We start from the raw sequence: 144,179 nt of genomic DNA, 5'->3' as shown, positions 1-144,179 counted from the left end.
ACAAAAGCCATCCAAGGGGTGTTGGGCAAAGGAAAATTTTTGTGTATGAATCTTTTTGTATAATTATGTGAGGGTTTAAGGACCGAAACCAACACTCATGGTTTGTAAAATCCTGTTTGTAGGTTTAAAATAAATTGGTTTTGTTTTTTAAATTAAAAAAAAAACAATGCCACGAAAACTCCATTTAAATCTCTCATTCAAAGCTGCAACACTGACAGACCCTTGTGCTGGACACGGGCAGCTTTGGGTACTTCCATGTTTTTTATAAAGTTTAATATCTTTTTAAATAAGGACCAGACAATGTGTTCCTGGCTGGGGCAACCAGAACTGGAAGAATGGAGAGAGATTCTGAATTCACTTTTTTTTTTTTTTTTTGGTAATAAATAGCAGCTAAAAACTGCAGGAGAGGAACAAAAAAGTTAAAAAAAGCACCCCTCTGGAGCAACAGCAGGGGTGAAATGCACAACACTGATCCTTAAGGTGGCTGTAAGTAATCTAACTGTCACAATGTTAAACCTTGGAATGAATGCTAGTAAGTAATCCCGTGACAATATATAATGTGTGTGATTTTTTGGGGGAAATTTTTAAGCATGCTAAAAACGGTAATTGAAAGCAAATTTCATGTCAAAGGTCTCATGGTAATACTGCCTCTCAGCTATTACCTGTGAATGAACTTAAAGCTTGGCACAGCAGAGAAACCATTACAAACCTGGTCTGTTGTACAAGAGGGGAAACTGAGGTACACAACCTCATGAATTTCATAAATGAACAGTGGAATAATTCACCCTTTTCCTTTAAGGGTAAAAACCTAGCCTGCCTATAAAACAAAACAAGAAAAGTATGAAGGTAATTTTTCTATTTCCTGCAGTTAGCAAAAAGATTTGTAAAAGAAAGGACTATTTTTATGCAATAATCTGTCCCCACCAAAGAGGTGGGAAATGTTTATTTTGTTTTTCAGACACTCTGTGGGCAAGCTGGCACCAGTGGACGAACAATCCAGAACACCATGGGTCTACTGTCGCAGCAAAAATTGTCTTGTATGTTTTGTGGTGTTTGTCTTGTTATCGTTATTTTGGCGGATATTGTACAAGGAGGGTTAACGCATATAGCAGCAAAGGTCAGTGCATGATATAACCTGCCTGGAGAGCACAGTCTACCCATCGTGGGGGGGGATCAAGTGTTGTACCGCATTCCAGGAGAACACCATCCATTCCCAGTTCCTAAATGGAGGGTTCCTTACCTAGCCTGTGACCAGTTGGAGCCCAGCTTGCTGCTATTAAAAACAAAAAATAAAGAACAAAAATGGGTTTATTGCACGCAAATAAAAAGGCACAAAATGGGAATTAAAAATGAAAATAAATAAATTCTGTGGCATGCATCTTACAGGTAAACCCACAGAGGGGAAACAAGAATGCCCTGGCCTGGAATAAAACAACGATTGCTGCTATTCTTGCTATTGTAAGCCCTACCCAAATCCAGCAATATAAAGTAGCAAAGGAAGGAGACACGTGAACTGTTACACCCCCAAATGGTGGTAATGAGGCAAATAAGGATTTCAAGGATTTACCCGTGAAAAACTGTACTATTAGCCCCCCATGGGAATTTGGCAATGTCGGTATGTGGTGTATGGATTGGAGGGGGAAATCCTAACCCGGTAAAAAAAATATCAAATTTATCAGGAAATATTGCATGGTATTCCTTAAAATATGCCATAATAAATTACAGTGGGAAACAGTCATCCTGGTAGGTGGTTTATGACAAAGGGCCCAAAAATATAACTCTCCGGCTTCCTGGGGTGTTTGGGGGGGTTCCATAGTTGGAGTGTGGTATTACCATGTGTAATCATAATGGTACCTCTATAAAAGACAATCGGTAAGCTTGCAGTTATGTACATACCAGATGGGCCATGAAGTCTCCCCTAAAATGCTGGGAATATAACAATTTAACTGTTTTGCAGATAATATGGATGCCACGCGGGAAGGATCTTGATTTAAGCTGGCCACAGCCTGGAGCTGGAAATAGTTCCTTATAGGCAACCGTGTGGGAGTGCGTGCAACCAGAGCTGGTCAGTGTGTCCTTTCAGTCCATTACATGGATGGGTGGTACACCCCAGAGAATGGTGGGTGGGCCGGGTACACCCCAGCTGCAGAACATACATCAAAGGGATCTATGGGCAGCTGGAACCACAGGGTTGGGTGTATTGAATCTGGGGGACCGTTGGGTAACTAAGTAATTAATAAGCCAAAATGTAAAACTTCAACCATAAATCAATGAACAACTAGCACAACTATCTGCAATTGCAATGGAACGCAAAAGGGCAGCAAAGGTGAACCTGCAGTGAACTCAATGAACAGGGAACCTTGTGATACGGGTGGGAGGGGGTAGCTTCAACAGGTTGCCTTGGGGGAAGAAGTGTATGGAAACGCAAAATGCTCAGCTAGGGGGCTAGCACCTCGGTAATAGTTGCAGAAGTCGTTTGGAATGAGATGCCAACTAAGGTGGTCCCCATGAGCCCTATGGGAATAATAAGAAAGGGAGGAGCTCACTGGGAACCACTGGGGGATAGATAAAGAGGATGAAATGGCGTAAAATAAACAATAATTAAATTAAGTAATTGTTTGTCCAAAAAAAATATTGAAATGTGCCCCTTCCCGACGGGTCTGCTCCTTCCCGGCCAATGGCCTGTGTCAGGGTGAATACATAGTCTAAGGGACCATTCCAAGTGGCCCATTAACACCTCTGCAGTCATAGGACAAAAAGGGGGGGGGGAGGTTAGTAGGTTACAGATCGTTGTAATAACCCATAAATCCAGTGTCTTTATTCAGACCTTGTGTGTGTCTGTGTCTGTCTAGTAAAGTTATGAAGTTATGCTCCCAGGCTTGTCTTTTGAAAGTGTTGAGCAGGTTTTCTTTGAGGACAAGGACTGAGAGGTCAGATATGGAGTGATCGTTTTGTGAAAAATGTTCACCCGTGGGAGATAGGGTGTTTTTGACTTCTATCATTTTTCTGTGTGAGTTCATTCAAGAGCGTAGTGACTGTCTCGTTTTACTCACTTGGTTGTTACTGAGTCCTCAAAGGAAGCCAGCCCAACACTTTGAAAAGACAAACCTGGGAGCGTTCCTGTCTGTGTGTCTGGATGACTCTTACTGGGTTGTCTCCCTTGATCTTGAATTAGGGGTAGAGACAATCCTGGAAGAGCTGATAAAAGTACTTCATATACCCTAGCCAGCCATCCCTGGAGCTACGGAACACTGCATCATCCCACTGGCTTTGAAGAAAACCAGATCTGCTAGCTGTGGTCTGGGCATCTACCACAGAGGGATCTGGTCCTCAAGGGGCCCCGCTCTGGGGTCCAGATTACATTGTACTGTGCTTTTTTTCTTTTCCCAGGGCCCCTTGGACTCCCAAGAGTCTCCTTCCTGGTATGACAATGTTCCCTTCAAGGCCTGGGCTGGGTACTGAAGAGTTTGGGAAGATAAAGACCTGTTCTGGTTCACTCACCTGCTGGGTGTTGATGCCTGAGTCTGGGCCTGCCGCAGCTGCTTCCGGTAAAAGACTGGCTACAGAGCCCAAATCCCAGCCCCCACTGGGGAAGGCAGCTGTTTAGCTACAGCTACTATCCTGTCTGTATTAAGGCCGCCCAGGGACAGCCATAGTCATAGGTAGGGCTGGCTGTCTCCATGGACGCAGCCTATATTTAATCACTTTCTCTTGTGCAGAATCTCTGAGGTAGTTAGCTGTCCAGGCACATATATCTGCCTTGAGCCTGAATCCACAAGGCCTAACACCTCTGTCCCATTTACTATGACTGGAACTACATAGACTTTTGAATCAGGGGGCTCCACTTGGGTTTCAAACGTTCAGGTTTAGGTATAATCACACTCCACACTGGGACAATCCCAATACCTGTGGACTTCTAGCCCACAACAGAAGCGAAAGGGGACACTCCAGTCCCACTATGGAGCCCCTGGTCCATTTAGCCAGCGATCCCATCACTGCATGTTCCTTGTTCTCAGTCATAGGCTTGATACTGGGTCTAGCACAGGTCTCTACCTTCCCATAGCTTAGTGGAACCCTTCCCAGTGTAGGCCTTGTAACCCTGGCCACCCTCTCATAGTCCCAGCCACTACTGGCCTCACTTTCATAGAGGGACTGGTTTCAAAAGCCTCAGTAGTCCCCCAATCCAGTAGTACCTCCAGAAAGTTCTCCTGGTGGTTACTCGGTGGTGACAGACCCACTTCTGAGCCCCTTAGTAGGATCTGACAAAATTTCTTCAGACTACCACCTCCACAATTTCAGGGGATAGGATCTCTGTCCATAACTAGTGAGAGCAGAAATCCCATAACCATTGAACCTCTGCTTGAGGCTCAGCATTAGGGACAAGTTTCGTCTGAAACAGTCATGATATTCCTCCTCGCTGAGAGCCAAGCAGTCCAAGATGGCTGCTTTCAGCAGCCCATTGCTCTTTGCCAAGGCCCCAGCCATAGCACAATAAACAGCCTGGGACTCACTTGTCAGTTAAGGAGCAATCTTGAGGGCCCATAACTCCTGGGCATCTGTCACCTGTTCAAAGGTCTCTAGGAAGGCTTTGGGGTCACCCTCTGGCCCCATCTTAATGAGAAATGCTCCCCTATATATGGATAGCCACAACATTACATCCACCGGTGAATCCTAGCCATCCTGAGCCAGTAGTTGGAGCAGTAACTGCTGCGGGCTTTCCTGTTGCTGTTTAATCTGCGGTTGCTGAACTTGCAGCTGTTCTTGCTGGAGCTGTTGGTACTGCTGTTGCTGTCCCTGTGCCAAAAGCTGCCTCAGCTGCTGTTATTCTTGTAGGGCTTCAGGATCCGGTTTTGGGCTGTGGCAGTTTGCCTGTGTTCTCCACCATGTGTAAACTCATGGGCTCCCTCACTAGCCCAGGAAGAATTCAGTGCCACAGCCAAGTCTCTTTTTCAGAGTCCTTCCTCAGGGCATGGTTTATGATTAAACATAAAACCTCACAAGATAACACAAAACAAAAGTGACAACAGGGCCTTCCTGCTGCATCTCTCTGACCTGGAAATGGACATACCCCTACCTTTAAAGTCCTGATGAATCATGTGACAGGCCACCCCTTAACCATTTCCTGGCTGTTCCACTCTGCCAGAGTCCTCGGGACAAACCCACCTGCAGAAATATCAGAATTTCCCATGGGACAGAAGTCTAAAAGAAGCAGTGTTAACACTGTTGGGGGTCAAGGCTATGATTTTGGTGTGAAGGTCACAGTGTTCACAGCAATTATGAATATTAATAGAGTCTGTGACACCCCCTCCCCACTGGGCCGGGTCCTGTGGGCCCAGCTCCGGGCATTGGCAGGTTTGGCATAGACAGGGGCAGACATGCAGCCCTAAGTGGTGCTGTGACCTAATTCATGGGGTTGCAATGCTTAGAGCAGGTAGCCAGGCTCAGCCCCATGGGACAGAATCTGCCACTGAAGATTGAGTGAGGGATGGGCTCGTGCTCCAGCCCCACCCTTGGGGCTTCGCTTCTTTGCTGGGGTTGGCTTGCTATACCAGACCCCACACCCTTAGTTGTGAACTTTTCCTGACTACCGGGTTTTTCTCAGCACCTCTGCCATGAAATTGACTAAAAATTTGCATGACAAAATCATTGCCTTATTGATGATGAACAATCCGCTATTACAGGGGTTCTCAAACTTTTTTGCTGCCCCCCCCCCTTTGAAAATATTAAAATATTTCAGGCTGTGACAACCCCCTCCAAAAGTGATAGCAAATTACTGTACGTACTCATAAGAGCATACTCATGGTTTTGCCACCCTTCCTTCTGTGCTGCTGCTGGTGGCAGAGCTGCCTTCAGAGCGAGGTGGCCAGAGAGCGGCAGCCGCTGTTCCCTCCTCCCTCTGAGCTCCCCTGCTCCCGGCAATACTTTTTGTGATCTCATGACCCCCTTTTGGGTTGGGACCCCCAGTTTGAGAAATGCTGAGCTATTACATAGAAGAGGAATTGACTGCATTCCTTATCTGGGCATTTTGAGAGTGACATTTTTGGTGTTAGCAGTATATGATAGGGAGTTTTAAAAATGGTTGAGTGTTAACTGAGGTAAATGCTAAATGCTGCTTTAAACGTACAACTCACAATGCACACTTTGGGTCTGACATGCAGCTGGACTGGCTTGTGAACACTTTGTGACTCAATGCAATGGCTAGGTGCAGGGAAGGGCTTATTGTCTGTACTTTCCAGATCGGACAAGTCCTTCTGCTGAACATACTTACCTAAGGGCTGGTTATTCTCTCTATCTGAGGTAGTTATACGGGCCTTCATTACTGTAGAATTCTGGTGCCTCAAGTCTTAAATGTATTTATCCTCACAACACCCCCAGAGGTAAGGAAGTGTTAATTACAAGTGGGATATTGAGGCAAAGAGTTAGTAAGTGACTTGCCCAAGGTTGCACAAGAAGTCTGTGGCAGAGCAGGGAACTGAGCCTGGTCTCCCGAGTCCTATCTCTAATCACTAGACCACCCTGCCTCAACCTCCAGGAGGGATTTTGAGTATCTTTAGAAGCAAAAATAGCTGCTAAGTACTTCATTTATATTCCCAGGATCACATGTAAGTACTTGATCCCTACCCTCTGACCTCCACCCACTGAAATGCCAACTTTGAGTTCTGCACAGTAATACACAATACCAACCCTCACTCATTGCGCTCAGCCATTGATGGGTATTGAGCAGCTAGTTCAGCACCTCTGCAGTCTTAGGCACCTCCCTGCTTAGTTCCTTGCTGGTCTGGTCTGAGTGCAAATCAGGATGTCATCCATATAAAAAAATCACACTGTCTCTTTCAGGCATCCCATGCCACATCCTGATTACAGGGGGACCCTGGCAAAACACAACTGCTTCCCTTGAAAGCTAATGGCAAATTTGTAATAGCTGACCCGATGTCAAAGGATAGCAAAGAAAGCATTGGCCAAATCCAAGACTAAAACCACTGTGTTCCTCCCACCCCACAATGGAGGCCATCACCCCCTAATACTTAGCTACTATGGGGGCTATCGGGGATGTTACCCAATCAAGGGGGGGAAATTAACTATCAGCCTCCAGTTCTTGCCATCACTTTCAAGGACTGGCCTTGGGGCTTGAGTATTTCACTAAAATCCCTTGGCTTTAAAAGTCCATCAGTTGTTTCAGGCTGGCTTCTGCCTCCCTTGGATACCTGTACTGCTTCTGGGCTTGGGGATGGGGGTCTGTAACTAGGATTCAATTTTGCCACATTCTGTTTTATTCTTGGCCCACACCTCCCAGTGTTTCTCTGCAATTGCCAACATTTCTGGAGTCCACGACGGCCACTCTAATTCTTCAGATGCCTTAAGGACCGCTATCAGGTAGCTTGCTAAAATTTCCACTGGTTCCTAGATATACCAGGAGGCATTTTCCATAGAACCCTGTTAGCAAAATCAGCTAACACTCTTCATTCTCTTAAAACATCAATTCCCCAAATTCCTTCTCCCCCCAAATTAAGTAAGCCAAATTTCTCTTTATTTCTCCTCTTCCACACCTAATACAAAATATTTCTGCAAAAGGGAACAACATTCTTTATCTCATTAAACCCCTATAAGGTCTTAACTCCAGCTGGAGGGTCAAACAAGTTCTCATTCTGGGTACTCATCAAGGAGTAAGTGGCACCTGTACCTAACAACAAATTCCGTCTGAACTCCCCTCCTTCAAACTCCACATAAACCATGAACCACCCCACCATCGGTGTCCAAATGTGTCACTGCTGGGGGGAGTTGGGGGCATTGGCTTCCCTATAGGGAGGCAACTGGCTGCAGTAGCAGGGCACTCAGGATTTTTCCTGCGTGCTCAGCCAGCCTCAACAAAAATTCTAGGGTGGACAAGGCTTAAAAGCTGTCTCCAAATTTCCACCCACCAGGGATCAAGAGCTTTGACTGGACCCTTGAAGGGGCCTGTCTTCATTCACTTTCCCTTTTTCCTTTTTACCCTCTTTTAAAATCTTATTTAGGAGGGACCATGGCTTTAAACAAGATTGCTTCATGTGGACACTAGCTTTTCAATCTTTGGGCCCGATCCTTCTTTTGCTAATTTACTGCTTTTTCTCAAAACTGCTTCCCACGTCCTAATCAGCATTGCCTGGCAACCATATCATCAAAGACAGTAAATACTTTCAGCGGAGAGAGGGGGGAAAGAGTGGGGAGGTTGGGGGGGAAGAGTTGGAGACAAGAAAAGTGGAGAGGGGGGGAGAAGAAGCAGAGACGGGGGAGTGAAAAAAGAACTGCTTAGGGAGAAAGGACAACCTAAGCCAAGGAAAGTACAGGCAGCAGCAACAAGTCTGGCAGTAGGGCTCCGCAGACCAAAGCGTCTGGGAACCTGGACTTCCAACCCCTATCCTGGCTCCGAGAGGAAAGAGGGAGTTGCTGTAATGAAAGAGGTCCTGGGGCTCAGTCCTCGCAAGCCCTGGCACAAATTAAACACTGGCTGGGTGGCTGGAGAGCGGCGGCTGCTGGCCAGCTGCCCAGTTCTGCAGGCAGCGCTACTGCCGGAAGCAGCACAGAAGAAGGGTGGCATGGTGTGGTGTACTGCTACCCTTACTTCTGTGCTGCTGCTGGCGGCGGCTCTGCTTTCAGAGCTGGGTGGCCAGCGAGAAACTGCTGCTGGCCAGGAGCCCAGAGGTGCTGGGGCTCTGAACTGCCAAACCTAGAGGTGCTGGGGCTGACCCCGGCGCAAATTAAGCTCTGGGGTTAAGGTGCCTGAAGCTGGGCACTAAAGAACTGAGGCACCTGAAATCAGGATGACTATTTGAGCCCCCAGCCCTTACTATAACAATATCATACAATATATCTCAAGGTTCTCCAGCTTTGCAGGGTTATGGCAAGGCTCTGGACTGTTACCTAGAACACCTGGAGCAGTTCTTTTACAAAGGAGGTCCACCTATTTGTTAAGGAGCCAAATCACCTTGCATTGGGTTAGTTCTTCACATGAAAGTGTAAGTGCAATATCCCACATAAGCACTGGATGGCAGTAAATGCACAATAAAAACTAGTATCAGGGGGTAGCCGTGTTAGTCTGTATCCACAAAAACAACAAGGAATTCAGTGGCACCTTAAAGACCAACAGATTTATGTGAGCATAAGCTTTCTTCGGTAAAAACCCCACTTCACTTTTTTTTTTCACTCCATGCATCTGAAGAAGTGGGGGTTTTACCCACGAAAGCTTATTCTCAAATAAATCCATTAGTCTTTAAGGTGCCACCGGACTCCTTGTTGTTTTAATAAAAACTAGCTGCACAAAGAAAGAAAGTGATGACTTCAACGGGTTCAATGACCAGTTCTTTACAAATGGTTATTATATAATATAATATGCAATTGTAGTTGGCCCGATTCATTAGAAAGCTGTGTGTGCGAATACAATCCATCTGCTTTAAATGGCTAAAGAAAGAAGTTAGCTGTCTCAGATGTTATGGGAGTAACCAAATAGCAGGCCGAAGTGAAGGCCTTTTGTTTGCAGGACAATTGCAAGGGGATGACGTAAATCTATTTGCAAGGGGATGACTATTTGAACAGTTTAATACAGTTTGTTACTTGCTGAAGTTTTGCAGGATTGCTTGCTTTTGATGTATATGCAGGCAAATGAGTGCGAGGTAGTTCTCTGCCAAACCCGAGATCATTTGTTGAGAACATTACAAATCAGGCTGATAAAGATAACTGTTAACATAATATGCTTGGAGCGCTGTAAGGCATCTGACTTTAACACTGCATGACATTCCGATTTAAAAATTAGCACTATACAAAATCAATTCAGCCCATATTAAATGGATTAAAATTGGCTAACTGACAGATCTAATAAAATAATAGTAAATGAGCAATCATCATCCAATGGAAGTGTTTCTACTGGGGCCCCAGGGATCTGTTCTTTGCCCATTCCATTCTATATCTAGCAGGGATCTGGAAGAAAACAAATTCAATGCTGGTGAAGTTTGCAGATGACACAAAACTAGTGGAGTAGTAAATAATGATAAAGAAAGGTCAGGACTACAAAGTGATCTGAATTACATGGGAAGATGGGCTCCCTTGAACAACATGTGTTTTAATGCAGCAAAGCACAAGGTCATGTATCTTGTACCAAAGAAATAGGTTGTACTTACAGGAGAGGGTAAGGTATTTTGGAAAGCAGTGACTCACAAAAGGATTTAGGGGGCATGGTGGATAACCAACTGACCATGAGCTCCCAGTTTAATACGGTGGCAAAAAGAACTACCACAAGGCTTCCATGTACAAGCAGGGAAATATCAAGCCAGAGTAGGGAGGTGGTATTATCATTATATGTATGGCATTGGTATAGGGTTGCCAACTTTCTAATCGCACAAAACCGAACACCGGGCACCACCTCTTCCCTGATGTCCCACCCCTTCTCCGAGGACCCACCCCTGCTCGTTTCATCTCTCCTCCCTCTGTAGCTCGCTCTCCCCCCCTCACTCACTTTCACCAGGCTGGGGCCGGGGGCTGGGGTGTGGGAGGGGGTGAGGGCTCTGGGGGTGGGGATGCAGGCTCCAGGTGGGGCCAGAAATAAGTTGTTCAAGGTGCAGGAGAGGGCTCCGGGCTGGGGCAGGGGTTGGAGTATGGGAGGGAGGTGAGGGTGCCAGCTGGGGGTGAAGGCTCTGGGGTGGGAATGGGGATGAGGGGTTTGGGGTGCAGGAGGGGATTCTGGGCTGGGGCAATGGTTGAGGTGTGTGTGAATGTAAGGGCTCCAGGTGGGGGAGTGGGCTCTGGGCTGGGGCAGGGGATGATGGGTTTGGGGTACAAGAGGGGGCTCAGGTCTGGGGCAGGAGGTTGTGGGAGTGAGGGGTGCAGGCTCCAGGAGGGAGTTTGGGTGTGGGATGGGGTTCAGGGTGTGAGGTCCCAGAGGCCCTTACCACTAGGCACATGGGTGGCCAAGGAGGCTCCGCATGCTGCCCTCTTGCCCGCAGGCACCGCTCCCGCAGCTCCCATTGGTCGCGGTTCCCAGCCAATGGGAGCTGCGGAGCCAGCACTGCATGGAGCCTCCCTGGCTGCCCATGTGCCTAGGGGCTGCAAGGACCTGATCACCACTTCCAGGAGCTGCACAGAGCTAGGGAAGGCAGGGATCCTGCCTTAGCCCAGGCCCCCGCTGTGCCGCCAACCAGACTTTTAACAGTCCAGTTGGCAGTGCCCACTGGAGCTGCCAGGGTCCCTTTTCGACTGGGCGTTCTAGTTGAAAACCGGATGCCTGGCAACCCTACATTGGTGAGACCATTACTGAAATACCATGACCAGTTCTGGTGTCCACACTTTTAAAAGGATGTTGATAAACTGGAAAGGGTTCAGGAAAGAGCAATGAGAATTATTTGAATCTGGAAAACCTGCCTTACAGGGAGACTAGAGAAGTTCAGTCAATTTAGTTTGTCCAAAAGAAGATTAAGTGACTTGTTCATGGTCTATAAGGGCCTATACAGGGAGAAGATTTCAGAAAGCAGATACCTCTTTAATCTAGCAGACAAAGGCAAAACAGGATCCAGGTGAAGCTAGACTAGAAATAGACTGAAGATTCAGATAGAAGGACAGGAACTTTTTGATTAGTATTTGTATAGTATCTTCCACTATGTAGTACTGAGTTCTGATTGCAGCCCTTAAAAACTAGCAAAATACAAATATATAAGACTGTTTGAAGCTAATTCAGTTACACCTGTGGATATCTAGTAACTATGGAAGTCACCAGTTATTTTAGATATATAAATGTGTAAATCAGAGCAGAATTTTGTCCTGTATTAGCTATGCATACCTAAATGTTAATAGTTTTGCATACCATGTATATGTATAAAGCATAAAAAACTATGTTGCCATGAAATATGAATCTATTTGAAGTATAAGATTCACACACTATACTCAAAAAGAAAAGGAGGACTTGTGGCACCTTAGGCACTAACAAATTTATTTGAGCATAAGCTTTCGTGAGCAACAGCTCACTTCATCGGTTGCATGAAGTGGAAAATACAGTGGGGAGATTTATATACACAGAGAACATGAAACAATGGGTGTTACCATACATACTGTAACAAGAGTGATCAGGTAAGGTGAGTTGTTACTAGCAGGAGAGAAAAATAAAAGCCTTTTGTAGTGATAATCAAGGTGGGCCACTTCCAGCAGTTGACAAGAACGTGTGAGGAACAGTGTGTGTGTGTGTGTGTGGGGAAATAAATGTGGGGAAATAGTTTTACTTTGTCTCCCCACTGTATTTTCCACTGCATGCATCCGATGAAGTGAGCTGTAGCTCACGAAAGCTTATGCTCAAATAAATTTGTTAGTCCCTAAGGTGCCACAAGTCCTCCTTTTCTTTTTGCGAATACAGACTAACACGGCTGCTACTCTGGAACACAATATACTGTAGTCAATATGGTCTATATTATAGATGATGAATATATACACTCTATTTGCAATAAAAGTATAACAGTGTATTTTTGTGTGTAAAGAAAAGCTAAAGGACATCAGATAAATATTTCAGTGCATAGCTAAATAAGAGGAGGAAACCGTTCATATTCAATATGGTTTCTAAACACATTGTTCTGTCTGTCAGATCTGATGATGGCTGGTGACTAGACACTTCAAAGAAATGCTGCTTTGCTATTTATTTCTTATTTGTACTCCTGAGAAATCTCAAAACATTTTAAATTTGATTTAGAGAAGTTTCATGACATAAATTGAACATGCTACAGAGAGCAGTTTACTTTCATGGTCAATATGCAGACAATAAACTACAATAAAGGTAAAGTAATTTCATTTTGTGACACTTGCCTTGTATGTTTATGCTTTAGCTGGATTTTAATACCCCTGTCACTTGCTCTGAAGCTCCTAGATACTTTCTTTATGTTGAATCCTTTTGTCAAATCTAAATCTTCATTGAGTCAAGAATGTAAATGCATAAACTTTGCCCATCTGAAGGTCACGTTAGTTAATTGCCTGAGAGCCACACCTAATCTACATAAAACAGAACAGACATAGTGGGATCACTGCATGCTAGGATTTGTAGTTGCAGATAGCGGCAATTCCATATTATTGAAGATGACAGCCATGCTAAATAATTCCATAGGCTGCTTTTCCCCATTCCAATGTAAGACATAGCATCAAAACGAGTGACATGGAAACCATCAGCATGGAATGTAGGTATTACTGGAAAACAGAATGGGTGTGGGGGAATGCACTCATTACCCTTAACATTAAAATCCTGTAAACCTCCACTTGGAGTTTGCCAGCTTCTGGAGTGCCAGGCTGAGCCTCTAGGGCAGGAGTGGCCAACCTGAGTCTGGATTTACCAATGTACATTGCCAAAGAGCCACAGTAATACATCATCAGCCCCTCATCAGTTCCCCCCACCCTGCTCCCGGAGCCTCCCACCCACCAGCAGACCGGCCGATCAGCACCTTCCTCTCTGCACCTCCTGATCAGCTGTTTCATGGCATGCAGGAGGCCTTTGGGGGAGGGAGAGGAGCAAGGGCACGGTAGGCTCAGGGGAGGGGGCAGGAAGAGGTAGAGTGGGGGCAGGGCCTGTGGCAGAGCCAGGGGTTGAGCCGTGAGCATCCCCTGGCCATTGGAAAGTTGGCGCCTGTAGCTCCAGGTGGGAAGAGTGGTGAGTACTGGGAGAAGGGAAATTCGTTGGTGTGTTGGTACTTACTAGTTAACTCCAAACTTTTCCCTCCCAGATCTTATTTTCCTGCTCCTCCTTGGTTATATTGTTATTTTGGGGTGTGTCATTCCTTTGCTGGGGTTTGTGTTGATGCACTTTATTGTTTCTTGTGTCCTGGGTTTATTACTCCTTGCCAGCTGTAGTAGAAGTAGTAGTCACTTTCCCAAGGGATAGCCTTCTTTGTGTCTCTGGCTCAGGGAGGAGGCATCAGGCATCACAAAATATAACTGGGGACCCAACCCCTATGAAGAGAGGGGAGAAGCCACTCCAAAGAGCAACCAACCCGGGCAGAGACTTGAGCCACATCTCAGGGGACAGGCTACAATTCTGAAAGCCCATAAAAGTGACAAATTGTAACAATCATAGGAGTGAAGGGCGGGAAGGGACCTCACTATGGAAAAATGAAATAATTGTCTCATCTAACCCAAAGCTACTTTGTTTTCGTACTTGTTATTGTTCTTATAGCTGAAATATAGGCCACACTGTGCTACCAATGTTATCATTCCCAGGCAAAAATTTGGCTAACCTGGAGGTAAGGGTGGCAGTTCATATCAGTGATATAAAAGAAAACGCCTTACAAGAACATTGTAGTTATCAACAAAACATTAGAAATCTGGGAAATTCAGAGGTAAAATTGAACTTAAAAAGAAACAGAAACACTTGAAAGTATCGACATGCACAGCTAAGTTACCTGAACAATGTTACCTATGGCCCTTTAGTGGTACCCCCAGCCTCCCACCTTGCTATCGTACTATCTTTCATACAGGTGGTATGGTGGGTTGGTTTGAATCAAGGGCCTTTTCCTAAGGGCTTTAAGAGGTCCGCAGCTATGGGTGCAATGCAGGGACCATGCACTGAGCATGCCTTCTTCTTGCCTTCAACATGTTTGTTCACAAAGGCTTTAAGAAGTGTGCAGCCTGTGGCGTTTGGTGTATTTGTACAGATTAGGGGTGGAGTCTCAAAAATGTGCATCACAAAGCATTAGTTTTGCAATTGGTTTCATGCATACAGTATGTCCCTGATGTTTTGTTGCCCCACTGTGTTTTTGTCCGGAGCATAATTAAGTGTTACAATTTTATGATCTGATACTGGGACTTTGGACATGAGGGCTATGTGTTTAATGATACATGTGTACATAGAATTTTAATGAAGACTGGCTTCAGTAAGCTATTGTCTAATCAGGAATTTGTGAAGTGTTTCATTTTCTGTGGATTCTGTGTGGCCATAAAAAAGACTATAGCTAGCATTAATGGTGTACAATTAAGAATAAGGCATTTTAGTTTTTTTTGTCTACCAATAAGATTAAACTCTTAGGGATGAATAAATTGGACTCAGAGTTTCTGATTTTTCTCAGGGCTTCTCCACAGGGACAGAGTTTATTGGTGACTTTAGTTATGAATGTCCATCCTTTGGAATGTTTTGGTCAGAGGGAACCCTGCGTGTAGTGGAGCTGGTCCATAGCAGCTCCTGGGGATGGTAAGAAGTCTATATGATGTCAAATTTGGAAGTGAGAGCAGTAAGTAAGGTATGGGCCCCGTGGGAGCAGGGCAGGCAGGAGGCAGATGACTTGGGGACGGTGCCGAACTCTAGGCTCAGAGGAAGCCATGGGACATTTAGGGTCTGAGTTGGGGCCAAATGAAGTGGGAGTCCACGTATCTTCTGCTGCTGGTGACTGTTGTCTCCCTACTTTTCACTTGTACAGATGCACATTGGGCACCTTGTAACTCCCCAAAGGACTCTAGTAGTACATGAAGAGTAAGAAAGTAATTTTTTCATGGTGGTCATAGAAGTCTAGGATTCCTCATGCTAGGATGAAAGAAGCCTCCTTACCCTGTCCCTTCTATGCCTGTTGAGACAAGGCAGCTGCTGCTGAGAGGAGAGCAGAGACTGGTGCCTTAAGCCCAGGGGGAATGGAGGTGGTGGGAGGTGAGTTACCTAAGAGGAATGAAAGGGAGGGACGAGTGTTTCCTCCTCTCCCAAATGTAGCCTACAGACTTCTCAGCACCCCAGAAGTGACATCCCCCTCCACTGTCTGGATTTCCTTTCTCCAGAAAGGAATGGCTCAGGGATGAGCGGAAACGTACTGACATTTTCCTGGTGATCCTTCTGGCTCAGCCACAGAGGAGAAAAGTAGAAATCAGAAGGAAATGGGGAATGAAAATTCCTTGGTGCCTCACTCCATGAGTGGTGTGGGATGAAAAGCAAGTTATGCCAGGAGCAAGCATTGAGTTAGGAGCTCTCATCGCCAGGGGCTGAGTAGGCCATCCTTGGCAAATAACTTACGGGGTGAATGTTGCCTCTTTTTACTCATGAGGTCTCTGCCTGTAGCAAGCTGTGATCCCCTCAGATTCCTTATCTGGAACTGAAAGAACTAGTTTTGCCTGTTGTTGACATCCCTGGATGGATCATGGACAGTTCTCTCTGCTGAGGATTTGTTATTCAGACTGTATTGGTCTGCTCTATACACACCCTATGTATGGCTATTCCCTCACACCCTGCTGCAGGAAGGACAGCAGGACTTTCCCTCCCATCTCTAGGGCATGACAGAGACTAATTTCCTTTCATCTGCTTTTGGGGGTGGGATGGAAGGGTTGAAAGTTTTCCTCCTTCTCTTTGTGGGTGGTGAGGACAGAGAGAGCCATTGTCTCTCCTCTGTTCCAGAAGGAAGTCTGGGGATGGGGAGGAAGGGCAGAAAGGAGAGGGCCACTCTTCCTGATCATTTTCTTCCCACCAGGGAGAACAGAGAGCCCTTGAGCCAACCTGGCCACTCCATCGTGGGGACAGTTTCCCTGACTCTGCATCACTGAATGTAATGCTGTGTGTTTGTGTAACGCCAACAGGCCCCAGTTCTTGGCGGGTGGAATTGAACCTGGAGCTTAGGGCATGAGCCTCTACTGCATGAGCTGAAAGTCATATGGCTGTTAGCTAAGGCTGTAGAGCAGACTCATTAATCTCTCTCTCTCTCTTTCTCTCTCTCTCTTTCTCAAGTGGTCTCGGTGCACTAGATGAGACAGAACACCAGACCCAGGAGGTGTGTGGTTACATTTGTATACAGTGGAAAACCAAACAATTCTTAAATAAATCCATATTGGTTTGCTGCTAGGGTTAATTTTTCAATGGGTCTCCTGACAAGAGAGTTTCCTTTTCAAATACCTCTTCTAAAACTTTATCTGCACCTTCTACCCACAAGATGCAAACATTGTCTCTCTACCTTGGCATAGGGATCTTCCCATGCCATGCTGTGTTGCTCACCTTTGCAAGTTTTCTGTCACTTAGTATTAGTAAATTAGAGAATTGATCCTAAATGTGACTATTTGCTTCTGTGAACCAGATACCATACTCATTACGCCTTTCTCCTTCCACTTTTTTGTACTTGTCCCTATCAAACTGCAGTCACATAGGACCACCCTTTGGAAGTCCATAGGATCCTGATTTCAGTGAGAGTTGAGTACATTCAGCGCACTGCAAGATGAGGTCCTAAAAATCATTCCAATTAATACTAAGTTTCAGCGGGTAACACAATGCAGTTGATGCACTCCATTTTCCAAATCTGCTTTTACAGAGCCAGCTGCATGCAAGTTTTGCAATAAATTGCACAGAAAGGTAACTCAAAGCCTTTTTTGATTTATCTGAAATCTAGTGGCTCAATTTTCCTGTGGAGCTTATATAGTACTAGGGTGTTCTATAGTGCCCATTGACATCTAAGTGCTTCCTGTACTAGCTGTCAAACCTGCTGGTTTTGCCACAGTGATCTGGCATCCTGACCAAGCTCCAACCTCTGTGTATCCATGGATACCTAGGGGCCCAGTTTCGGAGTTTATCTCCTGTAAAATTCACAGATACAATTTCTATGGCTGTGACACAGTTTACATTCCTCCTCCACCTCCCCCCACGGATAGTAAATTTAATTGCAATTTAGAATCATAGAAACATAAGGTTGGAAGGGACCCTGAAAGATCCTCTAGTCCAGGGGTTCCCAAACTTTTTTCGCTGAGGACCAGCTGTGTAGCTGCAATAGGCACAACTATTCACACTTCTTGAGGAAAATTGTTCATTTTTATTATTACATACACAAACCATAACACTGTAAATAAACTATGTGTCCTTTTCATTTTAATGTAAAAGTGCTAAAACCCACTTCATCAGATGCATGGAGTGGAAAATACAGGAGGAGGTACAAATACATGAAAAGATGGGAGTTGCCTTACCAAGTGTGAGGTCAGTCTAACGAGACAATGTACTATATGCCATTATGTGTCATCATGTGCCAGCAATGCCCCTCTGCTATGTACATAGGCCAAACCGGACAGTCTCTATGCAAAAGAATAAATGGACACAAATCTGACACCAGGAATTATAACATTCAAAAACCCGAAGAAGAACACTTCAATCTCCCTGGTCACTCAATAACAGATCTAAAAGTGGCAATTCTTCAACAAAAAACCTTCAAAAACAGACTCCAATGTGAAACTGCTGAATTGGAATTAATTTGCAAACTGGACACCATCAAATTAGGCCTGAATAAAGACTGGAAGTGGTTGGGTCATTACCAAACCTAAACCTAATTTCCCCCTACTGTTACTCGCACCTTTTTGTCAACTGTTTGAAATGGGCCACTCTCATTACCACTACAAAAGTTTTTTTCCTCTCCCTTGGTATCCTACTGTTAATTGAATTGTCTTGTTAGACTGACCTCACACTTGGTAAGGCAACTCCCATCTTTTCATGTATTTATACCTGCTCCTGTATTTTCCACTCCGTGCATCTGATGAAGTGGGTTCTAGCCCACGAAAGCTTATGCCCAAATAAATTTGTTAGTCTCTAAGGTGCCATAAGGGCTCCTCATTGCTTTTACAGTTTTGTATAAAACTGAGCAATAAGCAACACAACAGTAACAAAATTGTTAAAAAAACACATTATGTTATTTGTTGATTTTAAAACAAAATAGTAGTCCAACTTTGAAGACTATATTGTGTTTTCAATTTTTGTGTGTATAAAATCTGAATTTCTGTGCTGTATAAATAAATTTCTGTGCTGTAGATGGCCCAGAACTTTCATTATCTTCTCCACCAGTGCACCCTTCTCATTTTTGACAAATATATTGATCCATGTCAGATTGAAATACTGCTTGCCATTTTTTACAGTTGTAAATGACAGACTGTGTGTACATTGCTAGGTTACCTTGCAATGCACTGTTGTACTCATGAAAATTAAACTTGACATATTGCATCTTGTTTGTTTTTTAAATAAATAATTTTTTTTCTAGACACTGTCCAACATATATAGCTCAAAACATTACATTTATCTAGCCTTTACTTAGATTACACAAGTCACGTAGAGTTAAAGATTTACTAAGAGCTTGACTGGAGAATGCAGTTGCATTGGCAGACCACCCGGGACTGTGTTGTGTCCCACCTTCAGGCTGCGGCACAGTTTGGGAACCCCTGTCCAATCCCCACGCTGAAACCCCCAGGATTTAGTATACCTAGATCATCCCTAAGAGGTGTTTGTTTAACCTGTTCTTAAAAGCTTCTGATGACAGGGATTTCACACCTCCTGAGGTAACCTACTCCAATACTTAACTATCCTTAGAGTTAGAAAGTGTTTGCTAATATATAACCTAAATCTCCCTTGCTGCAGATTAAGTCAATTACTTCTTGTACCTACCTTCAGTGGGCATGGAAAACAATTGATCATCCTCTTTGTTATAACAGCCGTTAATATATTTCATGACTGTTATCAGGTCCACCTTCAGTCTTCTTTTCTCAAGATTAAACATGCCCAGTTTTTTTAACCTTTTCTCAAAGGTCAGGTTTCTAAACTTTTGATCATTTTTGTTGCTCTCCTCTGGACTCTTTCCACTTTGTCCACATCTTTCCTAAAGTGTAGCACCCAGAAGTGGACACAACACTCCAGTTCACTCCAGACCAGGAGGTCTCGCCAGTGTGAAGTAGAGTGGAATAGTTAACTCCAGTGTTTTACATGTGATGGTCCTGTTAATACATCCCACAGTAATATTTGGTTTTTCACAACTGCATCATGTTGTTGACTCACATTCAATTTGTGACCACCATACCCCCAGATCATTTTCAGCAGTGCTACTGCCTACCCAGTTATTCCCCATTTTGTACTTGTGCATTTGATTTTTCCTTCCTAAGTGTAGTATTTTTCACTTGTCTTTATGGAATTACATCTTGTTGATTTCAGACCAATTCTCCTATTTATCAAGGTCGGTTTGAATTCTAATCTTGTCCCCTAAAGTGCTTTCAACCAATCCCATCTTGGTATTGTTCACAAATTTTATAAGTACTCCATTATTCTAGTTACTAATGAAAATATTGACTAGTGAAGACACCTATGGGACTCCATTCCTGAAGATGCATCCTTCCAGTTTGACGGTGAACCACTGAATATGTTTTGTCAACCAGTTGTGCACCCACCTTACAGTAATTTCATCGAGAACACATTTCCCTAGTTTGCTTTTGAGAACGTCACATGGAACTGTGTCAAAGGGATTACTAACAAAAAATCTAAGATATCCTATCTACTGCTTCCCTTCTGTCCATTAAGCCAGTAACCCTGTTAAAGAAGGAAGTTAGGTTATTCTGGCATGATTTGTTCTTGACAAATTCATGTTGGCTATTACTTATCACCTTATTATCCTCTACGTGCTTACAAATTGATTGTTGAATAATTTGTTCCAGTATCTTTCTTGGTATTGAAATCTGTAATTCAATGTGTTCTCTTTGTTCTTCTTTTCAACGATACAATGTTTGCCCTTCTCTAGTCCTCTGGGATCTCACCCCTCCTCCAGGAGTTCTTAAAAATAATCACCAGTTGTTGTGAGATTGATTCCTAGTCAATATACAGCAGTGAGTTTTCAAGTTGGCAAGGCCTGATGACATTTACCCTAGGGTACTTCAGGAACTAGCTGAAGCAAATGGGGTCAACTGCTTGGAAGACAGCTCGGCTCACCACTATACTACCCAGGCAACAACGAACAGAAGGAGTTGAAACGACTTATTACTTCCATGCACAGTAACTTCAAGTATCTGAGAATCTGGACAGTGCCTCCTCCTGCTCTTTCAAGTTCAGTTTAAATATAATTGGTAGTAGGACTCTCCGGGTGGGGGAAAATGCGCAGAAAGAGAATATTGACACAAACAGCCATTTGGCATTAACACTCTCTGCTTTCCTTGCTTTTGCTGACAGTTATTGAAAAGCTGAGTTTTAAATGTTTCCTACTTTTTCTTTATCATCCTGTCATCTTCTGCTTAATTCTGCAGTGAATTCAAAATCCCATAGGCCTGATCCTACAAGTAGCTGAGAATCTCTTTGGAGTTGATGACAGCCTGCAACTACCACACCAATAGGAGTTGAGGCTTCCTATTGTCTTCTCCTTGCAGGCATTTAATGACAGGGTGGCCTGTTAGCGTGGAAATAAGCATTACCTCTTTCAGTTTCCTATGAGTGTTCAAGAAAAGCTGAGCAGCACTGGTATTGATCAGCAGTCATTTTTGAAGGTTATTCTAGGCTACTCAGTCTCAGAACTCACATCAAGCTCAGTCAACAAGAGATTATTGATGGCAAAAGTGCATCAGTATTGACAGAGATAGGAAACTTCTACTTTGCAGCGTAACTGTGCCGCACTCCAGTGAGCAGCATTTTAAGATCAAACATATTTCTATTTTGAATTCAGATCTTTACCCCAACAGTATGCTTGGATCTCCAGGGAAATCCTTGTGTACTACAGAATTTGCAACATATAAGCAAGAAATACGGAGAAAGGATATTTTTCTGTAGAGAACAGGGCCAAATTCTCAAGTAGCTGTAAATAGTGCAGTGTGGGGAACAATTCCTTTGTTCTCTTGAACATTAGGGATTTTTGTAGCAATCCGACTCGTCACTCACCTATCATTTTTGCTTTAACAACCATTTGCAGGGGGTTGCACATGATCCATGAAGGTCCAATCATGTTGCGGTATATGTGTTTCTCTTATCTTTCTGCAGTTCTCCATTTCTGACACACAGTCCATAATCAAAGCCCCTGAATCTGTTGCGCTTAGCTGCTTGTATTTCAAGTCAGCAGAAGGCTGTAAAGCGCAATAGTTCCTGGGTGTTTAAAATATCTTCAACCGAATGGCCTTCACTGAATGAGTAACTGGGAACAGTGAGCTCTTGTGCCATGTCTATAAGCAACACATTTATAAAAATATCACTGTGGAACTGGCCTGTTAGGTCAATGCTAATTCACCATTTCCTCTTTTTAAAGCATGGGCTGCATAGCAAGTTATGTAGGGGGACACATTTCCAGGGGTTGCTCTCGCTCTAGGAAGATTCCCTCTCCCAGAGGGATCCACTGTCTTGGAAAACTATGCTCTGGGTCCCAGTCCCTGGGAGCATATCTGTACAGGGAGACTTCTTCTAGCCACTTAAGACAACTTCCCTTTCCAGCAGAAAAGAGATGGGGAGCAACCCAGAAAGAAGGGAAGAGAAGGCAATGGGGATCATGATTCAGTGAGTAAGCGGAAGCACCAGAAACATTATTTACTTAACACAGAATATAATGAGGGCCAGCCCTGCTAATGTGGTAGGATGATAGTACCAAAAAGAACCTGAGCAGCATGGTCTGATGGACAAGCACTGAACTGAGGTTCAGAAGAGTGGGGTTCTATTCCTGTCTCTGCTACTGCAGGCTGGGTAACCTTTGGCAAGTCACTTCATCTCTCTGGGCCTCTGTTTGCTCACCTGTATAGTGTACATAACAGGGTAGCAGGCCCTTTAAATGAAACTGGGCTCCGCTCTCCTGTTGTAGCCCAGGTGCTTCCAGTTGGGCCAGTTCAGAGGGTGGTGGGTAGCATGTGGGGGGCTATAAAATGTCAGTCAGGAGCAGACCAGGCCAAGTCTGTCAGGCGATGAGAGCACTCAGAGACAGAAGGTGATTCCTGGGAGGATGAAGGCAGGAGAGCAGAAAGAGCGGTTTGCTGGCTGGTGTCTCAGAGCCAGGGACAGAGGGCTGAAGGCAGGGGGAGGAGGAGCAGCAGCAGCAGCAGTGGGATATGCCTGTTGGCTCGAAACCAAGGGCCAAAAAGGGCTGAAGGAAGGGGGAGCTGCCAAGGGGCTGAGCTTGAGAATTGGACCTGAGGAATGGGGAGAGGGCCCGTGGGAGTGGGGAATGCTCCCAATGGAGAGGCTGTGGGAAGATCAGGGTTACACCCCGGAAGGAAGGGCTGGAGTGACTGTCCTGGCACAGGGATGGAGCTGTGGCAGAGGACACTGGCATGTGCTGAGAATGAAGCAGGGTTTTAAGGACTATGTGCACTGGGGGTGATATAAACTATTTGCATATGTTTTATTAATCAGCTATATTGATGGACTAGAGCAGTGGTTCTTAACCAGGGGTCCACGGCCCCTGAGGGTCCGTGAGCCCTTTCAAGGGGGCTTGCTGAGGCCTGCAGCTGAAACCCGGTTCTCCCGAGGCCCAGCACTGAAACCGGGAGCGGTGTGGGGCTGAAGCCGGTGCCCCACCCTAGCTGTGAGTGGTGCGAGGCTGAAGCCAGCGTGCCCCCCACCAAGCCAGGAGCAGCGGATGGCTGAAGGTGAGAACCACAGCAGCCCCCCCAATGAAGCTGGGAGCCCCACTGGGAGCCCCTGCCTGGCCCAAACACAGCCCCTAGCTACCCCCTGAGCTACCCTCCTGCCTACACACAGCCCCTAGCTACCCCCTGCATGCACGTAGCCCCTAGATATCCCCCTCTCTGCACCCTGAGCTACTCCCTGCCCACACGCAGCCCCAGCTACCCACCTCCCTTTACCCTGAGGTACTTCTCTCACTTCACACAGCTCCTAGCTACCTCCTCCCTGCACCCTGAGCAGTTTTCAAACTTTTTGAAGTGAGTCCCCCACTTTGAGTTGTATTTTTGGTTGCGTCCCCCCACAGCCCAGACAGCCTGGATGGCCTGCTGAGTGAGTCAGGGGATGGAGGTGGTGCTCCCTCCCTGGACCCTGCTGTGTAGAATTGGCTCAAGCCCTGCCAGCCCTTGCCCTCTCCAAATAGAAGTAAAACTATGTGTATGCCCAAGGGTCCCCCCCAGCCCAGAGCCCCCAGCTCCACTCCCCACACTGTGCCTTTTTATAGCATGTTGAGGGGGGCCTCATCAAGAAAAATGGTTGAGAATGCCTGGACTAGAGGACAAGCTTGTATGAAGTTAGTGGGGACCCACGTGGGAAACTGAGGTTAGGAGTGTTTTATTTCTGCTGCCGCCAGGCTCTAAGGGGGAACCTGGGAGGGGGCCCACTCACTTACAGTGGTGTAGCTGGCAAGATCCAAGATCCAAGAGCCCCCTCCTGTCATGGAGGAATAATGGAGATGAAAAGCTCAGACCCTTTTTCAGATGGGAAATGTTCACCCTCCCAAGCTGAGCATGGAAGGATGGCCGCAACTGCATGAGTTCGTGATTCAGTTTCTGCCAACAGCCCATATCATACTTCCTGCAGTAATTTGCAGGTCTGGGAACTGTCTCTAAAGTGGTTAAGTTTTTTCTGCCTCTCAGACCCCATCTTCCTCTTCCCTAAGGTCCTCAATACATACAACTAAAACACTTCTTAGAGGGGGTTTTCTTCCTTCCTTCCTTGTCCCAGTGTACACATCTCCCAAGCCTTTCAAGGGACATGTCCAATGTGACCCATTGCTCATCTTTATGTTTTCATGGTGGGCAGACCCGACTGATATGCCCCACCTCTTGATATTTCATAGAATCATAGAATCATAGAATATCAGGGTTGGAAGGGACCTCAGGAGGTCATCTAGTACAACCCCCTGCTCAAAGCAGGACCAATTCCCAGTTAAATCATCCCAGCCAGGGCTTAAAACACTTGGGCAGGCCCTTCCACCTCCAGGCCACCCTTGGAAGTCTCTTCCTCAGTCCCACTTCGACCACTCCACCTGACAGCTGGGGCACTCCACTCTTGTGACCAGGCTTTCCACATTTAAAGCAAAGCAGGATCTCCCTCACCAGCTGGTAATGGTGATCTCCCTGACCTTGCTGCTACACTGCCTGCTGACTCCACTGGAACTGCAGAAGAAATGCTTGAGTGCACTGCTGCTGCTCAACCAGTAGCCAGACTACATCCTCCATCTTGTCCATGGGCTACACTGTAGTCATTTCCCTACTTGATGGGAGGGAGTCTCAAAAATCCTGCTGACTACACCAGTTTGTAGCACTGTGCTTGCTATCCCAGTGCGCTGATCCTGTTTTCTCCTTCTTCAGGGTTTCTGTGGAGGTTAATTTTCTCAATCTCAGTTCCTGGGATCTGTTTTTTTTTATTAAATTAACTGAGTCCCCAAAAAATAAACAGGAGAAATCTTCAACCCAGCCTTAAACTGGGCATAGCCACTTCTCCCTGAGGTACTTTCCCTTCCTTGGGGACCACTGCAGGACGCGCTCTGTCCCTGTAGCTTCACTCTGCAGTCCCCTTGTAGCTCTGCTCTTTCTTTACTCTCACTCATAGACTTTATTGGCAATAGCTCTGCAGGAGCCAAACTTTCTCCTTGTAGCCGCTCATCCCAGCTCCACACAGTCTCCTGTGGCATGAGCTTCCCCAGGTCACTGTTACGCTTCCTGTCTCTTACAGCTTTCAACTCGTGTCCAATGCCGGATTGACCCTTTATTGCCCCCGTCATGGAGGGATAATAGAGTTGAAAAGCTCAGACCCTTTTTTGGATGATAAATGTTCACCCTCCCAAGCTGAGCATAGAAGGATGGCAGCATCTGCATGAGTTCCTGATCCATAGCCCCCAGGAGCTTTCCCTCCACACCTTAAGTGGGCCAACTGGGAGCCTCTGGACTAGAACAGGAGAGCTGAGCCCAGTTTCATTTAATGGGCCTGCTACCTTGTTACATTTGGATAATGGTACTTCCGTTCCTTTGTAAAAGGCTTTGAGTCTATGGATGAAAAAGCTTGTATATAGTGTAAGTACTGTATTATTATTATTCCCTTTTCTATTCATGTACCCCATGACAGGACTGCTCTTTTTCTTTGCAGAAAGAGGAAAAGCTAGCTCCAACCTGAGGAATGGTCTACTGGAAATACCTTGCATAGTCTTAGGGATGTATGAGTGTAGAAGCAATGCTCTTCTAAAGACAAGTCAGGCTCCCATTGAAGTCAACCAAAGTTTTGTCATTGCAGTGGGGGTGCACATTTAATCCCTGATAAATTTGCAGGACTACCAAAAAAAAAGAAAAAGAGCAGGTATGGGTAGTGAAATGTGATCTTGTTACCTGTTCCTGCAACCAACCAGGCTATAACCACAGACAAAGGGTGAACTCGAGCAGCACCGAGGCTTGATTTATTGCTTTCCTTATTGCTTCCCTTATTTGTGCAGTCATACTCACACATGCAACACATTCATGCTGAGAGGCTGCAGGCGTGGATGTTGGTTTAGATTTCAATGGCTGGGGCTGGCCAGGCCACAGCTGCTAGGTGACGAGAGTCCCCAGAGTCACTTCAGATCTGCGGGGGGGCTCTACTGCTTCTGGTCCGGTCCTGAGTTTAGCGTGCTGTTACATTCCCTTGTTGAAAAGAAAAGGAGTACTTGTGGCACCTTAGAGACTAACCAATTTATTAGAGCATTCGTGAGCTACAGCTCACTTCATCAGATGCATATCGTGGAAACTGCAGCAGGCTTTATATATACACAGAGAATATGAAACAATACCTCCTCCCACCCCACTGTCCTGCTGGTAATAGCTTATCTAAAGTGATCATCAGGTGGGCCATTTCCAGCACAAATCCAGGTTTTCTCACCCTCCACCCCACCACACAAATTCACTCTCCTGCTGGTGATAGCCCATCCAAAGTGACAACTCTTTACACAATGTGCATGACAATCAAGCTGGGCTATTTCCTGCACAAATCCAGGTTTTCTCACATCCCCACCACCCCCATACACACACAAACTCACTCTCCTGCTGGTAATAGCTCATCCAAACTGACCACTCTTCAAGTTAAAATCCAAGTTAAACCAGAACATCTGGGGGGGGGGGGTAGGAAAAAACAAGAGGAAACAGGCTACCTTGCATAATGACTTAGCCACTCCAAGTCTCTATTTAAGCCTAAATTAATAGTATCCAATTTGCAAATGAATTCCAATTCAGCAGTTTCTCGCTGGAGTTGGTAACTCACCTGGCAGCTCATCTCGAGATTTATACCTTCACCCAGATAACACCATGGTTCCATAAAAGGCGATATTTGCTTCTTTGCTTTGCCATTGGCTGTCACTCACACTATCTCACTCATTCCATACATCAATTGTTTACATATTTAGAAGCATGAATACAATTGGTAATATAGAGCACTGTAGCTTTAAGCAAGCATCTAATATACTTTCCGTTGCTGCTTGTGGTTTTGTAACAGCATAACAGAAAGCTATTCAGACTGCATTTGAAAGAGCAAATGGGCAGGGATATGTGTGTGTGTGTGTATGAAGAGCAGGGCTGCGTCTGGTTACAGTCTAGGTAGAATATTCATCTTTTGCCTTGATTCTTTCGTTGAGATGGGGAGACGTAATTACTCTTTACCCTTATGAATGCACTTTAAGCTATCATTTTGAAATGGAAATAATTTTTAACTAGCTTTGGGACTGAATAAGACATTGGAACAGAGTCAGATCTTAGTTACACTAATGTAAATCCAGAGCAACAACTCTAAGATTAATGGAGTTACTTTGCATTTATGCTAGTGTTATTGAAATGAGATGCCAGCAAAGTAAGACTCCATTGTTGCAATAGTGCATCAGTTGTTGGGTTGCTGACAGACAGGTGCATCAACCATAGACTTGTTTTGCTGTAATTTTGTATTTCTTGATAAAAAGCTTGGATTGCAAATATGCAGACCCAGGGGCTGTAGCTTTAAGCCATTGGTTCAGTGCAATGTACCATTAGCAGGATTCTTATATCAGTCCTTTTTCTTTCTGAAAGGATGTGATTTAATTAGCTTTTTGTGGCAGCCTTTAAGCTTCAGCTGAGTTTTCAGCTCTGAGAGCTCAAGATTGTTTTTTAAAAAGAACAGATTTACTGAACGTTTGATTAATATGAACTATTTGAGGAGTGGGGGGAATGAGTGTTTTACCAGTGGCCCCCATTTGCCTCTTCCTTTTGACAGGTATAACTCTGCTGAAGTCCATAGAATCATACTGGTGTAAATCAGAGGACAATCAGGCCACTGCTTCTAGAAACTTTCTGAATGTTGTAAAAACACTGGCACAACACAAGTAGATGCAAAACTATGGAGGTTTGCAGAACTGCACCTACTTAGACAGCTCAGAATTTGTCTGGAGGGGGAACAAAAAGCCTCAAAATATAGTAGAAATAGACCGACTCCATACCCTTGCAGGTTAGCACGCTCTGCACACAAACATCTTTATTCTGTAATCTGTGTGTTTTCTTTTCACACAACGAAACCTCTTATTGTCCGGTAGAGATGCAATAAAACTTAACCAAGTCTGGTTGTAACATCTTAGAAGGCCCAGAACAGAAAATCAAACACAGTTTTAATGATACATTTATCTTTCCTCGGTGTGTGACATGACTTTTTATTTTCTGATGGATGCCAAGTGACTAATGTAAACTCCCTTGAATCTATGTGCTGGGGGGAAGGGGTGTATAATAGATAGTTTCAGGGAAAGATGACCTGGCAGGAGGGTGAGTGTGTCTCTGTGAAAGGAAGAAATGTGCATGGAAGTCTCGTAACTGATGAAGATACATTTCACCAAAACCTTCAGTTTGCCATCTAGCACTTGTATTTCAACATTGAATAAAGTGCAGCCTGTCCTGCTGTGCCTCTCTAATACCAGAGCAGTGGGGGGATTTCAAAAAATGAGTCATCGGCTAGATAAATGGTTTGTACCTTTTCTCTCTTCTAAACCTCTTGGCCTCAGGTGGTGGGGAGCATGCACAAATCTGTAATGTAAATCATGTGGATTCATCTCATTTACTCTCTGACTAACCCAGGCAACTCCATGAGGTTCAGAGCTATCTCCTCTCGGAGGCAGCAGCCTATTTGATATAACTGCTCCTCATTGTATGAAGTGGCCAGGTGCTGTTACATCTTATTGAAGCTCTCTGAGTCACTGCTACAGGGTTTTTCTATGATTATCCTCCTCCAGCCCCTGGGGATATGATTAATTCATAGAGCATCACTGAAGGCATCTTTCTATAGCATATGGAGTGAAAGTGTCCTCTTCACAGAGCTGCCTGGGGACAACTGTGAAATTTGTACAGACAATCCCACTAGGTAGTCAATCTTGTAAAAGCATTGATATTACAAAGTAAATACAAGTGATCTATTTGTTTAAGGTTATTACTGTGACCAACAGGGTATTAAAACAATCTTTCTACTGACAAAAGATATCAGTCCTGCATTCCCATTTGATGTTCCTAAATGTGCTTTTTTCCCTAAGTCTTTCACAGCCACTGAGCTTTGGGGTGTTCATAAAATTTGACTGATCTGGAGATCGGAATACATTGCACAACCAACCCATTGAAATTCAATTCATATACAAGTTGAAATTATAAAAAAGAAACCTCAGCTAGTAATAACACTTTGATGTACGGATGCATAAAAGGGAGGGGGAGGGATAGCTCAGTGGTTTGAGCATTGGCCTGCTAAACCCAGGCTTGTGAGCTCAATCTTGAGGGGGTCATTTAGGGATCTGGGGCAAAAATTGGGGATTGGTCCTGCTTTGACCAGGGGGTTGGACTAGATGACCTCCTGAGGTCCCTTCCAACTCTATGATTCATAAAACTTTTAGGCTTCCTCTTTCTTCTTAAGGAAGACAGCTTCCAATCATGCCATTGGTTCATTTTTTATCTTTTAATACATCCAAAGCACAAGTATTAAACATTGCACTCTGAGGTCAGGAATAATTATATATGGAGCCATTTGAAGGCTTTCTTTCCATGCCCTGATCACTGTTGTATTCAAACAGTTGCACAAGACAGAAATATTCTTCCAGTGTACAGAGATTTTGCCCCCTTCATGGAAACGACCAATTTCACTTGAACTGGGAAATACAAATAAGAAGGTGAGGAGGTAACAGTATCATTTACTGATTGTATTTCAGTAGCACCAATGATGCGCTATTCACTCTGCAAAGACAAAACTAATCATGGTGCCTTCCCTGGAAAGCTTAGAACCTGAAAACCACAGGAGCAATTCACTGAACTTTCAACAGCTGGGTCTTGATCAGTCCGTGTAACCATGTTCTCTGCAACCTAGGAAAAGTATGTAGAGGGAGACCTTTGAGTCTGCATCCCCAAAGGGTTATCCTGCTTCCACTGTAGTTAGTGGGAATTTTGCTACAGACTATAATTGGGACCTGAATGTATCGCAAAATGGGTTCAATTAGTGCCCTCCCCTCACAGTTATGTGGGGTATGGCTAGGGTGAATAGCTGCTGCACTCCCTGGGGGCATGCATTGCAAAGGGGATTGGTTTTCAGGACCGTAGGTGTGGCCAATGGTGACAGGGCCAGTGCACGCTGCTGAAGCTGCCGAATGAGCATAGTGTAAAACAGGCCAGTTGGATGTGTTCCCACCAACAGGCAGGGACAGCAGCATTTGGAGAGACATGGGTGGCCATGCCAAGCACTACAGCATTCAGCAAACCCTGACTGGTGCCTATGAGAGTAAAGGTGCACTACAAATGCCATAGATAATTACATTAGATTCACGGGGGTCAATGATATCACTAACTGGCAGGCGAATGGTGCCCAGGGGCCCCCATAAAGGAAAGGGGAGAGATTCTGTCTTTGCTTTTGAGCTGTCAGTTGTTCTGTCTCATCTACTGAAAGCCTCATCCATGTGTACCTGTGACCTCCGACATCATTTTTCTCCTAGACTGGTTCCCTTCATGCTCCCCTACTGGGCCCATTCCATCCCCATCTGGTCTTCTCTGAGCCTGTGAACTATTATTTACAGATGAATGAGCTGTTGCAATTTTTCCTCCAGGGGCATGCAGGCAGCACAGGGCGTGATCAAGAGGGAGACAGGACTTTCAGAAATGGAGATCATGCAACAGTGCTGCCATTTGGCCTGCACTATTTACAGCTGTTGCATGATCTCCATTTCTGAAAGTCCTGTCTTCCTCTTGACCACTCCCTGTGCTGCCTGCATGCCCCTGGAGGAAAAATTGCATGCACACTGTGCATGTTCTGTTAGAATCATAAGATTAGAAGGGTCATCTAGTCTAACCGCTGTCAAGATGCAGGATTTGTTGTGCCTAAACCACCCAAGACAGATGGCTGGCCAGCCTCCTTCTGAAAAACTCCAGCAAAGGAGCTTCCACAACCTCCCTAGGCAGTCTGTTCCATTGTCCTACTGTTCTTACAGTTAGGAAATGTTTCCTGAGATTTAATCTAAATCTGCTATGCAGTAGTTTGAACCCATTGCCTCTTGTCCTGCCCTCTGTGGCAAAAGAAAACAACTTTTCTCCAACTTTTATATGGCAGCCTTTCAAGTATTTGAAGACCATTATCCTGTCCCCCCTTAATCTCCACTTTTCCAAACTAGACGTACCCTGTTCCTTCAGCCTTTGTTCATATGGCTTGCAGTCCATTCCTTTGATCAACTTTGTCACTCGCCTCTGGACCCTTTCCAGTTTCTCTACATTTTTTCTGTACGTTGGTGTCCAAAATTGGACACAGTACTCAAGCTGAGGCCTAACCAGCACCAAGTGGAGTGGTACTATCATTTCCCGTCACTTACATGCTATGCCTCTGTTAATACAACCCAAAATTGCATTTTCTTTTTTCACAACAGCATCGCATTGCTGACCCATGTTGAGGTTGTGATTCACTACAACTCCCAGATCCTTCTCAGCATTGCTGCTGCCAAGCCAGTTATCCCCCGTTTTGTATTTGTGCATTTGATTTTTCTTCCCAAAATGTAACACTTTATATTTGTCTGCGTTGAATTTCATTTTGCTGTCTATAGTCCAGTTCTTCAATTTATCAAGCTCCGTCTGAAGTTTATCACTATCCTTTAAAGTGCTGGCAACCCCCTGCCCCAGCTTTGTGTCAGCTGCAAATTTGATCAGTATGCTCTCTATTCCTTTATCCAGGTGATTAACGAAGATGTTAACACCGGACGCAGAATAGATGGCTGTGGAACCCTACTTGAGACCTCTCTCCAATCTGACACCATTCCATTAATAGTTACTCTTTGTTTGCAGTTGATTAACCAATAGGTATCCATTTAATGGTAGTTCCGCTAAGCCCACATTTCTCCAGTTTACCTATTAGAACGTCATGTGGGACTGTGTCAAAAAAGCCAGTTGAATGTGTGCTTATCTTTCTGCCTCTTGGAATGATCTAAATTCTGGGGTTTTTGTAATTCCAATAATTTCTAATAATTCTCCGTCTGACATTTACACAAAGCACCAACTGAATATCTAGGAGTTTAGATAGCCTCTAAATTTACTAGCACACCAGACTGTGGCGGCTGCGGCTTGTGTTAATTCTAACTTGTTTTCTTTGTGCTGCACCTTTTACATGTGCATACATTTCCCCCTTGCCTTCAGAGACAGCTTATCTTCTCTACTGAAATGCAACCTGCTACAGGGCTGAAATAAGTCTTTTTCTGCACTGGGAAAATTAGGGCCTGTAAATTGCCACTTGTTGATGCCTAGATGACATGGTGGTAAAAGCACCTGAGTCTTTTTTCTATTCTATAGCCTGCACTTGTGGTAAATGATGGCAATGTAGATGCACCCAGTTATGTGCTTTCTACTTTTCCTTATTGTTCTCTTAATATAAAAGAAAGTTCTCTCTGACTGAAGTATCTGCTTGTTTTCTGTATATAGGAGAATGCAACAAAAGGAGGTTATCATTTCCACTTTCTGATCATGCTGACCTTGAAACCAAAAGTGGCTTTGCTATTGACTTCAGTGAGAGCAGAACTGGGCCTGTTTTAAAGCTGTAAGTAGGAAACAATGGACCTCATTCTGATCAATTATGGAGTGGTGTAATTCCAGTGTCTTGGGTGCAGTCACTCCTTATTTAAATCAGTGTAAATGAGAGCAGAATCTGCCCTACTGTGTAAGAAAAAGCCCCAGTAGATAGAAATAATGGGCCTGCTGCAAGCGGTATAATCTTTCAAAATAGCAGCATATATTGAGGAGTAGTGAGAAAGCATAGCAGTACCCTTTGAATGTTCAAGTTAAGGATTTATCATCCAGTTATGAAATCTCCTTAGGTAGCAATCTATATGTTTTCCAAACAGTCGGCCTTAGCTTATGTAGTCAAAGTGAACCACCCACACCAAACTGCAGCTGTAGATCATGGGAATAAACCAAGATCTAACTATAATTTAAATTTTGTACTTTATTTAACCGGAGTAATCAGAGCGTCAGATCTCTTGGGTGTTATTAAAACAAGTCATGAGAAGCTCTAGGACAAAAGGTTAAGTCTGTAAAATCCGTAATTTGTTTAAAAAATAACTCCATCAGATTTTTCACTAGCTATAATGTCAGAGCTGTTAATGTTTTGCATAGATAATAGCCTTGGAGCTTCAGCAAGTAGAAGTCATGGGAGGCAATACCTTGCTGAGGTTCCACTGGTGCCAATTTTTAATGCTCTTTGTGTAGTGTTTAGGCTGCAGTGGCAATTTTTGTGTTTTGCAGTACAATATCAGTTCAAAAAAAGTGAAGTTCGGCGTTAGGTATTTCATGACTTTGAAAAATAACTTGAGACAATGTAACTGTGATGAGATGTCTTTTCCAGCCTTCTCTAAAGTCCACAGATGGGAGCGTCAAACAGTCAGCCTTTGCCTGAAGGATTGGCTATCAAAGAAATTAATAAAGTTCAGCCCAAATCTTCTCAGGCTTGGCAGCTTCTTGGGTTCTACTGGACAATTGCTCAGCCCGCACCCTACATCCTCTAAGTGCTTACCTACTCCAATGAGTTAGCAGAGCCCATCTCACTACCTTCCAATGGCATCAACACTGTTTACAGGGTGGAGGTATTTCAACCAAACGCTGCCATCCTTTTATTTATTAATGCGAGAACCCTAGGGAATAAATACCTTTTTAAAGGGGCAGTTGTGGATTAAGATCAGTCTTTCGGAATTGGGTAATTTGCACTCTCTTTCTGCCTGTGACCTGACAAGTGACCATGAGCAAGACACCTTACCTCTGAGCCTGAGCCCCCTACCTGCTAACTGAGGATAATTAAGCTTCCCATTATTGCAGTGGGATTACAAATTAAAAGGATTTAAATATTCTACAGTAAGGGGCTAAACACTAGTAACATTTCTGTAAACTGTAGTTTGGGCTGAGTTTGTAAAAGGAGCCTATGGGACTTAGGTGCCCAACTCCCATGGAAAGTCAGTGGGATTTAGGTACCCAACTTTCTTAGGCTCCACTGAAAATCCCAGTCCTGGACTATTACTGTAGAATAATGTTGTAGGTGTTCATATAATCACATAGAGGACTGAAATTTACAATATGCAACTGGCTTAAAAGGGAGTCAATAATTTATGGTAGCACCATATTAGAACTGAAACCAGCAGCCTTCAGTAAATATTATCTTGAATTTGACTATCAATTTTTAAAAGTCTGGGCTCTATTCTCATGGTCTAAGAGCCTTTGCAGCTCTTTTCCCTGTAGTATTTGCCAGGGAAGCAGGTAAATGCAAGGCAAACATCCTCCCATCTCATTATTACTGATTATCCAACTTTGGTCCACTTTTCTCCCCTGTTTGTTCTGCAGGTCCTTCCTTTTTTAGGCAATGCCATCATTCCCCGTCCTAACAAAGCTTAGAGATTTATTGTGAACTGTATCTCCTCATTCCGCTCTAAAGTATCTTGCTAAACACTTAGCTCTGAATTTGGAAAACTTTTTATAAATGGCTGCCAACTGGCACACTTGTTGGGAGTTTCAGCAGACAGATCAACAATTGAATGGATATAAAAGCTGAACTCCCCCCTTATCCTAGAGGTCGGGAGGCACTCTGCCACAGCGCACAAGACATGTGCTTCCACTGTCCTTACCTGTTCTGTGGCTAAAAAGAAGACTTGGGTCACCAAAGCTGCCAAGTAGGCATATCTAGCAAACTGTTTCATATAGCTGCCCATCACCCTGGAATCTGGGCATCTTCCATTTAAAATGGATAATGAAGTCCTTAGCGAACTCCAGTAATGAAGTCCTTAGCGAACTCCATGGAGTTCCTGGCTCTTCCCTTTTTGACATAAAAACTCTGCTTGGGATAGGGGTTTTTTTGTGTGGGAGGGTGAGGAGGTTGGTTGATATGTTGTTGTTTTTTCAGAGTTCAGAGTAGCAGCCGTGTTAGTCTGTGTCCGCAAAAAGAAAAGGAGGACTTGTGGCACCTTAGAGACTAACAAATTTATTTGAGTGTAAGCTTTTGTGAGCTACAGCTTACTTCAACGGATGCATTCAGTGGAAAATACAGGGGGAGATTTTATATACACAGAGAACATGAAACAATGGGTGTTATCATACACACTGTAAGAAGAGTGATCAGGTAAGGTGAGCTATTACCAGCAGGAGAGTGGGGGGGGGAACCTTTTGTAATGATAATCAAGGTGGGCCATTTCCAGCCGTTGACAAGAATGTCTGAGGAACAGTAAGGGGGAGAAATAAACATGGGGAAATAGTTTTACTTTGTGTAATGACACATCCACTCCCAGCCTCCATTCAAGCCTAATTTAATGATGTCCAGTTTGCAAATTAATTCCAATTCAGCAGTCTCTCATTGGAATCTGTTTTTGAAGTTTTTTTATTGAAGAATTGAGACTTTTAGGTCTGTAATCGAGTGGCCAGAGAGATTGAAGTGTTCTCTGACTGGTTTTTGAATGTTATAATTCTTGACGTCTGATTTGTGTCCATTTATTCTTTTACGTAGAGACTGTCCGGTTTGGACAAAGTACATGGCAGAAGGGCATTGCTGGCACATGATGGCATATATCACATTGGTAGATGTGCAGGTGAACGAGCCTCTGATAGTGTGGCTGATGTGATTAGGCCCTATGATGGTGTCCCCTGAATAGATATGTGGACACAGTTGGCAACGGGCTTTGTTGCAAGGATAGGTTCCTGGGTTAGTGTTTTTATTGTGTGGTGTGTGGTTGTTGGTGAGTATTTGCTTCAGGTTGGCGGCTGTCTGTAAGCAAGGACTGGCCTGTCTCCCAAGATCTGTGAGAGTGATGGGTCATCCTTCAGGATAGGTTGTAGATCCTTGACGATGCATTGGAGAGGTTTTACTGGGGGCTGAAGGTGATGGCTAGTGGCGTTCTGTTATTTTCTTTGCTGGGCCTGTCCTGTAGTAGGTAACTTCTGGGTACTCTTCTGGCTCTGTCAATCTGTTCTTCACTTCAGCAGGTGGGTATTGTAGTTGTAAGAATGCTTGATAGAGATCTTGTAGGTGTTGTCTCTTTCTGAAGGGTTGGAGCAAATGGGGTTGTATCGTAGAGCTTGGCTGTAGACAATGGATCGTGTGGTGTGGTCTGAAGCTGAATGAAAGTATGGATGAAATCTGGAGGCATGTAGGTAAGGATAGCAGTCAGTAGGTTTCCGGTATAGAGTGGTGTTTATGTGACCATCGCTTATTAGCACTGTAGTGTCCAGGAAGTGGACCACTTGTGTGGATTGGTCCAGGCCTGAGGTTGATGGTGGGAAATTGTTGAAATCATGGTGGAATTCCTCAAGGGCTTCTTTTCCATGGGTCCAGATGATGAAGATGTCATCAATGTAGCGCAAGTGGAGTTGGGGGCGTTAGGGGACGAGAGCTGAGGAAGCGTTATTCTAAGTCAGCCATAAAAATACTGGCATACTGTGGGGCCATGCGGGTACCCATAGCAGTGCCGCTGATTTGAAGGTATACATTGTCCCCAAATGTGAAATAGTTATGGGTGAGGACAAAGTCACAAAGTTCAGCCACCAGGTTTGCTGTGACATTATTGGGGATACTGTTCCTGACGGCTTGTAGTCCATCTCTGTGTGGAATGTTGGTGTAGAGTGCTTCTACATCATAGGTCACCCTACCTGATCACTCTCGTTACAGTCTGTATGGTAACACCCATTGGTTCATGTTCTCTGTGTATATAAATCTCCCAGTGGTCCCTTCCGGTAAGCTGGGGGAGGGGCCTTTAGAAGTGGGGGGGTGCACGCCCTCCCACCTCCTGGGTTTTCCAACAAGACCCACACACTCCAGCCCTGGTACATGCTACCTGTTCTGGCCCCACCCACTCAGCAGGGACCCAGGCAGCTGTTACTGAATGTGTCAGCTGCCAAAGGGCGCTACGTGGGCTCTTAAAGGGGCCGTGCTCCTTCTGGCTTGCACTCCCTGGCGGTGAGTATAGCAGCTTGGAACCCCTGTGGGCAGACTCTGGCATGTGCTCCCAGTATGGGGATGGCCTCACAACAAAGGGTACTGGAGTGTGGGCCCCCTTGTGTGCCAGGACCTGGCTCCTTACATAGCTATGGGGGGGGGGGGGGGGGCTCAGTCCCTAATCCTGCCTGGGTTCAGCCCCTGGGAGAAAGTAGCAGGTCCCATCACCCCCATCCCCCTTTCAGGGGAGGGGCGCAGTCCCTGGAGCTATCTGGGTTCTGCTGGCAACATAGCCAGGCTGCTGGGAGGCAGCATGGCCTAGTTACCAGGAGGCAGAGCCCAGGACTCCTGGGTTCTATTTCTGGCTTGGGGCCTCTCTACTTTTTCCCCATAATTCAAGCACTGCCTGTTTTATGTCCCAACCTTAAGCAATTCCTTAGGAGGACCCCTTCAGTGTGCCAGACCTCCCAAGTGGTCATACTTTCCCATAAGGATTGGCTATGTGGCTTGTAACACATCCTAGACTGAGCCTTGGGCTCCAGCACTCCTGTGTCTCACCATGAGCTCTGCCCAGCGAGGTCAGCTGAGAGAGAGACTCCTGTTCAGAGACTGTGGTGGAACATCTGCCCCACACAGGGTTGAAAGAATTTAAGGTGGCCAGGCAGGCCAATTAACTTTACTAGTGTAACTGGAGGAGGAGCCAGGGAGCACTGGAAGTGCCAGCCAGATAATAAGTCTGGAAGGACTTTGAATTCCCCAGAACAGGAAGATTTTAGAGGGCAAACCACAAAGAGGAGATCTGAGAGTGAGTGGGGCCACAGACAGGACAGGGGAAGACACCACCGGGGGAGAGCACAAGGCTGGTGGAGCTAATCCCCAGCACAGCCAGGAGGAGGCGCCATAAGTGGTGAGTGAACCCCGTGATAGAGACTTTTATCCAGTTCAGGGATTGATGAACTTCAGCAAGTATTGGCAGTGACTCCATGCAGCCTTTTCAAAACAGTCGGGTTTATGAGTTGACTGGAATACAGCATCGCACAGCCCTTAATTTTTGCTTCTCTATGCCAATCTAAGGCCTTGTCTACACTACACAGTTTTGTCAGCAAAAGACAGCTTTTGCTGACAAAACCATGGAGGTGCACACACTACAATGTTCCTCCTGCTGACAAAACTCTCCTGCTTTGCTGACAAAATAAAACCACCACGATGAGAGGCGTAGAGCTTTTTGGGGCAAAGTTAGATCGACAAAGCGTCAGTGTAGATGATGCATCTGTTATGTCACTGTAACTGGCCTCCAGGAGATATCCCACAATGCCCACCATGACTGCTCTGCTCACTGTTTTGAACTCTGCTGCCCTGCATCCAGCTACACAGGCATGCACCCCTGCCCTTTCAAAGCCCCAGGAAATTTTGAGACTGCTCAGTGTGGAGAGCTCACTACCACCCAGCTGAGCATGCCGGCTCCCGGCAGCAAACACACTCCTGCCTGGACTACAGGGGAGGGGATGGATGACCTTGGTCTGTGGGGAGAGGAGGCTGTGGGAGAACTTGGAGGGAATCACGGTGTCATAAATATAAAGGGAAGGGTAAACCCCTTTAAAATCCCTCCTGGCCAGAGGAAAAATCCTCTCACCTCTAAAGGGTTAAGAAGCTAAAGGTAACCTCGCTGGCACCTGACCAAAATGACCAATGAGGAGACAAGATACTTTCAAAAGCTGGGAGGAGGGAGAAAAACAAAGGGTCTGAGTCTGTCTGTATGCTGCTTTTGCCGGGGACAGAACAGGAATGGAGTCTTAGAACTTTTAGTAAGTAATCTAGCTAGGTATGTGTTAGATTATGATTTCTTTAAATGGCTGAGAAAAGAGCTGTGCTGAATAGAATGACTATTCCTGTCTGTGTGTCTTTTTTGTAACTTAAGGTTTTGCCTAGAGGGATTCTCTATGTTTTGAATCTAATTACCCTATAAGGTATCTAACATCCTGATTTTATATACGTGATTCCTTTACTTCTATTAAAAGTCTTCTTGTAAGAAAACTGAATGCTTTTTCATTGTTCTAAGATCCAAGGGTTTGGGTCTGTGGTCACCTATGCAAATTGGTGAGGATTTTTACCAAACCTTCCCCAGGAAGTGGGGTGCAAGAGTTGGGAGGATTTTTGGGGGAAAGATGTGTCCAAACCACGTTTCCCAGTAAACCCAGATAAAGTTTGGTGGTGGCAGTGGAAATCCAAGGGTAAAATAATTTTGTACCTTGGGGAAGTTTTAACCTAAGCTGGTAAAAGTAAGCTTAGGAGGTTTTCATGCAGGTCCCCACATCTGTACCCTAGAGTTCAGAGTGGGGAAGGAATCTTGACACACGGAATCAAACATTAACAAGTAATTCTGCTCTCCCTGGCACTAGGACTGCAGTGGCAGGCAGGCAGGGTAGACCAGGGTGAGAGCCGAGGACGGAAGAAGGGGCTGATTTGGAGATGTTTCCCTCTCCTTGCTGGTGTACCAGTCGCTGCTGGGGTGCGGGGACATCAGTTATCTGTGCACCAGCTTCTGCCTCAGGATTGGTTGCTTCCAGCTGCTGTCTGAACTTAAAGAGACAGGGTGCCGACACTCACTTTCCCCCGAAACACACACACACACACTCTCTTTCTCACTCTCTCCCTGTCACACATGCTTCTCACCCGTCCCCACTTCTGTGGGCTTCTTGTGTTAGTGTTTAGCAATGTAAGTTTGGTCATATTACTGAGTGTTACTTTAAAAAGTGATTTTAAATGTGTTACTTTTCAGGCACACACAGCAGTCATTACAAGGTTCATAGCAAACAAAGCCAGGCTCTGCATGCTATACCAATACACATTACTGTGGGTCAGTGTTAATATACTCCTTCAAGCCATCCCCAGCTGAATAGCCCCCTGTTGGGCTCCTCTTATAGCCTTGTGTTCATAAGGCACAGCACAATACTGAAGAGCAGTGCAGGATCCCTGTTTTCTGATAGACATGGCTGGGGTGTGGGTTACCAGTGTACTTGAAAAGCAGCTGGCAATCTAGCAGGATGTCCATGGAACAATGGGATTGGGAAACCTGCATCATGTGATGCTGAAACTGCCCCCATGAGGCATTGCAAACCCTTCCCAAAGCACCCGGCGGCCAGTTGCACAGTGGGATAGCTACCCACCGTGCACGGCTCTCTGTGTCAATGCAAGAGCTGCTACTGTGGATGCGCTCCACTGACACAAGGAGCATAGTGTGGGCATGCAACAGTCGTTTAATTATAGCGGTGGCTGTATGTCGGTGTAACTTGCATCAACAAAACTCTGTAGTGTAGACAAGGCCCAACTCAGAGTTCAGACTGGCCAACACCAGGGATCCCTTGAGCCATGCTGCTGTAGGAACCATCTTTGCTCCTTCTCTCTCTGTTCCTTTGTCTTAGGCCCAGGTAAGGGCTCTGTGTATCTGCAAACCCAGTTCTTATCTTTGCCTCTTGTCACCTCTGCCTATTATCCTCCTGCTGCAAAGCCATGTTGAGTTTACATGTGTAACCAGCTGGGAGCTTATGCCCAAATAAATTTGTTAGTTTCTAAGGTGCCACAAGGACTCCCCATTGTTTTTGCTGTTGATAAGTGTTAATTGTTCAGGTGCTGAGGTTTCCATTGTCTCTGTAGAGTCTTCCAAGATGGGTTGGCTCCAGCCAGTCCTGAATGACCCATTTATATAACCCAAGACAGCTACCTGCCACAAACACCTCATGTCTCCTGCTTTGCCCTGAGAGTCACAGTTTAACCCTTCTGAACCCACTGGATACCAGAGTGTTAGGTACAGAGTCATACCGATCGTTCATACAAATATTACAGAGAATCTCCACATCTGTCACAACATGCAAATGACTTTTGAAGCAATGGAAAAGACTTCAGAACTCCAGAACTATAGGAGTTGGCAAATTGTGCAAGCTGTCTGAAATAGAACTCTAATATTTTATACAAATTAAAGAACAACAGTTGTTGTTGCATGTCAGGGTTTTGGGAGGCTAATTCTAAGACGGAGCAGAGGAATAAGAGACCTTCTCATACACACAGGGATGAAAGGAAGCCAGTGCAGCTGAGCACAATTTGTTAAAAATTAAACAAGTGAGAGAGAACTTGGCCGTGGTTTTCATGGGAAGATAAAAGCCCTTAATCCTTATTGAATCCTTGCAGGGTTTTTTATAATATTGAAAATAACGGGTCTCAGAAAGGATTTAGAGTTTTTACAGAGCGTTAAACTGTAAGCCGTGGACTTGTATTTTTAGCTCTGCTCTGGACACATCTGCAGCAATGAGGTCTGTGTGACTCTTCATACAGAGTCGGTTTTAAACAATGTTGGCAAAAATCATGCACCACATTTCTTTTCTCTTCAGTGAAATACAGAACATAAACTCACCCCTCTCCCCACTTCCCCCCTCACTGACTCTGAGGGGGTCTCATCTGTTCTTTACTTCTAATCTCCTCACCTGATCCTTGATCCATCCTCTCCTGGTGACTGACTCCGTTTGCCCCCTCTTTCTTGCCCTTACACTTTGAGAAGGATCCAGAGAGTTAAGTGTCAGCCTCTCCAAATATTACCCCGCTTCCTTCTAACCTGTCTTCTGCCTTCAACTCACTGAACGAGCCATCCACAGCCATTGCCCTGAGTTCCTCTCCTTTAACTCCATCCGAACTCTCCTCCAACCTGTTCTGCCCTCTGCAACTCCTGGCACCAAGTTTTCTAATGACCTTTAAATGAGGGACCCAGTCCACTTATCTGGCTTCATTACTTCTTCTTCATGCTGACAAATCTCAGATCTACCTCTCCACTACTGTCCTTGAGCCAATCTCAGATTTCAGCATGTCTGTGTAATTTAACCACCTATTTAGCTATAGGCATACCTAAGCTGGAAAGCCCCATCTTATTGCTGTAACCCTTGTCCTTCCTCTCCTTCACCACTCTCCTTTTATTCCCAGTTGTCATGTCACATCCGAGAATACGTTGCAAGTTCTTTGGGGCAGGGACCAGGCCTTTCTATCTGACCCGTAATGCACTTGCAACACTTTCGGATATTGTAAAAATAATAATACAGATGTAGCAATGTCCCTCCCCTCATTCTAGTTTGTTAATGATGGAATAATATTCTTTCTGTCATTTCTAAGGCTCCATACCATAGCAAAGGATGGAGTGTTGTTTTCCATCTAGTGGCTATCTGTAATTACTTAGGAATATTTCTTTAAAAAGGGTATGTGGCTTACATTTAAAAAAATTGACTATAGGTACAAACAGATAGCTGCTGTCTTCTGCCCTTATCTGGAGTAAAATCAATTCCTTTTCATCCTCATGTGTTATGCCCTCAGCTACACAAAGGAAATGCAGCCTAAGCAGACTCAGCTTTCAGGGCTTTCCTGTCCTCTGCTCTTTTTCTCACATGCTGAGGTTTGGCTAGGGTTTTGGCTAGTTTTTCAGGAGCTGTTAGGAGAGCTACCTGTGCAAGTGGAGGCAGGTGAAACCCCTTGCTTTGGCCATTGCTGTGTTTAGTTTGACGAAAGAAGTTCCTCTAGCAGAGCTAATCTGGACTCTGCTAGATTTTATTTTTCATGCTCTATATGTGTTATCACTTAGTCAATGTGGCAGGTGTTTCTTCATAAAGGGAGAAAGATATTCCTGTACCTTTCTCTTTATTTAGTGTTTGACAACTTCTAAGTGATATGTTCAAACTTTGTCACCTCTAATAGCAGCAGGGTTTGAGATACCCCCCTGGAATATCAGAAGAACAGACATTAAAGAGGACTAGTATTATTAGGCACTAGTCCCTTCACTTTTCCAGTGCAAGATTGCCCCCTACCATATATTGTCAGTCTAGGGAGTCCAGTTTTCAGTTTTAACCCAAAACAACTGGTTAAGTTGCAAGAAATGTATTTATTCAAGTTCTGGTTTAAAAAAAATGAACTCTGGAAAAATGAGAAAACATCAAGAATTCACGACTGTTGTGAGTTACAGCTGCTATAGTCCCCTGCTCATGTGCTGCATGGTTCCAGTCATGCTCATGCAGTGCAGCAGCAGGGTAAGGGGCTTATTTTTGTGGGGTTATTGTGACACAGAGGCCCACTGACTGTTCACTACTCTGTGTCAGCTGCTCTTGTCTTGGGTTTCGGAAGATATAAGGAAAGAAAGAAACCATCCTGACATATTCAATACACCTAAAATACTGTTGTCATGATAAAACTAAAAGGTAGCATGTAAAATATCATCTCAAAACTAATAATTTACTCGTCATTAATATTCTTGCATGATGTGTCTATGAGGTGTGTACAAAGAGTTTTGGATACATGCTAGAATTATGTTTTTAAAATGTGTTTGGCAAGCAGTGCATAAGGCCAGTCTGTCCTAGACAATGGAATGTGTATTTGCTTGGCTCACCAGCCTTGCTGTCAGGCAGAGACAATGACACTACATTTATATAAAGGGTAAACAGAGTTATCAGCCTAGTGAGTGGTGGAGCTAGCCTCTGGCGGCGGGAGGGAGTCGGGGGCTGAACCTCAAATGATATGCAATTGAATCAGCTGATTGTATACAATATTGCTCTTTATAAAAGTGTATCAAGTGAAGTCTTTTATGAAAGCTAATGACACAGGTGATTAATTTTATTGTGAAATGTATTATTAACAATGTGAAAAAAAATGGATACTCAATGATATTATGCTTTAAAGTCTGTGACCAATCACAGGGAGAAACAGGTTTTCACCCAGACAGGAGTGAAGGCAGCTATTTACCTTTTGCCAGTGAAATTAAGCAAAATGTGATCAAAAACAATGGAAGCCCAATTTACATACAAATCATCAGGGAGATGGGAAGTCCACAGGAAAGCAAGAACAGCATGAGGTGATCCTGAGTCTGGGGACAAAACAGTGGGTTTCGGAAGATATAAGGAAAGAAAGAAACCATCCTGACACCCATCACTGGACAGACACAAGAGGCTAGAGCTCTGGCAAGCTGAGAAAGACGGGTCCTTCAGCCAAGGGGGTTGAAGTCTCTGGAAACTGAACATAAGTGAGACACCTTCCTAGGCAAAGACCTTTCACCTAAGAGGAAACAGGAAATTAGCAGCTTGTACTTCTGTGGAAGGTCCTGACTGAGAGAAAGTCAGTCATGGCTGGAAAGAAAGATTGGAAAGAAATCTACCTTGATCCAAGGCTGTAGCTTATTGAGTTGTCTTAGCCACTAGAAAATGTATTTTACTTTTATGTGCTTGTGACCATTTTTATATTTTATCCCTTGTACATGAACTCCCTTAAAACCTCTCTTTTGTTTTGTTTTACTTTTAATCTATGCTGTGTTTGAATTGAAGTGGTCATTAACTACAGTTAAAGTGATAAATTGTGCTTTTGTCTCTTTAAAGGTGCAACAAACCTCATTAATTCTCTGAATGTTCCAAGAGAGGGCCGGACACTTCAGGGCAGAGGGTCTTGGGGAAAGTTAAGTCTGGGGCTACGTTGGGAGGTCACCCGGCAAGTAGTCAGAGACTGTCTGAGACCAGGGGGTGGATGTTGTGTTGTAGGCAGGCTTCTGGGGTCAGAGCACTGAACTAGGGTTGCAAAGCACCCAGATGCTCAGGGACCTGCATGCTTGTCTGCTGGATGTTGGTGTCTGGGCTGTGAGCCACAGCAGCAGAGCATTTAAGGTGCCCGGGGTTACGGGGCAGGCAGTGACACAACCTCTCATTGGTCTGGACTGCACCCCAGAACATGACAGTTATATAACAAACCCTGCCAGCACAGGCTGTTGCTATACAGCATACAATAGCCAGCTGGAATGTTGTAGTGCCAAAGGAGATAGAACTCAAAAGAACAGCCCCCTAGTACTTAAGCCAAAGGATAATCTTCCACAGTTGTTAGCAGTACAGCAGCTTATAACAGCTGAGCAGCTCTGAGCCTGTCCAGGAAGGGCAAGTAGCCCCATTGCTACCAGGAGACACTGGGAGATACTGTTCCTCAATTGTTTAGCCAGCTTAGCTAGTGCCTCCTCAGCACTGTGTTGCTCTCTGCCTTGCAGCAGTGCCTTCCTCATGGTTCAGCCACCTGACTACAGATCCACTGTCCAGGAACCAGCCCCATCCCAGCCAGCAGCCTCTCCCTTATAGCTGTACCTGTAGCAGGGGGCCCCAGCTCATCTCATGCTCTGTTTTCCTCCACTCCCAGCTCTGGTGAGAGAGCTCCAGGGCAGAGCACCCCTGAAGGGTAAGGAGGACAGCAGCATTGGGGGTAGGGCTCATTGCGGCTTTAAAGAGGAGCTGCCTGGTTCAGGAGCAGCTCAGCAGGCAATCACACAGCACTGAAGAGGAGGAAAACTGCTCATAGGCAGGGAGAGGCCAGAATTAAACAGTGAGTAGAGAGGGAAGTGCAGAACTAATGAACGGTGGAAAGGGAGGCTGTGAACTGGACTGAGGTATTAGGGGAGGAGAGGGAATCTGAGAATTAGCGGATCTGGGGAGGGGTGCTGAGAATTAAATTGATGGGTGAGAAAGAATGAAAGAGTAGCAGAATTGAGCTGTTTGGGGCAAGGAATAGCTAGAACTTATGAGGTAAGAAATTAATTGAATGGGTCTTGAAACTGAATAGCTTGGAGTGGGGTATAGCTAGAACTGATGAACTGGGGAGGGCAGCTGAGATGGGAAAGAATTGGAAGGAAGGGGCTGAATTGTTGAACTTGAGGCGTGGGACACAGGCTTGGTGAATTGCTTGGGAAAAGGGGCATTGAACTGATGGGAAGGGTTTTATAGAACTGATGAACTGGTGGGAGGGAATGAATTATGTGAGACAACTAGGAAGAAAAAGAATGAACAGATTGGGTAGAGAGCTCTGGAGGAGAGAGAATGGAATGGGGCAAATGGTGAGTGGAATGTGGGACAGAGAGATGGGGGAGAGGGATTTGGATTTAAGAAGAAGAGAAAGTGACAGGTTGTCAGGGAAAGACTGAAAGAACAAAGAAATTGTACCAAGTATTTCAAAATTGTTCTCTTCAGTTTCCTGAACTTCTGGGTAATTAAGGATTGTGTCTTGCTACTTGTTTGGGCAGTGCGTAGCACAGCATGGATACAACTAGGCTAATAATAATGATGAAGATAAATGACAGATGGCAGAGGAATAATCACACACTTGTCAGCTCATTACAATAATAATTACAACAGTAATTCTAGTGTTTTTTTGTCCAGACTCCAGTGATTTGGTTTCTGTCACCTTAAGTTCCTTGCAAGACTATAGCCCAGTCCTATAGATCTCGTGGTCAGAACATTTACACGTATGAAATATGTGACAAACCCAAAATATCAATGTTTTCATTACAAGTATACATATAATGATAGAAAAGGTATCTAGCCAAAAACAAAAGGGGAAATGTTGCTTTTAATAAAAGGTTTAGCAGCTCTTAAATTTTCAGAAAGTTGGTGTGTATCTAGATTCCTGGCTTTTGTTTTAGCTGTTAGCTTACTCCAGAGCTGTGATAGGCTGCAGATTGGTTTCCTTCTTTCCCTTGTAGTCTGAGACTGGAAATGTGTTTGTTCTTTTCCCTCAGTACTCCTTTTTTCTTACTCAGCTTAAAGGGCTGTATTTCAAAATAAGGAGAAACACCACTATGGTTTTCAGTTCTAAAATATCGTTGTGCATTGTGAGTATCAAGCTACTGACAGCGAGAGAAATGACTAAGCAGGAGGTGCACTTTTCCCCCCAACTTACTTCAGAATTAACCTGACAGTTTTCAGCTAGTTCCTTAGCGACTGATTTCACCTACTTCGAATAAATAATTTTCAGTACTTGGATTTCTCCTTGGCATTCAAGGCTCAATCCCTCCACAATACTTAGCATGTCAAAGGCTGTCAAACAGCTCAGAGCCCTGCCTGTAAAACATATTACTACTAACAATAAAAAATAAACAAATGTAACAAGACTGTATTTTGGCAATAGGCTTAAATCTCATGCAAACATTCCAGCATGCAGATTAATTAAAAACAGCCCAAGTGTTACTTTAGCTTGCAGCAGTTTAAGCTGGTGCATCATAAAGCATCCTAATTAATACTAGGCACACTGAAACAGGAGAGGTATTTTGGATTTTTAGTTACTAAGGGAAACCTAAGTGCTGTGCTAAATGCTTTGGCCTCCTTTTACTTGTAGAAAATCTGCTTTGTAACTCCACCATATGCACCCGCTGTTCTCTTCCTGATGGATGTTGCTATGGAAGCAAACTCGGGAAAAAAATCAAATAGGTAATGTTTCTGCAAATGATTGCACAGGTGGGGTTGGAAATTACCGATGACACAAGATAGTTAAGCAGAAGCTCTGAACTATAACAGGAATTTGAGGTTTCAGAGTAGCAGCCGTGTTAGTCTGTATCTGCAAAAAGAAAAGGAGGACTTGTGGCACCTTAGAGACTAGCAAATTTATTTGAGCATAAGCTTTCGTGAGCTACAGCTCACTTCATCGGATGCATTCAGTGGAAAATACAGTGGTAATAGCTCACCTTACCTGATCACTCTTATTACAGTCTGTATGGTAACACCCATTGTTTCATGTTCTCTGTGTATATAAAATCTCCCCCCTGTATTTTCCACTGCATGCATCCGATGAAGTGAGCTGTAGCTCACGAAAGCTTATGCTCAAATAAATGTGTTAGTCTCTAAGGTGCCACAAGTACTCCTTTTCTTTTAGCAATTTGAGGGCAGGCTTCAAACCTGTGAGATTTTTATTTTCCTTTCCTTTCACTTTGTGTGTTTGTTGAAGCTCCACACCCCTGTCAAAATCAGACCATGGAGGCTTTCTGTGCTCCTGGCTGACTGAATTTATTCAAAGAGTCAGGGATTCTCCAAACCTTTGGATAAAATAACAGAGGGAGGAGGGAGAGGGCACTAGATGAACGGGGGAGGAGCGCAATGAGTGATGTTCATGCATTTAGGGTGATACGGCTGAGGTGCCCTGAGGCTTGAGGATAACTGGCATATGACCTCATCAAAAGAGAATGTCCATTTTGTTTCATGTAGCAATTTGATATTCTTATGCCAAAGGTGGTAAAATGTGGAGTGAGTGGATATGTGACTTTCCATTCATACATAGAGCTTTAGTTAAAGAACCTGATGTGAAGAGGCACATCTGGCAAAGCTGCTAAGGGTACATGGATAGATACCTGCACTCTTTTGTCTGGACAGAGACTCCCAGATAAGCATACAAATCAATTCTAGCCACATTCAGCACTGAAAACAAAAAGAGCCATGCAATGGGGGGTGATGCAGCTTGCCTCCGACTTCTCTACTGCCTGTGCCTCACTTACGGCAGTGCACCCAGCCCTCTCTCTGGGATGGTCTCCCAGCTCTGTGCTCAGGCATTCCCAGGCCCCAACCCAGGCTTGCGGCCTGCACTGTGTGGTCTCGTTCCAGTCCCACCCTGTAGGCCTGTTTTCAAGGATACCTGACCCAGCTGATTGGCCCAGTGGACTATAGTCAACAAACTATGGATTTGGGCAGGTCTGAGTTCCTCCTCTGGCATGCCATTTCCATCCTCCAAAAGGAGCAGGACTGACAGCTGGAAGTTGGAAGTGGGTTTCCTGTCGTCTCTAACCAGTTGGAGCATTGGAACATGGAAAGGGCAGCTCTTTCCCTCTATCCATCCCCCTAAGCACTTGGGGCTCAGGGAACATGGCTGGACCCATCACAGCCAGGCTGCCATTACATGAAGTGGGGACTATGGATGTGAAAAACAAAGAGAGGCAGGGGTGAATTTAAGCTAATTGTGCCCAAAAGGTGCCATCCAAACCATACTGTGGGGAAGGAGTGCAGGTTAAGCGGCAAAATTGTGGGCCTGAAAATCTACTCGTGTGTGTTCAGGGAAAAGGGAAGGCACAAAATGTGAAGACCAATTTGCATTGTGTGCTGTGAATCACCAGCTCCAGGCAATCCTGCTTTCATGCAAAATTATGGCAGGAGGCTTTAAAATGTCTCTTAAAGTGCCAGGACTTAAGCAAGGCTTTAAAGTGAAAGGTCTCAACCCGCTGGCACTCAGTTATTCCTTCCTATTGTGTTGAACCATTCCGCCCAGAACCTGCACCTGGAGTCGGATGATACTGAGTCAGTAGGGAGAGAGCATGTGACCCAGTTGCAGTTAAAAAAAAAAAAGTTATTCAGAAAACAGTGCAACCCCTCCCCTCCAAATTACCAAACTAGAGATGGGCATGCCCTTCAGTCTGAACGGCCTCAAACTTTGGACCCTGATCTGAACTTTGTAGCCTTGCTTCATGAATAATACAAACTCTGCTGTATTGTACCTTGGGACCCGTTGCCACTAATCTTGCTTAATAAAGACCAGACCTGAGTTGTTTCATATCTGCCCCCTGCTTTTGTCAGAGCACAGCTGGTTAACACTTTTTCCCTCAGAAAATGAACACACCCTAGCACAGCAGTTCCCATACAGTATTGGTTTATGTACCAGCTTCTTAAAATAGTTGTGACATGAATTGACTGAACACCAAGCTCATATACCACCACTAGACACGTCCCACACAGTGCTTAATTTGTAATGAAAGAGGTGCCAGGGCTCAACAAATTTTTTTACATTCATAGCTGATGCAGCAAGGCCAGACGTGTCGGGGCTATGAACTGTCAAAGCCTAGAGGTGCCATTGGCATCAATGGAGCTTTGCCATTGGCGTCAGTGGGTGCAGGATTAAGCCATAGAAGAATGGTTAGAGGAGAAGTGAGTTTAAATGTTCAAATCCTTGTGTTCCCTCTAGAGACTAATACCTAATATTGCTACATATAATAAGTCTACTAATAGTACAATGAGTGAGACATTGTTAGTTATTTTACGGTAAAATCGAGAGGTCCCAAACAGAATCCTGTCTCCATTGTGCAAGGTGCTTAACAAACTTTCTCTGCCTTGAAGAGTTTACAATATACATGATGCAGATCCTAGACTAGGCATAACAGGTTGCTGACTGGAACGTCCAGAGCAGCTGCTATAATGCAGAAATTGGGCTAAACCAAATCTCCATGGTGTGACTGAGGGGCAGCAAGGCAAATGGTCAAATGTGGTGGAGGAGTGCACAATCAGAAGATTGGAGGGTGGACTGCAACATCTTGATACCTTCTGATGCAGCAATGAGATGGCTGAACAATTTAGTTATCGACTTGTGACCCACACAAAAGAAGTGCCCTTAACAATCTCTCACTATTTGATAGAGCAGTGTCAGGTGTCATAGCATGGTTACCTTTCAAGATGATATTAAGGTACTACTGAATATAATGGCTACTATTCACTCTTTTAATGGATTGCTAACTTGCATGCTAAGATCAGAGTGCATGTCCTAAGTCCTATTGTTTGCATGTCTCTTTCTTTCAGGAAGGCAAGAACTTCAAAGGGGCTTCTTTCTGCTATTAGCTTCTGCCTTTTTGTTTCTTAAGATTTAATCAGAAATGCAGATACACAGCTTGAAATATGGACCTAATTCTTGAGATGGACCCATCCTCCAGGTAGAAGCAACAGTTACATTGTAAAAAGAAAAGGGGTACTTGTGGCACCTTAGAGACTAACCAATTTATTTGAGCATAAGCTTTCGTGAGCTACAGCTCACTTCATCGGATGCCACAGTATGCATCTGATGAAGTGAGCTGTAGCTCACGAAAGCTTATGCTCAAATAAATTGGTTAGTCTCTAAGGTGCCACAAGTACTCCTTTTCTTTTTGCGAATACAGACTAACACGGCTGTTACTCTGAAACCAGTTACATTGTAAAGGCAGACAGACCATATGTTATGACCCATAGGTCTCAAACCTGGGTCTGTAGGGTTTATAAGAACAGCCATGCTGCAACCTGCCATTTGGAAGCTTGCTGATGCATGCTTACTGGGACCTGTAAAGCCCAGCCCTAGTTTGAGGCTGTGTCCCTGCACCCTATTGGTGTAATCCTGGAGCAGCTGATTGTCCCCCTGGCCTTTCTTAAGTCAGCAGCAGGAACAGGAAGCTGTCTGAACAACTGGGCTCTGTATACCTTGTGCTTCCTGCTACCCTGGCTTAATTTCCTGGTATCCTGACTTAGTGTCACCCTGGCATCTAATTTGTAGTTTTGACCTCCAGGCATCCTGACCTAGCTGACTCCTTTCTTATGACTGTGGATTCTTCCTCTGACTGCTAGGTCTGGCTGCCCACGACCCAGCCATGACACCCTGTTGCAAATGTCTATCAAATATGCATTGTAACTTACAGTGGCAGTTCATCATTAGCGTTGCAGTATCATCCCAATGGATGCAGCTACAACATACAGAGTAGCTGGGTTGCACTGTTTTGCTGATAGTGCACATTTGCCACAAGCACACAACACTTGTGAGAGGCAGTGTCTAGGGTGACCAGCTGTCCTGATTTTATAGGGACAGTCCCGATATTTGGGGCTTTGTCTTACATAGGTGCCAATTACCCCCCACGCCCATCCCAATTTTTCACCCTGGCTATCTGGTCACCCTTGCAGTGTCACACAGTCACTTCTGCTCACGTTCACACACCAGCCATCAGAAGGCAATCAATCAATGCCATTTTGACTCACCAAACTATTTCTTTTATTAATTAATGCATTATAGATACTACAAGGATGAGCACAATAGAAAACCCTAAAACAGCTTCATTGCTGCACTGCAGCCTAAGAGTAAGCCCTAAACATTAACAGGTAGAAGGAAAATTCTAACATAAAACTGGAACCAGGAACTGAATCTGCTTAGCATGCGTCTGCTAAAATGTGACTTGTTTGTGAACCCTCAGAACAGAATATCTTCCTCAGGCAGAGCTCGGTCTGCTAGAAATGGAAACTGAGCCTGTGAGTACCTTATGATTAGCACATTGAGTTGTCATGTTCTATATCAGTGTAACAGTCAGGTAACAGCAAGTGCAGCCTAAAGCGCGTATCTTGCTGGGCTGTGTTTGAACCCATTGGGGGCTGAGTAAGGCTGACCTTTCTGACAAGATGTGTTGGCAGTAACTTGTGAGAATATCTCCAAGTGAAGTTTAACCAACGACTTAGGATGATACATGGAAAAACCAGCTGAATTCTGCTCTCAGTGTCAGCCATGCAAACCCACTGACTCCAGTGGAAAAGTCCAGCTTTGGCTCACTGGGCAGTATTTGGCTCATCACACAGGATCATTGATGAGGTGGGATAGTAAGGAACTCCTGTCCCTGCTGATATACTAGAGGATAAGAAAAACAATTTTTAAATGTGTTCTTATTGTTGGATGTGATGTAGGAGAACTGGATGGGATGAAATGAGGTTCTCCTGAACCTTTGTCCAAACTCAAAACAAACCTGGACCCATGTGGCTCTTTTAAGAAGTTCATTTAACTGTCATTTTTATTTTTCACATCTGTGCACTTGTCGGTTCTGGTTGGGCTTAGATGCAGAAGGGTCAAGAATACATATCCTTTGCACTGTCACATCAGGCAATTGATCCTTTAAGCACAGTGACCTCTCTCCAGCAGCAGTCAGCAGGGCTTCAATCCTGCGATCAAATATGTGTAGGCCAAATGTCGGCTACCTTTGGCACACGGCCCATCAGGGTAATCTGCTGGCAGGCCGTGAGACATTTTGTTTACGTTGACTGTCTGCAGGCACAGCCCCCCACAGCTCCCAGTGGCTGCGGTTCACCGTTCCCAGCCAATGGGAGCTGCGGGAAGTGGTGCAGGCCACAGGGACGTGCTGGCCACCGCTTCCTGCAGCTCCCATTGGCCGGGAACGGTGAACTGTGGCCACTGGGAGCTGTGGGAGGCCATGCCTCTGGATGGTCAACATAAACAAAATGTCTCGTGGCCCGCCAGCAGATTACCCTGATGGGCTGCGTGCCAAAGTTTGCCAACCCCTGGTGTAGGCAGAGCCCTCTTGAAGAGAGAGGGACTGTGCATGGGCAAATCATGGTAGGATTGAGCAATACAGATAATTTGTACAGAATAATTTATGGTACTCCCGTTTCAATTGGTGAACTGTTTACCATCAAGTCAAAAATGATTTGCCACATAATTTTTGTGCATATACTTGGGGTGTCACTTATTCACAAGCAGTTTGTTGCAATTTATTTTGAGCTTGTTTTGATTGGACACAAGGGTCATGTAGTATGTTTAGTGCCTTGGATGGATGACCGTAATTTCTAGAATCAGGTTTCTAGTGCGACTACTCGGGGATACACATTCAGAACTTGCTTTCCAGGGAGATGCTGCCATAGTTATTTAAATTTGATCTCTTGGGGAAAATTCCTGCCAGTAATCCCCTTTACTTGGCTATTTTCAGGAACACCAGCGGGGAGTGTATACAAAGTAAATTTAACTCAAAAGAAATTTGAATAGTTGCAGAAAACTTTGTGGCACATCCACCCAACCATTCTGCACCTGGCCAATTGTATAATGCAGCTCCTGGGAAGATGTGTGTGTGTGTGTGTGTGTGGGGGGAACAATAATAGAAAATGTGGAAATGGAAGGTGCTTAATGACTTCTTTGTTTTGTTTTCACCAAGAAGGTTGGTGGTGATTGGACGTCTAAAATAGTGAATGCCAGTGAAAATGAGGTAGGATTGGAGACTAAAATAGGGAAAGAACAAGTTAAAAATTACTTAGACAAATTAGATGTCTTCAAGTCACCAAGGCCTATGAAATGCATCCTAGAATACTCAAGGAGCTGACTGAGGAAGTATCTGAGCCATTAGCGATTATCTTTGAAAAGTCATGAAGACTGGAGAAATTCCAGAAGACTGGAAAAGGGCAAATATAGTGCCCATCTATAAAAATGGAAATAAATTCAACCCAGGGAATTACAGACCAGTCATCTTAACTTCAGTACCTGGAAAGATAATAGAGCAAATAATTAAGCAATCAATTTGCAAACATCTAGAAGATAATAAGGTGATAAGTAACAGTCAGCATGGATTTGTCAAGAATAAATCATGTCAAACCAACTTCGATAGCTTGATAGGGTAACAAGCCTTGTGGATAGTGAGGAAGCAGTAGACATGGTATATCTTGACTTTTTATACAGTCTCGCATGACCTTCTCATAAACAAACTAGGTAAATGCAACCTAGATGGAGCTACTATAAGGTGAGTGCAAAACTGGTTGGAAAACTGTTCCAAGAGAGTAGTTATCAGTTGTTCACAATCATGCTGGCAGGGCATAATGAGTGGGGTCCCGCAGGGATCAGTTCTTGGTCCGGTTCTGTTCAATATCTTCATCAATGATTTAGATAATGGCATAGAGAATACACTTTCAAAGTTTGTGGATGATACCAAGCTGGGAGAGGTTGCAAGTGCTTTGGAGGGTAGGATTAAAATTCAAAATGATCTGGACAAACTGGAGAAATGGTCTAAAGTAAATAGGATGAAATTCAATAAGGACAAATGCAAAGTACTCCACTTCAGAAGGAACAGTCAGTTGTGCACATACAAAATGGGAAATGACTGCATAGGAAAGAGTATTGCGGAAAGGGATCTGGGGGTCATAGTGGATCGCAAGCTAAATATGAGTTGTCATAAATATAAAGGGAAGGCTAACCACCTTTAAATCCCTCCTGGCCAAAGGAAAAATCCTTTCACCTGTAAAGGGTTAAGAAGCTAAGATAACCTTGCTGGCACCTGACCAAAATGACCAATGAGGAGACAAGATACTTTCAAAGCTGGAGGGGCTGGGGGGGAAAGGGTTCTCTCTGTCTGTCTGTTTCTTTTGACGGGACCAGAGCAGGAATGCAGGTCAGAACTCCTGTAAAGAGTTAATAAGCAATCTAGTTAGATATGTGTTAGAGTCTGTTTTGTTTAAATGGCTGATAAAATAAGTTGTGCTGAATGGAATGTATATTCCTGTTTTTGTGTCTTTTTGTAACTTAAGGTTTTGCCTAGAGGGATTCTCTGTTTTGAATCTGATTACCCTGTAAGGTATTTACCATCCTGATTTTACAGAGGTGATTCTTTTACTTTTTCTTCAATTAAAATTCTTCTTTTAAGAACCTGATTGCTTTTTCCTTGTTCTTAAGATCCAAGGGTTTGGGTCTGTGTTCACTTATGCAAATTGGTGAGGATTTTTATCAAGCCTTCCCCAGGAAAGGGGGTGTAGGGCTTGGGGGGATTTTGGGAGGAAAGACGTTTCCAAGTGGGCTCTTTCCCGGTTATATTTTGTTAGATGCTTGGTGGTGGCAGCAATAAAGTCCAGGGACAAAAGGTAAAATAGTTTGTACCTTGGGGAAATTTTAACCTAAGCTGGTAAAAATAAGCTTAGGAGGTTTTTCATGCAGGTCCCCACATCTGTACCCTAGAGTTCAGAGTGGGGAAGGAACCTTGACATGAGTCAACAGTGTAATGCTGTTGCAAAAAAAGCAAACATCATTCTGGGATGTACTAGCAGGTATATTGTAAGCAAGACACAAGAAGTAATTATTCCACTCTACTCCACGCTGATTAGGCCTCAAGTGGAGTACTGTGTCCAGTTCTGGGTGCCACATTTCAGGAAAGATGTGGACAAATTGGTAAAAGTCCAAAGAAGAGCAACAAAAATGATTAAAGGTCTAGAAAACATGACCTATGAGGGAAGATTGAAAAAAATTGGGTTTGTTTAGTCTGGAGAAGGGGGACTGAGAGGGGACGTGATAACAGTTTTCAAGTATATAAAAGGTTGTTACAAGGAGGAGGGAGAAGAATTGTTCTTCTTAACCTCTGAGGATAGGACAAGAAGCAATGGTCCTAAATTGCAGCAAGGGAGGTTCAGGTTGGACATTAAGAAAAACTTCCTGTCAGGGTGGTTAAGCACTGGAATAAATTGCCTAGGGAGGTTGCGGAATCTCCATCATTGTCTAACCTGCTCTTAAAAATCTCCAAACACCTGTCAAGGATGGTCAATACTTAACACAATCAGCCTGATTGACTGGCCTGAAACAAGATATTTATTATTTGTATTTTTGATTCCAAAAAAACCAAATATTATTATTGGTAATAAAACTATCTTGAGAGACAGAGTAAGTGAGGTAATATTTTTTTTATTGGACCAAGTTCTGTTGGAAGGGACAAACTTTCGAGCTTCACAGAGCTCTTCTTCAGGTCCGGGGAAGGTAACAAGAGCATCTTAGCTAAATAAAAGTTGAGACAGATTGCTAAGAATAAGGCAGTGGTCGCTAAATTTTTTAACTTGTGCTGTCCCCCCACCCACCCCTGTCCACATCCCCTTTCCCCTGAGCCACAGTTGTGAGTTGGGGCTGGGAGCAGGGCCATGGTCAGGGCCAGAGTGTGCCTGCACTGGGAACAAGAGGCCGCAGCTCGGGCCAGAGACACAGGCTGTGGCCTCGAGCAGAGATGGGGGGCTGGTCTGGGTCCCACCAAGCCCCCCAAACATTTCTCCATGTACCCTGGGGACCACTGGCATAAGGGGTTCACACATGCTGGAGGATACCACTTAAAATGAAATGGGCAATTAAGGGATAGCAGGCAGCAAGGAGTGTGACAAATTGTGATAGTGAGCCAGAGGTGTCAACTTTCTAATTTCCCAGGGGTGCTTGACCCCTGTTCCACCCCAGACCCCACCTCTGCCTCTTGCTGCCCTCATTCTGCCCCCTCCCCCAAGCATGCCCAGCCCTTGCTCCGCCCCTCCTGCCCAGTGCCTCCTGCATGCCACTGAACAGCTGATCACAGCAGGAGGCACTGGGAGGGAGGGAGAGAGAGCTGATCAGCAAGGCTGCAGATGGGTGTGAGCACCCATTATTTTTTTCCCATGGGTTCTCCAGCCCCGGAGCACCCATGGAGTCGGTGCCTATGTAATGAGCCATAAAATCAGCAAGTCCTTGTTTTAGTATCTAGCAGCGTTATGAATTTGGTTCCCAGGCTTGTCTCTTGAAGGAGTTGTGCAAGTTTCCTTTGGAGATAGGAGTGAGAGGTCAGATATAGAGTGATCACGTTGTGAAGGGTTCAGTCACAGAGACACCCTTGAGACCGTCACCTGATGTGCTGAAATTACTTCTGAGCCCATTTTCCCTGCCATCTCGGGACTCCAGAACCCTGCCTTGTTGAGCCAGACATGCTAGCCTGCTGCAGCACAGACCCCCAAAGCTGCAGACTTTAACCAAAAACTATCTCCAGCACCCAGACACCCAGTTCCCAATGGGATCCAAACCCCAAATAAATCTGTTTTACTCTGTATAAAGCTTATACAGGGTAAACTCATAAATTGTCTGCCCTCTATAAAACTGATAGATATGCACAGCTGTTTGCTCCCCCAGGTATTAATCACTTACTCTGGGTTCATTAATAAACCAAAGTGATTGTATTAAGTATAAAAAGTAGGATTTAAGTGGTTTAAGTTACCAAGCAAAATAAAACAAAACACGCAAGTCTAAGGCTAATACATTAAGAAACTGATTACTGGTACAATCTCATCCTTAGACATGTTCCAATAAGCTTCTTTTACAGACTAGACTCCTTCCTAGTCTGGGCCCAATCCTTTCCCCTGGTACAGTCCTTGTTAGTTCCAGCAGGCATCTTAGGTGAAAAGCAGGGTCTCTCTCATGACTGGGATCCCCCTTTGTTCTCTTCCACCCCCTTTTATAGCTTTGGCACAAGGTGGAAATCTTTTGTCCCTCTGGATCCCCACCCCTCCTTCTAAATAGAAAAGCACCAGGTTTAAGATGAATTCCACCATTCTTCCTGGGCTGGCTTACATGAACACAAGAAGTCTTGCAAGTAAACAGAGCCATTTACAGTCAATTGTCCTAGTCAATGGGAGCCATCAAGATTCTAATTTAAATCATCATCAATGGCCCACAATGGAATTGCATAATTCCAATAGTACCTCAGAGTTATACTTGATATTTCTAGCTTCAGATACAAGAATGATACATACATACAAATGGGATGAACACACTCAGTAGATTATAACCTTTGTAATGATACCTTACAAGAGACCTTTTGCATGAAGCATATTCCAGTTACATCATATTCACACTCATTACCATATTTCCATAAAACATATGGAGTACAACGTGACACATGTTCTGAATATTCTTTCTCCATGGGTGAAATGATTTTTTGTCCATTATCATTTCCCTGTGTGAGTTAATTTAGAAGCATAGTGATTTTTCTGGTTCCACCCAGTTGTTGCGGCCTTTGATCCACAGGATGAGGTACATTACCTGATGTTGGCATGTGTTGGACCTATGGATCTTAAAGGTGTTTTGTGGGGCTATTGATCATCGTAGCTGTGGAGATATGTCTGCAGGTTTCGCATCTGTTCTGGCAGGGTCTGGTGCTGCTTTGAGTGGGTGGGTCTGGGTCTATGGGGATCTTGCTTCTGATGATGAATTTAATAAGGTTGCGGGGCGGGGGAGTTGTTTGAAGGCCAGAAGAAGGGGTTCAGGAAAGATTTCTTTCAGAAAGTGGTCCCCATCAAGTGTGGATTGTAATTGTTTAATACCCTGTACAGGTTCCAGTGTGGGGGTTTAGGTGACAACTAGGAGCGTGTGGTCAATGTTGTTGTGGTTTTTTTGTTTTTTGTATTGAAGCAGGTTCTCCCAGGATATTTGGGTGGCCCATTCCATGATGGAATCTACTTCTCTGGTGGAGTGTACTTGTTTAGTGAAGCTAATGGTAAATGTATTTGGGTGTATTTTCTTCAGAGAAAATTCTGTGGTACAACAACACTGCGAACATAACATTATCTACTGCCTTTTTATATCCATCTCCAGGATTTGACTCTAATCCTTCTGTTTTGTACAGACTGTTTGTATACTGTGTGAGCAGGCAGTCCCTTTTCTTTGTTTTAAATTTACCAGCTCTTAACCTTGTTAAGGGGGTCAGTATGTAAAAGGAGGTGCTGGTCAGTTTCTCTGTAATCATCATAATTCTAAATTCTTCAACTAAGTTCCCTTTATTTCCTCCCTTCAAGAAAAAGTCATCCTCATCTTTGAAATACCTCCTTAAACTAAACCCAGCTATTCACTAAATATTTTTTATCTTGGTGTACGTAGGTATTTATTATAGTAGTACCCAGAGGCTCCAGTCAGGATCAGGGTGTTAGGTACTGTACAAACATATCAAAGACACATCTCAAAGAATTTACAATTTTCATTGACCTTCACTCTACCAGCTCAACCTGTGGTGAGTTCATCAAAATGGCACACAATGATCCAAATGAGGATGTACTAGTACTTGATAAAATGTCATTATAAAGTGTTGTGGAAAATATATTCCATTAGGTTCTGCATTTGTGTTTCAAAAGAATGTGTTGGCTGCAGAGAGAATAATCACATGATAAAGGGCTGCAGGACTGGACCCTTAGTGGGAATTTTTATTGAACCATGTTAACTGGAGCAGTCATTTTTCACCCTTATTATTTAGGGTTATTAGTGGGGAAATTCATGGTGCAGCCATTTTTATTTCCTGCAGATTTTTCTTTTTTTGGCTTGATAGAAGATCAGAAGCTGAGTTCCTGTTTGACCAGGTTTGGGATGACAAAATAAGGGCTTCATGTAAATCAGATATTTATTGGTATCACTGTAGTTGGACAAAAGAACACTGTTTAAAGGAATGAAATATATTTATGCCATAGCAGTTAAATCCAATGTCCTAGAACTAATTAATTCATTATCTTATCCTAATTCCCCAGATGACTGTACTAATAGCAGCTTGATATATTCTTGGTGACTAGGACTTCTATATATTCCTGGAATATACGAATGCCAGAAATGTTTGTATTGAGGTACCTGTCCCCTGAATATCCCCAGAAGAAGGTAGCACTCAACAGTGGAAAAACAATTAAGCACTTTCACAGTACAAAAATGTGAATATTTCTCAAGGTAAGTGATGACCTAATCCTTTGGCTCCAGTTCCTTTCAGCTTTTGAGAAGTTAAAATGAGTTCAGCATTTGTATAACATTTTCTGCTGAACAACTGTGCTCTTATACATTTTATACAAGTTTCCTGGTTCTCCACAAAGCTTTCTGTAAAAATCAGGATATGTTCATCCATATGTGCCTTGCAAACTTCATTTATAGCTGCCAGTGCAGTGCTGCTTACTTGATGGCCTAAATGCCTGGGAATGGATGGTTTATAATCTCTTGGGCCTTGTGGTGTAACTTCTGGTGCCAGGCGTTCAACCCATTGTTTTCGCCCTCCTTCACTTGGTGTATACCAATGAGTTTGTGATCCTAGTTTGCTGATTTTCTCTTAAGATGAGTGTGGGAAGAACAACTTCAAAGATTTTCTTTAGGAAACCCAAAGTAGAAAGACCTAAGGAGCAATAACTAAATTTTAGAGTTAAACAGCCTGCACCACAGGTGCTGGAACGAGGGTGCTGGGGTTGCTGCAGCACCACCTAGCTTGGAGTGCTTTCCATTAGACACAGGGTTTATAGTTTGGTTCAATGGCTCTCAGCACCCCCACTATACAAATTGTTCCAGCAGCCCTAGCCAGCACTAGATCAATCCTTATATTACCTGCAGATTGTACTTCCAGTAGTATGAATTTTGGCTTATCAAAAATAGATTTAATCTGGATGTAAATATTTATTGTAGGCCTGTAGTTCAGCCTATTTGTAAATGTACGTGCACCCATACAAAAACCACTTTGGGCCTCAATCAGGTTTTGATGAAAGATTCACTTATTTTCATAAACGAAAAGAGGCTTTGGCCAAACCTTTCTATTTTGTATATTGTCTAAGGAAGGACTTTAATCCTTTAAAAACCACCACCTACAACTGAACATTGTGTTAAAACACACCAGTATAGTCACTAAAGTCCCTGTGGTAGGACCAGGAGAAACCCATACAAACTGAGAGTGCATTTGCTAATTCAGATTATAAGGGCCTTAATTTTCAAAGGGTTTCACAAAATGTAGTGACATGACTCACAATGAGACATTTCATTGCATGACACCAACACATTCCTCCTGACTTCAACATGTGGTGTTGATGAGCCTGATATAAATGTGCACATAGATATATTGCAAAATGGATGAAGTGTAACTAGTTCTTATTTTAGGTGTAATAAGACCTTGGTATTTGCAATGTGGTAAATACTAGATAAGAAAGGCACAATTCCCCAGCATAGCTGGTGGATAGGGCATTATTCTTTAGAAATTTGCTGCTTTCATTGTTGATGTTAACCCAGTACTTTGATTTGATTCCCCCTTTCTCTTTCTTACGTGTCACTATTGTGTGGACTTAAATAAGCTCCCAGTTCCAAGAGGCTCATTTATATGGTATTTATACCACAGTGACAACTTTCTCCTTTTTGTGTGTGCTTGTTTTGATTTAGTATATTGGGTCCCTTTAGTACCAAGAGAACACGGTGCTCCTCTCTGGCTGATAAATTCTGATGATTGCTCTCGTTCTGTTTTCTTATGTGAGGAGACATTTTAATATTGCCTTCTCATCCATCAAATCTCTTCTTCATCTCGGAGACTCAAGCAACTATCCTATTGGGAAGTGATTTCTTGCATTATTTTCTAAAGGTGAACTGTGTCTGGCCACTGCTTTTAATCATATTTTAAAGACAAAGTGTTTGCTGAGACATTATGTTTTCAAAAGAATCTTTTAGCACATCTCCCAGGGGCATTTCCAAACTTGGACTCTGTCTTTCGCCCACCCTTTCTGTTGTTTAGAAATTGCAGAGAAGTAAGGAATCAGTGGTATTAGCATCAACCTGTATATTCTTCCATTAACAGCTTAGAATTGGCTACTCCCCCAAAATACCAAGTTAGATACTATTCCTGGAACACACTGTGAGCCGCATCTCTCCTAAAAAGAGACATTTGTATTCATAACTAGCAAACGGATTTTAATTTCTTATATTGAGGCTGCAGATTGCAGCAAATAGAGATTTGTCCTTGTGTCCAAGGGATGATAAGATTTCATTTGTTTTCTGCTGGCAAGGATCAAAGATCCTGTTTTTGTCACTAGGTCTTTGATATGCAGGAACAGCCACCTTGGAAGCCAAAATGGCATTATGCTGATTCTTTGAACCTGAATGGTGTTATAGGTGAACAATTAGCAGACTCTTGCTTGAGAACCTCAAGAGACCATGACTCTAGACATTGTCGGGCTTCACAAACAAATGAAGAATAATGAAGCTGGGCACGACAGGAAGTGTATGTTGGTTAAATCAGCTTCTGGGTTACATCGATTGATCTTTTGTCAGACTCCACATTAAGTATTTGGAGTGAAACGTCTTTTGTAAAATCTCATTATTTTCAAAGGAACAGCATTCTGCATGGCAGGCTGAGTTGCACCTGGTTACTGGCCAGCCACAAACTTAGTTGCAAGATGATCATTCCTTACTACTGGAAAGAAATCAGTATCATTTCTCAGTCTTAGAGCTTGGAGTGGCATCTGATGGGTGGTTGAAGGGCACTGCACCTATCGTACTCCAGCTTGCTGCAGAAATTGTCATTTTAAATCACAGCAGGAGATGAGATTTGGGGCATTTTAGGGCTGCAATTTATCCACTAATGTACCTTGAGTTACTCCTGTGTATTAATGTAACAGACATATATGAAACATTCTATTACTGGTGAGCCTGGAGAGTTCTTGTCTGATCTCAGCTCGTGTGGCAGTGAGCAGTAGGAGAGATCTTCCATCTGTTCCAGAGGTGGCATTCCCAGCCCCCAAAGCCCCAAAAGCAAACATTTTTTCAAGAAGGTTTACTGAGGCCAATACAGTCCTGCCAATTCTACTGCTTTCCTGGCAGGCTACTGGTTTTTAGCACTTCCTATTGGGAAACCTAAGCACTCTGGGATAAACAGATGGTTATTTCATATCAGACTGGAGTGATGTATACTTGTAAAATAATAGAGCAGGCAGCTAAAGGTTTCCATCAAAAGTAATAATCTATTTCCTTGTTTTGCTCGTAATTTAGAGTATCCAGTTCCAGATTTGCCAGATTCTGTAACAAGACATCATTCTAAGTATATTTCTTTCTCTCTCCCCCACCAGCCCCCCATGTCCTTATTTCTCAGGTTTTCCATTTAATCCCTTTTAAGTTTGAAATTTGCTGTGAGAGCTTCTTGGCTCCCTTGTAATATTTCAGGTTGTCCCTTGGGTAAAAGATCAATCTGTTTTGCAGTAAAAGAAATGGAAATGAATTATTTATTTGGATCCTGGACTTTCCACAGGTGCAACTTCAAGAAGCCCTTCAGTGCTACATCTTCTAATATGCACCAGTACAGAGTGTTTGAAATGGCTTAATTCTTCTGAATTTCCCTTTGACAACCCCTCTGGAGTTGGCTGATATGCATAGTAGGGATGGTCCTTGTTTTCCTGTCTCACTTTTTAGGATATGTCACCATGAAAATTAAGAGTGTGAGAAATCTGATATGGACATTAATGTGTGATTATTTGCACTCTTTTGGCTTCTCTTATAAACTGTCTATACACTGTTGTTATTTATTCTTTTACATCCTGTCACGGGACAACGACTCACTAGTGCGGCACCTCCTGTCGGTCATCCTGGGAATTAGCACTTTCAGCCAGGAGCGCCCTCTGCAGGCCGGGGTCTCACCTGCCACTGGCCCCCATGTCCCTCCCGGACCCTGGTGCCCTCCTCACCAGGGTTCTGCCCCAGCAGTACCCCACAATCTGGGTCTCCCCACCCAGGGGATCTCCCAACCCTCTTCCCCCACCTTGCCTCAGTGGCCACTGCCAGTCACCATCTAGCCCCCACTCCCTGAAGCAGACTGCAGTCTATGAACCACTCATCATCAACAGGGGGGGTTGAACCAGCTGCCTCTGCCTATCTCTGGGCTGCCCCTCTGCAGCCCCAGTACCCTTTCATAGGCCTTTAACTTGGCCTGCAGCCTGGGGCTTTGCTAGGCTGGAGCTCCCCAGCCCCCTCATAGAATATCAGGGTTGGAAAGGACCTCAGGAGGTCATCTAGTCCAACCCCCTGCTCAAAGCAGGACCGATCCCCGACTAAATCATCCCAGCCAGTGCTAAATCATCCCCTCTGCCCTTCCCCAGCACTGCTCCACTTCAGGTACCCTGCTAGCTCCTTTTGTGTGTCCTTAACTAGGCCTGCAGCCTGGGGATTTGCTAGGCTGGAACTCCCCAACTCCCTCTGCCCTTCCCCAGCACTGCTGCACCCTAGGTGCCCTTCCTAGCTTCCTAGGCAGCCGGGTCCTTCTCTCTCTAGGAAGCTAGAGAGAGTGTCTGTGTCCTTCTGGCCCACCACCCTCTTATAAGGGTCAGCTGGGCCCTGATTGCACTGGCTACAGCTGTGGCTGCTTTCCCAATTAGCCCAGATTTCCTCGCTGCAGCCCTCTCCGGGGCTGCTTTATCCCCTTCCGGCAGGAGTGGGATTACCACCCCACTACACACCCACAAATGCATGTGGTGCCACACAGGCACATAAACCAGACTCAGTTCATACTCTGGAGAACTTGGAATCTCGGCTTCTGATCCTGCACCATGATCTGTGTGGGATGCGCCCTCCATTCACTAGGAGCTCAATTGATTTCAAGAAGATCCCACTCCGGCATAAGGGACCACTTCTAGAGCCCTGCAAATCTGTGGATATCTGTGGACTGTGTTTGCAGATCATGGCTCAGATGGCAGATACAAATTTTGTATCTACGCAGGGCTCTAACCACCTGTAAGGATCAGATTAAAGGATTGGTACTGAAGTGCGGAGGAGACAGAACAGAAAGAAGAGAGAGGGGATATAAGCAACACGGGTCACAAAAACAGGATCCTAGTTAGCTTAGTAGTGTAGCTCATGTCTAGTTGCTGTTTGTTTTTTATAGGTTTATTTATATATATATATATGTAATTCAAAACTGAATCTGGATATTTGTTTTTAGTGGTGTATGTGTACAGTAGGAATAGGTGATCATGAGATTGCTGGGGAGAGAAGACAGGTGGGAGAGGGGATATGGTGGGGTATGGCAAAGGACAGTAGTACACAACCACAAGTAGGACAAGAAGACAACACTGCAAAGACTCAAATTGGAGAGGTGCTGTCACAAATATAAAGGGAAGGCTAACCACCTTTAAATCCCTCCTGGCCAGAGGAAAAAACCCTCTCACCTGTAAAGGGTTAAGAAGCTAAGATAACCTTGCTGGCACCTGACCAAAAGGACCAATGAGGAGACAAGATACTTTCAAAGCGGGAGGGGGGGGAACAAAGGGTCCTATCTGAATATGAGATGCTTTTGCTGGGACCAGAGCAGGAATGCAGGTCAGAACTCCTGTAAAGAGTTAGTAAACAATCTAGCTAGATATGCATGAGATTCTGTTTTGTTTAAATGGCTGATAAAATAAGCTGTGCTGAATGGAATATATATTCCTGTTTTTGTGTCTTTTTGTAACTTAAGGTTTTGCCTAGAGGGATTCTCTATGTTTTGAATCTGACTACTCTGTAAGGTATTTCCCTTCCTGATTTTACAGAGGTTTTTGTTTTACTTTTTTCTTTAATTAAAGTTCTCTTTTAAGATTGCTTTTTCCTTGTTCTTAAGATCCAAGGGTTTGGGTCTGTGTTCACCTATGCAAATTGGTGAGGATTTTTATCAAGCCTTCCCCAGGACAGGGGGTGTAGTGCTTGGGGGGATATTTTGGAGGGGAGACGTTTCCAAGTGGGCACTTCTCCTGTTATTTTTGTTTGACACTTTGGTGGTGGCAGCATAATGGTTCAAGGACAAAAGGTAAAAGTTTGTACCTTGGGGAAGTTTTAACCTAAGCTGGTAAGAATAAGCTTAGGGGGTCTTTCATGCAGGTCCCCACATCTGTACCCTAGAGTTCAGAGTGGGGAAGGAACCTTGACAAGTGCCCTGGGTAGAACTGAGTGTAGCTTCGGGAAGGGAAGACTGGGAAGGAAGCCTGATGCAGGGTGTGAGGTTTGGGCAAAGGCAGAGGGAGGGACAGTGGCCCATACTCACCCCCTTAGTGCCTTATCTCCTGATGCTGCAGAGGCAGCTGGTAGTGGTTGAAATGCAATGGTAGTTGGTAATGTCACTGCCCTGGGGCACTGAATGGTGAAAGTGCACCCTAGTCCTCCAGCTCCTAGCAGGGACTGAGTCTCCCCCTTCCTAAGGCTGGCCTGGAACCAGTGGTAGGACCACTTCTCTGTGTAGTCCTGTTTGTGATGGGAGGGAAGGGTACAGGACACCTATCACCCTGGGAGACTCCCCATTGACTTTGCTGCTGTGGTGGACAGAGGGAACTGGCTGGTTCCCTCCCCCTGTCACTGGTGCTTTGGGTCCAAAGGGGGACAAAATCCTCCCCTTACTAAGGGGTAACTCTACCCCTAATATGTAGGGATGGAGCCATGTGATCTGCTTGGGATGGTTGTTGGGATACTAGGGACTTAAAGTCCTGAGTGCCCTCCCCCCACCTCCACAGTGTCCTCCTACACTAAGGTTTTGATAGAGTGTAATTTAAAATTAGAAGTGGTTTTCTTCTAATTGTTTTCCCCTGAATTTATGCAAATGTATGAAAATGTGCACACCTGTACAATCCATGGCATGTATGCTCATGGGCAATGGCTTCACTGACTTTTAGTGTTTCACACTAAAACATGGACCTATGCAGACCACTGGCTGGAAAGACACTGGGATTTCAGCTAGTCCAGGAGGGAATCAAGAGTTTCCAAAAGGGAAAGCTAGAAGGCCCGGATGGAAAAATGCCAACCAGTGGGCACAAAACAATGTGTTGAAGCTTAGCTTTCAAGGCCTAGACTTTGCATAGTTTTACTACCATTCATGAGACTCTTAAGGAGAAAAAAGGTCACACTTTACACAAAAGAAAGCTATTTTAGTGATGAAAATGGACAAAGGTTCTTCTGGGCCAAATTTTTGCAAAAATCAGTGTCAAATCTCATAGTCCTACTCAAAGATTGAAATGCCTCTGACGTAAGTTAGTGAGCAATATGCTTCCCTAGTGTAACTCCATTGTCAGTGAGGATGGAGGTATCTCTTCTAGTATAGAAGTCTTCTCTTGGGAATGGGGCTTAAATTAAAAAATGGCAAATTGATCAGGAAGGTTCAACCACTCATATTGTGTCAGCCCTCTCACACCATGGAGGTGCATCAAAAGGCATGGGGTTATTCATTGCTGAATCATTCACAAGTTAATGTGAGATACTTTCCTTTTTCTCCCTTCTGCTCTGCAGAAATGAAAATGTGGCCCTTCAAATCTAGGGTGTTGGGAGCATTCTGCGTGCTGATTGAACAATAAGTTGATGACAGTTTCTATTCATTTTACCTCCTTACAGGGTAGCAAACTCATGCTAGATTTCACATCATTTTTTGGTAATAGGCACGTAAAAATGCTTTGGTAAACTCTCAATGTAATTTGTCTGTTTTCAGCATAATTTCTTAATACTTCAATGCTGAAGTGCCACTAAACACAGGATAATAATGTGACCAATATGGCAATTTCCTACAATATCCTGGACAAATCTTCTTGAATGAAATTAAACTTTACTAAATGAAGCCTAAGTGTCTTATGTGGTCATTGTATTATAATGAATATGTTTGTGTATTATTGTGGGATTGTATGTAGTATCTCAAGGGGGGAGACATGACTAAGGTAAACCTGAAAATTGTTATGAGCTTCAAAGAACTATTTGAAACAATGTGAACTTTTACAGTTAAGTGGGTTTCCCAGGGGAGTGACATGCAAATGTAATTCCTGGTGTTATGCACCTGCCTTTTGAAGTTGTGCCCCAAGGAGAGTCCCATTGTCTACAGATTACCTATTCCCAGATCAAAGACACAGACTGTATAAAGGAGGGACTAAACTTTTCATGAGTGAGCTCATTCTGAGCTAACAGTGCTATGAACTTGTGACTGCAGAAAAACCCTTTGGTGGGGTTTGAAGGACTGTTCACCTGCCACAGACCTTGGTGGAGCTGAGGTGATCTCTGGTGATCTTATTAGCATGGGTGGAGACTCCTTTATTGTTTTTAATGTTTTCTCTGTATTGCTTTCACCTTAACAATAAAAGTGCTTGCTTAGAGCTGTGTGGTAACTTAACTGTGGGCAATCACACTGTTTATAGCCTGTAAGGAAGGAAAGCAAAGCAGGCCTGCTAAGGCAGTCTGACTTGCTGGGGAATTCCTAGTGTAGGCAGGGAACTGTGCAGCCAGGAAATACCCCCATCAGGAGGGAGTGAGACATGGGTCTCCACCCAAGAGAGATAACAGCAGGGAAGCCAGAAGCCTTGCAGGGCCACAGAGGGGGAATACAGGTGCAGTTGCCCTGAACTGTGGCAAATAGTATGATGGAAGTTTGGACAGCTTTGACATTCCTTATGAAACAGAGTTACAACACAGCGATAATTAATGAAGGCTTCAATTGATTGATTAGATGAAAGTGAAAACCTCCAAATAAGTGTAGCCTAAGGTGCAGTGTGCTTCCACAGCAGCCCTGGGAACTACAAGTTTTGGACTACAAACTGCAGCATGTTGGGAGAACTTCCTTGTTCCTGCCAGGACGTACCCTCCAGCCCCCCAGCAGGACATCTCAGCACTGACTGAGCTGGGAGCAGGTAGCGGGCAAGCAGAGAGGAGGCTGCTGGACTGTAATCCTGTTCTATGTTCTTTACAGAATAAAGCCTTGTTCCTGGACGTTTGTCTGAGTGGGTCTGGTCTGAGGTGAACACACATTGATACACAATGCAGAGAACACAAAAGAGCCTCAAGTTTTCCAGTTTCCCAAAGTTGTGTAAAAAGTCGCAAGGCAGGCTTCCCCTATCTTGAACAAACTCGTACTGGGCCAGTGAACAGGAGAGGGGGTTACATTTTTTTTAGTTGTTGGTGCCGTGACTCAAATAGGGGAAGTTTAATTTTTTGCACACAGTAGGGAAGCTGACACAAAAGAGAACCAGGACAGCATGGATTCACGGTTTGAAGCCCAAGGGGATTGGCCTGACTCTGGTTTGGTGTCAGTGAAATTAGAGACCCCCAATGGGTGTTGTAGCCAGGAGACTCCTGTTACTCAGGGTGAAGATATTGGGGGGGCAGGAGGAATCTTGGGGAGGAACACGGTAATGCCATACCTCCCTGCACAGTACCAAATCCTTGGGGTTCCTGTGTTCAGTGGTGGTGCAGATTGCAGAGTAGACATAAAGGACTGGATAAAATGTATACAGTACCTGCTAACAGCCACTGGCATTCCTGAGCTTTTGAAGTTCCCCACCCACATCAGATATCTGAGTGGGGGCCCCCGTAAATTAGTCCTTAATCTGCTGCCCCAGGAGCAGTTTCCAGCCCAAGCTATTGAAGAGCTTAAAGCAGAGTACAGTGACTGCCATTTATCTCTGGACCTCATGGCAGACTTTTATGAGAGACACCAACGCCCTAGAGAGACAGCTTCGTCTATGCCATCAAGTTAGAGGCACCACTGCGGGTAGTAGAGGAGACGCTCCGAAGGGCCACACTTTTCCTGATTGGGACTATAAGTTGACACAGCAGTTCATGCAGGGCATCCGAGAGCGAGAAGTTTGGGACAGGTTGGCACCTATGCAGCCTTGCTGCATGACATTCTGGCAGCTGCAAGGAGAACTGCGCCAGCTGGCTTGGGAGAGGAATGTAGAGGGTAGAATAGATATGCCAGCCCAGAGGATAAACAGCATGCAACAAGGTGCCCTGTCACATGGTGCTGTGCAGGCTGTTCCCAACGTGCCTCCACCCAAGGTGCCTTCACTGCCTCCAACCATATCACGTGATGTTGGAGGCAGTGAAGGGCCTAACTGGGCTAGTCCAAGAACTGACTGTCCTCCAGAGCCAGAGCCAGGAGAGAATGGGACAACTAGAGGCACAAGTGCTGCAGCAGGATGCAGTAGCGAAGACAACACCCCAAAATTCTAGATGGGGAAGTGGGTGAGGTACCCCCTGATCTTAGTGTCTGTGGCACCAGAGGCCATTTAATATACCATCGTTGTGGACAAGAAGGCCACATAGCCCGGGGCTGCCGTCAACCCCCTCAGCCCCATCCCATGGGGCCACGGCAAGTTGAGGCTCCCTCTTCTTTAAACTGCTAGAGCCTGACACCAAGAAGTAGGTGAAGGGTATAGAGCTGGTGAGAAGTCCCCCACTAGCGTCAGTGTGCACAACTTTCCAGCGTAATCTACCAGCTGCAACCTGTCATCCTGGACTGGTGGGGCTCTTGAACGAGGAAACTGTTGAAGTGAATGGTATCCTGTGCAAGGCTCTAATTGATTCAGAGTCTCAGATCACAACCATCAGAGAGGATTTCTGGAGAAACCACCCTACCCTGGGCAAGTTGCATCCCATGCCTGTAGATATCCTAATAGAGGGAGCCGGTGGCCAAGGAATTTCCCATCAAGGAGCAATCAAGTTAGATTTATTTTTTCTTGGCTGAACCTACAAGGGAGTCCCTGCCCTTGTGGTGCCTGGGATGAAGTACTGCCAGGGAGTCCCCATGTTGTTTGAAACAAATGTCATCCGTTCAAGTTGGCAGGATTTAGCTAACCAGTGAGGGAATCAATTCCCTGCCTGCCTGAAAGGGAAGTCACCAGTGTGGTATGCAGCCTAGAAGCAAGTGATCTCTGGCCAAGAGAGGCCATCCTTGAGATAAACTGGCAAGCGGCCCATCTTGTTAGGAGCTGGAGAAGGAAGAATTGTACCTGTGAAGGCCCCTTGGCGTACAGGATGGGGACCATACACTAGAAGCTGATGCTAAGACTTACCTGCCAGAAGACCTGAGGGTGGAGGAAGGCATAATGAATGTTGAACATGGGAAGGCTTATATTTATCTGCAGAATGTAGGACAAACAACAGAGGTAATAAAGAGGAACCAGCATCTAGCTACAGCTTCAGTAGTCTACAGCATGGCTAGCATGAGCAGCAACTTAAAATATTCTCCAGGACAAGCACTTGCCGACAAGCACAAGCACACAAGCACAAGTGGCACAGGCCGATGCTGCTGTGCAGGAAGTGGACCAGAGTCAGGTAGCTGTGCAGGACCCAGCTCAACTGAAGATACTGGAAAAGTTCCTGAGGTGGAATGCAGATGTATTTTCTCAAAATGATCTCAACTTGGGCTGCACTTCCACAGTCAAGCATGAGATACTGCTGATTGATACTATTCCTGTGAGGCAACCCTACCAGAGAATACCTCTGGCACAATACCAGGAGCTCTGTAAAGACTTGCAGGGGGTGGTGGAGGCAGGAGCAATCAGACCGAGTCAAAGTCCTTATGCATCACCAATAATGGTGGCGAGGAAGAAAGATGGTTCTATGAGACTGTGTATTGACTACAGACAGTTGAATGCTAAAACCACTCAAGATGCATTTCCTCAGCCCTGTATCGAAGAAGCCCTGGATGCCCTAGGAGGAGCCAGATATTACTCCACACTGGATCTTACCTCAGGGTATTGGCAGGTGGAAATGGCAGAGGAGGATAAACCCAAAACTGCATTCATCATCCCATGGGGCTGTTTGAATGTAATCTGATGCCTTTTGGTCTACAGAATGCCCTGGCTACCTTCCAGAGGCTTATGATGCATGTCTTTGGGGATTTAAACTTCTCAGCAGTACTGATTTACCTTGATGATGTCATATCATTCTCCCATACTTTTGAGGAGCTCCTGGAGATGGTTTTTGATAGACTCCGTCAACACGGTTTCAAGCTGAAGCCCAGGAAGTGTCACCTGCTACGAGAAGAGGTAGGATACCTTGAGCACATAGTATTGGCCCAAGGCATTGCAACAGATCCAAATAAGATACAGCAGGTGAGGGATTGGAAGACTGCTTCTAAGAGGGAAGTGTTACAATTTCTTAGATTCCTGGTTATTACAGGAGATACATCAAAGGCTACTCCAAACTGGCAGCCCCTTTATTCAGATTAACTGCAGGTGAACCCCAGACCAGAAGGAGAAATCAAAGTGGTTCCACTAAGATACCCAGTTTTGTTTGGATAGAGGACTACGACCAAGCTTTCACAGAGCTGAAGACAAAGCTGACTACTACACCAATACTGGGATATGCTGACTACAGCTTAACATTCATAGTCCAGACAGATGCATCTACAGAGGGGCTAGGAGCTGTACTGGTTCAGGTTCAGGTAGGGAAGGAGAGGGTCATAGCTTATGCCAGCATGGGCTTAACTCCCTCAGAAAAAAAATACTCTGCCCATAAACTGGAGTTCTTGGCGTTAAAATGAGCGGCAGCAGATAGGCTCTAAATTTATCTACTAGGACACCAATTTACAGTGCTGACTGACAGCAATCCACTGACCTATGTTAGTACTGCTGCTAAATTGGATGCAACCAGTCAAAGGTGGATGGCAAAGATGGCAGAGTTCAACTTTGACATAAAGTACTGGCCTGGGAGAAGTAATGCCAATGCTGATGGCCTGTCTCAGTTACCCCGGGAGGAGGTGGCTACAGTTCTGAATGCCGGATGCAATGTGTCCTCCATAGCAACCCAGGGTGAATGCCAAAGGAATGCAATGGTGAGAGATGAGCCACACCATAGGCTATGCATAGAATTAATCCCAGGCCTACCTAAGGAAGAACTGAGGAGGCTGCAGGAAAAGGATGCAGTAATCTCCTGAGTAAGGACCTACATGCCTAGGCAATGCCCAGGCAGTGCCCGGAAGAGGCAGAAGAAAGAAACACCAGGGCGGACATTACTGAATCAATGTAAGTGATTGCAGCTGGTAGAGGGGATCCTTTACAGGAGGACAACAATCCCAGGAGAGGGACAGATCCAACAGGTGGTGCTGCCCGAGAAACCTCAGAGAGAAGTGTTCAAAGCTCTGCACATGGACATGGGTACAGGTGGGCATTGACCGTACAGTGGATCTCATCCGCACTCGCTGTTATTGGCTAGGCATGCAGTTCACCATCCAGGGCTGGTGCTTCTTTTGCGAAAGGTGCTGCCTAAGAAAGAGAGGCATCTCTGAAGGCCGAGCTCCACTTATCTCAATGCATACCAGTAGGCCTCTGTAGGTAGTGTGCTTCGATTTTCTCACCCTGGAATTGTCCAGGGGGTGCATCAAGAATGTCCTTGTAGTCACTGACCACTTCACTTGTTATGCTCAGGCATAGCCTACTCTTGACCAGCGCGCATCTTCTGTGGCCAGGGTGATGTGGAAACAGTTCATCTGCTACTATGGCATCCCTGAAAAGATACATATGGACCAGGGGAGAAATTTTGAAAGTAATCTCCTGGTCCAGCTTTGGAATCTATTGGGGACTTCAAAGAGCAGAACCATGCCCTACCACCCCCAAGGGAATGGGTCTACTGAGTGTTTCCACCGAACACTCATGAATATGCTGGGAACCCGGCATCTGGGCCAAAAGGCGAACTGGAAGGATTGTGTTGAGCCCATGACTCATGCCTATAACTGTACCCACCATGAATCCACTGGGTTTTCCCCATTCTTCTTAATGTTTGGCTGGCCCCCCAGGCTGAAGGTAGATCTGGCCCTGGGTATCCCTCACCGGGGAGATGAGCGGGTAGAGGTGGAGTGGTACATCTTCTGGCGAAGGGAATGCCTAGAGAGAGCATATCATCAGGGTGCACAGGCATCTGAAGCTGCCAAACTTCACCAGAAACAGTACTATGACCACCAGATGTGAGAAGCCCCACTGACTCCTGGAGACAGGGTGCTAGTAGTCAGGGAGAAGAAAGGGAGACAGAAACTGGGAGACAGATGGGAACCAATCCCCTATATTGTGATCAGGGGACTTGCCTGTCTATGCTGTACAGCTGGAATCAGGAGGAGGGGAATGAGTGATACACTGTAACCAAACTACATCATGCATGTTTCTACCTATCAGTGGAGTTAATCAACCAGCAGGCAGGGAGGTACAAATGGAGGAAGCCAAGCTGGGGCTTGAGGGAAACTTCCCATTGGAGGCAGCGGTCGGAAAGGAACTTACTGTTGGCTCTGTAGATAGACCGGCTGTTATAGGGGAAAGAAAACCAGTAGGGGGATGACGTACACAAGGGATACCCTGGACATGGGGGATGGGCAGTGCAATGAAGGGGTGTCAGGGCTACACTGTATTGAGTCACAAGGCCCAGACCCAGACCAAGACCATCTTGACTCAGACCCTCAGTACTCTGACCTGGAAGAGCCTGATCACACCATGGGGACCACAGGAGGAGACCGACCAAACTGAGGAGAGTCTGAACAAACCTAACTGAATTGGAGAAGGGCAGACAGAGTGGGACCAGATTGGAGAGGTGCCCAGAGATAGTTCACCAGCTCCTCAGCCCTCAACAAGACAGTGAAGGGCACCTGTCCAGCTCGATTTGGAACAGTGGGCTGCCTGATGAAAGAGAAGCAGAGACCGGGGGTTTGGCTAGTGTTGCTGTGGGGAATATTGAAAAGGGGGTGGCATATGATAATCAATCTGAGAGGTTTAGACTAAGGAAAGGGACGAGGTCGCCCTTTCGATAAGTGGGGGAAGGGTGTAGCCCAAGGTCCAGTGTGCTCCAACAGCAGCCCTGGGAATTACAAGTTGTGGACTACAAACTGTGGTATGTTGGGAGTACTTCCTGGTTCCTGGCAGGATGTACCCTCTGAGCCCTCTCCTCCCCCCAGCGGGACCTCTCAGCACTGACTGAGCTGGGAGCAGGTAGCTGGCAAGCAGAGAGGAGGCTGCTGGACTGTAATTCTGTTCTATGTTCTTTACAGAATAAAGTCTTGTTCCTGGTGGCTTGTCTGAGTGGGTCTGGTCTGAGGTGAACACACACTGACACACAGCACTGAGCACACAAAGGAGTGACAGGCCCAGTTTCCCAAAGTTGTGTACAAAATAGCAAGGCAGGCTTCCCCGATCTTGAACAACCTCATACTGGGCCAGTGAACAGGGGGTTACATAAGAAAGCAAGAATGATACAAGTGAAAGCAAAGTCAAGGTAAGTGCATGTACTCTAGGACTCTGGTGGTCTAGCAAAACGTGGCAGATGGGAAGGTGTCAACCATGTTACTTTTATTATTGCTCTGTTGATTCCGACAGTGTCATTATTGTGTATTCTTTACAACAGGCTGTAATTTAAAGGTACATGACACTTAATGAACAGTGCATCATGTAGACTCTTGCAATTTGCAGCTTTTCAGATCTGGTGGGTTTCCAGAAGGGATTTGAAAAAGATCAGGAGGGGACTTGGGGAAGCAGAGTCATGGATACAGCAACAAAGACATTACAAATGGAGAGGAATTAGGACAATAAGGACAACAATATTGAGATATAGGTTCACTCACAGGCCCCGATTTTCTGATTTTCCTGATGGGTGCTCGACCCCACACTCCACCCCAGACCCCTTTCCCCCAAGACCCCACCTCCACCCTGCTCCCCCACTTCCCGCCCATTCCTTCCCCTCTCCCAAGCATGCCCCGTCCCCGCTCCTTCCCTTCCCCCTCCCCCTTCCCCCCAGTGTCTCCTGCCTCCAGCTTCTCCCAGCTCAGCCTAGGTGCCTCGCCAGGCCAAACTACCCTGCTCCTGGGGCCCATCGTGCGGGGCTTGGACACGCAGACAGCTTTGTGCCTGGGGGTGGGAGCATGGCCCAGATTGGGGACAGCCAACACCAGATCAACCAGCCCCAGTGGGTCCGGCTCCTCAGCTGCCTTTGCCATAGCCTGGCCCTCTTCTCCCTTAGTGCGCTGAGCTGTTTCCTCCCCATGCTGCCCCACGGATGCAGTCTGGTCCCCCACCCATGCTGCCCCTGGATGCTGGCCCCTCCCAGTTGCTGTTCTGCAGCCCAGCAGCTGCCTGAGAGAACCTGGCTGGGGACGTGGTTTCCGCTCTCTGCCACAGCCCAGTTGCTGAGGTCCTTAGCTGAGCAAGCGGGGAGGGGAGCCTCTGGCTCGCTCGCCTCCGGCACCCTCGCCCAGGGATGGGAGTGGCTCTCTCAGGCAGCTGCCAGCCTGCCATGCTGCAGAGCAGTTTCTCAGTGGCCGGAAGGAGCTGGTCCTGCCCCTTCCACTCCCTGCCAGTGAGTGAGCACCCAGGTTGTTTTTGTGGGTGCTCGAGCCCCAGAGCACCCATGGAGTCAGTGCCTATGCGTTCACTGGCGCTGCCAGGCATCCCAGGGGATCAACAGAGAATGCATAACCTAGTTCAATATATTATGTTACTCTGGTCATACTCATTCCCCAGCCAACAGCACTAACTTCTGGGACAGCTCAGGAGTTAGCTGTCCCCTGGTGGAGTGAGGAATTGTGGGCACTTTTCCTGCAACCCGCTTGTGGGCAGACTTCCAGACACTGGCTCCCTGAACCCTGGGATATGTCAGTGTGGCCAGCATGTCCAATGGCTGAATTAGGACTTACATATAGAAAATATTAAATTACCCTTGACTGATCTCAGAACAGATACAAAATATTGAATAGGAAAATATTCAAGCCTTTGGAAGCATCCCTTCCAGGCTTTATGTCTGTTTTAAATATGCTGCATTGCTGTGACAAAACAGTTTTACTATCATTTATTTGAAAAAAAAATGCAGGAAACGTCCCCTTGTTCTTTTGCTCTTCAAATCCTCGATCACCCAGGTTACATTCCCAGCACAATGACATGTTACAGCTGTAACGATGACAGGCTGCTTGATCTTGTATTAAACAGCAATTTTACTTTAATTGTTGTTTTTCATTGCTTAAACCATGGCAGCCCAATACTCTGTTGTTTCTGGCAATTCATGCTGACCATGCATCACACAAACAGCTCCTTTACTTGTTCTCTGTTTCCTTACTCATTCCCAGAGCCGGCTCTACATTTTTTGCCGCCCCAAGCAGAAAAAACAAAAACAAAAAAAACCTGCCGAATACACTGCCGGCGGAGAGAACAGGAATATCGGAGGGAGCTGTTGCCGAATTGCCGCCATGGGAAACAATGGAGAGGTGTTGCCGTCAAATTACTGTCAGGGCTGCTGCCGGAGTGCCACCCCAAGAACAGCCTGAGTGCCGCCCCTTCAGCAGAGCTTCCCCAGGCACTAGCTTCCTTAGCTGGTGCCTAGAGCCGGCCCTGCTCATTCCCCTATTATTAAAGGCCTTATTACTGTGTCATCTCTTAACAAGTATGCAGACATGGCATATGTACAAATCCAGTTTTTTATTTCCTATGCACTGCATGCTTACATTTCTAAGAAAACTCTTGATGTGCAAAGAGCAGCCACCCCTTTGTCTGTAGTGGTTGTTTGCCTGTAACAGAGGATGCACATACAAAACAGTCTTCAACAATATTATCTGATCTCTTCACCTTCTAGCTTTTGAGGCAGTTCCAAAACACAGGTGGCATTGTGCTCGTCTTTAAAAAATGCGAGTAAGAAGGATGGATTTTCATTTGCTGCCATGAGTATAACAAGAGAAAATAAAAGTTTGAACATAGATTCCTCCGAAGAACCTATAGGGATTTATTTGCTGGAGTTTGCATTTCCATTGAAAAGCTCATTGTGGCCCCAGAGTATTTCTTTCTGTTCTAATGGTCTAGTCAAGTGCAAACGTTTGGGGCCTAGCTTGTTATAACTGCTTTTGAAAGTAATGTGCCAACCCAGAGCATGGCATAATGGAATCATTTATTTTTCCTGACCTCCTTACTTCTGCTGGTACCTTTTTGATTATGTAAAGTGATGAATCAACCGACAGCAACTTCAGAGACTTCCTGGCTTGCACAAAATCCCACTCTTACTGTAACCAAGGTGCAAGCAATGCACCCACTAATGAATTCATCGGAGGGCGGTATTCATTGTTTGGAAGGAAGCAAGGCTAGAATCACACTAAACTTTTGTGTCTAAGTCCTAATTTGGGAGACTGGGTAACTATCTAGTTATTTTTTGTTTTTAAAGAAGTCAATACATATTCTCAGTGTGACCCCATTAAAAGCTATAGTGACATCAAGTTTCACATAAGAATGTTCATATTATCACATCTTTTGGCTTTCCTACTTTAGTTTCAGTGTGTCATGTCTCTTCATATACAGCATGTGCTGAGGGACTGCTGGAATTCAATTATCACCCGTCACTGTTATTTATATTGATTTGTAGATCATCCGTTGTGACAAGTTCATTGTGCAGCCTTAACAGGCCTTAATGGCGTTACTGTTTATTAATAGTAATGCACCAGTCAACTTCAAGTCTTACATTAAATGTAAGCTAGTTCATTGTCTGAAAGCTCAGTGGTGCCAATGTATGGTAGGTAGGGGTGACAATAAGACTGTCACTAATGTGTTACAACACTGCCCTTTATGCTAAGCCTCTACAAACATGACAAGGAACAATTCCTCTAATTAATGAGCTCCCACAGATTATTTTTCTTCTACAGATTTCTGAGCATAAAAAGCAGTTTCTTCAAATGGACAATTAAGTAATAAAGAGATGTAAGTAATCGAACATTTGTCATACAAATAATTGCCTGTTAATGTTCCTAATGTGCTAACCATGCTTTCTAGTTCTCACTCCTTTACAGTGTTCTTTGCTACGGCGTGTCTCCTTGGCCTGTGCAATTCCTCCCTGCCCGGCTTTTGGGCTGCTTCTGTAATGACTGACTGTGGTCAGTAGATAGCACTGCAGCATACAGGATCTTCTGAGCCAGTTTAGCACGCGTCTGGTGACAAACAATAAAAAGGGTGAAGATTAACATTCCAAATGGTTAGCACGTCAGAACAGAACACTAAACCCAAGAATATTACAGAGAATAGAGAGGTGAAAAATCATGTGCACCACGGGGCTCTTTTTCTGGCCAATTGTGTAGAGTTTTATAACGAGGGCAGAGTTCACTGGCAATTATTGCGGGGAAGAGTTTTCATGGAAGGCTATTTTTCTTTCATTCCTGAATCCCTGCTCTATTAAAGATCCATAGGAAAAGTGTGTTACATTTCTGTTGAACAGCACTGAGCCAGCTGTACCATGAGGCAGGAATGTTTAGGAACAGGACAACACAATGGATAAACAAATGTCCTGAATTGCTATATGATGGGTTACGTTTCACAATGTATGCTGTTTACTGTAGCACACCAGCAATATTAGAGGGAAATACAGCTGCACCGTTCATACAAACCAGTATACTGGCTGTTTACAACATTTAGAGGCCTAATTTCCAAAATGAAGCTATGTGTGTTTGCCTGGATGTAGATTTGTATATTTCCCCTCTACGCTGTGATCCTGGCCATGTGACAGTTAACAAGTTGGGTTATTTTTTTTATCCAATACAACATGTACTGATAATTCCAGGAGGAGGTTGCCTTGAAAAAGCCATAAAATTTAATCAAGGCATGGAGCCAAGCTGTTGCATGAGCCTGGGAGGGAGTAGGTGCAAAGTCTTTTTCAAGATGAAGATACCAGCACATCAGACTCATCTGTAGCAGCACAGCTCTGCTATGTGAGTTATTTACTATGACAGCAGAGTCCAGTATCATATACAAGCCCCTTCCAGAAAGTGTGCTGCTTCCTGGTATGTTGTTCAGTGGCATTGAGCACCTTCAAAGGAATACATTTATGTGCTCAGTTTGCCATTTCCCTAGTCTGTTATGTTTCCCCACAGGCATCAGTCCATACATTCTTTCCTTTACTAGGGAATGAGTTGCATTTTTTAATAATATGTATATTAAAGAGAGAGATGCACGCGTATGTTATTCCTGTGAAATACAATTAGGATTTTCCCCCCCTTTCTTGGATTCAGTTTTCTAAGTGAATTCAGCAGGAGTTGCCACTTTTGATGATGAGATGTGACCTGTTTTAATCACCACTGTCCACTGTCAAGCCTGTCAGGCAATTTAGCTTCAGGTGCATAATGGCAAGTTATTATAGGGAGAGAATCATTTTAAGTTTCTAGACAGTGGGAGCATTCCCAGAATCCATTACTGCCTGATTAAATTACCCAGATTTCTGCGTGTGAAGGTTTGTTACAGCAGCATGTAATCCACGGGAGTAACTAATCATATCATATTGATTTAGATGCTGCTAGAATGGGAAATCTAATTGTAATACTGTGAAAGCTTCTCAAGGAATCTGTACTAATGATTGCATTTGTAATCCCATTTGCAGGTGAAAGTTCTAAAAGACATCCGTGAGACGAATATCAATGCTGCAGTTTTGGACAGTGCATTGGAAATCAAGCTGCAGAAGGTGAGGCTGCTAGAGGTTATTTTGATGACTCAGTAGTGCCACAAGGTTCTACCATTCTAGCTTGCCCCTCTGCTGTTCTTTACCATACCTACAGAAAGAAATATGTGGGAAAGTTACATGCAAATATGAAGAAAATCTGAAGGATTTGACCTTCAGTCTTGCTAAACCTTAATATTCATTTCAGTAAGGTTGCTAAACTTTTATCTGTGCTTTTAAGGTTTGTGTAGAGAGCGATATCCTTGATCTCCTCCCTCTCCACATATGAGAACAAACGGGTCTGAAAAACACTTCTTATTCAGGGCAATGAAATGATGGCCTGCTTTTTATCTGGAGTGCTTTGTGGCTCTTTAGTTACTCTTTAGATGTTAAAAAGAAATTCTATAATCCTTTATTGGGTTCAGTGACTACCAGCAACTTAACCTTGTGTGTGTACGTTAGGCTATCCAAATTTTTTTCTATTTAGTGAAATCTATGGGTCATTTACTATAGATCAAGTATATTTAATGTTTTTAATCTGTTGTCTGTGTAATGTTGAAGTGGGGTGACCTGCAGACTGTATAAATACAATACAATGGCTTGTGTAGCATACTTGTTGACAAGGGATTATTTTACTAAACCAGGATATTCCCTCTTCTGAGCTGCAGTGATTGTGTTTTAGGAGTAATGTAAGCAGTTATACAGCATATCAAGCTAACTCATTCTTATCACTCACAAACAAGGTTTGTGTGTTAGCAAATGATTAGATGTGCAAGATGAGGACAAGTGATCTGACCGGTTACAAACCAGCTGTGCGTACCATTCTTTGGAAAGAGTTTCATATTCTTTCACAAAGCAAAAGCAAGGATTCCACTGGGCCATCAGATCATTCTTTTGTTTTCAGATGAATTTGGGACTGATGAAAATGACTGACTTGACTAATAGCAACGGCTAGTGCCAAGTGACTGGAGTTTTCTCACAAAACATTTAAAGCCTAATTTGCAACATCGTTGTGCCTTGGGTGTTAACTCAGTCCATTTTTTGATACAGAAAGAGACTGACATTTGGAGACAGAATAATCATCCCCCTTAAGAAAAAGGTTGTTGTTGGACTTTGTCTCAATGGACTTTGTCTCAGTGACTGCTTCTTGGAGCAGCTGGTACAGGAACCCACAAGGGGAGAGGCAACTCTCGATCTAGTCCTGAGTGGAGCGCTGGATCTGGTCCAAGAGGTAACTATAACAGGACCGCTTGGAAATAGTGACCATAATATAACAACATTTAACATTCCTGTGGTGGGAAGAACACCTCAACAGCCCAACTCTGTGGCATTTAATTTCAGAAAGGGGAACTATGCAAAAATGAGGAGGTTAGTTAAGCAGAAATTAAAAGGCACAGTGACTAGAGTGAGATCCCTGCAAGCTGCATGGACACTTTTCAAAGACACCATAATAGAGGCTCAACTTAAATGTATACCCCAAATTAAAAAACACAGTAAAAGAACTAAAAAAGAACCACCGTGGCTTAACAACCACGTAAAAGAAGCAGTCAGAGATAAAAAGGCATTTTTTTAAAAAGTGGAAATCAAATCTTAGTGAGGTAAGTAGAAAGGAGCATAAACACTGCCAAATTCAATGTAAAAATGTAATAAGAAAAGCCCAGTGGTGAGCTGGAGCCGGTGCGAACCGGTTGTTAAATTTAGAAGCGGTTTTAGAACTGGTTGTTAGGGCTTCCTGAGCTCCCGGCCGGGGAGGCTCCCCCGGCCCCTCCCCTGCCTTCTCCCCTCTGGCAGAGCCTCAGCGTGCAGCTGGACCGCTCCTGGGCAGCTCTGGAGCGCCTGCCGCTTTGAGCGGCGTGGCCAGGGGGCGGGGCTGTGAGCTCCAGCCAGCCGCTCGGCATCCACACACGCTGCCCTGAGCAGCATCGTAAGGGGGCTGGGCCGGAGCTGGGAGGAGGGGTTGGATAAGGAGCAGGGAGCGGTTGGAGGGGGCGGAGGATCTGGGGGGGTGGTCAGAGGATGGGGAACGGGGGGGGGGGTTGAGTAGGCAGTCTCCACCCCAGAAAGTTCCAGCCAAGCTGGGGCTCAGCTGGGGCAGCCCCCCGGGCCAAGGGGGCCCCGACTCGCGGCGCTAGGGAGGGTGCATGGTGTAGGGCTCAGTGTTATAGAAGGGGGCGCTTGGAGACAGGGCCGGCTCCAGGCACCAGCAAAACAAGCAGGTGCCTGGGGCGGCACATTTCTAGGGGCGGCATTCTGGCGCCGGCCATGCCGCCCCTAGAAATGTGCCCCCCGCCGCCCCAGCTCGCCTCCTCTCCGCCTGCTCCCCTGAGCGCGTTGCCTCTCCCTCGCCTGAGAGGGAGGGGGAGAGGCAGAGCGGCGGCGTGTTCAGGGGAGCAGGCAGAGCGGAGGTGAGCAAGGGCAGAAGCCGTAGGAAGCAATGGCGGGGTGGGGGGAATGTGGCATGCTCAGGGGGAGGCGGTGGGGCCGGGGATTTGGGGAACGGGTTGGGAAGGGGCAGAGCTGGGGGTGAGGGGGGGCATGAAAAAAAAGCTGGGGCGGCCAAAAATTTTTTTGCTTGGGGAGACAAAAATCCTATAGCTGGCCCTGGTTGGAGAAGGGGCTCGGTGCTAGAGGGGGGGTGCATGGATCAGCACCGTTTGGGGGGTACAGGGCTATGGAAGGGCTGCGGGACCCCACGTCCTGTCTTGGGGCAGGGGCTGCGCTGTGGCTGGTACCTGCGCTGCGCAGCCATCCGGACAGCCGCTCCGGGGCCATGCGCACAGAGGCCGATCCGATGCCACCTCGCTCAGCAGCCGCGGCCGAGCTCCATGCTGCTTCCTGCCCGGCCCAGGAAGTGCGACCAGCTGCGCTGGGCAGGGAGATCAGGCACCATGTGACTGGGCGCCGCGTAGGGCCGGGGAGCCAGGCCCCTCACAGCAGCAGCCTCCTCTGCCCCAGGAACCGGGCAGGGCCGGCTGGTACCATGACTGGGGGCTGCCTTGGGCGTGCTGGGGCGAGCCTCCCCCCCCAGTCTCTCCTGCTCCTGCGGTTTGGTGCTGTCCGGCCTCTGCCGCTTGGGGGCACTCACATCCTGCGGTGGGGAGTCGGGCAGACGGCAGCCTTTGCCTGCAGGGAGCCGCCGCCCCACATGCCAGGAGCGACCCCACTGGTGCAAGGACTGCAGGACTCCTGCGCCACCAGCAGGCACCTGGGATGGAGAACGGGCCTGGAAAGGGCAGGGGGGCAGGACAGAGCCTGGGGGGGGTGGGAGGGGGCAGAACAGAGGCACATCCCTTAAATCAGAACTTTTTATAGGGAACCGGTTGTTAAGATTTTGGCAGCTCATCACAGGAAAAGCCAAAAAGGAGTTTGAAGAACAGCTAACCAAAAACTCAAACGGTAATAACAAAATGTTTTTTAAGTACATCAGAAGCAGGAAGCCTGCTAAACAACCAATGGTGCCCCTGCACGATCGAGATACAAAAGGAGAGCACTTAAAGACGATAAAGTCATTGCAGAGAAACTAAATTAATTCTTTGCTTCAGTCTTCACACCTGAGGATGTTAGGGAAATTCCCAAACCTGAGACATCTTTTGTAGGTGTCAAATCTGAGGAATTGTCACAGATTGAAGTGTCATAAGAGGAGGTTTTGGAATTAATTGAGAAATTTAACAGTAACAAGTCACCGGGACCAGACGGCATTCACCCAAGTGTTATGAAAGAACTCAAATATGAAATTGTGGACCTATTAACTATGGTTTGTAACCAGTCTTTTAAATCAGCTACTGTACCCAATGACTGGAAGATAGCTAATGTAACACCAATATTTAAGAAGGGCTTTAGAGGTGATCCTGGCAATTACAGACTGGTAAGTCTAATGTCGGTACTGGGCAAATTAGTTGAAACAATAGTAAAGAATAAAATTGTCAGACACATAGAAGAATATAAATTGTTGTGCAAAAGTCAACATGGTTTTTGTAAAGAGAGATCATGTCTTACTAATCTATTAGCGTCCTTTCATAGACTGAGAACTGGTTAAAAGACAGGGAACAAACGGTAGGAATAAATGGTAAATTTTCAGAATGGAGAGGGGTAACTAGTGTTGTTCCCTAAGGGTCAGTCCTAGGACCCATCCTATTCAATTTATTCATAAATGATCTGGAGAAAGGGGTAAACAGTGAGGTGGCAAAGTTTGCAGATGACACTGAACTGCTCAAGATAGTTAAGGCCAAAGCAGACTGTGAAGAACTTCAAAAAGATCTCACAAAATTAAGTGATTGGACAATAAAATGGCAAGTAACATTTAGTGACACTAAACTGGGAGGAGAGGTAGATACGCTGGAGGGTAGGGATAGGATACAAAGGGCCATAGACAAATTAGAGGATTGGGCCAAAAGAAATCTGATGAGGTTCAACAAGGACAAGTGCAGAGTCCTGCACTTAGGACGGAAGAATCCCATGCTCTGCTACAGATTAGGGGCCAGATGGCTAGGCAGCAGTTCTGCAGAAAAGGACCTAGGGGTTACAGTGGACAAGAAGCTGGATATGAGTCAACAGTGTTCAGTTGTTGCCAAGAAGGCCAATGGCATTTTGGGATGTATAAGTAGGGGCATTGCCAGCAGATCGAGGGACGTGATCATTCCCCTCTATTTGACATTGGTGAGGTCTCATCTGGAGACCTGTATCCAGTTTTGGGCCCCACACTACAAGAAGGATGTGGAAAAATTGGAAAACGTCCAGCAGAGGGCAACAAAAATGATTAGGGGCCTGGAACACATGACTTATGAGGAGAGGCTGAGGGAACTGGGATTGTTTAATCTGCGGAAGAGAAGAATGAGGGGGGATTTGATAGCTGCTTTCAACTACCTGAAAGGGGGTTCCAAAGGGGATGGATCTAGACTGTTCTCAGTGGTAGCAGATGACAGAACAAGGTGTAATGGTCTCAAGTTGCAGTGGGGGAGGTTTGAGTTGGATATTAGGAAAAACTTTTTCACTAGGAGGGTGGTGAAACACTGGAATGCGTTACCTAGGGAGGTGGTGGAATCTCCTTCCTTAGATATTTTTAAGGTCAGGCTTGACAAAGCCCTGGCTGGGATGATTTAGTTGGGGATTTGTCCTGCTTTGAGCAGGTGGTTGGACTAGATGACCTCCTGAGGTCCCTTCCAACCCTGATATTCTATGATTCTATGAATGTGGATAAATGTAAAGTAATGCACATTGGGAAAAAATAACCCCAACTGTACATACAATATGACGGGGGCTAATTTAGCTACAGCTAATCAGGAGAAAGATCTTGGAGTCATCGTGGATAGTTCTCTGAAGACGTCCATGCAGTGTGCAGCGGCAGTCAAAAAAGCAAACAGGATGTTAGGAATCATTAGAAAAGGGACAGAGAATAACAAGGAGAATTCTTATTGCCCTTATATAAATCCATGGTACGCCCACATCTTGAATACTGCGTACAGATGTGGATCTCTCATCTCAAAAAAGATATACTGGCATTAGAAAAGGCACCTAAAATGATTAGGGGTTTGGAATGGGTCCCATATGAGGAGAGATTAAAGAGGCTAGGACTTTTCATCTTGGAAAAGAGGAGACTAAGAGGGGGTATGATAGATGTATATAAAATCATGAGTGGTGTGGAGAAAGTGAATAAAGAAAAGTTATTTACTTGTTCCCATAATATAAGAACTAGGGGCCACCAAATGAAATTAATGAGTAGCAGGTTTAAAACAAATAAAAGGAAGTTCTTCACTCAGCGCACAGTCAACCTGTGGAACTCCTTGCCAGAGGAGGTTGTGAAGGCTAGGCTATAACAGGGTTTAAAAGAGAACTGGATAAATTCATGGAGGTTAAGTCCATTAATGGCTATTAGCCAGGATGGGTAAGGAATGGTGTCCCTAGCCTCTGTTTGTCAGAGGGTGGAGATGAATGGCAGGAGAGAGATCACTTGATCATTACCTGTTAGGTTCACTCCCTCTGGGGCACCTGGCATTGGCCACTGTTGGTAGAAAGGATACTGGGCTGGATGGACCTTTGGTCTGACCCAGTATGCCCATTCTTATGTTCTTATGTTCCCTTGTGAAGGTTTTGTTGGAGGTGCCAATAACCAAGTGTCCTCTCAGAACCTGAAACTTCTGGAGGGCTGGGGAGGGGGTGGGGAGGAGTGTATTTTTCCTTCCCCTGTATAATGTGGTCAATATTCTCTGGTCAGGCTCAATGTGTTTCACATAAGACTGGGGACAGGGCAACGGTGGCTTTCCGAGCCCATCTTTCCTTGACCTGCTTACCCTGAAGACTGCACTAAACCGCACCAGCTACAAATGGCCCACAGGGTTCATTCTAGCAGCTGGGGATTGCTGGACTCCAGAGATGCTCCAGGGAAGACCCCTTTTTTCCTAGACACATTGGCTAATACACTAAGAGTTGGGAGCCAGGGGTGGAAGTAGAGACTGCTACAATGGCTCTATGCCACCCAAAGATTTCCTTGAGTAGGGAAGGATCCTCCACTGTCTGAATTTGCTAGGTTTAAGGCAGCTTTGCTCTGGAAAGTCAGCACAAAGCTAGCCTAATAGGCTGGAGAATTTAGCCTTATATGAGGGTTTGATTGATTTTTTCAATCAAAATTTTATGTAACCTTACAAAACAGAAAACTTTACAGCTGCTGCTTTGCAAGGCCATCAAGTCTCTTGTAACTCCAGAAACCCTGCAAAGGATATTGCCCATATGCTAGCCCTTTTTACAGGATAAAGATGCTTCAGATATTCCCTTTCAGTCTGCCTTCTGGCTGTGAAGGGGTAGGAGATTAGGAGAAATATAGGTGTCTTAGACAGACATTAATATTCTCCAAGCTGGGTTTAAAGTTTTTGTACAGTAAAGCCTTATTTGTGTAGCAGTATATTTCCTTGCATACTTCAGACATAGTTCAATCCCAGTCGTAACAGTAACAGGCTGCACAAATTCTGTGCACAGAATTTTAAAAATTCTGCATATTTTATTTGTCAAAATAACACAATATAATCACACCAGTTTCAATTATTTTGATAATCTATTTCCAAATACCTGTCAGCAAGTATGTCTGTAACAGTACAGACAACAAAAGATTCAGGAAATTATTTTTTGACAAATAGATTCCTTTCTAGGCATATTAATACAGAACTTTGAGTAATAATTCATTTAAACTACTATACAGAAACATATTTCCTGCACCCCTCAGAAGCAGTGCAAAGGCTTGGGGGAGTCAGGGGTTATGGAGGAACTGAGGGATGGGGAAGTAATTGCTGGGAAGAAGCCTGGAAGTGAATGTGGAGGGTTGTTGTGTGTGGTTGGGAGAAGTATTGAACAGTTCTTTATTTTTCTGGGGTGAGGGTAGGATTGCTAAGGAGTTGGGAAGCCTCCCCCATGCAAACCCTGGCTGACCCCAAGCCTCTCCCATTCGGTCAGGCACATCTGCCCTTTCTCTGTGTGTCCCTTCGCTCCCCCACCCCCATCCCTATGTGTCCCTGCACTGCCCTCCTCTCCCCATCTTCACGTGGTCTTGCACCACCTCCCATTCAGCCCCTGATCTATGTTGCCACCCCTCTAGCTCCTGTGCTCCTGCCCCAGTTCATCCCCCTATTAGCCCTTCTGGACCCCAGTCTGTGATCTCCCCAGCAGCCCCGTGTGTCTCACTCTGTTCCCCCATATCCTATGCCTCCTCACCTGACCCCACTGGCATGTTGCTGTGAGGAATGCAGCCTCTGACCCCGCTCTCTCTCACCTCACTGTGGTTGGGTGCTCCTGCCCCTGAGCCTTCTGGCATCACAGCAGCCCCTGGTGGACGAAAGGTGTAATTGCAGCAATTCTCCGGCAGAATGTATTATCTGTGGGGGACATGGATTCTGCACATGCGCAGTGGCACAGAATTCCCTCAGGAATAACAGTAATAGCAAATTGTACAACTTTACATCTTATGTTTAGCAACAATGGACCTGGGTATGACAGGGTAAGTCAACCTGTATCTATTCAAGCAGCTAAATTAGAAATTCTGTGTGTTAATTACCTAAGCTTACAACGTGTCACACAACTTCTGCCGCAGCTAATAAACACTATAGCTGCTTACTCATTGTTTATTTACTCAGAATTCAGGAAAATAATTAGTTCATAAATCATATGAATTTTGGTTAAACTGTTAATGAAGGTTTCACAAGGTGGTGCTGTTATACAGAGTCTTCTAATTTATTTTTTCTGGGGACATGTGACCAAATGTTCAGTCTTGGGACTGAACATGTTGTCCTAGTGGGAGCAGTGCAAGCACCAGAAGAGTTAACTCACTTTCTTGGTCACTGATTGCAGCCAGTTCTTGAGGCAGAATTGCTGTCTGGGAGCCGGGCATTGGTGTTGGGCTGAGATTCCTGAAAGAAGGGATTGTCTGTCTGCAAACTGTATGACCAACTTTTTTTCTGGGACTGGTGTATGTGTCTAAATAAAACAAGTAACACTTAGAATATACCCAGATTCTGTGTCGCTGATTTCTCCTCCTGTGGGAAGCCGCCCTGGACATCTGCAATTGCTCGGCATTTGCGTAATAATATGGCATCTGCAATAATTTGCACAATTATTTGACCAATAATATTCCCAATAATATGGGGAATCTGAACTGTGCTCTCAATTGCAATTTCTCTCTGGGTTCCTCTTGGTGGGATATGTGGCTACTCTACTCAATGGACATATGGTCATTTTTATCAAGGCCTAACTGGGTTAGGATTTTACCTCCAGAACAGTCCACCAGATTTCTCATTGCCTTATCAACTGGCATAGCTGCAGCTTAGCTTTGATTTGGTTTTCTAAAGTTCCCACTCTTTCGCCTGTAGTTCTATCTATCTATAAGTCATCTATGGATTGATTGGTTTTCTATAGTATCCATTACCATAGAATATGCAAGCAATTCCAATGTAGTGTAAATGATACAGAATCAGGCCCAGAAACTTCTAGGTATTTGATATGGAAAGTCAGCCATGACATATTAAGATGAGACAATGAATGTGGCTTTTTATTGTGAACAAAACAGGATCTGAACCCAAGAATTTGTACGTGAAAAGCTCATTAATTGACTCCTTGGGCTGGCCAACCATCACTGTAATCCTGAATGAGGACTGGCTCTGTTCAGAGTAACTGATAATGCAGTGGTTTTTAGATTCCCCCAAAAGCAGTTTAGCATGTAAGCTTATAGACCACTAGGTGTTAATAACTATATCTAAACTTTGGTTAATATATTATTAATTATTGTTATTATTATTATTATTATTATTATAATTCCCATCCTATACTCAGGTGATCTCTTTTCCTGATCTCCATAGCTACTGAAATTAAGTGCAAAGTAAAAGTTTTTTGAAAAAAGCACTGATAAATACTGGCATAACATCCCAGTATTGGAATTAAGAGTCAAATAAATTACCCAAATGTCTTAAACAGTTTTGAGTGAAGGACTTCTGTGTTCTCAATTAAGGTGCAAATTCATTGGGACAGATTCTAAATAAATGAAAAAATGGTTGCATTGACATCAATGAGTTACTCCAGGTTGACACTGGTATAGTTCACAGTTTCACATGGTTTTGATCTAAACCAGGTTAATTTGAGAAGTTTGGGTTGAATTATGGGATTTGCTCAAAGCAGCAGTCAGAAAAAGTGAATCACACAAAAACAAAATCAAACGAAAGGTCCAAATGAACTCTGCAAACAAAACCTGCTGAGTTTTGCACAGCTCTCGTCTATCACAACAGAAGCCTCAATGAGTAATATTTCTCCAGTGGTGTTGCTTTTATTTGAACTGTTTTGTAAAACATCGGAATGCCGTTTTTTTGTAAAACATCGGAACAAACAGGCTGCAGTGCTTACTCACATATTCTGCACAGTTTTAGGCATTATGTACCTTAAATACAGTTAATCTGTATCACAGATGTAAGTCTTGATGGGCTACATTTCTGTTTCTCCAGTATGTTCTGTTTTTCTATCTCAGTCAGCATATTACATTCCACCAGAGAAGAATTATTTCCACAATTAAATTAGTGCTGCATTTATACCGAGTCTGAAGTGTAGGGCTTTACTTACTTTATTATTCAGTTTGCTATAAATGTTGGAAATAAAATTCTGAGAGAGGGAATTGAGCAATTTCTTTGTCACTGCTCTGATACATATTTCTACTTATTTGTCATGTGTCTTTACTACATTAGAGTTGGTTGTTGAGCAAAGGCCAAACTGCGTTTAGAAAGATTGTAAGGTCTACTGTGTGGAAATAACATCAGTAAACTATGTTCCAGATGAACAGAGCCCAGATAAGTTTCATGTAAATTTTCCCAAGGTAGAGTTGGAGTTTCATCTACACCAAGATGATTACTGGTCTTGAACCTGAGTGGTGATAAAGAGACACATCTTCATTTCTAAGTTGATGACACTTATGGTTTATTTACACACAACATAGGATCTGAATTGTGCCAAAATGGTTCAGCACCACAGATTTCTTGTACAAACTTCTATATGGCTAGCAACTTTAAAAGGAATTCAGTCTAGCTGGAGTCTCCTTTTGTTCTGTACACTCTGCGCTAGCCATGGATGGATATGGTTAGTCTCAGAACTACATTCATGTTTTTTAGGACTTTTCTAAGCAGACATGTTGAATGCAGCTTTTTATTTCTTTAGAAGAGAAGGCATTAGCAAGGATAGAAAGGATTGACAATCCACTCATATGCCCCCTCACTTCCTAATAGTTTTACTGAGGGTTTTGCAAGCTTGTCAATCATTATTATGTTCCCTCACAGCATCCTGGCCCTTGTATCCTGTTCTCATTCCATGATCTTAGAAGGTGAATACTTTTACCTCTTTAAAGCTGTCTAAAATGGCAAATAAAAAAGTTATAAGTACATCATATAGTAAGTAGATGGATATATGCACTTCAGAGCCAGATTCTCAAATGTGTTTCTTAAATCACACATCTAAAATTTGCAAGTGCACAGCTTCTTAAGTGCAAACCACAACATTTGTGAGGGGTGAAAAAACAGTAATTGGGTGTGTAAACAGGCACTGGCCCTTGCAACTTCCTGTCATCCACTCAGAAAAGGGCACTTATGCATTCAGTTCCCTGGCTGCATGTATATATGCTAGCCTTTATGCAAATATACAAATAACTGTGTGGCGATGAGTGTACAGCAGAAACATAGACATTATAAAATATAAAGATCTAGCAGGTCACCTATGTCATTCCCTTGCCAATGCTGAATCATTCTGTAGAATGGATTTCTAGCATTCTGTGCTTTCTCATGTAGTTTTAAACTTCTCCCCTGGGGAGACTGTTCCACAATCTAATAGATTTCACTATCAGGAAGTTCTTCCTGAGTCTGTCTGAATTTTCACTTCCTTAATAATTGTTTCCTTTCCTTTCATTCCTAATAATATCTCCATGTACCATCCTAAATAATTCCTCTTCCTTCTTGGGTGTTCACAACTATCAGAGCTTTGTAAAGTGTGATCATGTGCTGGGCACATACACACACACACAGAATTTTATAATGCATAAAAATGTCAAAGTGTATTGACATGAAATGCACTGTAGGTGCACAGCATAGCCAAAATCCTACAGCCCTTACTTAGCCAAAAACACCCACGAAAGCCAGAGCGAAGGATTTAGGAGTTGGGATGATAACACATTTGTATGTGGGCACAAGACATGGCCCGTCACTATTCTGCTAATAGAGCTGTTTAAACTAAAAGCACGGAAGCAATTTGACTCATTTCAAGACTGTTTTATCTCTTCATTAGCCTTTGAATTACTATGAAAACATCCATATCAGTTAAACATACCATCAAGCATTCTTGCTGCTGACCTACCCATCCCATAATATCCCAGAGGAAAAAGACTGGCTCACGCCTCATGCTAAAGACAGGGGACCAGTCACGGTCATTACAATATTCCAAATAGTTCAACACATTCCAAACCTGCTGCCTTTGAAGAGGAGCTGCTATTATGGGATCACTCAATTGGGGTGGCAAAGTTTTTCTATGGGGGTAACATCTGCAGAAGAAATATTCTTAGTGATATTCTCATGGTGTGCTGGTTGCTTCTGCACTGCTGCTGAAATACCATTAAAATAATAATTAATAAAAAAATCTTCCGCTTTTATGGAACCTGAAGGTCTCAAAGCCATTTACACACATGGATGAATTAAGCAGCTCAGAACCCCAGTGACATAAATACAATCACCCTCATTTTACAGATGACAAAAATGAGGCACAAAGAGACTGCTAAAATTTATCCCTGGTCACACATGAACTTTGTAAGAAATCTGAGAATATAATCCAAGCAGTTTGACTTTCTATCCTGTGATAACCATGAGATCAACCTTCCTTTCTAAACAGACAAGGCAGCGTGTGTTAAGTTCCTATCACCCAGTATCATATTTAGTGGCGTTACTGTACAAAACTCTCTATGCTGACAAGCTCAAAGAAAAGTGATTGATAGCTAGAGAATTTTCTCCTTCTCATAGTGTGATAATAATGGACAAAGACAAAGAGGTTGGAGCAGGGAATTGACTGTTCGCGAACTATGTTGTTTAAAGTAACAACTTTGTGGCTTATTTCGTAGAGTTCAGACCCTTAGAGGAGGGTATGTTTGTGGCCCCCGGAGCGACCTGGGGATTCCTGACTGGGATTCTGAATCAGTTGGTGGATGACTTCATAGTTCATAGAACCTCCAGAGGAGCCTACATGGAGTGGTGTTGATTGGTCACAATACAGAAAGTAAAATGAGTGTCAGATTAGTCCAAGAGTCAGAAACTCCTGGCTGCTCTGGTTATTTTGGGGGTTCTTTTTATTTTTCCCCACTGTAGTTGAGGACTAGGCTGACAGAGGTGACACAGATTCTCTTCCTGTGGGCTGCTTCTCCAGATATTCTTTTCTCCACTGAAAACTGAAGTCATTGTAAATAACTCTCCAGCAGCTCTGGCACACAGTTATGTGATTAGGGCACTGACTTATCTGACGATATTGCTTCATATTACATTTGAGACAGTAAATGCATTCCCTCTCTTGGAACCACCTCGCTGAGTGCCCCAGGCGCTTAAGACTTTTACAGTAGTCTATGAATCCATCATGGAGCCCCTATAGCAACAACTGCATTCCCTCTCCCCGAGCCACTAACAAAAAAGATCCCTGAAGATTTTCACATCTCTTGGGGAGAAATATGTATCCATTTGTGTGCGGATTTGTTGTTTCAGTCCCAAAAATAACTCCCTGACACCTACCTACTTATTTTAAAAGTGTACGTAAGTTACAACCAGTGATCAAGGAGATGCTGTACAGTGGAAATGAGCCTTCAGTAGGGAACAAGTGCTGCAGCAAAAGAATTGCGGACGGAGCAGGCTTCACGCCAGTTACAGAAAGCAGCCTCGGATATGAATAATATTGAGTGAGAATAAAAGCAATTAAGAAACACATTCTATTTGTTGCTATGGACAGTATGTGCATAGCCCATAAATCAGCGGTTGTTACGCAACAGAAATCTGTTTTTTAGTCGGTACATATTGGCCACCAAAGGTTTAAATTAATCCATTTAAAGCAAACTTTAAACAAATCTCCCTGGGAACTAGTCAAACTTCTCACCCTTAGAGGATGACTGATAGTGTTTCTTTCCACTGTAAAACAGACCTTAAGCAGGTACCTTTTGAGCGCCAAAGGTCTGCTCAGTTCCAGTATTGGTGGGAGAACACCCCCTTATCCCTTATGGGCGAAATCTTGTCTATTTCAAAACACCATTCAGTAATAATGTGAAACCCTCTTAAGCAAATAAATGCTAGAGAAACAAGACTACCTAAAACTATACATTTGCTGTTCAGCCATGTCTGCGCTGGAAGCAGTTTGACCCTGTACCACTTACTTTGTCTGCTTTTTTTTAAGTAAAAGAAAGAGACAGTCCAGCATCTCTAAAGGAAACTGCTTGTGCAGATTTTGACTGTCCCTGATGGTGAGTGGGATTTCTGACTGTCACAGTGCTGATGACTAGGTTCCTGTTTACAGAAGAGCCTTCTCTTTTAGCTACAATCTGTTAACCAGGATAAGCCCTAAAACATGCAACTCATTGTTCCTTTGAGAGTAACAGTTCAGGTCACATTTTATTTTATGGTCTCTAGCAATCTTTCCTCCCTTGTTAATTATGATAGCTGTAATGTAATAAGAAAAATATTCATTAATTGTTCAGATTTTGTATTCCCTACAGTGGGAGCTGCCCAAGATGAGATGTGCAAGTCTGAGGATGACACTAAGCTGGGGTGAGAGGTAGATATGTTGGAGGATAGGGATAGGGTCCAGAGTGACCTAGACAAATTGGAGGATTGGGCCAAAAGAAATATGATGAGGTTCAACAAGGACAAGTGCAGAGTCCTGTACTTGGGATGGAAGAATCTCTGCTACAGGCTGGGGACTGACTGCTAAGCGGCAGTTCTGCAGAAAGGGACCTGGGGATTACAGTGGACGAGAAGCTGGATATGAATCAACAGTGTGCCCCTGTTGCCAGGAATGCTAGTGGCATACTGGGCTGCATTAGTAGGAGCATTGCCAGCAGATCAAGGGAAGTGATTATTCCCCTCTATTCGGCACTGGTGAGGCCACATCTGGAGTACTGCGTCCAGTTTTGTGCCCCCCACTACAGGAAGGATGTGGACAAATTGGAGAGAGTCCAGCGAAGGGCAACAAAAATTAGAGTGTTGGGGCACATGACTTATGAGGCAAGGCTGAGGGAACAGGGCTTTTTTACTCTGCAAAAGTGAAGACTGAGGGGGAATTTGGTAGCAGCCTTCAACTACATGAAGGGGAGGATGGAGCTAGGCTGGTGGCAGTGACACCGGTGGTGGCAGGTGGTGGCAGATGACAGAACAAGGAGCAATGGTCTCAAGTTGCAGTGAGGGAGGTCTAGGCTGGATATTAGGAAACACTATTTCACTAGGAGAGTGGTGAGGCACTGGAATGGGTTACCTAGGGAGGTGGTGGAATCTCAATCCTTAGAGGTTTTTAAGGCCCCGCTTGACAAAGCTCTGGCTGGGATGATTTAGTTGGGGTTGGTCCTGCTTTGAGCAGTGGGTTGGACTAGATGACCACCTGAGGTCTCTTCCAACCCTAACCTTCTATGATTCTATGTTAATGATTTGGCTGCGCTAGGGCACTTCCTTGTTTTTGTTTATTGTATTAACGAAAGGGTTTTGGTCTCATTCAGATATAACTTGTAATAATAAGTGTCATGTATTTTTGAATTCACCATGCATCACTTTCACAAGGTTTCAATGTGTGGTGGCACTTACAGTGAAGTAAGTTATAGCAAAACTATAACTATGCATTATAGACTCATAGACTTTGAGATCAGAGGGGACCATCATGATCATCTAGTCTGACTTCGTTCACATTGCAGGCCATGGAACCTCACCCACCCACTCCTGTAATAGACCCCTAACCTCTGGCTGAGTTACTGAAGTCCTCAAATAACGATTTAAAGACTTCAGGTTACTGCAGATGATGTTGGAGCAGGAGTTAAAATGATAGTTTATATTGAGGTAGAGTGAATTATTTGGAACCGTTTGAAAGCCTTGTAATAGAAAAACTCCATTCCTAGTGGTAGATAACTCTCTCTCACAGTGTCATTGTTCTGGGAATCAAATCCAGTTTTAGCTACTGATATATTAATAGGCTGGTCACATAGTATCTAAGCACCAGAGAAAAATTAAGAATTTCAGTAGACCCATGAAAGGACCTTACTCTCCACCACTTTTTGATTCAACCACTATTACTTAGAGCAGGAGTTCTCAACCTTTTTCTTTTTGATGACCCCCCCAATATGCTACAAAAGTCCATGGCCTAGCTGTGCCACCACAACTGCTTTTCTGCAAATAAAAGCCAGGGCTGGCATTAAGGGGTAGCAAGCAGAGCAATTGCCTGGGGTCCCATGCCACAGGGGGCACAAGAGAGCTAAGTGGCTCAGGCTTTACTTCAGTCCCGGATGGTAGGGCTCAGGGCCACAGGCTGCAGTTCTGTGCTGTGGGGCTTTGGCTTTATGCCCTAGGATGTAGTGAGCCTAAAGCCAGCCATGCTTGGTGGACCCCCTGAAACCTGCTCGCAGCCCCCCAGGGGATCCCAGACCCCTGGTTCAGAACCACTGACTTAGAGGATTCTTTGGGAGTGGTAGGACTCTGCTTGTCTTCCTCCCCCCATCATTATCTGGTCCACTGGAAACCAAATAGAAATGATGGCCTCATGACAGGGGAGTTCTCTCTACTTACAAACCTACAATTTGGAGGAAACAGTACCATTTCTGCCACCTTTCTCCAAAGGCCTCTATCCTGTATTAAGTATCAGGGGGTAGCCGTGTTAGTCTGTATCCACAAAAATTATGAGGAGTCTGGCGGCACCTTAAAGACTAACAGATTTATTTGGGCATAAGCTTTCATGGGTAAAAAACCCACTTCTTTAGATGCATGGAGTGAAAATTACAGATGCAGGCATTATTATACTGACACATGAAGAGAAGGGAGTTACCTTACAAGTGGAGAACCAGTGTTGACGGGGCCAATTCAATCAGAGTGGATGTAGTCCACTCCCAATATTTGATGAAGAGGTGTCAATAGCAGGAAAGGGAAAGTTACTTTTGTAGTGAGCCAGCCACTCCCAGTCCCTTCTCTTCATGTGTCAGTATAATAATACCTGCGTCTGTAATTTTCACTCCATGCATCTGAAGAAGTGGGTTTTTTTCCCCATGAAAGCTTATGCCCAAATAAATCTGTTAGTCTTTAAGGTGCCACCAGACTTCTCGTTATCCTGTATTAAGTGCTACTTAAGTGAAGACCTAATATCACAGTCTGTTGCTCAGCTCTCTCCCAGAGAGATCATAGGAAATAATGGTTTAGAACTGGCCCCACACTAGATCCTTTTTCTGTCCATCCCAACCCAAAAGTTGAACATTGAGATAAAACAGGACTCTGATTTCAATCATCCCAGATATGGGTTTTACAAAACCAGTGCCAGGCCTAAGTTTCTCCCCATTCAAATTTTTTTGTTCTGGGTATTAAAATGTTAACTGATATTTCCAAATGACTGTATATACACAGTTTAGGTGCAGCTAATTTTGTTTCCTGTCAAATGACTGCTAGCCACAGCTCTCTCTCTCATGTGTGTGTGTGTGAGAGAGAGAGAAGATATTTTTCCACACAGTTCTAAGACTTCTATTTGCTGCAGAAAAGAGCCTTGATTTCAGAATAACATTTTTCCTGAGCCTCATGCCCTACAGAGGGGAAGATTTATTCCATTATTCTTTACAATTTGTAAAACATACACAATCCATTAGGTGTAGCAGTTCTCAACCTTTTCCACACCAAGGCCCCTTTTTCCATGGCTCTAGGTTCTCTCTCCATTCTAGCCAGGACCCTCCTCTCACTTACCAGTAGGAAAGGCAGGTTGACTGTGAGCCTCTGACACCTATTGCGATGCCCCAGTTGACAAACCCATGTCTTAAGAGCAAAGTTGGATAGGTGATTGGAGCAGGGTTCTTCATCTGTGATCCATTATTCATCTTCTCCCTTTTTCCTGGGTACCATAATGTTCAAGGGTGCTTGTGGTTGGGACTGTTTATGGGGTATGGAGGTGTGGGGGAAATTATTCATTCATCTTGTTCATTTGGTAATCCTGTAAATTTCAGGACAGTTGCCAATGCAATATAAGATCATAGAATATCAGGGTTAGAAGGGACCTCAGGAGGTCATCTAGTCCAACCCCCTGCTCAAAGCAGGACCAATCCCCAATTTTTGCCCCAGATCCCTAAATGGCCCCCTCAAGGATTGAACTCACAACCCTGGCTTTAGCAGACCAATGCTCAAACCACTGAGCTATCCCTCCCCCCGCATCTCTACATTTATGGGACTGTTTATGGGGTATGGAGGTGTGGGGGAAATTATTAATTCATCTTGTTCATTTGGTGATCTGTAAATTTCAGGACAGTTGCCAATGCAATATAAGATGCATCTCTATGCTCAGGCCTTCCCTGAGTCAGCAGCTGTAGAAGAGCTAGAAGTGACAAAGCAAGTTCACCCCACTCAAGAAAGCAGTGATAATTAGGCTAAATAAACAGAGGACAGGGTCATTTCAGAGAGAACGGATGCTACTTTTAATTTGTGTATCTGGAGCATAGCTGCTATAGTGGTCAATGCACTGAAAAATACTTTGATAGATACCATTAGATCAGAATAAGATAGCAAAGCTAAAACAGACCTTGGATGAGATATGGAAGCACAAAAACTAGAGAGGGGAAAAGACCTAATACTCTGTGCCTTCTATGCCCCCTGCCTATGTAGGAACATTCCCTGCCAAGCATCCTCTTTACAACTTCTGAAATATGTGTGACCTGTCTGCCAGTTGGAGTCAGCAGCAGCAGTATCTAGAGGTTCCTCTTAATACAAAACAGAACTGACTCAGGCCCCCACCCAATAATCTGGGAAAATGTAACACTGCCTCTGGGCGCCTCTGAGAGGCAATATTTCCCTTCTCGCAAGCACTGAGTCTGTGTATAACAAAAGAGAACTTTAAATAAAAGGGAAAGGGAGCCCAACATTAATTTGGGAAAACACCACAAACACATTCAAAAGCATGTGACCATAAGCAGACCGGACCCCACAGTGTGTGGGGCAGTGTCCTTTGCCTCAGTTTCCCGCCTTGCAGTGGGAAAGTCTGACAAACAAATGCCCCTTTAACACATCACACCCTTCTCACTGCACTGCACCCCACTCACAGTTGGTGGTGCTTGGTTATGGAAGACCCAGAGTTCAGAGGTGCGTTCACAGTGGTTCACCTCCCACCCTTGGTGGGGGGGCATTGAGCAATGCCTCTGCAACTAGCTCACAGCTGCTGCTGTCTCTTTGCCACTGCTCTCTGCACATCACATTCTGAGGTTCCACCACTTAACTCAGGTCTCCGTGATTTCAGCAGGTAGCAGGGAACCTCACGGCCAGTGCAGTTGCTGTGTTGTCTGTCACAGCAACATTGTCCCCACAACAAGGTCTAAAGCTGAGCCCCTTCGACCTGCTCAGCTGTGATGTCTGCACCAGGAACCACCCACCAGCGCAAAGGGCTCTCAAATAAATCTAATCAGCTCCATCTTTAAACACTGGAAAAGGGCAGTCCAAATGTTAGCTAGGATTCTTCAGGTAGAGTCTGCACTCCCAGGTAAAAACACCTGCCCCACCCCCTTTCATCTTCACTAGGATTTGGCATCCCTACTCCCTGCTTAGCAAGAGAGGTTCAGTTGAGGGTGACCCCCTCAATCAGGCTATGCTGAGCACAATTCTGCTGACCTTTACTCATACAGTAAGGATAACAATATTTCATTACCCCTGCATTCAAATACTAGAGTGATCTGTAACTCAAAGCCAGCCAGAGTTGATCATTTTGGCAAAGCAGCTCCATCATGGTGCGCACCTCGGCAGCATGTCTAAGCAAACACAGTCTGCTCCTGAAATCTTTTCCCCAGTGCATCACAAGATGTCAGGGGAGAGCTTGTTTAGACCCTGCTTACATAGAAAATAGAAGAAGAAATACAGCACTTGATTATTGCTTTGCTGTGTATGTGTAGGCAGCAACTGGTTTTCAGAGTGGAAATGCTAACAAACATGAGTTTGTGGGTGGTAAGTTTCTACTTACTGGTCAAACTGATTAGGATAGAGGTGGGAGACAGTGCGAGGACACTGCTTCCCTTCTTAAAATAATCAGTGAGTTTAATGTACGGAAATGACACAGAGATAGAGGAGTTCCTCTTATTTAATGGCATTTCTCCTTATTAAATGTTCTCCATTCAAGCCCTGGGGCTCATGTTCAATCTATGAATGTCTATTCTTCTATTTGGTTATAGAAGCTTCCCTTCTCTTTCCTTGTAAGAAGGCATGCATTTGCCTGAGCCTCTTGAAATCCCAACATGAATCATTCAATTCAGCTCCAGCCAGCGGACCACCCTGGTGGGGATGTGCCTTTGACAGCATGCTGTCAAAAGTGTTTCCCTACAGGCACACTCTCTTTTTAAAATTCCTGGCAGAACGGTTTTCTGAAAGCTTTTGTTTGGTAAGCATGTTTAATTTGCCGCCACTCTCAAACCTCCTGAAAGCTGAATTAGCACCCCGCCAATGCCTCTGGGGTGTGTTTTTGCACCCCAAAAAGGGCCTCAGGTTCTGCAATCTGATTAGATGCATAATTTAAATTCAGCAGACATCTGGCAAACACATCTGAAGATTTTCAGTATGTGCCATCTCGAAATAGCTGGAGCAGAATCTACAGTGTTAATTAGCAATTACATTCATGTCCCAAAAATATGTAAATAAAGTACAACAAGCTAGAAATGCTAACGATCACAAAGACTGAAGGTACTCAGCAAAGCCTAATTAAAAATGTGAGGAGACTGCCAGTGTATCTAATGTATGCATCTTCCTTTTCAAGATGATCCTTTCAATAGGCAGGGCTATAAAATATGAGTTATTCCTATTCAGTGGAGATCATACACCTGGAAGCTCTCTCCATTTGGGGAACGAAATAAATAGAACTCATGTGATGAAAAGAAACCTTAAATCGTTAGCAGGAACAAAGCTTTTTGAAGAGTCATGGCCTTGATTGGTAAACAACTGCCTCTATGAAGGTTGGTTCAGTAATATGATGGACATCTGCTCCCTAAAAGCTTACAGTGCTATTGTGGTTTCCGTCATAAGCAGGAGCTGTGAAGAGGCTTAGCTCCTTTGGCTTTTCCCTGTCTATATTCCTGGCATTTTTCTTTAAAAAATGATATAGTCTAAACAACACAGTGCTGGATAGAATGTCTTTGTAAGGCAAACACAGAAATGTAATAAAGTGCAGCTGAGATACCCTGTAAATTGAATACACCAAATTGCCTCTGAATGATACTTGTAATTATAGAATCATAGAATCATAGAATATCAGGGTTGGAAGGGACCCCAGAAGGTCATCTAGTCCAACCCCTGCTCAAAGCAGGACCAATTCCCAGTTAAATCATCCCAGCCAGGGCTTTGTCAAGCCTGACCTTAAAAACCTCTAAGGAAGGAGATTCTACCACCTCCCTAGGTAACGCATTCCAGTGTTTCACCACCCTCTTAGTGAAAAAGTTTTTCCTAATATCCAATCTAAACCTTCCCCACTGCAACTTGAGACCATTACTCCTCGTTCTGTCATCTGCTACCATTGAGAACAGTCTAGAGCCATCCTCTTTGGAACCCCCTTTCAGGTAGTTGAAAGCAGCTATCAAATCCCCCCTCATTCTTCGCTTCTGCAGGCTAAACAATCCCAGCTCCCTCAGCCTCTCCTCATAACTCATGTGTTCCAGGCCCCTAATCATTTTTGTTGCCCTTCGCTGGACTCTCTCCAATTTATCCACATCCTTCTTGAAGTGTGGGGCCCAAAACTGGACACAGTATTCCAGATGAGGCCTCACCAATGTCGAATAGAGGGGAACGATCACGTCCCTTGATCTGCTCGCTATGCCCCTACTTATACATCCCAAAATGCCATTGGCCTTCTTGGCAACAAGGGCACACTGCTGACTCATATCCAGCTTCTCGTCCACTGTCACCCCTAGGTCCTTTTCCGCAGAACTGCTGCCTAGCCATTCGGTCCCTAGTCTGTAGCTGTGCATTGGGTTCTTCCGTCCTAAGTGTAGGACCCTGCACTTATCCTTATTGAACCTCATCAGATTTCTTTTGGCCCAATCCTCCAATTTGTCTAGGTCTTTCTGTATCCTATCCCTCCCCTCCAGCATATCTACCACTCCTCCCAGTTTAGTATCATCCGCAAATTTGCTGAGAGTGCAATCCACACCATCCTCCAGATCATTTATGAAGATATTGAACAAAACCGGCCCCAGGACCAACCCTTGGGGTACTCCACTTGATACCGGCTGCCAACTAGATATGGAGCCATTGATCACTACCCGTTGAGCCCGACAATCTAGCCAGCTTTCTACCCACCTTATAGTGCATTCATCCAGCCCATACTTCCTTAACTTGCTGACAAGAATACTGTGGGAGACCGTGTCAAAAGCTTTGCTAAAGTCAAGAAACAATACATCCACTGCTTTCCCTTCATCCACAGAACCAGTAATCTCATCATAAAAGGCAATTAGATTAGTCAGGCATGACCTTCCCTTGGTGAATCCATGCTGGCTGTTCCTGATCACTTTCCTCTCATGCAAGTGCTTCAGGATTGATTCTTTGAGGACCTGCTCCATGATTTTTCCAGGGACTGAAGTGAGGCTGACTGGCCTGTAGTTCCCAGGATCCTCCTTCTTCCCTTTTTTAAAGATTGGCACTACATTAGCCTTTTTCCAGTCATCCGGGACTTCCCCGGTTCGCCACGAGTTTTCAAAGATAATGGCCAATGGCTCTGCAATCACAGCCGCCAATTCCTTCAGCACTCTCGGATGCAACTCGTCCGGCCCCATGGACTTGTGCACGTCCAGCTTTTCTAAATAGTCCCTAACCACCTCTATCTCCACAGAGGGCTGGCCATCTCTTCCGCATTTTGTGATGCCCAGCGCAGCAGTCTGGGAGCTGACCTTGTTAGTGAAAACAGAGGCAAAAAAAGCATTGAGTACATTAGCTTTTTCCACATCCTCTGTCACTAGGTTGCCTCCCTCATTCAGTAAGGGGCCTACACATTCCTTGGCTTTCTTCTTGTTGCCAACATACCTGAAGAAACCCTTCTTGTTACTCTTGACATCTCTGGCTAGCTGCAGCTCCAGGTGCGATTTGGCCCTCCTGATATCATTCCTACATGCCCGAGCAATATTTTTACACTCTTCCCTGGTCATATGTCCAACCTTCCACTTCTTGTAAGCTTCTTTTTTATGTTTAAGATCCGCTAGGATTTCACCATTAAGCCAAGCTGGTCGCCTGCCATATTTACTATTCTTTCGACACATCGGGATGGTTTGTCCCTGTAACCTCAACAGGGATTCCTTGAAATACAGCCAGCTCTCCTGGACTCCTTTCCCCTTCAAGTTAGTCCCCCAGGGGATCCTGGCCATCCGTTCCCTGAGGGAGTCGAAGTCTGCTTTCCTGAAGTCCAGGGTCCGTATCCTGCTGCTTACCTTTCTTCCCTGCGTCAGGATCCTGAACTCAACCAACTCATGATCACTGCCTCCCAGATTCCCATCCACTTTTGCTTCCCCCACTAATTCTACCCGGTTTGTGAGCAATTTCTTGTACAAATTACTGATATTCTCAAAGATGCCTCCTGCTATTATGTCTGTTAAAAAAAACAAAAACAAAACCAAGCCTCACTTAAGAAGCAAGAGTTGTTGTATGTCACCCACTGGTCATTATTAAAGGAACATGAATGACTTTGAAGGCAAACCCTCCTGAAGTGGGACCCCAGGGGCCAGTCATCATTTCATCCAGTGTAAAGGGGTATTCTGGAGGAGGAGGAGGAAAAACTTCCAGAATGAGGTGCATTTTCCCATTAAAAAACAATAAGCCTGGATGGACATGGTCTTCTGCCGATGACCTCAGTGCGTGAGTCTGTGATTAGGACCCAAACCTGCACACCCCCAAAACTCCCATTGATTTCAGGATCAGGGCCTTGAGTAGTGTGCTGGCGGTACACAGGAATATAACAGACCAAGCCTAACCTCATTGCTGCAGAAATCCAAAGCATTTGCTGCAAGAAGCGCTTGTCAATGGAAACCATTCAAATGCTGCTAGATAGAGAATTTTTTTTAAGCCGGGGAGGGGGAATGATGTGCTGCAGTTTCATTTTTATTAAATAAAAATGTTAGTGCTGAGATTTGTGTGCAGTGTACTGTGTGTGAAGCTTGTAAAATGAGTTGTTAAATTCCTTTGTCCCTGGCTTTACCAGTGAATGGTGCTAGCTGCCAGGTTTTGTAGCCCTTCAATGGACACTGAAGTTAGGTAAACAGTGGGTCCCATTTTAAAGGGTTACTTTTTTAGATGATAATATTTGAACATAAACTCTTTGAACTGCAAAACTTGGAAAACCAACCCCAGATTATTTTAAGCATGCAGCAGACATGTTTGAATGGGCAGCCACATAGACTGTAAAGACAGGAAAAATCAGCCCCTATTTTTCTAACCAGTTACTAGTATTATTAATGCCCATTGACAGGTTTCAGAGTAGCAGCCGTGTTAGTCTGTATTCGCAAAAAGAAAAGGAGGACTTGTGGCACCTTACAGACTAACCAATTTATTTGAGCATAAGCTTTCGTGGGCTACAGCTCACTTCATCGGATGCCTTCCGGATGCATTAGTCTCTAAGGTGCCACTAGTACTCCTTTTCTTATTAATGCCCATTGTACATGTACTAGCAGTACATTAAGGTCCACATTTTTCCAAGTACTTGCATGATTTGTGCAACATCCATTGTGCAAGCACAAGTCAGGGATTTTCTTGTGCTCCTTCTGATGCACATGCATACTGATGCATACATGCACTGAGGGCCACTGAGCGTGAGGAGCAAAAGGGCATGCGTACTTTGAACATGGGGGTACAGAACACATTCACTCTCAGAAGGGAAAATGCCCTATCTGCCTTTTACCTTTACTCAACCAGGTTTTTATTTTTTACTACATTTCTGTGAGGGACAGGGGAATCAGGGGCTGAGAACTTTGCTTGCTTTTAGTGAGGGACTTGATATAGCTTTAACTTCATGTAATGGTGACTGGATATTATGGAGATTGATGCCTTGGAGATATGCCAATAAAATAAGATTCAGAATACCAGAGTGTTTGTGACGGTTAAATTGCACAATTGGACAAGGACAAAAACCTCTTGGGGAAAACAGCATTGAGGGGATATTGTCCAAGAAAAGGGAAATATATGTGTGTGTGCCCATCTGCAGATATGAGTAACTCAATACAGAGAGTAGTTAGCTAACAGGCTGCATAGTACTTATCAGCAGAGATTCACGTAGGGTGATTTTCCACCCTGGCCTTTTTCAAAGCCGGGTGAAGCTGCACTGAGCTGCCTGTGTGCAGTTCTAAGACTTTTATTAGCAAAGCAAAATGAAAATTGATGCTCAGTTAAAGAAGGGGAGTACATGAATGGTGGTGTAATAAAGGCTCTTTCTGACATGTTGATGCATAGCTTTTTTTCTGAGTGCAGGTTTGGGGTGTGTGTGCAGATGAAATGTCTACATTAGGCCCACTGCCCAGGACAAATAGACTGTCTAAAATGAACAACTCTGTAATGAGCTAGTTTTCAGTTGCCATGGTGGAGATTGTAGACTAGTGCTCTGCATGACTGTTTCTCGTCAAAAATTGAAAGCCTGAGGGCAGAACTGGGTTAAGTTTCATTGCTCCCTGGGGAAGTACTTTGGCTGGGGTCCCCATAGGCACTGGAGCACCCCAGGCAGATGGAATCTTCATAGAGCACAGGGGCTTATTTTCACTTGGCAGAGGGCATCATAAAAATGTGAGCTCAGTGTCGGAGAGTTTATTTCCTGGCCCCGGTCAACAGACCTGGGTCAGGGTACAAAGGTAAAAACTTGTGTCAAATGAGAGGGGTCAGTATCCACTGGTTTCAGTGGAGGCAGGGACTGTACAGTGGCAACATGTTTGTGAGGTGTCATAGTATTGCTGGCATCTGCTCTATTTTATTTCCAGTTGAATCCCTGGCCCATGGTCTCGGGACTATGGATGTTCTGCAGTTTTCTTAGGTGTGGGAGGGGGATGGTTACCAAGAAGGATAGAGTACCATCATTTTGTATTAGCAAAGGAAATTCTATTCCTCTGTCTGATTTCCATCCTACATATTGATGCTGTAGACAGCTGACTACTCCTAAAGTCAGCCTTAGGGAGGAGAGAGCCAGGGGAACATTTTCCTCTCTGAAGAAGAGTGCTACACGATTGACTAGGAATAGAGCTTTGCTCTAACAGACCAACTACCTTGAAATAGCCTCACTTCTGCCAAGTCGGACTGTAAATTGCACATTAAAAGGTTATGAGGGTTCAAGCGTCACTCCACAGTTTGAGTGTAGGTGCTTCTTCTTGGGTTGCCAGCAGCTGCAAAGATCTAGGTACCTGGGATGGGGAAAAGAAATTCTTGTTATTATTAGTAATAATTAGTACTGGAGGGAGAGGGGGCTTCTCTTGGAAGGCTTTTCTCCACAAGAGAGCTGTTGGGTTTTCAGTCCCAGAAATTCAGCCTGACTAGATTTTCCACTGCATGGGGGCTGTCTCCTGAAGAACAATCCCCAGGGAGCTGTCTGCAAAACACTGACGGCCAGAAAGGTGGGGGAGGATGTGCCACAGCAGGAGAGAATTTTTAATTAGAGCTGCTCTCGCTCAGAACATGGGGATTGCAGGGAGCAGGTGGAATAGGCCCTTAAACATTGCTGCTGAACTGCCTTAATCAGAACAGCTGGTAAATCTCTCGAGGACCGGATGGTGCTTTTGAACATGAAGGAGGGAATTCTTTTCTTTGCTGCTGCTGGATTGTGGCTTCTCCTCCCAGCTGCCGAAGCTGAAAGTTAGCCAGGCCCTGGCTCTCAGTCAGGCAGAGGAAGGCATTTTTAAGTTGCAGGTCGGTGTGTGGAAAAGGGGGTAGGGAGAGCAACTGCTCAGCTGCCGCAACACTTGAAAGGTAGGAAGGATCCAGAGTAGAATCAGTGCTGTGTATTTTAAGGGCTCTAACCTGGAAACCTTGGCTGTGGATACTATTCATCTGAAACCTCAGGGAGGTCAGTGCTAAGGGTGGTATGGGATTTCACTGCAGATGCAGTAACCTGCCCAGGGCATTTCTGTGCCCATGATTTCTGCTGGGGGTGTGTGTGTGTGTTTTCTCTTGCTGTGTAGAGGTAGCTGAAAACAGGCAGTGGCAAAATCATTATCCACATAGGCTCTCACTAGAGTAACATATGCCAGTGCAAGAACATCCAGTAACCATTAGATGGATGGATCATATCACGTAAGCTTCTGGTGCTTGGCATGTTAAAACTCACTGCATCATAAATGGCAGCACTGGTGCTCAGGGCTTCTCAAAACATCATGGTGTTGAGCGGTGTTAATTTGTGCTGACTTCAGACTGTGTACTCATCTCAGCTGCTGTTGAAAGCTCTGCTCACCTTATACAGCATCGGGGTGCACTTGTGCACAATCATCAGACATAAAACCAGCAGTCAGTGCCAGAGGAAGAGGAGAGCTGGGAGTGGCAGTAAAGCATTTGTTCCCCTGTAATCAATATAAATGCTGCTTCTCTACCCCCAAGTTACCAAAACAATGGGAACTTTCAGATTCTATTTTCAATGTGCAGCCCTACCAGGATGTGGATTCAGTACCTGTGTTTATATACTTGTCAACAAATAAAATTGCCTCTCCATATTGAACTCGGCTGCTATCTTGCAACCCAACTTTAATCTTACCAGTGGCATCAGCTACTTGAAACCAGCATTTGAGCACTGTCTGAAGAAGCTCAGAGTGTTTCGAGCGAGCAGGGTTCGAGTGAGCATCTTCCCAGCAAAAGATGTTGCAAATGGAGCAGTTTGTTGATACCCTATATCTATGACTGTCTGGCTAGCAGAGGATTTTAACTTCCATTGCTGGAACATCACAACTGGCTAGCAATAGTGATGCAAACAGTTTTGTATGGCTGTGTCTCGGGGATGCTTGAAAGCATTATATCTGTGACATGAAAGTCTATTTAGTAGTTCACTATTAAACACACTGGCAGTTCTTCGCAGTCATGTTTGTGTGTTGTGGGGTATATGTATATCTGTTTTGCCAGAGAGTCTGGCTTTTCGACATAGACACAATCAGAGTGTACAGTACTCTTTTTGCTTCTTTCATCCAGTTAATGTAACTTTTGCCAGACAATGCTTAGAATGAATCAGAGGGCATTGTGTCAACTGATCTGTGAACAATGTAACCAATTTTTCATTAACCAACAGCTTACGGAGAAGTTGCTAAATTTTATGGGCCATTAGCAGCTTCTGATGCTGCAAATGACTATGAAAATCAGGGTCTTGCAGTTTTGAATCCTGCTCGTTTGATAAATTGCCTCATTGTAACTGTAGCATTTTGAAGAAATGTTCTCAGTCAGTATTACCCAATTTAAACAAGTTGTTGAAGGCTAGTAAAACAACCCACCCAGTGGGAGGCGAAACGACTGTGACGGCATGCAGACACTCCACATCTTCAAATATGTGCTAGGTTTTTAAAAAAAAGTTAATTTTGAAAATCTTTGCATCAAGGGAGATCGTTCATTGTGGTTTGGAGCTAGGGAGGATAAAGAGGAACAGATATTTATATAGCAAATAAGGTGCCCCTTCATAACAAGACAGCTAATAATGCATAACTCTATTCATCCATACATATCAAAGGACTTTATAAAGGAAGGTAAAAGTCATTATCCCCATCTTACAGATGGGAAAACTGAAGCCCCGAGAGGTGAAGTGAGACTTGCCAAGATCACACAGCATAAGTGGCAGAGCAAGGATTAGCACCTAGATCTCTGGACTTTCACAGAGCACGATCCACGGGCCATGTTGCCTTCTCCATGTGGGCAACAGTGGTGCTAGTTGCATCTGTTTTGAACTAGAGGTTAATATAATTATTTTTACAGCATCTCAAAGCATACTGGTCATTTTGCAATCTCTTCAGGCCAGAGACATTCTTTTATTTGTGTTGTAATCTAATTTGTAAGAGAAGAGCTGAAGCCACAAAATTTAAATCCGGAAATGAATTTTGAAGGATGTTTGGAGATAGTGTCCAGACCCAGGTTTATAGTCTACACTCATCTCTGATTTACACACAGTTTTTGTCCACAGGGTTCAATTGTCATTTCCCTGGGCTCTGTGAACATGCAATTTTTGTCTGGGAACTGCAAGACCACATTATAAACTACCAAAGGGTAGAACTTTTTCTGATCCTCGGTGGGGAAGAGGAAAATGGGGAAGCCTGTCTCATACTGGCCTAGAGCCATGCTAGGAGCACCCCAATAGCTAATATGCTTCTGTTCCCAGTGTTGGCTGGAATTTCAAACTTCTTGTCACAGCTGAAACAACTGTTAGCCTTGGTTGTTAAAACCAATTGAGGCAATTGAGGGTTTTTAAAATTGAGGCAGAAGTTAACTATGAGATGCTTTAGCTAGCCTAGGTGGATGGGGCTATGCTACATTATGGCCAGACTTTAAAAAACATGCATTCACTTGCTATGTGGGTAAAAGAACAGTTGTATAACTGGGTTAATAACACAGGTTAGCCTTATCCACACAGATAGCTCCTAACCATGTTATAACATAGCGGGACCACAGCCTAATTTAACAAACAGTTTTAAAATCAGAAGCTGTAGCTATAAGGTAGACTGAGCCATAGACAGGTTTCAGAGTAGCAGCTGTGTTAGTCTGTATCCGCAAAAAGAACAGGAGTACTTGTGGCACCTTAGACACTAACAAATTAGAGCATAAGCTTTCGTGGGCTACAGCCCACTTCATCTGATGCATAAATTTGTTAGTCTCCAAGGTGCCACAAGTACTGCTGTTCTTTTTGCGGATACAGACTAACACAGCTGCTACTCTGAAACCTGTCATTATGCAAGGCACTGAATTTAGCTGTATGGAATAGAAATCCATCAACTTCACAAAAAAACTCGTACAGATACAGACAGATATAATCTCCCATTCCAAATGCAAACAGATGGACATCGTACCAAAAGGACTAAAGGTAAAAAATCCATTACAATCTACATATCACACAGACTATGCTGACAGCTTGTACCACACACTCTCAAAGAAACTGCAAAATCACCTGATCAACATCCTCTACAGCAAACAGGGAAAGATTAAGAATGAGCTCTCAAAACTGGATACTCTCATAAAAAACCAACCTTCCACACAAACTTCCTCATGGATAGATTTTACAAAAACTAGACAAGCCATTTACAACACAAACTTTGCTTCTCTACAAAGGAAAAAGGACATTAAACTATCTAAACTGCTACATGCCAAAAGGAGCAACAACAGAAGTTTCCTTAACCCACCCAACAATATTGTTAATCTTTCCAGCTATACCCTTAGCCCAGCAGAAGAGTCTGTCCTATCTCGGGTCCTCTCCTTCTGCCCCTCCAGGCCCACGAACATGATACAGTTCTGTGGTGACCTCGAATCCTACTTCCAATGTCTCTGACTCAAAGAATATTTCCAACACATCTCTGAACAACATACTAACCCACAGAATCCTTCCTACCAACACTACAGAAAGGAGGATTCTGCGTGGACTCCTCCTGAAGATCAAAACAACAGACTGGACTTCTACATAGATTGCTTCTGTCGACCTGCATGGGCTGACATTGTGGAAAAGCAGCATCACTTGTCCCATAACCTCAGCCATGCTGAACACAATGCCATCAACAGCCTTAGGAACAACTCTGACATCATAATCAAAAAGGCTGACAAAGGAGGTGCTGTCGTCATCATGGATAAGTTGGAATATGAACAAGAGTCTGCTAGGCGGCTCTCTAACTTCACATTCTACAGGCCATTATCCTCTGATCCCACCGAGGATTACCAAAAGAAACTACACCATCTGCCCAAGAAACTCCCTGAAAAAGCACAGGAACAGATCTGTGCAGACACACGCCTAGAACCCCGACCAGGGGTATTCTATTTGCTACCCAAGATCCATAAGCCTGGAAATCCTGGACTCCCCATCATCTCAGGCATTGGCAGCCAGACAATCCTGCTGTTAGGGTACATGGACTCTCCCCTCAGGCCCTATGCTACCAGCACTCCCAGCTATCTTCAAGACACCACTGACTTCCTGAGAAAACTACAATCCATTGGTGATCTTCCAGAAAACACCATCCTGGCCACTATGGATGTAGAAGCCCTGTACACCAACATTCCACACAAAGATGGACTACAAGCTATCAGGAACAGTATCCCCAATAATGTCACGGCAAACCTGGTGGCTGACCTTTGTGACTTTGTCCTCACCCACAACTATTTCACATTTGGGGACAATATATACCTTCAAGTCAGTGGCACTGCTATGGGTACCCGCATGGCCCCACAGTATGCCAACATTTTTATGGCTGACCTAGAACAATGCTTCCTTAGCTCTCGTCCCCTAACACCCCTACTCTACTTGCGCTAAATTGATGACATCTTCATCATCTGGACCCATGGAAAAGAAGCCCTTGAGGAATTCCACCATGATTTCAAAAATTTCCATCTCGCCATCAACCTCAGCCTAGACCAGTCCACACAAGTGGTCCATTTCCTGGACACTACTGTGCTAATAAGCGATGGTCACATAAACACCACCCTATACCAGAAACCTACTGACCACTATACTTACCTACTTGCCTCCAGCTTCCATCCAGGACACACCACATGATCCACACACCACATGCCAAGCTCTGAGATACAACTGCATTTGCTCCAGCCCCTCAGACAGAGACAAACACCTACAAGATCTCTATCAAGCATTCTTAAAACTACAATACCCACCTCCTGAAGTGAAAAAACAGATTGACAGAGCCAGAAGAGTACCCAGAAGTCACCTACTACAGGACAGGCCCAACAAAGAAAATAACAGAACACCCCTAGCTGTCACCTTCAGCCCCCAACTAAAACCTCTCCAGCGCATCATCAAAGATTTACAACCTATCCTGAAAAATGATCCCTCTCTCACAGATCTTGGGAGACAGACCATTCCTCACTTACAGACAGCCCCCCAACCTGAAGCAAATACTCTCCAGCAACCACACACCACACAACAAAAACGCTAACCCAGGAACCTATCCTTGCAACAAAGCCCGATGCCAACTCTGTCCACATATTTATTCAAGTGACACCATCATAGGACCTAATTACATTAGGCACTTCATCAGGGGCTCATTCACCTGCACATCTACCAATGTGATATATGCTATCATGTGCCAGCAATGCCCCTCTGCCATGTACATTGGCCAAACTGGACAGACTCCATGCAAAAGAATAAATGGACACAAATCTGACATCAGGAATCATAACATTCAAAAACCTGTAGGAGAACACTTCAACCTCTCTGGCCACTCAGTAAAAGATTTAAGGGTGGCAATTTTGCAACAGAAAAGCTTCAAAAACAGACTACAACGAGAAACTGCTGAGCTTGATTTAATATGCAAACTAGATACCATTAACTTAGGTTTGAATAGAGACTGGGAGTGGCTGGGTCATTACACATATTAAATCTATTTCCCTACGTTAAGTATCCTCACAGCTTCTTGTCAACTGTCTAAATGGGCCATCTTGATTATCACTACAAATGTTCTTTTCTCCTGCTGCTAATAGCTCATCTTAATTAGCCTCTTCCTTCTCTGTATGTGTGTGTGAGATTATATATTTTACTATATGTTCCATTCTATGCATCTGATGAGGTGAGCTGTAGCCCACAAAAGCTTATGCTCTAATAAATTTGTTAGTCTCTAATGTGCCACAAGTACTCCTATTCTGTTTGAGCCATAGACAGAAGCACAAGAACAGCTCAGGCATATATATGGCTTTGTCATATGAGAGGGGAGACCGTCTTTTTTCCTAAAAAATAATTAAACAGTCTATATAGGGTTCAGCCTCCAGCCTTTGACTGACACCCCTTCTATACTGATGCCATTAGAGTCAGCCAGCATGGCCATTACAACTTGAACATCTTCCCTGAAATGCCAGTGCTGCTACCTCATGTGGGATCAGAGGTAAAGGCAGAAAACTGCAAAGCAGAAATTTTTAATCCCATTCAGAATCCTTAGAACAAGCCTTTAGTCAAAATTCTTAAATGATTAGGAAAAAAGTCTGGTTCTGGGAGTTTCAGTACGGCTGCCTTTCAGTGAGAATCCCACTAGAGAAATATGCCCTAGCAGCAGTTCTAAGAAAAACCAATGGTAGGTGATAGGTTGGCCAGATGCCAACATGCCCTCCTTGGCCTGTGGAGGTGGATTAACAGGATAACAGTTCAGATGGGGATGTTTTCTGACAAACCTTGGCAAGTGATTGGAAGATTTAGTGATTTAAAGAGACACATTTTGGCACCTTACTGTAGAGAGGCGATGGAGGAGATGGCATGTACATATACCCATGAGGGGGAAGTGAAAAGCAAGGATTGACTGTGAGACAGACGTATGCTAGACAGGATTTGAACTTTCCCATATACTGAAATTGTTGAGATTCCCCAGCAGCTCTCCAGCTCCCCACGGACACTCAAAGGAAAGCACATACACGATGTTTGCCAGTATTCAGTTTAGCTGAAGCAGAAATTCTTAGGGACTCTCCATGTAATCAGAGGAGATGCCTGGGCATAGGAGCGCGGCTCTGACCACAGTGCATGAGGGTGTTGAAGAGGGATGGAAAGGTGGTTTAAAGCTTACATTTGCACTGCTCTGTACCAGGCTGGTTCCCATTTGCTGGGATAGAGCAGCCCTTAGTTTGTTCTACCAGATACCAGGTAGCAATTGGCCACAGCGGTCCAAAAGCACAGCTGATGATCAGTAAGATAAAGGGTCATCCAAACCCCACTCCTCTGGCCATGCTATGCTGGTAGCAGGGTGGGCGAGCAGAGAGAGGTTAAGCCACTTTAGGGCACTATGTTAGCAGAGAAGGGAAAAGCAGCTGCACCACACTAGAGACTTTAATACCTTTGACTAGCTGTGAACTGGTGTGCACTCCACAGCAGCCTGGGTAGAGCTGGCAAGGCCTGAAGGTATATCTACACTGCAGTGAAACACTCGCAGCTGACTTGTGTCAGCTGGCTCAGCTGCAGGGCTGTAAACTTGCAGTGTAGATATTCAGGCTGGACCTGGAGCCTGTTCTCGGGGGCCCTCCCTGCACTCTAGGATAAAGGAGGTTGTCATGGTCAAGGAGAAAGTCTAGGGAGAGAATAAGCCATGAAATCCTGCCCTGGAGTAAGGAGTCTGGCAAGAAGTTGGGAGGAGTGAAGTAACCATGGGGAGTAGAGTGAACTCCAGAGGTAAACCCAGAAACAGGCAAGAGAAGATAGAGAGTCTAGGTAGGAAGGAAACGAGAGAAATAGTAACAGTAACGGGGACTACTGGTTATAGGGTCCTTGGACTGGAACCCTGTGTAGAGGGTGGGCCCAGGTTCCCCTGCCAGCCACTGGCATAGTGACACAGAACCCTGAGCTGGGGCTGAACACCATCTGGAGACAGCATTTGGACCATTGTTCTGTTGGACTTTATAACTCTAGAAGGGGTGGAGTAAATGGTAAATTGGCCAGAGGCCAAGTTGACCAGAAGGGATTATCGCAGAATGAGCAACAAGCAGCAAGGGGACCCCCAATGCAGCAAGAGCTACATTCCCAGATCTAGATGCAAGGAGGTGCACTAATGGTGAGTGGCAGCCCCATTACACTAGCCTTGGAACTGACATTAAATACTTTCCTGGAAAAAAAAATCAGAATCCCTTAAACTTGTCTGACATAGATGCCAATGCCTGTTTGCAGATACTGAGGAGAAAAAAAAATGCACATTTCAAGGGCTCTTCAGGGAAATGCAGGTAGTTTTAAAGATGTTTACTGCCAATGAAACTGGAACACTTAGCGCTAAGAAGGAAAAGAGTGTTCCAGCTCTAGCTGAGCTATCAGATATAAATGCTAGTTCAGAAGTCCCTGCAGCTCAGCAGGAAACTTCAGCTAAGGAGGTACCAGAGAGTTTCACAGCAGCTATAGTAATAAAGGTACTGGAAAGGTACTGAATGCGTGCCTAGAAAACCAGTGGTAACGTTTTCTGGATCTAATGAAGAGAAGCATACCAAACCTTGCTAGCTATTAGAGAAATAATAAGAAATGGAAGGACTGTAAACAGTGGAAGTCAAACAGACAACTAGTTTTAGTAAGACTGAGTGGTGCCATTTTTGCATGCAAACCAATCAAGTTTCCAGGGGCATTATTTGTTTAGAAGTGAAGTTGGACAGAGAATTAAAAGAGAGGAAAAACAAGAGTTAGCAGCAGCGAGTGACAGAGCATTGAGAATGGAATATGGAGCTATTCACGTCCAGGTAACTCATATCCAGCCCATGTTGGCATTGCCATGATGGTTCCTTGGTGGCATATGTGAAATGTGCTGATGCTGTCAGCTGATAGGTGTCTCTATCACAAAATGTGCCATCAAAATTGCAACCGTTGTTGGCAGTCCCAGATGAGAGGCCATTGACTGAATTAATTAACAATCAACTCATCTTCTAGGGTGTTCAAGACAAGTGGCACATTAGCATAATGGGCAAACATATTCTGCTGAGCTCCCACTGTATCTGTTCGATAGTAGATTCCAGTCCCAGTGCTGCAATCTGGAATCCGTCAGGAGCACTTACTATGTGTAATGGAATCCTCAGTAGAGAGTAGTGGACCTGTAAAAACGACTAATACAATCTGACAAGATGACAAAAATACATATTTAACAGAGAATGGATATTAAGGGGGGAAAAATAAGATTTGAGAACTGGAAGATATAGAATCGAAGGGAGGTCATCTAGTCCAGTCCCCTGTACTCAAGGCAGGACTAAGTATTATCTAGACCATCCCTTACAGGTGATTGTCTAACCTGCTCTTAAAAACCTCTAATGATGGAGATTTCACAACCTCCGTAGGCAATTTATTAAAGTGCTTAACCACCCTGACCGTTAGGAAGTTTTTCTACTTAGTATGAGTCCCTGTAGTGGCATTAAGATATCACATGATGTGTGGACTAGAGATAGGTCACTTAAGGTAAAATATCAGATACTTACCTGTATGTCTTTGATCTTGTTTTCTTCTGATGTTTCATGTGTCAGAAATAATTCCATAGTAGCTTTTTTTTTTTCCTCTCTGCATTTTGATACTTGTGCCTCTGGGCAAGGCCAGGAAATAAACAGACTTTTGAAACGCAAGGAGTGAGCCCTCTGAATGCTTTTACATTTTTCTATCTCCTGGATCACTTAGCTTTGACCACCTCTATAATTGTCCTTAGCAACTCTTCCCTGGTATTGTTTGAAGAGGGAGATGGCAGTCTAATCTATGCCCAACATTTCATTTCCAAGTATAGTATATTTGGCTGGGTGTCCTCAGAGCTTAAAGTACTTTCTCTGCTTGGGCCAACCATCAACTGTTTTCTGGTAACAGTTCAGATACTAAGTTCAAGTTGCCTTAATACAAATACATTTTATTTAAGGTTTTAGAGAAATAGAAAATAATAAAATATTTACAGATTCCAAGGCTTGAAGGGGCCATTGTGATCATCTGGTCTGAGCTCCTGTAGAACACAGGCAATTGAATTTCCCCAGAATAATTCCGAGATATTATATTATATTAATTAATTAATTTATTTTTTTTAAATCCAATCCTGATTTAAAAATTGTCAGTGATGGAGAATCCACCAGGATCCTTGGCAACTTGTTCTAATGGTTAATTACCCTCACTGTTACAGGCATACTTTTTTTTTTTTTTTTTAGTTTCAGTCTGAATTTGTCTAGCTTCAACTTCCAGTATTTGGATACAATTAATTTAGGCTTGAATAGAGACTGGGAGTGGCTAAGTCATTATTCAAAGTAACCTATTTCCCCTTGTTTTTTCCTACCCCCTCCACCCCCACACCCCCGTTCCTCAGACGTTCTTGTTAAACCCTGGATTTGTGCTGGAAATGGCTCACCTTGATTATCATACACATTGTAAGGAGAGTGGTCACTTTAGATAAGCTATTACCAGCAGGAAAGTGGGGTGGGGGAAGAGAAAACCTTTTGTAGTGATAAACACCCATTTTTTCATGGTCTGTGTATATAAAAACATCTTCTGTATTTTCCACAGTATGCATCCGATGAAGTGAGCTGTAGCTCACGAAAGCTTATGCTCAAATAAATTGGTTAGTCTCTCTAAGGTGCCACAAGTACTCCTTTTCTTTTTGCGAATACAGACTAACACGGCTGTTACTCTGAAACCTTTGGAACATGTTAGACCTTTCTCTGCTAGATTGAAGAGCCCATTATCAAATATTTCTTCCCCATATAGGAACTTATAGACTGTAATAAAGTCACCCCTTAACCTTTTCTTTGTTAAACTAAATAGATTGATCTCCTTGAATCTGTCACTACAAGGCATGTTTTCTAATCCTTTAACCATTCTTGTGGCTCATCTCAGAACCCTCTCCAATGTATCAACATCCTTCTGTTGGCACTGTGAGCACAGTATTTCAGCACCACTTGCACCAGTGCCATCCCAGCATCACATTAGCTCTTTTGTCCAGAGAGTCACATTGGGGGTTCATGTTCAGCTGATTATCCACCACGAGCCCCAGATCTTTTCCAGTTATTGCTTCCCAGAAGAGTCCCGCATCCTGGAAGTATGGCCTACATTCTTTGTTCTTAGAGGTATACATTTACATTTAGCTGTATTAAAATGAATATTGTATACTTGCACCCAGTTTACTGAGTGATCTCGATTGCTCTGAATCAGTGACCTCCTCTTCATTATTTGCCACTCCTTCAATATTTGTATAATCTGGAAACTATCAGTAGTGATTTGATGTTTTCTTCCATGTCATTAATAAAAATGTTAAATAGCGTAGGGCCAAGAACCAATCCCTGTGGGACCCTTTTGGAAACACACCCACTCAATGATGATTGCCCATTTACTATTGCATTTTGAAACCTATCGGTTAGCCAGTTTTTAATCCATTTATTGTGGCCATGTTAATTTTTTTAAATCAAAATGTTGTGCAGTACTAAATCAAACACCTTACAGAAGTCTTAGTATCTTATATTAACACGATTAGCTTTATAAACCAAACTTGCAATCTCATGGGGAAAAAGGATATCAGGTTAGTTTGACAAGATCATAGAATCATAGACTTTAAGGTCAGAAGGGACCATTATGATCGTCTAGTTTGACCTCCTGCACAACGCAGGCCACAGAATCTCACCCACCCACTCCTGTAGCAAACCCCTGACCTATGTACTGAAGTCTTCAAATCATCATTTAAAGACTTCAAGGTCCAGAGAATCCTCCAGCAAGTGACCCGTGCCCCACGCTGCAGAGCAAGGTGAAAAACCCCCAGGGCCTCTGCCAATCTGCTCTGGAGGAGACTTACTTCCCAACCCCAAATATGGTGATCAGCTAAACCCTGAGCATGTGGGCAAGACTTGCCAGCCAGGCACCCAGGAAAAAATTCTCTGTAGTATCTCAGATCCAACCCTATCTAACATCCCATCACAGGCCATTGAGCATATTTACCGCTAATAGTCAAAGATCAATTAATTGCCAAAATTAGGCTATGCCATCATACCATCCCCTCCATAAATTTATCAAGCTTAGTCTTGAAGCCAGATATATCTTTTGCCTCCACTGCTCCCCTTGGAAGGCTATTCCAGAACTTTACTCCTCTGATGGTTACAAACCTTCATCTTATTTCAAGTCTAAACTTTCTGATGGCCATTTTATATCCATTTGTTCTTGTATCCACATTGGTACTGAGGTTAAATAATTTCTCTCCCTCCCTGGTATTTATCCCTCTGATATATTTATAGAGAGCAATCGTATCTCCCCTCAGCCTTCTTTTGGTTAGGCTAAACAAGCCAAGCTCTTTGAGTCTCCTTTCATAAGACAGGTTTTCCATTCCCTGGATCATCCTACTAGTTCTTCTCTGTACCTGTTCTAGTTTGAATTAATCCATTTTAAACATGGGAGACCAGAACCGCACACAATATTCCAGATGAGGTCTCACCAGTGCCTTGTATAATGGTACTAACACCTCCTTATCTCTACTGGAAATACCTCACCTGATACATCCCAAGACCACGTTAGCTTTTTTCATAGCCATATGACATTGTCAGCTCATAGACATCCAGTGATCAACCACTACTCCGAGGTCCTTCTCCTCCTCTGTTACTTCCAAGTTTTGCGTCCCCAGTTTATAACAAAAATTCTTGTTATTAATCTCTAAATGCATGACCTTGCACTTTTCACTATTAAATTTCATCCTATTACTATTATTCCAGTTTACAAGGTCATCCAGATCTTCCTATATGATATCCCAGTCCCTCTCTGTATTGGCAATACCTCCCAGCTTCGTGCCATCGCAAACTTTATTAGCATATTCCCACTTTTTGTGCCAAGGTCAGTAATAAAAAGATTAAATAGGATTGGTCCCAAAACCTATCCCTGAGGAACTGCATTAGTAACCTCCTGACAGTTCACCGTTCAGTGTTACCTGTTGTAATCTCTCCTTTAACCAGTTCCTTATCCACCTTTCAATTTTCATATTGATCCCCCGTTCAGTGTTACCTGTTGTAATCTCTCCTTTAACCAGTTCCTTATCCACCTTTCAATTTTCATATTGATCCCCATCTTTTCCAATTTAGCTAATAATTCCCCATGTGGAACCGTATCAAATGACTTACTGAAATTGAGGTAAATTAGATCACGAATATGATTAAAGGCTTAGAAAATGTGGCCTATGAGGGAAGACTGAAAAATTGCATTTGTTTAATTTGGAGAAGAGAAGACTGAGAGGGGACATGAAAACAGTTTTCAAGTACATAACGGGTTGTTACAAAAAGGAGGGAGAAAAATTGTTCTCTCTAACTTCTGAGGATAGGACAAGAAGCAATGGGCAGGTTTAGGTTGCAGCAAGGGTGGCTTAGGTTGGACATTAGTAAAAATTTCCTCTCAGGGTAGTAAAACGCTGTAACAAATTGCCTGTGGAGAGGTTGTGGAATATCCATCATTGGAGATTTTAAAGAGCAAGTTAGACAAATACCTGTCAGGGATGTTTCTAGATTATACTTAGTCCTGCCATGAGTGCGGAGGACTGGACTAGATGACCTCCTGAGATCCCTTCCAGTCCTCTGATACTCTGACATGGTAAAATGTCTGCAATCCCCTCTAACATTTTTATAAGCAATTTCCCTTTACTTGTGTTCTCTCATTCACTGTGTGCTTAAACCAAAATGTAATGAAGAACATTCATTATTTAATTGTATGATTTAAATAGCGATCTCTCTTATATCAGCCACAAATTGGTAAACTACTGTTGGATAAGGAAAAGTGTAATTCTTTGAGTTTTGGATCAAAAGTTCCTCAGGAAATATCTCAACTTGACATGAATCCCTGAGTAGCTACGTTTTTGTTCAATATAAAATGGCATGTATGCAGACAACTGTCTATTAAGGAGACTCATGTGGGTTGCATATTCCATCCAGGTTGCAAAACAGCCAGTGTTCATGAAGGTTGCCTCATATGGGACCTAGATCAGAGTATTTGAATAACTACAGTGGAACCTCAGAGTTATGAACACCAGAGTTATGAACTGGCCAATCAACCACACACCTCATTTGGAACCCAAGTACAGGCAGCAGCAGAGACCAAAAAAAAAGCAACAAATACATGTAAATGACCAAAAAAAAGGGGGGGAGGGGCAAGCAGCATTTTTCTTGTGCATAGTAAAGTTTCAAAGCTGTATTAAGTCAGTGTTCAGTTGTAAACTTCTGAAAGAACAACCATTACGTTTTGTTTAGAGTTATGAACATTTCAGAGTTACGAACAACCTCCATTCCCAAGGTATTCTTAACTCTGAGGTTCCCACAAATGCAAATACTATACTTTTATTATTACTTTAACATGTTGATCTGAAGATAAAATCAAGTTCTTAATTGAGGAAGTAAATCAGCATTTGGTCTATACTTTGGTTCTGTTACTATCTAACTGTACTGTCATCTGCTTTTCCCAATAACCGTTCCTCAAATGCATGACTAGTTTAGTACACAGTATATGGCAATTGTAAGGGTATAATCACATGTTTCAATGCTAGCATTTCAAAAATCATAGACATTAGTAAATGACATGGAGTTAAACCCAGACAACAATGCACTTGTCTCTTAGTTTATCTTTTCACCATGAAATATTAATAAGCCAGCTCTACCACTGCTGCTAGCTACTGCTACATGAAATACTTTTGTATCATCAGAGCAGTGTAATTTACAAAATGCTTGTCTCCTGAGAAGAGCCTCAGAAGAAGGTGCTCTGTATTTCTTTCATATTTTCAAGGCAGCCTGGTATGGAATTTTTCTTACTTGAATTCCCCATTTTCTTCTTTGTTTGGTCTATGGTATATTCACTTTAATTATAAATCCCTTTTCATTGGTATCTATTATGAAAATTCATTAGGTGGGTTTAATTTTCCACAATGAAATGGCATAGTTCTGAGTTGCTTCAGAGTTTTCTTTGGAACCCTACTAATTTAAATTATGTGCAAAGAAATCTCACTGAAATATATTAATTCAGGAGACTGGAAAATGAGTCATCTTAAATATGCTTCCTGTTCATGCCTGTTTAATTGAACAATGTGCGTACATACACCATATCTGTGGTGGGGATATCCACGTGATAAACAGCTTTTAACATTTGCCTTGATCATCTCACTTGCACTCTATCATCTAAATCTACCTCTGCTGGGAGTATTTCTAAAATTCTAAGGATGAAATCCTGGCCCCATTGCAGTCAATGGTAAAACTCCCTTAGATTTCATCAGGGCCAGGATTTTACCTCATATCTCCAAGCTAATGCAAGCAGTTTCCAATGAGAAAACCTATCTAATACATTTTTTTCTTCCTCCCTTCAGCCTCATCTCCCAGTTCACTCGTCTGAGATGCAGGACAGGCAGTATTCTGTCCTATACAAATGACAGTCTTAAGAGCAGATATCTCACACCATTTTATTGCTAGGGATTGGTGCTACATACCATTGGACAGGGGAGATTTCCAGATTCCCAATGGAACCCAACATTTGCTCCTGACTCTAATAGGTTCTGAGAGGACCTTAAAATCATGACATTAGGTACAGAAAATCAATTTTTGACAATTATAGAAGTTTCTGAAATGGATCAGTTATTTTTCACTATGCATCTTATTCAGTGTTTATCACCACGGTATCTCTCAGCACTACACGTGTGCAATGTGGTAAATAGAACACATGCTGGTGTGGTATAAAGATTTGATTTACACTCATTGGGGATGACCTGTAGAACTCACAGGTGGTCTCATCACTCATGAGTAATGTGAACATTTTGAACTCAAGCTGATAGAAACTGGATGACATACCACATTCATACGTATTCTCTCTCTCTCTCTCTCTCTCTTTGTCATATTATATACTTTGTATCAAATAATTTATGTTGGTATTGCTTAAGTATATGCACCTAGCACATTTTTGGGTGCTGTATAAATAAAAGTATTAGTATCTGATCTAGTTTTCACGTAATGGCAATTTGTTAAATAGTTTACTATATTCCTTCCCTTGAAAACTGCTTCTTCATGACTATATGTCAAAATCAGTCTAGGATTCATGTGTTGTGGGGTAATGTAATTTTCTTGGACAGGTAAAGAGTCACAAAGAAACAGACATTTTTCAAAAAAATGAAAATAAAATAGCCAGTTAAAGATCATTTAATCTCAAAGACACTTAGTTTAATCACACTTTTCAGCAAATATTCTGAGAGGTAACTGTAAACATTTGAAAGCATGAGGATTTTCTTCTTCCTCTCGAGTTTACTAGGGAGGATAGGATCAGCTTAATAATGGAACCATGATCTTAATGACAGAAGGGCTACCTTCTTCTCCATAATAATCAGCTACACACACCTGCAAAGCTGAGAATTGAATCCTATTCTTTCAGCTCCAGAAACACTAGATGACCTCCTGAGGTCCCTTCCAACCCTAACCTTCTATGATTCTATGATTTACCCCATTTGAGGTAAGTAACCAATCTTGCTATAGATACCAATTAGCTGTAGAAATACCCCTAATGTTCTTTCTGAGCAACATGCAGCTAACAGCAACACACTCACTTACACATATAGAGACTAGTCCAAAGGAAAGACTCCTATTGACTTCAGTGAGTTCTGGCCATAGTGCTCAGTCATGCTCCCACTAAAGTCAATGCCCAATCAATCAATCAGTTAACAACTGACACAGGAGTGGGCCCATAATTCCCACTGAAACCAAAGTATTTGGCCCAAAACTATCCATAACAAACATAATTGAGAACTTTGCTTAACTTTGTCAGATGTAGCATGGAATTAGTAACCTTAGAGAAGCTGTGACAGTGAGCCAGCGAGGGTTAAACAACCAGTAGGCTAAGTGATCTAAAGATCAACCTTTAAGAACATATTAGGGAAGTACTGAAACGGTAAACAGGGCCATTTCTTGTAGATAGCTATCAAAGCCATCTTAGATGCACTAAAACCTTTGAAATGTAAACCTATATTGTCACAGAATTAGAAGTAAATACTAATTGTATTTGTCTGTGTTTACCTATATCTGTTAGGAATTTAACAATGTGATCTAATTAGCCGGTAGATGCAAAACTTCGGTTCCTGTTGGTAATATTTCATCACTATATTCTGTTGATTCAGAGATCAAAAGGGAATATTGTCAATTAGATGAAACGTGTGGTGTAATAATATCATTGTTTTATTTCTCTTTTAAGTTTGTAGTACACTACCTGTGAACCTTTGAATGGTGAATTGCCTTATGCTAATCAATGCAACTAACTACCAGTGTATAAATAGGAAATAGAAAGTTTACTTCAAAGCAACAATGTATATTACCTATTCTTCATCCAAGGAATGCCTGTGGTATTATCTGCTGTCAAGAGGATATTGTAGCCTGCCAGAGAACTCTAGGGCCTGATCCTGTCGTCTCAGATCTGCTTAAGCTTTGTCAGGAGAAGTTGAAGTCGCAAGACTGAGCTATCCAGCTCTATTCTGGATTACCCTGCAATTTCTCATGGAAGAATTTAAATACATGGCCTGCCTATTGCACTATGACTTAATGAATTGATTCTGGAAGGATTTTTTGCAAAACAGCAGCTCAACATCTGTGCTATGAAACTGACCTAAGGACTTTATTCATATCTCTGTGTATAATGATCTTTTAACCATAAGAAATCTCTTTTCTTTTTAATACAATGGAGATTAGTTAATAAGAATTGGCTGTAAGTGTATATTTGAGTAAAATCTGAAACACAGAGCATAATGTGTCCAATTTCTTGGGGCTGGTAAAACTTTATATATGGTGAATAAGATTTTCAGTGTCCTCCTCATATTTGATTTGGCTGTCTGGGTGGGAGCCCAGGGCTGGGTTGCTTTAAGGGAACTGTATTTTTGGTTTCTGGATAACCAGAAAAGTGTTGCAGAAGCTGTTTTGTTGCTGGCTCAGTGAATCTAATTATTAGAATAAACCATCAGTTTTGAGGATTGTCTGCCCCATTCTTTGCAGTTTGCCCTGACTGAGCACTCTCAGTGAGGCCCCTCCAGCAACCACGGTCATAGCAGCCTTCTCAGATTAGGGTGATTTTATGTGATTCAGAAACTGACAAAAAGAACAAGGAGTACTTATGGCACCTTAGAGACTAACAAATTGATTTGAGCATAAGCTTTTGTGGGCTAAAACCCACTTCATTGGATGCATGCAGTGGAAAATACAGTAGGAAGATATACATACACACACAGAGAACATGAAAAAATGGGTGTTGCCATACCCACTATAATGGGAGTGATCAATTAAGGTGAGCTATTATCAGCAGGAGAAGAAAACCTTTTGTAGTGATAATCAGGATAGCCCATTTCCAACAGTTGACAAGAAGGTGAGAGTAACAGTGGGGGCGGCAAGGGGGTGGGGGGGAAATAAGCATGGGGAAATAGTTTTACTTTGTGTTATGACCTATCCACTCCCAGTCTTTATTCAAGCCTAATTTAATGGTATCCAATTTGCAAATTAATTCCAGTTCAGCAGTCTCTCGTTGGAGTCTGTTTTTGAAGTTTTTGTTGTTGTAATATTGTGACTTTTAGGTCTGTAATCGAGTGACCAGGGAGATTGAAGTGTTCTCCGGCTGGTTTTTGAATGTTACAATTCTTGACGTCTGATTCGTGTCCATTTATTCTCTGTCTGGTTTGGCCAATGTACATGGCAGAGGGGCATTGCTGGCACATGATGGCATATATCACATTGGTAGATGTGCAGGTGAATGAGCCTCTGATAGTGTGGCTGATGTGATTAGGCCCTATGATGGTGTCCCCTGAATAGATATGTGGACACAGTTGGCAACAGGCTTTGTTGCAAGGATAGGTTCCTGGGTTAGTGTTTTTGTTGTGTGGTGTGTGGTTGTTGGTGAGTATTTGCTTCAGGTTGAGGGGCTGTCTGTAAGCAAGGACTGGCCTGTCTCCCAAAATCTGTGAGAGTGAGTGATCATCCTTCAGGATAGGTTGTAGATCCTTGATGATGCATTGGAGAGTTTTTAGTTGGGGGCTGTAGGTGACGGCTAGTGGCGTTCTGTTACTTTCTTTGTTGGGCCTGTCCTGTAGTAGGTGACTTCTGGGTACTCTTCTGGCTCTGTCAATCTGTTTCTTCACTTCCGCAGGTGGGTATTGTCAAACTGACAAATTTTCTTTGACCTTTGCAGAACTAGTCTCCCTTTACTGCAGAGTAAATATGGAAATGTCCAAACTTAAGTTATAAGGGAGCGAAAATAGGGCTTTAAAATGGAAGCTGGTGGCAATTTTAATTTTTGGAAACCTACTACCTCTCCATAATACTAGAACTATCATAGGCTGGCAAGAGGAAAAACTAGATGATCGTGTTGGTCTCTGCTTCCAGTTACTAAAATACTATATATTCCCTAGTTTAGATATACAATGAATTCTTTTCTCCTTTTATTTGCAGTGTTCATGGCTTTGGCCAAGATTCTGCTGTGACTAGTAACTAACCATCCATAATTTAATTAAATGTAATTAGGTGACTACTTGCAATTTTGGGGGACAATGGAGTAGTTTCTGGATGCAAATCTCTGGTTTTACCAAAAGAGATTAAAGCACAAGTGCTGAAATACTATTAGAGATGTATATGTATGACCTATAAGACTAATGCTGTGTAATGACGTCGTTCCTTTGTTTACTTTGATCTTTTGCAGTTCTTTCAAATTAGGGCTTTTCTACTAAGTCTTAAAAGTATTTAAACTCTAATAGAAAAGAACCCCTGTGGATAAATTAGCACTCTCAAGGTATCTTTTAACTCACTATTATCTCTTCCCTGGAGAATGACTTAATTACAGCTACATTGTATGCATTCTATGTTGTCTAAGACTGTTGAAAGTGAAACCGCTAGTGGAGAGGAACAGGCATCATTTGAAGCTGATAATGAGTTAGGCATCAAAATCTCACCTAAACTAACACTTAGAAATCAGCCTTGATGGTGATGATTAACTGATGTCTATTGCACATCTATAAATAACACCCCCCCCTTCCATAATTGCTGTCATTTTGCAGAAAGTATTTTCACCTTGCCTTTTGAAGTTAGAATAATCAGTGTCTTTTTTTTTTTTAATCAGGAAAGCAATTTGCAAAGTTGTTAGATCAGAAGCAGTATATGATACCTTGGTGGGCAATTTAAGCACAGATGTTTTTGGAAGATAAATTTGCCACACTATTCTCAAACCTAACCCGACAACGGTTTGTAGACCATCAAAATTGAAGTTTGCATATTTTGGTGGGTAAAGAATCTGAAGTTCATTTGCAAAAAGAATATTTCACTGCATGCCAAAAGGATTAACACTCAAGACGGCAAAGATATTGAGATGGAGGCACTTGCTGCCCGTTGAACTTTAGGAAATGAAAGATTTGAGTGAGGGCCCTGGGCATGGGAGACCTGATATGTTAATCCAACTGCCATTTGATATTAGAAAACAAAAGTGATCGCTTGTCATGACTCTTCCTCTTTATTTTTGAGTAGGTTTTATTTAGAACTTCTCTTTCACCAGTGTCGCAGCTGCTTTTAATCCTGTATCTTGCAAAGTCAAAACATTTTTATTTTCTCTTATTCTGATGAAAAACAGAAGCACTCAAATAGCGGTTCCTGTTGGCTAGACATCACACTGTATGCAAGCCCCCAAGTCTCTAATAAAAATAAGGAGATGAATACTTAACCAGTCTCATTCATAACGTCAAATGGGGCAGATTCTCAGCTGGGCGATCTATTGCAACATGCTTTACAAAGGTAGGTAAGCAGAAAGTGACCAAAGATCTATCTTGTATGATATTCCCAAGAGCTTCTTTTAGGTCATCTGAGATGGTTTATTATTTTATTTATTATTTATTTATTTCATTAATCAAAATCTTTAGGGTTTTTTAATAACTACAAAATGTTCATGGTGACCACAGAACAATTTCTACCAAGAATAATAAAATAGCTTGAAAAAAACAATCAATCAGGTGAAATGAGTGTTCACTCTGATAAATGGGGTGGGCGTGAAAAGTTGAATGAGTGTAAACAATATCCGAGGCGTTCTTTTGCTCTGTATGAGTTTTAACAATGCTTGTTCAGGGTTTTGTGACAAGTTATTCAGAACACAAAGTCACTGGAAACAAATCCTCCATTATGAAAAATATCCATGTATCACTACTGAGTCACACTCTGGCACTCATGACACCTGCACACCTTTTAAGAAACATTGTGCTTTTGGTATGGCTTTTTCATCATCCTAAGAATTGCCTCCACAAAAGTGTCCTGACTGTAGATTTTGAAAATATGGTCATCTTAAGTAAAGATTACTATTCTATTTTAGAGGCAGAGGGAAATTGAGGCACAGATGTGTTAAGTGATTTGTCTAAAGTCACAGAAGTAGAGATTCACAGAGGCAGGAGTAGAACTCGGGTGGCCTATCTCACAGGGTATCTCTATGCTGCAATTAAATACCCAGGCCTGGCCCATGTCAGCTGACTCAGGCTTTGTCTACAGGGCTGTCAAATTGCAGTGTAGACATTTGGGCCCAGAGTGGAGCTGGGGTTCTTGGACCCTCTCCCCATGCAAGATCCCACCTCTTGGGCTCCACATTGCAATTTTACAGCCCTGTAGCCTGAGCTACACGACCCTGTATCAGCTGACTTGGGCCAATCACAGGTGTTTAATTCCAGTGTTGACATGCACACAGTTTGGTCACCTATCCAGGAGACCATATCACTTGTGTTTTCTTTTAACACACAAACTGCTCCAGAACTCACAGCTAGTGCCAATGGCCAGAACTAACCTTAGATCTTCATCTGGTAAAAATACCATAATGATGGGTGCTATAAAAAATCCAAGATAGTTAGAAGTAGGGCTGTGAATTAATCACGGTTAACTCAAGTGATTAACTCAAAACAAATTAACTAGATTCAAAAAGTCACGATTAATCGCAGTTTTAATCGCACTATTAAACAACAATAGAATACCAATTTAAATTTATTATACATTTTTGCATGCTTTTCTACATTTTCAAATATATTGATTTCAATTACAGCACAGAATACAAAGCATACAGTGCTCACTTTATATTATTCTTTTTGTTTAAAAATATTTACACTGTAAAAAAAGATAAACAAAAGAAATAGTATTTTTCAATTCACCTCATAAAAGTCCACTCAGTCCTACTTCTTGTTCAGCTAATTGCTAAGGCAAATTCGATGAAGTGAGCTGTAGCTCATGAAAGCTTATGCTCAAATAAATTGGTTAGTCTCTAAGGTGCCACTAGTACTCCTTTTCTTTTTGCGAATACAGACTAACACGGCTGCTACTCTGAAACCTAAGAAAAACAAGTTTGTTTACATATACAGGCGATAATACTGCCCACTTCTTATTTACAGTGTCACCTGAAAGTGAGAACAGGTATTCCCATGGCACTGTTGTATCCGGTCTTGCAAGGTATTTATGTGCCAGATATACTAAACATTCATGTACCCCTTCATGCGTCAACTTGTAGGCTCTAAAGTTTTACACAGTTTTGTTTTTCAGTGCAGTTATGTAAAAAAAAAAAAATTCTACATCTGTAAGTTGCACTTTCATGATAAAGAGATTGCAATACCGTACTTGTATGAAGTAAATTGAAACGTGCCATTTCTTTTGCTTATCTTTTTTTACAGTGCAAATATTTGTAATAAAAAATAATACAAAGTGAGCACTGTATACTTCGTATCCTGTAGTGTAATTGAAACCAGTATATTTGAAAATGTAGAAAAGCATCCAAAATATGTATAATAAATTTAAGTTGGTATTCTATTATTGTTTAACAGCGCAATTAAAACTGCAATTAATCGTGATTATTTTTTAATCTCGTGATTAAGTGCAATTTTTTTTAATTGCTTGACAGCTGTAGTTGGAAGAGATTTCACTATTTTCTCTCAGACACATTCCCACCAGGATTATACACATCTTTTACTGGAAAATTAGACAATTGCATGGCCTTCTTGCTGGTCATAACTTTGATTGACAATGAAATGCTTCAACTACTGTAGAATATGTTTACCCACTTTTTGAGTAGGGCAGACTGCTGAGAACTTATACATCAGTACTCTTTACCATTGAATGGCTACCTATACACTTCTCGAGGTGCTGGTTAAGGTCTTAGTTACCTCAAAGGCTGCCTCTTTGCCTATGCCCAGCCACCTCTCGTGTTTATGGCAGGAATGCTGTGGGTGTCTGTCCTGAGGTAAAAGTTAAGTCCCAGTAACAGGCTGTGACCTCTAATTAATTCCTGTCAGACATATATCAGAGCCTGAGCACTCTTAGGCCCCAATCCTGCAAGCTGCTCTGTGCAGGGGTCCTCTTCAGTCACAAAAGTCAGGATAGCTCTCTCTGGGCAGTGGGGTCAGCTCATATGATCCATACTTTAGGGTCATGGCCTTAGAATGCACTGTAAGATGCCTCTCTTTTTCTAGGCTTTAGAAGAGTGGTGGGCAATCTGTGAGCCACAGGTGGCCCATCAGGGTAATCCACTGGCAGGCCATGAGACAGTTTGTTTACATTGACCGTCTGCAGGCATGGCCGCCCACAGCTTCCAGTGGCCATGGTTCTCTGTTCCTGGCCAACGAGAGCTGCGGGAAGCGGCGCGAGTTGCCCACCACTGCCTTAGAACCTCCTGGAACTGAACCTGCTGGTGACTCTCAAGTTTCTGTTAAGGTGACCTAATTTGCTGCTGTGTTTAGAGCCAAAATTATAGATCTGTATTCCATAAAGCTACAACAGCCATGATTCTGCTCAGATCTCAAAAGGGTAAAAAAATGAAGGCACAAATGAGCACTGTCTGACCACAACCAGGTACGCTCCAGCTGTGTCTTGCACCCAGCACTCCCCTATTCTTGACGTTGACAGTTGCTCTCCCTCGTCACCTTCCAGTGGATTAGAACAAATTACATTATTTAAAGAAAAATAAAATAATCAAAAGATACGTTTGTTTTATGAGGAACTATAATGCTAATAAGGATGTAATGAAAGGAATAAAACTAAGAAAATGCCATAAGGAAAAATAGTTGAAGGTAGAAGATCTTTTTTCCTAATTAAGAAAATTCGCATTCATGTAGTGAGTTCTTGGCTGCTACCCCAGTGAGTTGTGCTAGTAGTGTACACTTGAGAATTTCTAATAAAATTATTCATTTTGGGTTGTTAACTGCTCGTATTTTAAACTCCGTTATGAAGGTAACTTTTGATCATAAATGGCTAGGTACTGTGTAAAATCATTATTAAAAAACTCAGAATGCAAAGCAGCTTAGAACATATTCTGCTCTTAGTAGAGCCTCTCCTTGCCTATAATACCAAATTAAAAGACCCCCCCCCAAAAAGGGGGGGGGGACACACCAACCAACCACCTCAAAAAAATTGTCTCCAAAGTCAAGATAATAAACCAAAAACTCGCCTGACTAAAACAGTCTTGCAGTATGAGCTTGGCAAACTCAGGCTCCTGTTCGTTTTCTAATAAGTATCCTTATAGCAAATATCCTTTATTTTGAAGACCATGGTCTTGATTCTGATCGCACTTATGCTAGTATAAACCAAGTGCAAGTCCGATGACGTCAATAAGAGTTACATTGGAGTAAACTGTTGTGGCAGCAGCCCCTGTAATTTAATTACTGCTTGTGCTAGTACCCCATAAAAAGTGATGCCACTGATTTCAGTGGCAGCAAAAGCGGGCCCAAATGAGAAGAGAGAGGCAACAGCACCATCGAAAGGTAGACTGCTGCTTTTCATAAAAAAGACGAGACTGTTGTTTTTGATGTGTCAATGCACGGGACAACATTTGGGGGAGACAAAAATCTAGATGGTTTAGCAACGTTCTTACAAGGCTCCATCAGGGTAGTAGGTCAGTTTCTGTTTCCTGGAAAAGTAAGAGAACCAGATGAACATTATGTATATAAGTAAAGTTACATAGTGTTAATATGGGGCCCAGTCATGAAATCCTTACTCAGGCAAGACTCCCACCTGTATGCAAACAGATGCAGTTGCTACTCACATAAGCTATGTGCTCAGGTATTGGGAACTCTTCTTTTAAACATTTAGGGCAAAATGATGGCTGCTTAGAGCACTGAAAGAAGGGCATGCCTGCACTCCAGAGCAGAGGAGAAGGAAGGATTAAGGTCTTTGCTATCATAGGGCCAGATTTTTAAAGGTATTTAGGTGCTTAAAGATGCACATAGACACCTACTGGGATTTTTCAGAAGTGCCCAAGTTCCTAACCCCCACTGGTTTCATTAGGAGTTAGGCACCAAAGTGCTTTTAAAAATTGCACTAGGTGCTTAGCTGCATTTTTAGGCACCTAAATAACTTTTCACATCTGGCTCAGGGTGGCTGGTATGTGCAGACTACAGTGCTTTTTGCTACGCCTGTCAGAAAGGGTGTGTAGCCTATGCTCATACTACCATGCAGCTGCCTGCAGATGTGCTATTAAGGGTGGGGGATTGATTGTCTCCCCCATATGGCTTCTGCCCTGTATGCATATGTGCAGAGGACAGGACAGGGTCTCTCAGCATCCTCTCCACTTCCTAGCACATCCATGCAGGGCTGGGGCATAACTTGGCCTTTAAATTCCCCAAGCAACATCCTTTCCCCTTGTCTTCACCCCCTTACTTTGGTATTTCCTAGTGAATGATGCACAATTAAGTGCATACATTTAATTGAGACCCATATGCCATGCATTCCTTTATCTATTTGTCCAGAGTATATTAAAATCACCACCTTTATGTGTATGTGCATGTCCTACCCCCTTTAACAAACTGACACCAACCAATAAATAACAATAGAGAAGCATAAGCATTTTCCTCCCCTCCTTGTTCATACCCAAAAGAGCTATATCCAAATTCAAATAGCATTTTAACAAAAGAATAGCACTGTAAGCTCTTCAGGGTAGGGACTGTCTCCTCTTCTGTGCTTGCATAGCTCCTAGCACATTGGTACTCTGTTCTCTATGTAAGGAAACATGTTCTACAAAACCTTATAGGAACAGCTTACTGATGCCAGTTAGACGAGCCTCTGGGAAATTTTAATGTGTGAGTATGCAGCAGACTTTTTGCTTAGTTTTTCATTTAGAAATAAATACACATCATTTGCACATTTGAATGAAGCTCATGTTTTGTTATCAGCTGCTGGCGTCTCCTTTTCATGTTATGTTCCCTACAGGTCTGGAAAGTTATTATGCAAAGAAAGAAGAGGAATATGAAATATTAAAAGCAGATACTATTCAGGTACCTGCTTTCTATCTCTCACTTTCTCTCTGAGTAAATTCCATAGCAAAGCATGAAGAAAGATAGAAAATTTAAAAATGAGTCGATCTTAAAAGGCCTGTGTAACAGATTTTAATAATAATTACTTGGAGATCAACTGGAAAAAATACAGAAAGCCTTTGTTTTGTTTTAAGGACATTGTCGATCAGGCCCAACTGAGTAATTACTATTTCTAATTGCAAAAACTAATACAACTCATATAATGTATAAAAATATACACGGCATGCAACACAGATCTTTTTTAACATAGTTGTAAGTCTTCTATCATTAGCCGGGCAAGGAATTTGGATGAAAGTTGACTAAACCATAGTGGTTAGAAAGAGCAGTGGACTAAGAGTTTAGGCCAGATTCTCAGTTGATATACATTATCTTCAGTGGAGCTGCATTGATTTACTCTAGTTGAGTACATAAGCTCTGGCTCCTGGATTCTTTTCCTGATCTGATTCTCTGGCTGACCTGGGGCAAGTCACTTAACTTCTCGGGCCTTGTTTACAATAGAATTTTTTTCCTAAATTTTCATCAGTGGTAGCAGTACATATGGACAAAGTAGCATCAGTGGCCACTGGTGTTTTAATCACCATGTCATTTATTTTGACTCTGAGCAGGATTAGACAATGGATATGAATAATACTCATATTATGCACTGAACTACCATTACCTTCACACCCCCATTGGGTGTTGGAAGCATCCCATGGTTCTCCTGTGATCTTATGCTGACTCTGTGCACCATGGATCATTCAAAAGGCTTGCCTAAGTTCATAAAAATAAGTGCTGTTTTTGAAACCATAGTTTAACAACTTGTTCTTGGCTATGCTTGCAGCTAAACTGTGTTTAGTAATGGTTCAGATGCTTCATTGTTAGGGCCCTACCAAATTCATGGCCATGAAAAACGCATCACGGACCATGAAATCTGGTCTCCCCCAGTGAAATCTGGTCTTTTGTGTGCGTTTACCCTAGATTTCAGAGGGGAGAGCCATGTTTCTCAAATTGGGGGTCCTGCCTGAGAAGGGAGTTGCAGGGGAGGTTGCGGTATCACCACCCTTACATCTATGCTACCTTCAGAGCTGTGTGGCCGGAGAGCAGCAGCTATTGGCTGGGGGCCCAGCTCTGAAGGCAGTGCCATTGCCAGCCGCAGCACAGAAGTAAGGGTAGAAGCATCGCAAGCCCCCCTACAATAACCTTGTGACCTCTCCACAACTCCTTTTTGGGTGAGGACACCTACAGTTACAATACCATGAAATTTCAGATTTAAATTGCTGAAATAATGACATTTACTATTTTAACAATCCTATGACAATGAAATTGACCAAAATGGATCATGAATTTGGTAGGGCCTTAATCCTTGTTCAACCCATTGTCAGCAACAGTTAATTTTCCTAACACAGACCAGGCATTCAAGAGATAACTAGCATACTTAAGCAGAAGATTCTACTAACTCATTAATTTTTCTGTTGTCCTTCACCTTTGTTTGTGTCTGTCTCTTGAAAGAAGCAGTGTGTTAATTTGTGCTCCTCTGTGTTCGTGCTGTGACATATCTTGATCACTCATCCAGCCTTGCCTCTGGTCATCTCCATCCACCTGAGTCTTGTTTCAGCATCAGAATGTATAGAGGTTTGCCTAGGCTCTAGGCCCTCATAAGGCAAATTAAAGTTGCTGGAGAACTGATTTACAACTGCCTCTCGACTAGGCAGGCCATTCATCTGGTTTTCAGCTGGACAGTGTTGCTTTTCTAAGGTTGTCCCCCAACCAGTACTGAGACAAAACTAGACGTGGCATTGGATGGGAGATGCCATTTTGAAGAGTGCACTGCTTCCCCGCCCCTGGTGTGACGCAGTGCATTAGAGGTCACACTGGTGGGGGCGGGGTGGTGTGTTCTTCAAAACGGTGTCCCCTCTGTGGCATCACTTCATATGGTCACACTGCTGAGGGAGGGGCCACATTATTTCCAGAAGTAGCAGACAGTCCAGTATTCTGGGGATGCGTGAGTGGCCACCCTGTGTCTATTTAAGTTTTTATGCCATACATTCCACTCTGGTATCTAAGCACCTTCTGGTAGCACAGCAGGCAATGAAACTAGCATCAGTCACATATGTTTTTCCTTCTTGCATGGGTGCTCTCTCGCTCTCTCTTTCTCTCACTTTTTACTTGTTCCAAGGTAGCCAGTTTATTAGGGCTGCATGTGATTTCAGTGTTTTCTTGATGATATCCCTCTCATTTATACAATTACCACACCTCCTCCAGAACCTAAGATCTGCATCACTTTCTGTGATAGGATGATATATCTGTATTTTGCCATAAATTAGAGTCTGACATAATTCTCCTTGAACAGTTTTGGAGTGTAAATCCAAATTAGCCAGCTTGACAGGGCAGTATATACCAGTTTATTTCTTTACATTACAGATTGGATGAGGGCCGAACCAAGCCTATTTTTCTTGAGAAGCATCTCACACAAATCACTTGTAGCAGATTATGCAGTGAGGAGGACAGGAAAACTTGGTGGGCTGGAAACTGAACAGGCCACAGAAGTTTCTTCTGAGAAACCACATGGGTGAAAACCCTTATAGTGTTTGCTATCTGAGTGGTGTTTATAATTGCAACAGCAATTCTTAAAATTCTAAATAGATGTTGACTGGGATAATTTACTAATTCTATGATTGTGTCCAGCCATTTCTGTCTAAAAAATAGAATAAAACACTTCTGAGTGTATGTGGCTGCTTTGAATCATTACAGTGATAGTGACATCAGAGGCATAGGGCAGATCTAAGACTTTACTACAAATGTAGGAAGCATGATTATTCATATGACATGTGACACTCCCTTTAGTTCTAACCATCCGTTCCTACATTGTAGCCTGAAATACAGCTCTGGGCAGAAGGACAGCACAAAGTCTATGCACCCTGGAACTGAAGTGTGCAGGGCACCACACGGCTGAATTTCACCCACAGCACGTACATTCACAATACCACAATACATTCCCAATACCTTGTAAGGTAATGACGTTTGGAATTTATTTGCAATCAAAATAAGTTTAGGAAAAATACTTTAAAAAATGGAAGAGCAATTTAGTAAAGTTTTTTATCAGCTTGTCATAGCTGACGGACTAGTCAAAGTTCAGGGTCCTGGGCATGCTCCAGTTGGGGGTAGAAATTCATGATGGAGTATGGTATTTGATCTGACGCATTCTTGTTTATTTACAAGGGATTAACAATGTCCGGCTTCTGCGAACACAGGAGGAGCCAAAAGCAAAGGGGCAATTTCTTAGATTGCAGGCCCCTTTCAGCCAGTACCCCCGACCTTTCTCTAAGCTTCTCCCAGGTCATATCATACTTACAGGCTGCTGCTTTGTTTTCTTTCTCCGCTCTCGGTCTCTCTCTTTCATGTCTTTGCTCTGTCTTGCCTGCCCGCCCCCCCCCCCCCCACGGTCAGGAAAATGCCCAATTGAACACCCTGCCCACATGATGTTTGTTTCTGGGCATACTCTAACGGTACATCTACGCTGCAAAAAAAAGCCTCTGGCCAACTGACTCAGCCTCATGGTGGAAGAAACTGCAGGGTTAGGGTTATGGGCTACTGATATCACCACAGGAGACTTAAATTAGCCTCCTGTGGGAAGCATCACCCAGCATGACCTGAGTGGCAATTTTCTCACAGCCCACTGATGGGCTGGCACCAGTATTTAAGCCAGGAAGCCATGACAGGGAGTTGTCTGAGCAACTATACACACTGCCCACTTGTCTTGCTTCAGACCCTGCACATGAGAGATCCCAGACTCTGGCTTCTGGCCCTGCCTGCCTCCTGATGCACGGTTCATACTGTACGACAATGTACGGTCGGGACGCCATTTGTCCCGATATTGCGGCTTTGGCCGCTCTGGCTTTTTTTTTTCCTTCCCCCATGTGTCCCGATATTTTCTCCCTTACATCTGGTCACCCTATCTACACTGGTATGTTTAGCCCCATCACTCAAGCCTCATGAGTCTGTCAGCTGACCCAAGCTCTGAGTCTCGGTGCCAGGGTTTTTTCCTTGCAGCATAGACATACTTTTTGTGCTTTGTTTGAGGTGTGGCCCCTTAACTTCTCTTGCAGCAATCTGAAGTGAATGATGCATTCACATATCAGTTTTGTTAACTCAACTCATAACAAAGTTTAACCCAGCTCATAATTATAGTTTAAACATAGTAAATAATAGTGTAGACAGATGGGACTTCCTCAAAGAAAACAAGCTCATTCAAGCTATCCTAAATGGGATCCAAGCAAAACTGTTAGGCCCCATATTCAGCAAAACACTTAAGCATGTGCTTAACTGTAAGCATGTGTTGAAGTCCATTTTTATTCAACAAAGCACACTTCAAGGGTATATGTAAGCCCCAATGACTTCAATATGACTTAGGCACATGCTTAAGTACTTTGTTGAATCAAAAAGTTCATGGACAGATATGGATATTAATAGCCATATCCCTCTATGAACTTTTATAAACAAACAAAAAACGTTATGGAGTTCTGCTTTTTATTTTGTGCGGGGAGTGGGGGAGTAAGAGGTGGTTTTTTAAAATTGTCTCTGAAATGAAAATACAAACAAAATGGGATTCATAATTTTTCTTTTGCATGGAAGATCAGCTCTTCCTGAATATCAGGCTCCTTTAAAGTGTCTCAGATTGAACAGTGAAAAGCTGACACTCTCAAAATTGCAAATCACTTTGGAAAAGTGTAGCTCTATTACTGTATCATTGCTGATTTTTGCTCTACCTGGATAGGCCTCCTTAAAAATAAATGGTCTAATTAAAGCAAGAGTAAACTTTATCATTTCTCTGCAGAGTAAGCCAGTAGCAGCTACCCTGGATAATCCCCAAAAGCAATTCTTCTGTGTACCAATGGCGTTACAAGCGAAGATGATTTTGAGAAACAGTAATAAGAATATTGTCTATCTTGATGCATTTGGTTCTAACCTCAGTGGGAGACCAAACTAGTAACTGCAATTATTCCTAATAGATTGGTAGAGTTTTTTATGCTCTAATTCCTACTGCCACAACAATAGCCCAGAGATGATAATGTCAGAGAACGCTAGCTTTTGCTCAAATGTTATTAGACTGGTCTTGGGCTTCAGAAAATTGCACTTTTTATGTAATAGAAGATGAAAATATCAAAAAAGCATGTGTTCTAAATAAAGTCTGTTGTTAACTGGCTGCCTGCAATTGCCTTTAATGTCTGAGGCAATTCTAGTCAAGTAACATCATGGTACATGTAATAAAGATATCATGGCAAAAAAGTACTGTGTGTTTGTCTAATCTTTTTCCAATGCGTCTCGTTTACTTGGATCAGACAAGTTGCCTGGTTTTCATTTGTGGGTTATTTAGTTTGGCAAATAATATACTTTAATTCTGAAAATGACTCAAGTTAAATTAGCAAGGTAGCCTTGTATATGCTATTATATCTACAAAGGCTGGGAGTTCTGTACTTTTTCTTTGTGAAACAAGAATTTTTTAGTTGAACATTGATAGCTAAGTAAAGGTCATCTCTTCCTTTTTTGCTGTGTAATTGACTTGGCTGCTTATGCTCTTTGGCAAACAGTATATTAATTAAACTCACAGATTATACTAAACTGACAGCTGTTACAAAACCTAGTGTGGATGGCAAAATAATAAAAAGGGACCTAAAGAGGTTAGAGAGGTGGGCAGGTAAGAAAACGAGGTTCACCCTGGAAAAAATGTAAAAGGAAAAAGCAACCCAAAATGCAGTTACTCATTAGGAACGAGGTACATGGCGATAAAAACCTAAGGAACACAGTATATTAGAAATGAATTCATAAATTGTGGCAGCTACCCCCAAAAGTCCTCACTATGATTCTGGGCTGTAGAAGCAGATAAATCATAGAGGAGACCATGTCTACATATCTCTTCTGTGAGGTGCCCAGCACAACTCTGGGTGCAGTACAAATGAATTCATAATTAGCTATTCCTGGGAACATAACATTATATGTGCATGGCTATTATAATATTATGTGATAAAGCATGGCCAGAGAGCAGTAGGAGAGCCTTATTCCTTGTAGAGGGAAGAAAGTTTGCTACAGATTAATTAAAACACCTGAAGCCAATTAAAGCACCTGAAGCCAGTCACCTGATAAATCCCCCTGCTTCAATCAGACAAGGGAAGGTGTTGAAGCAGAGTGGATTGGTGTTGGAGTAGAGAGCAGTTTGGAGGGAAGCAGAGGAGAGTTTGGAGAAGTGCTGCGGTGGACTAAGAAGACCAAGACCCTAGGTAAAGGGACACCTGATTTGTGCAGAGGGAGGGCAGGAAGCCCCACAAGCTGAAGGGCAGGAGAGGGAAGTAGCCCAGGAGAAGGAACCGCTAGTTCAAGCAGTTTACCGCTATCCCTAGGGCCTCTGGGCTGGGACCTGGAGTGGGCGGGCCTGGCTCCCTCCCTCTCTACTCCCCTCCTCTAGGACCCTAGTTGGGCAGTTAATACCCCATTTCAGGGGTGAGAAACTGTGCCCTGAACCCTCCCCAAGAAGAGAAAGTGTGAGACCCATCAAAGTAGTGCTGGCAATTTGACACAATTAGTATTTATTGCATCAGGCATTGTTATGGTGCTTCACACAACGAAAGTGCATGTTCTCTGTACAGAAGAGAATCTAAATAAGAAAGACATAAGAAATTATGATAAGGAAGCATGAAGGCCCCCAAAATAATGGACACGCAGGGTGAATAAGTGGGAATACATAGCAACAGAGCCAATATCAATAGTGGAAAGCTAGCTGGAGTTGTAGGCTTTAAAAAGCAGTCTGAAGAGGATGGGGAAGAGGATGTTTTGGTGAGTGTTTGGGGGTGAAATCTTCTCTTGTGCAGAGCACCAGGAGAAGGCCTAGGCACCACTTACATTTCACTTCAGCCCTTATGTAATTATGAGCTTAAATAGGATTTAAATGGTTGCATAGGCCCTCTGCTGGGTCTCTGCACAAGGGGAATTTCTCCCTGCAGAAGGCATAAAGGTTCTAGACAGAGGGTTCAGCATGAGAAGAAGGGTGAAGGAGACAAAAAGCATCGAGGATAGGTGAGTGGACAGCACATAGGGGATGTGGAGCGGAGTTAGTAGAAACAAGGACTGAGATGTAGCTGGGGCAAAGTTGTGCAACATCCTGAAAGTGTGAATGAGGAGCTAGTGAGGACATCTGAGAATACATACATGGCAAGAGCAACACTAATACATCTGGCAAATCTAGAACATAGCATTTGTACATCTGGGAGATCAAAACTTGGTGGCCATTAAATAACTTAGTACTGTTCTGGAAGTACAAGTTTAGTATCCAATCATAGCCATGCATGCAACAGTAACTAACGGTGTCCCCCTTATTGATCTATGTTGCGTTAAAAATTTGCCATGTAAGAAGATAAATTCAAAATACGAGTGGAAAAAAAATCTATGTCTTTGAATCACTCAGAGCAGTAGAAATAGAATGGTCTTTCTCATCTAGTAGATAATAAACACAAGCCAATGGAGAAAAATTGCTGTATCCATCCCAAACAAATCAACGAAAAAATGTGCAAGGATTACTTGAGGATCTTGTTCAACATGTGTGGGAAAGCACAATCTACATTGTCTTTTGGCAATTTGTCGTTTTTTGTACATAGATAAATATCACCCCTGTAACTGTCTGAAAGGAATTGACTTTAAACCTGTGCATATTCAGTTTCACTAAGCAGTTCAGTATTCTGATCAATTTTATTCAAGCACGGCTTTTTTTTTATTAAAAGAAGATTCCCAATAAATTCATCTTTGGGGAAAAACTCATTTTAATTCACTACATGCTACAACATATTAGTGGGTAAACTTCCTCTTCTGTTGCATAATCTACAGATCAGATTTATGGGTTTTCACTATATTTCCAATGGCCCCACTGCCTCAAGTGTGAATTTGCTGGGTTTGGGACAGTGGGACCTAAGTGTGGCTGGCAAACATCCTCTCTACCATGTTCGACTTGTTAATGTCAGTAGAGGATGCTTTCTCTTATGCTGTTTTTCATCAGCTTTCTTCCACTTGAAGATCCACCTTGGCCATGCCGGTCCAGTTCTGGGTATGGTTCTGATCAATATCTTCACCAATGATTTAGATAATGGCATAGAGTACACTTAGAACATTCACGGATGATACCAAGCAGGGAAGGGTTGCAAGTGCTCTGGAGGACAGGATTAAAATTCAAAACGATCTGGACAAATGGTGAGAAGTAAATAGGATGAAATTCAATAAGGATAAATGCAAAGTACTCCACTTAGGAAGGAACAATCAGTTGCACACATACAAAATGGGGAAGACTGCCTAGGAAGGAGTACTGTGGAAAGGAATAGGGGGGTCATAGTGGACCACAAACTAAATGAGTCAACAGTATAATGCTGTAGCAGAAAAGTGAACATCATTCTGGGATGTATTAGCAGGAGTGTTATAAGCAAGACACGAGAAGTAATTCTTCAGCTCTACTCTGTGCTGATTAGGCCTCAATGGAGTATTGTGTACGGTTCTGGGAGCCACATTTCAGGAAGGATGTGGGAAAACGGAAAGTCCAGAGAAGAACAAAAATGATTAAAGGTCTAGAAAACATGACCTATGAGGGAAGATTGAAAAAATTGGGTTTGTTTAGTCTGGAGAAGAGAAGACTCAGAGGGGACATGATAACAGTTTTCAAGTATGTAGAAGATTGTTACAAGAAGCAGGGAGAAAAAATGTTTTTCTTAGCCTCTGAGGCTAGGACAAGAAGCAACGGGCTTAAATTCTAGCAAGGGAGGTTTAGGTTGAACAATAGGAAAAACTTCCTAACTGTTAGGATGGTTAAACACTGGAATAAATTGCCCAGGGAGGTTGTGGAATCTTCATCATTGGAGATTTTTAAGAACAGGTTGGACAAACACCTGTCAGGGGTGGTCTAGATAATGCTTAATCCTGACATGAGTGCAGGGGACTGTACTAGATGACCTCTCAAGTTCCCTTCCAGTCCTATGATTCTCTGCCTGATTTTGGCCTACCTGTGCCCCAACTCTTCCTTCTACTTATGAACCTGCACAGTACCCATAAAGTTTCTGAGAAGAAGCCACTACACCCACAGCCTGATATATGTAGCCTCCTTGTCTTTTCTGTAATCTTTCTTTGCTGCTCTGTTATGTCTTTGTTTGCTCTGTGCCTGAGCAGCAGCCGGGGAACACAAAAACCCAGTAATGCCAATTTTTACTTAAATGTTCTTACATTTTTTCTTACTTACTTCCTAATGATTTTAAAACCAGGCAGGAGTGAGCAGAGCTGTTGAGTTTTACAGCATTAAGCAAACTGAAGGACAGATGGATTTACCTTTTAGTGTTTCCAAATCAGAATGGATTTCCCCCTTAGAAACTTTTACAGTGTCAAAAGCTGAAGTAGATCCTATTTAGAAAATATAATTGTTAATTGACCAGTCCCTTTAACTATTTGGTTTGTGTCATTAAAATATTTATTAATAATATACATACATGGAGACCTTATTCCCAAAGGTCCCTAGGTTCCTTAACAAAGGATAATAAAAAATATTTACCAGAAACCAATGAGAATGTGATTAAGTAAATATATAATAAAATATCCATGCAGGTGAAGGAACAAAACTACATCATTCCTGACAACAGAATCTCCTGACAGGGGCCAGGTTCAGACCAGATTTCATTTTGGTTAAAAATTTTCAGTTTTCAATGGAATAGTGAAACAAAATGATTTTTTTTCATTTAGTGAAACTAAAATATTCGTTACACATTTTTAAAGAAAGGAAAACTCTGTTGTAAGGGGCATACCGAGGCAGAGTTGGGGGTAGGAGTGGTGGGGCTGTTCTGGAGGGATGCTGGGCAGCTTTGCAGCCCAGAGGACTGCCCAAGGGAAGGTGTCCTAACATAAGGCAGTTTACGTCAATCTAGTTATGTTGCTGTGCACACTACAGCCTTGTGTCCACCGATGTAAGTGCCCTACTACACCAACATCATGACCCCACCTCCTGAGAAACAAAGGGTTTATGTGAGTGTAGTTACGGCAATGCAGTGTCCGTGTGGACACTGTGGGTTACTTACTTCAGCTGTGGGCTCCCATTCTTGTCAATTTCATGGCTCCATGCTCAGACCTGCTGATTGAGGGGGGGCACGGAAGGGGGCAATTGCACAGGGGCTTGGGCATGGGAAGTGGGTGAACCCCAGGTTTGGGGAGGCTAGCCCTGGGCCTGGACCATCCCTTCTACCCAAGGCCCTGCCTCTCCCACCGGAGTCTCCCTCTCCCAGCACGGCAGCCAGCACTCCCCCAGCCGCTCAAGTGCCACCAGCCTCAGAGCACCAGGTGGGTGAGCGGGCCGGGCGGCGCGGCACAGCCTCCCTCCCCCAGCCCCAGAGTGCAGCCCGGCTCCCATTAGCTCCCCAGCCCCAGCCTGGGGCCCCAGCCACTAGGGGGAAGAGCCCCCTGTAGCATAGCCCAGGAAGCAGGAAGGGGCCTGGGTGTGGAGCATGAACGGGGCCACGCAAGGCTGTTTGGGGAGGTACAGCCTCCCCCTGCCTTTGATACCCATCACCCATAGCCCTGGGCTCTTTTAAATCACCTGGGCAGGCCACAGGGCTCCTAGGCATGCATAGGGTGGTGCCAGCAGCGACGAAAGCAAATGGGCGGGCATGAGGAAACACTGGCTGTACCGGAAGAGCGTGTCCAGCAGCGCAGCCGGCAGCTCACTGGGCACCAGCCAGAGCAGGCACAGCACTGCCCCAAAACCTCAGCCATCCCTTTCTAGGGGGCCCATTGACTGTTCTGCCCTGGGGCCCAGATTGCTGTCGGCGGGCCTGTCCATGCTGGAGCCTAAAACTGACAAGGAAGATGGGTGGTAGGGGGCTCCAGCTAGAGCCCAGTTCCCTGCTTGGAGCCGGGCTGTCCCCCCAGGCTCCCAGACCAGCTACTGCCTGGGCTCCCCACTGGGCTGAGCTTGCCTGGCTCCTCACTTCCAGCTGGGCTGATGCCTGGGCTCATGGCTCCTGTCAGGGAGCTCAGCTGCATGGAGGCTCCCCCCAGGGAGCCCAGCTGCTGCCCAGAGGCTCCGGGGCTGCCCACCTGGACTCAGTGTGGACAGCTGGGCTTCTGGCAACGGGGAGCTAAGAGCCTTGGGGGGAAGTTGGGCTCCTGGGAGCACGGAGCCAAGAGCCCAGGGCCAGCGGGGCTCTCAGTGGCGGAGAGCCGAGAGCTCGGTGGGGGGGCGGGGACAAGCTGGGCTCCTGGGAGTGGGGAGCCGAGAGCCCGGGCGCGGGGGTGTGGGGGTGGTGAAGCTGGACTTCCAGTGGCGGGGAGCTGAGAGCCCAGGGGGCAGCAGCCAGGCTCCCAGTGAGGAGTCACGTGTGGAGCTGAGAGCCTGGTCTCTCAGCCCTCCACCTTGCCCCTCTTAAATTGGTGGAAGCACTCCTGGTGAGGATGGGCACCACCAGCAGAAGGTGGGTAGTGTGGACATGAAGTCTAACATAGGTAGACTCAAGTTTCTAGTGT

General features: G+C 43.9%; 1 long non-coding RNA gene across 2 annotated transcripts; it reads left to right on the top strand.

Moving 5' to 3' along the window:
* Positions 1-80,049: 80,049 nt before the first annotated feature.
* Positions 80,050-137,894, top strand: LOC140906896 (uncharacterized). Of its 2 annotated transcripts, none has more exons than XR_012157293.2 (4): positions 80,050-80,098; positions 132,565-132,629; positions 135,519-135,658; positions 137,482-137,894. It is a non-coding gene; the product is annotated as an uncharacterized LOC140906896 (long non-coding RNA). The 2 variants fall into 2 exon arrangements; XR_012157292.2 differs by lacking the exon at positions 80,050-80,098 and adding an exon at positions 127,001-127,137.
* Positions 137,895-144,179: the final 6,285 nt, after the last annotated feature.

This window comes from Lepidochelys kempii, chromosome 1, assembly GCF_965140285.1.
Source record: "Lepidochelys kempii isolate rLepKem1 chromosome 1, rLepKem1.hap1, whole genome shotgun sequence".
NCBI lineage: Eukaryota > Metazoa > Chordata > Testudines > Cheloniidae > Lepidochelys > Lepidochelys kempii.
This window is presented reverse-complemented; position numbering and strand designations above follow the sequence as displayed.